Below are 144,179 nucleotides of genomic sequence, written 5' to 3' on the forward strand. Positions count from 1 at the left end.
GGTTAATTGTGTGCTAATTGGGCTCAAGCTGTGCTGACTTAAGTTAACATTATTGCATGCTAGTGCTTTCTACATGACTACATGGTGTGAGCACTGTAAAATGTAGGGATTTGTGTGTAGAGTTTTGCAGTACCAGTTCACCAAATTTGAGTCATGTGTCAAAGCAGGGAATAGTGTTTATAGTTCAGGGAAATGGGTGAGCTTTTTGACCAATAGCGTTTATGGTTTTGAAATTTTAGTTTAGAGGCCTGGTTATAGTGTTTAAGCAATCGAGAAAAACTGTAATATATGGAAACATCTTCTCAGTGAAAGTGTGTGTGAAGGTGTGTATGTGTGTGTTAGTATCAGGATCAGAGAACGACAGCTTTCCTCTGTTCCAGTCCAGATTCACTCTGATCCTCTGGAGCTTCTTCTCTACTGAGAGAGCAGTTTCTGGACCTGATAGAGAGCGTGCTGAATATTTTCCGTTATAAAGTCCTATTCTCCATGAACCAGACCGTATGGGACCCTTCCTGTGGTCAGACTCTGCTAACACACCCAGTCCCCACCGTATACTGTCTCCAACATCAAAATCCCAGCTGTGAGTCCCTGAGTTAAAGCCCTCAGAGCCCAGGACAGAACAGTAGTAATCAAATCTCTCTGGATTATCAGGAAGCTGCTGCCTCTCTCCTCCATATCTCACACTGGTCAGATCTTCAGACAGGATGAGCTCTGGACTTGCAGTGTTTGGGTCCAGAATGAGAGGAGTGTAGGAGACCATGTCCTTCATGTTGTTCCAGATGTTGAAGGTCAGGTTGCCCAGGTGTTTGGCCTGGTCTATCAGGGCTCCTGAGGGCAGCTGTGGATCATCCAGCAGGGGGCAGCGCTGGACTCTTTCCACTGCAGCCTTGTAGTTGTGCAGGAATGAGACGTCTTCAGCTCTCAGCTCCTCCTCTGTGGCTCTGACTGTGTCTGAAAGAGCTGCTCTCTCTCTGCTCAGAGCCTCCATCTTCTCCTTCATCATCCCACTCGTCTGCTCCTCTTCCTCCCTCAGTGCAGCCAGCCTGGCCTCCTCTTCCTCTGCTAGAAACTGCTGAAGCTTCTTAAACTGCTCCTTAATCTGCCTCTCTGTGTGTCGGGCCTGGACCTTAATGTGTTCTGCTGTTTGATCAAACTTCACTTGAACTCGTTCACAAACCTTTAACTTCTTCTTTAAGGGCTCCAGAGTTTCCTGAAGTTCCTTCTTGTGTTGTTGTGCAGCTTCATCAATGGGTCTGAATCTGTGCTTGGTGTGTTTTTCTGAGTCTCTGCAGACGACACACACTGGCTGCTGATGGTCCAGACAGAAGAGTTTGAGTTTCTCAGAGTACAGACTGCAGAGAGCCTCTGAAGCTCTCTGATCTCTCTCCTGTAAGAACGACTCACACAGGTTCTTTAAAGCTCGGTTTAAAGGTGGATGCTTCTTTGAAGATATTTCCTTACAAACTGGACACTCACGTGCCCGTTTTTTTCTCCACGATCTCTTCAGACAGTCTGTACAGAAGCTGTGGCTACATGACAGAAGAACAGGATCTCTGAAGACCTCCTGACAGACCGGACAGCAGAGATCCTCCTCTGATCTGGAAGCCATTGAGTCTGTGAGTGAAGCTGAAAACAGCAGACAGGAAGTACAGTCAGTCCTGGCTCCCCTCCCTCCTCTACCACCTTCACTGAAGCATTATTTCAGTTCTCAAGTTTGCGAGTCTGTATTCACATTCTCACGTAGTCTGGACCTTGTAAGTTCACACGGGAGTCCGGACTTAGCGAGAACGGAGTCGCGATTTGTACAATTGGAACACCAGCGTACTTGATGATGTCACAGCTCCAGAGTTTTTACTGCCATCCCCTTAATTTAACTCTGATTAATATGGTATGAAGCTTAACTTTAATCTCAGCCAAACCGATTTACTCAGGAACAAATAAAACACTGAAATAAACCAAACAGATTTAGAAGATTTAGAAGTTATTTAAGAGACTTACATATCATGTTTAACCTGAGCCTCGACCTCCCGGTCTGCTCCTCTCCAAAAACGCCAGAGCACTCTTGCAAATATGTGATATCTTGATAAATCAAGCAGATATTTGAAGCTTACACAGCTACATTCTCGCCTGAAAATATCTTCAAAGTTTATTTTGTGACCCAGAAAGAGTCTATTAAAAAGTTTTTAGCCATGCTCCTCCGCCATTGCCGCGTTTCAGTTTTGGACAAAATACATTCTGGGATATTTAGCTGTACCAAGTACACACAAATCACCACCAACACATGCTCGATAAAACAAGCAGAACGAGAACACATCTGGGAATTTTTCGGGTTCTCGGCTTGATGCGTTCTTTAAATTGCAACAGCATGGCACGCCATTTCAGCCAAATATCGCGAGTTTTCTAACACATCTGGTTATGAAATGGTGTAAAAAAAAAAAAATAAAAAAAAAAAGAAACGGCCTTATGCTGTATTTTACGCCACAGAGTGGCGCCTTGAACACCCCTTCTGAGCAGTGGAAAAGAACGCAGTTTTTACCTGTCTTTGAACGCCGCTTTTTATGTCACTCAGCAGAAAACGGTGTTCAAAGACAGATAAAAATGGCATTTTTTCCAGTGTTCAGTGTCAATCAAAGAAGAAGTGCAGACCACAATAATTCATCACAGATTGTTGCTGCTAAGTGAGTGTTTATTCAGTACCAATGGTTGTCACAGTTTTTACTTGTATTATAATCCCACTGTGCATGATCAAACAAGCAAACAACAGAATGCTTTTTCTGAAACAAGTGGAGGCCTTAACTGTGTCTGTTACAGCAGCTCTGCTCATTTCTGGTCTTCTTTCTTATTTTCCTCTTCACTTCTCTTAACCTTTAACTTAAGTCTTAGCAATTAGATTCTGCCATCATGCACTGTGGTTTCATGTTAGTTCTGGTCATTCAAGTGGGGTGTCGTCATCGCCCAAGAAGGAGACGTTACAAACCATCTCTCCCTTCTGTAATCATTGGAAATGTGAGACCGCTCCTGTTGAGGATAACAGATTGCTTAATATACATAAGAGTTACAGTTTGTGATTGCTTGCCATATTATAATATGGCGGTTGCAAGGGGGTAAGAATACATATAGAATAATAGCTTTGGAATGTGAACAAAGAACTGGGGTGCAGGACAGGTAGCAACAGTTACTTAGGGTGAGGGATAGACAAATGGCAAACAGACATTACCTTAAAAGGAGATGGGGGTTAGTGGGTCAGCAGCCCTGGTCACTGTGCATGTTTTTCCATTGTGGGGGTGTTTACTGTACGGGGAGGAGACCAGAACTGTTGTGTGTGGAATTCTTTAGATCAGCCATTAGAATAAGACTGGGCTGATCTCCAGATGCATCGCTGGACTCCACACTGCCGACCTTCACCCAGTATGTGACCTGCCCCACCATAGGCAATACAACATGATACTTACTGTATGCCAATGCAAAAAAAGGCATACAGTCCATCACCTCTCCCTCCCCTGGGAAGATCTGATCACAACCTGGTGCACCTTATCCCTGTGTACGAGACCGTTGTACGCAGGGAGCCACCAGCCACCCACACAGTGCAGAGATGGTCGAAGGAGAGCATGATCAAGCAAATAAATGACAGGATGCTTTTTCTGAAACAAGTGGAGACCTTAACTTTTATCAAACCAATGTTTTGCTCAGTTTAAAGTAATACCACTGTATAATAGCCTTCAATTTTAAAAATATTAACAGCATCTCAGGAATATTTTTGCCCTTTCAACATGCATTAAAAAAAAACCAGTGATGCAGTTTTGAAACAGACCTGTATATATGTTTTCTGAACTGTGATGTAAATAAGTAATCTCAAGAAAAGAAAAGAATTGTTTTCCATGTAAACTGGATATGTCCTTCTCAACATCATCTGAGTGCTCTTCAAGTCTTACACGAATTTGAAACTTAACACCAGAGATTGGGACATCACACGTACTTCTCTAAAAGAGTGACTCATGTCTCTTGCCCCAAAGGATACAGGAAATGCACTGATTTCCATGACAGAATCATATCTGTTTAATGCAGTTTCCTCTGAGCGCTTGAAGATCACTGACATCATGACTTTTAGCCTCATTGTTTCTGCAGAGAGATTTCTTCAGAGTCACTGAATCTTTTGATAAAATATATTTTGATGCTTCCAGAGGATGAAATATTTCAAGTCTTCACAACTTTACAGTGAGTGAAATTGTTGCACAATTTGTTAATGGAGTTTTTTGCAGATTGATCAACCTCTGCCCATATTTCCTTCAGATCATCTCTGCTTCTCTAAGATGTTCTTTTAATATTCAATCATGTTACTGACCTGTTGCCAAGTAACCTAATTACTTTTAAAATATCCCTCCAGCTGTTTCTTTTTAGAACCACTTATTTTTCCAGCCTTGCCCCATACCATCTGTTTTGAAACATCATATTCATCCATCCATTCGCTTCCGCTTATCCTTTCCAGGGTCGCGGGGGGCGCTGGAGCCTATCCCAGCTGTCATAGGGCGAGAGGCGGGGTACACCCTGGACAGGTCGCCAGTCTGTCGCAGGGCCAACACACAGGGACAGACAACCATTCACACTCACACCTAGTGACAATTTGGATTATCCAAATAACCTATCCCCTCAAACTGCATGTCTTTGGACGGTGGGAGGAAGCCGGAGTACCCGGAGGGAACCCACGCAAACACGGGGGAGAACATGCAAACTCCACACAGAAAGACCCCGGCCTGATGGTGGAATTGAACTCAGGACCTTCTTGCTGTGCGGCAACAGTGCTAACCACCGTGCCAACCACCGTGCCACCGTGCTGCCATCATATTCAAAAGGAGTTATTTTTAACGACATAGTCTAGGTTTAAACATTTGACATGTTTTCTATGTTCCACTGTGAATAAATTATGGCTTTGAGATTTGCAAATCACTGCTTCCTGTTTTTAAATTTACATTTTTACACAGGACTCCAGTATTTTCAGAACGGAGTTTGTACAATGTATCTGTCTGGGAAAAAGTAATCTGCTCTAACACACACTAAACTAAATACTGTTTTATCTTCATTTAATTATTTGCTGTAAATGCTTCATAGCTGTGTTTATCAATATCAACTGCTGTAACATTTAGATAAATTAAGTTTACTTTATGTCAGATATATATATATATAGATATCTATCTATACCATGTCCTCCATTCAGCGTGTGGAGCGTCAGCAGCTTGAAGCAGCAGTGTTGGAGTTTTCCACTTTTCTCTCCTGTAGCTGGACTCACTCAGATGAAGCTGCTAGTTTGCTCTGAACTCAGTCTGATCGTCTGTGCGTCTCTCTTTACTGAGAAAGAGGAACGGCCTGTTTCCTGGTTTGTCGCATTTGACTAACGTGAGGGGCGGAGCTTAATTCAACTGCCTTTTAGGCTTTTGTTTCACCCATAAACGAGAGTGTGTTTCATTGCAGAGTCCAGTCGTTTACCTGCCAGCAGCTGTGAAACAGCATGTTCAGGTAATAAATTGTGACTCAGTGGTGCAGCTGTTTGGTAGCTTTTTTTTAGACTTTGTTCTGGTTATTTGTGGAATAAAATGATTAAATAAAGCTAAATTTTATGATTTTTATGTACACATTGCTATGTGTTCATTAAAGAGTTGGCACTACATTAAAGCAGGGTCAAAAGCTTCAGTGAGTGCTATTATTGAATTGAATTATCGTGATTAACATTTAGAAGTGCAGAGGGTTTTGCAAAACATGCTTACACATCATAAATGGTAAATGGCCTGTATTTTTAAAGCGCTTTACTTAGTCCCTTAGGACCCCAAAGCGCTTTACACATTCAGTCATTTACCCATTCACACACACATTCACACACTGGTGATGGCAAGCTACATTGCCTCATAACTGGTTAAAGTCAGGGGGATATGTTCTGGGCCAAGGGACTCTGAACATAATGTCCTGAACTTAGATAATAAATAAAACCAGTTAGTTTGGTTATCTGTCTAAGCTGTGTCTGTTTGTTGGTGTGAAGCCAAATGTACTTAAACGTTTTAGGATAAACCAAGCAGAAGCTTCACCAAACGTCTGGCCTGTGAACTGTGGTGAGGACACAGACTCAACCATACTGTGCTGAAGTTTGTAGTTAAAAGAGCTCTCATCCTGCAAAAAACACTAAGAATGAGATAGAAAGTAAACAGAGAAGCTTTCCTCCTGTTTCTGTGCTGTTTTCTGTGCTGTCACGCTTATGTCAAACAACCTGACTCTGTCACCTTTGTTATAAAGCCCAAACTTTCTACAAGATCATATGTTCTGTTTCCCATTTCTCTTAGTTTTTTCTGTAGGACAAGACACAGACACTGTTTTCTTAATGCTGAGAATCCAGCTAAGCTTTGGTCTGTAAATGATGCAGCAGATAAGAGATATCAATAGTTTTACCTGAGACTTACATCACTTATGTCTGCATGCATTGAAAACCTGATATGATTCATATAGAAACTAAAGAGAAGTGAGTCTCGCCCCTCTGTTGTACAGGCACTGCTGATGTTCCTGGGCCTGGAGCAAATTTTCCCATAACAACCTCCCCATCATGTGTAGCTTTGCTCTCAGGTCCAGGAAGTAAAAAGCAATGTTTTTCCTGGTCATTAAACGCCACTTTGTACATCTCATGGCTCGGCACAGTTTATGAGCACCATAAAAAACCGGCTTATCCTGTCTCCCTCCTACTATCAAGATTTAACATCTTTATCGTCATGTGTACCAAGAAAATAAAGGATTTCTCTGTACAATGACATTCTTTCTCTGCTGTCCACACACAGATGTCGGGTAATATGTACAATAGATACAATAAAATAAAATTGTACTACAATTTTAAAGTTTGAATGTATTTAATAAAGTAGATCTGTTGTCTCTTTGGTACTACTTCCATGTCTATAAAAAGACTGTTTTGTATTAGCATTAAATCCTGCGAACTCACTGCATTCCTGCAGCTCATTTCCTATTTAAACAGCGTCTCCCACAGGTCACATTTACATTAACAATATTTCTCATGTGCTTCTTTTCTCGTGATGTTTTAGAGCATCATATGGTTCCAGTTGACCTCTCCACTTGTTTCAGAAAAAGCATTCTGTATTTTGTTTGTTTTGTCATGTTTTAAATTCAACATGGTGGGATTAGTATACAAGTAAAGATTGTGCTACAAAGTAGGCAAACTTAGGCAATAGCTTTGCAACAAAGTGAATCTGGGATGAATCGTTTTCATCTGCACTCCTGCTTCTTTGATTGAGTGACTGGAATGTAAATGAAGCAGTTGACAAACTCACAGGGAGGCCCTGCATATTTTAAGAAAACACAGTCCGTTGTCGCTGGGTGCTAGAAAAAAATGGCATCAGGCTACGTCCACACTAATGCGTTTTTGTTTGAAAACACATCGTTTTCTCTCCATTTTGGCCTCCCATCCACACTGAGACAGCATTTTCCCCAAGTAAAAACGCAGCATTTTGAAAATGCATACATTTCAAAACGGAGCTGTCCCGTCGCAGTGTGGACACTTGAAAACGCAGACTTTCTAAAACGATGACGCATTTTAGTCATGTGATGCAGTTGTATGACCAATTAAACAAAGATAGCGGAGGGCATTATACAGCAGTTGTTTTGATTGCTCTCAATTTTGACAGCCCTAAAAAAAGATTAATATCAGTTTGTACATGCTCCACATTGCTTGTCTTCAAATTTGTTAACTCTCACTCACTTTTGCGCATGCACAGGACTGGAACATAAGTGTTTCGGGCCCTTTCAATGTGGACGCACAACTCTATGAAAATGACTGAAAACGCTAGTGTGGACGCGGAGCGTTTTCAGACGAAAAGGCTGTTTTCAAATCTATCTGGGCTAGTGTGGACATAGCATCAGTGACCAGCCAAAAACGCTACTTTTTACAGCGCTCATTAAACAGAAACACTAGTCAAAGTTATATTGCCCTACAAAGGAAGTTGATTACATTACACTAAGTCCTTATCTCTCATCCTTTCAGTCTCACCCAGTAGATATTGGAGGGTTCTGGAGCTGATGTGGGTGAGGGGGCTTGTCCAGCCTGACTGCCTTGACAAGCAGGTGTCTTCCCTGCGTCCCCCGATATAAAGAAACCTGAGAAGCCTTGCAGGTCAAATCTTATCATTCCCACCTATTGTGAGGTAGCATAACATAAGCAGCATGGAAGGTGATAGGAAGACAGCATCTGCAGACGGTTCAAGTTTCTTTTAAGTGTTCTCTATTTTCTGGCGTCGCCTTTCAACAATTGTTTCACAAAACACAAGAACCTGTGAGTCCAAATCTCACCTGCTTTATATAGAATTCCACTCACACCTGGATCTCATTAACCTCTACCATTGGGAAAACAGGGTAGACTAAATAACACAGTCTAGACAAAGAAACAGGAATAAAATAATTTTTCCACTTAACAAACTCATTCAACAAACTAAACAGTTTGAAAAGTCAATCTCTTCACCTAATCTGACTCATGAGGTTATTTTAAATGAAATAAACAATTTTACTCAAAAGAAACACCCCTTCATTTAGTTACACCCAATTGACATGATCAGTGACATCATATCCAAAATCAGAAAGTACAGGGGGGGGCCCTTCCCACATACATGTTTTACACATAGGACCTGCTCAAAGGAACACACAATGGTAAGTATAACCAAACTACATAAACACATGAAAGATTCAAATCAATTAATGATGAAGTGACATTTAACTTTAAGTACATTTGCACAGATGAAATGAATATAACCAACGCTACCACAAACAGACCCGGGATAGTATGTAGAGCCAAGGTTACATGTGCTGTGTTTACATTAAAGCATTGCGATAGACTATAGGATAACAGAACACAAAATAACAATATATGCAAGTGACAAATAGCAAATGAACTCTGTCCTAGCCACTTTGTCACACCTATTATGGCAGCTCCCCTGTGACAGTTGTTGATCTGAGATGGTTAGAGCTAAAGACTAGAGCAACCAATTAGAGCTATTTGGACTAACATAGATAAATAAATCTGCTTTAAAGAGGACACAGTCACTGGCTTAAACCTATCAAAGACAACAGAGCAAGGAAAAGAGACTAAGAGGTCATGAGCAGAATTAGAGATTTGAGCCCTGGTGGAGGAAACCTTCTCAATAAAAAAGTAAAAAATGTTCACAGGCTGGAATGGAGGGCTCGATGCAGTTAGTATGTTGTAGACTTGTAGTCAAGACCGCCTAATCCGAGACCAAGACAAGACCAAGACCAGAGGGTATCGAGACCAAGACAAGACCAAGACCAGAGGGTATCGAGACCAAGACAAGACCAAGACCAAGACCAAGTTGAGACGAGACCAAGACCGAGACCGAGTCGAGACGAGACCAAGACCAAAACCAAGACCAAAACCAAGACCGAGACAAAAAAAGTCTTTAAACTGCAGCCAGATGCTGCTTCGTTTACGGGTGTCAGGCATATTTATGTGTTTTTGCTTTCGCACAGCCCTCCTCACTGCTGTCTACTGTCTCACTCACTTACTGAGAGGACAGACGCACGCTCCACTTGACTGTCGCGTCTCTCACCCTCTCTGTTTTTCACATAATGATATTATCCTATATCCTCGCATGTGATTGGCCACAATATGGAGGGATTGGAGCATAGCTGAGCCACTGTGTGAGAGCTGAGCAGCTTAAAGGAAATTAAGTGAGGGTAGAAATGACTGAAAGATTATTAGGCTCTGTTTTGAGTTTTGTTCAAAAAAAGAATGACTTCATATAGGAAAAAAATAAATATCACATATGCAGGACACCTTAAACTAGTTTTTTAATTAAGCAGCAAGGCAGAACAAAGTCGGGCCTGTATCAAGACACAAGGACTAAACCCCAATTCAACCAGACCCAGAACTGATCCGGAATTAAAACAGGACTACAACATTAACCAAGACAGAACCAGAATCAGAACTAGATGATAGTAGCACTGAAAATCATCATAGACCTGCACTACACTTATTTTTTAATTCTACCAAAGTCCACTATTTAGATTCTGAAAAGTTTATATAATTATTTTGCCTTGTTGTTCAAACAAGCCTGCATAACTTAATAAATATAGAATTTGAAAAGTAACAAATGGTATTGTGGAATTACAGGGATTATTTTATATAACCATCATCTTTGTCATTGCATTAATTATCATTTCATCAAAGTGTTTATTGAAGCTGCTGGCATTATGTTATAATTTATATTATAGGGGTTATCATAATCAAATATTAACATGTTTATTACAGGTGCAGTTATAACTACTTTAAAATGATTGAGTTAAATATATATGTATCATAACTCATATGCTGAGTATATTGGTACAGTAAAATAGTAGCTGAGCAAAGGCCTGAATGTATTCAGCTTCTTGTGGTATTTGAGTTTGCTTAGTTACAGGTGACGGAAGGATGTCCAGTCCATGGTGACCTCAAAGGCCTTAGGTCATCACCATATTCTTAAGAGTATGCCACAAGGAGGAACCTCTATGTTGCAGTTAATTCTTAAAATACATGAATGTTCTGTACATGCAAATTATGTGCTTGTAAACGCAAGAAGGGGCGTTACAATACCCTGATGTTATAAAAGCAATCTAGAGTGTATTTTGGGTAGAGATGTACAACTGTTTTGCAGTTTGCACCTCTCCACGCGGCGTGAATTCATTAAAATCAATTGTTTGAACGACCTCTTCTGGACTATCATTGTTTTACTCTCATCCTCAATTTCGAACCCGCAACAGTATCTAAAAAGAAACAGGTACTAGATACATGTTCTGATGAGTTTTGGCAAACAACCATTTGACTAACATGTGTGTCTCACCTGCTCTTGTTCCATCTCTGTTCTGTCCTCATTCTCCTCTCTCTCTCTCTCTGCTCCTCTCTCTCCCTCTTTGTGCTGACAATCAAGCCAAACACCAACATCATCAAATATACAGTTGAAACCAGATATTTACAAACTCTTCAGATAAAAACACAAACACTTTTTTAATTGTAACATCAAATCAGACTAAATGTTTATTTTTTTAGATTGATAAATATAAAAACATATTTGTTAACTTTAAGAGTAAAGAGAGAAACTATCTGTATTTCTTAATTGTAAATGGCACCAAATTGTATTCAAAACTGAGCCACACTTATGGAGCTCCACAATTCTTTTCCTGGTGTTTTGGTTGACATCTCTTGATTTTCACATGTCACAGAAACAGACTCTGTGTTTTGCCTTTTATACATCCACAGGTGTGCCACCAATTTACTCACATGGACTCTACTAACCTATCAGAAGCTTCTTAAGCTCAGAGTGGAATCGTCTGGAGTTTTCTTATTAATTAACAATAAACTTAGTGTATATGTACTCCAAAATTTGATGAAAGTGATTAAAATAGACAGCTCCCTCTTTTTATTCTGACATTTAACTAATTCAAAAGATATTTCAACATTTATTTATCTAAAACAAAAGTTTACTCTAAATTGATGTTTAACAGTAAAAAATAGTTTTTATGTTTTCTACCTAAAGTGTATGTAAATATCTGGTTTCATCTGTGAATATACTGCTGTATTGAAATTCCTCTTGTTTTGCATAGATATACTGAACAACATACAAAGCATAATATATAAAATAACATCTACCTGCGTTTTTTCTTTGAAAGACGCTCCTTATGTCCATTATTGTGTACATCAGTACACAATTGAAACCGATTTAGAGAGTTTGAAATGTAAGCTAAGACTCTCTAAAAAATCAGCATTGTTGTTCGGCTTTTTATTTATCCATTTGTTGATTCACTCGAAGAGCAAGTAACGCAACCAACTGATCAGTTTGATATCAATCTTTTGTGATACACCGTCATATTTACATTATTAGTTCAGTACGAATGATTTGCTTTGGTACCTGGTCAAACTTAAGCTCTCCTCTGTGTGCAGCAAACTCGCAGGCAGCAGCTTCTCCCCCCTCGCTCACATGCGTGTTGTGCTCAGTCGCCTAGTGCCTGAGCTCGGATCATACCAAAATTAGGGGGAATTTACGACGGTGCCCCATGCTTCTGAAAAAATGACTCGGGCTTAAGCCCAGTAAGCCACCCCCCCCGCTCCGCTGATGGTTGACTCCAAACCTCCCGAACACTATGTCGATTTGAGAACGGAAGACCGAAACAGCGAGACCAAGACCGAGACCAAGGCAAAAGTCCGTCGAGACCAAGACAAGACCAAGACAAAAGTCCGTCGAGACCAAGACCGAGACCAAGACAAAAGTCCGTCGAGACCAAGACGAGACCAAGACCGCGTAAAAGTGGTCTCGAGACCGGTCTCGAGACCAAGACCGGTCTCGAGACATCCAACTCTAGTATGTTGTGCACTAAGAACAGAGTTTAGTCTTAAATAAAATGCGGGTTGTGACAGTTTGACAGAATAATGTCAGTGAAGGGTTTTCTTTTGGCATCTTTTACAGCTGTTTGATATTGACGCCAGCAGTCCTTTTGCATCTGGAATGACACTTGTAAGTTGTCCTTTTTTCACTTCCACTCAACTCAATTGCATTCACGTCTGACAGCTAAAGTCATGTCAATCAGCCAGGGCTCAGATTTCATTTTATGCTACCTAATATCCAAAGAAGTTGAGTAGGTGGAATAAAACCATGAGCTCATTTCCTCAGTCTGGCTGCATTAAAAACTCCAGGATTTTACAGTTCTGGTTAAAAACAGTTTCAAACTGCTTAGCCCCACATAGCAAAATTGGTATGGCCTCGATCTGGCCCACACAATGTGCTTACACATGGCCTCATACCACAAAGAATGACAAACCTTTGGTGGTCCAGATCTGGTTTGCCAGAGCTGTTAGTTTAGGGCCCAGATGGCTTGGGGATAGAAGCTCCTCTTGAGTCTCTCTGTCCTTGCCCGGATGATGCGGAACCTTCTACCGGATTGCAGAAGTTGGAACAGTTTGTTGCCAGGATGGGACGGGTCCTTCAGTATCTGCCCTGCTCTAGTCCGGCATCTCCTGGTGTAGGTGTCCTGAAGCGGGGGGAGAGTAATCCTGCAGCAGCGTTCTGCTGTACGGATCACTCTCTGGAGAGCTTTTTGGTCCTTCACACAGCTGTTCCCAAACAACGCTGTGATGTTCTGTGTGAGGATGCTCTCCACAGCGCCTGTATAGAAAATCCTGAGGATCTTTGGAGAGACCCTGAACTTCCTCAGTTGTCATAGGTGGTACAGGTGCTACCTAGCCTTTTTGGTCTGGACCTGAATGTGGGCAGCCCATGTCAGGTCTGAGGAGATGTGAACACCAAGATACTTGAAGGACTGCACCCTCTCCACTGGAGCTCCATTGATGATAATGGGCTTGTAGTCTCTGTGCTGACTCCTTCTGAAGTCCACCACCAGCTCCTTGGTCTTGCTGACGTTCAGCTGGAGGTGGTTGTCCTGGCATCATGATGCCAGATTCTTCACTTCGTCCATATAGGCCGCCTCATCGCTGTTGGAGATGGCACCCAACACCACTGTGTCATCAGCAAACTTCACAATGGTGTTGGAACCGTGGGTGGCCACACAGTCTGAAGTGTAGAGGGAGTAGAGCACTGGTGAGAGGACACATCCCTGTGGTGCTCCTGTGTTGATGGTGATGCTGTTAGAGACGCATCTAACCACCCTCACCACCTGAGTTCTGCCAGTGAGGAAGTCCAATACCCATGCACACAGACGGCTGTTGAGTCCCAGATCCCTGAGCTTTGTGAACAGTTTAAAAAAGCTGCTAATGTGTTAGGAAAACAATAATTAAATAAAGCTTTTTTATATATACACATTTTGATGTGCTATTAAAGTGTTGGCACCCCAACACTTTTGAGGGTTAAAAGCTTCATTCAGTGCTATGAATGAATTGAAATATTGTGATTAAGTTAGAATGCCAGTTTTTGCAACATGCTTGCACATCACACTGGTTAACGATCATGATATTTTCTGGACCAAGAGAGTCCGAACAGAATATCCCAAACTTCGAAAATAAATAGAATCAGTAAGATAATATTAATAATCAAGGCTAGGCAAGGGAGGTGTTATCTTTTTCCGTTTCTTATAGGAAAAGGAGAAGATGCAAGGCAAGGTCGGACGTGAACGGAGAGAAGACCTTTAGGGAGACTGCCATGTCGCTTCTGGAAGAAGATAGTCATAATAATGCTTGCTGTTGCTCGGGTATAAAACTGTACAACCTGATCCAGTGTCATCCTTCGTGTGAATATGGCTGATTTCACCAGTTTATCTCATGACTTTGAATCCCCCTGAAGATACTGACAGTGAAGCACGTACATAATACTTTCACCTCTGATCTTATTTAGTTCTATTAATACACTGAAATCTCATTTGTGTCATGAAGAAAGTCTTTAATCAAACAGAATTCAAATATCAGAAACATTTCATATATGGAGTTAAAGATGAATCCTTGTTTTAACAATATATTTATTGTTGTCATAAACAGACAAGAAGACAACAACAAACTGCTCCTCCCATTCAACACATGTCAGTCCATATCCCAGCAAACTAAATCATCTCCATTTACACACAAGAAACTTTTTTTTTTTCTTTTCTTTTTTTTTTTTTTTGAAGGACTGCACCCTGCACCAAAAAAAAAAAAAAAAAAAAAAAAAAAAAATGATTAGAAACTTGATAGAATTTCAAATCTAGTTTGGGGAGTCATTCAGTGAGAAACAGTGAAATGATTTTCCATGTGAAAAGGTGGACAGCAGAAACAGAAAGAAACAGTGAGAACTAAAAGAGAAACAAAGAGCTTTGGAACAACGAGGCAGCAGGAGGACAGCTGCAGTTTAACAGCTTCAATTCACTGACAGGAAACAACATTAGAAATATCATCATCCTCAACTCATCTGCTCCACTGACACTGACACCTTCAATGGACACACCTTCACTTTATAACCAGTGCTAATGAATGGAAACACTCTGTGAGTGAAAGTGTGTGTGAAGGTGTGTATGTGTGTGTTAGTATCAGGATCAGAGAACGACAGCTTTCCTCTGTTCCAGTCCAGATTCACTCTGATCATCTCGGGCTTTTTCTTTACTGAGAGGGCAGTATAAGCGGATGGTGACCATGCTGAATATTTGCCTTGATCAAACCCCATTGTCCATAACCCTGACTGTTTGACTCCCTTCCTCTGCACAGACTCTGCTAACACACCCAGTTCCCACCATGTACTGTCTCCAACCTCGATATCCCAGCTGTGAGTCCCTGAGTTAAAGCCCTCAGAGCCCAGGACAGAGCAGAACAAATCAAACCTCTCTGGATTATCAGGAAGCTGCTGCCTCTCTCCTCCATAACTCACACTGGTCAGATCTTCAGACAAGATGAAGTTTGGATGAGCAGTGTTTGGGTCCAGAATGAGAGGAGTGTAGGAGACCATGTCCTTCATGTTGTTCCAGATGTTGAAGGTCAGGTTGCCCAGGTGTTTGGCCTGGTCGATCAGAGCTCCCGAGGGCAGCTGTGGATCATCCAGCAGGGGGCAGCGCTGGACTCTTTCCACTGCAGCCTTGTAGTTGTGCAGGAATGAGACGTCTTCAGCTCTCAGCTCCTCCTCTGTGGCTCTGACTGTGTCTGAAAGAGCTGCTATCTCTCTGCTCAGAGCCTCCATCTTCTCCTTCATCATCCCACTCTTCTGCTCCTCTTCCTCCCTCAGTGCAGCCAGCCTGGCCTCCTCTTCCTCTGCTAGAAACTGGTGAAGCTTCTTAAACTGCTCCTTAATCTGCCTCTCTGTGTGTCGGGCCTGGACCTTAATATGTTCTGCTGTTTGATCAAACTTCACTTGAACTTCTTCAAAAACCTTTAACTTCTTCTTTAAGGGCTCCAGAGTTTGATGAAGTTGTTTCCTGTGTTGTTGTGCAACTTCATCGATGGGTCTGAATCTGTGATTGGTGTGATTTTGTGAGTCTCTGCAGACGAGACACACTGGCTGCTGATGGTCCAGACAGAAGAGTTTGAGTTTCTCAGAGTGCAGACTGCAGAGAGCCTCTGAAGCTCTCTGATCTCTCTCCTGTAAGAACGACTCACACAGGTTCTTTAAAGCTCGGTTTAAAGGTGGTTCTTCCTTTGAAGATCTTCTCTTACAAACTGGACACTCGTGTGTTGGTCTCTCTCTCCACGATCTCTTCAGACAGTCTTTACAGAAGCTGTGGCTACATGACAGAAGAACAGGATCTCTGAAGACCTCCTGACAGACCGGACAGCAGAGATCCTCCTCTGATCTGGAAGCCATTGAGTCTGTGAGTGAAGCTGGAAACAGCAGACAGGAAGTACAGTCAGTCCTGGCTCCCCTCCCTCCTCTACTACCTTCACTGAAACTTCCTTGGAGTCGTGTTTTTGCTCAAACTCACATTCAGTGTGTGGAGCGTCAGCAGCTTGAAGCAGCAGTGTTGGAGTTTTCCACTTTTCTCTCCTGTAGCTGGACTCACTCAGAGGAAGCTGCTAGTTTGGTCTGAACTCAGTCTGATCGTCTGTGTGTCTCTCTTTACTGACGGAAGAGGAACAACCTGTTTCCTGGTTTCTCTCTGGTGAGTGACGTAAGGGGAGGAGAAAAATGTTGCTTTACCTGTAACATAGTTTAGTTTCATTCCAGAGTTAAACTGTCATCCTGCCTCTTGCTCACAAGTTATAAAACAGACTTTTCATGTCCACAGATCACAGCATGAAGCTCAGAACATAAAGTGTGACTCAGTGGTGCAGCTTTTATTTCAGACTTTGTTCTGGTTATTTGTCAGATTCCACAGCAGTGGGGGTGTAATGCAGTCACACAAACACAGATGGTGTTAAGGTGGATTCACTTTGTTACAGACCTGTAAAAGTAAAATGGAATGCATGGGTGGGCACCTCCAGGTCTCAAGGGCTGCTGTCCTGCAGGTTTTAGATCTCACCCTGGGTCAACACACAAATCAAATGATTAGTTCACTACCAGGCCTCTCGGGAACTATAAGACATCTTGAGGAGGTAATTTAGCCATTTAAAACAGCTGTGTGATTTGAGAGTATAGCCCCATATAGAGTATTGCTAGCATTCAAATGACACTATTTTCAGGAACTTGAGATTGAGTACCATTCATAGAGTTGACACAGGAAAACCCTACCCTGGAGCGCCACATCAGGTTTACCAAGGAGAATATAGAAAATATGACAGGTTAGCCGTCCTAAACTGTGAGATTTCCATCACTGATAGGGGATATTTAAAAGTTGATGTGTAAAGCAAACCAACGCATACACTCATCATCCACTCGAGCCCAAACTGGATGTCATCAGGCCACTCCAACACAGAGCGAACACCATCCCCACAGATACAGCGGCCGGAGAAGTAGAAAGGATGTACACATTCTGGACAGGGAGGAACACTGGTTTGAGCGGTAAGTGAAGGACACCATTTGCGTGAAAAGGGTGTATTGGAATTGCTTTCATTTATGTATTGGTCAAAATGTTTTATTGTATTATGCTTTGGTGACACTGGGGTGTCTACCGCACACCCTATTCAAGCAGTCAGATAGATGGTGGGGTTCTGGTAAGGAAATGGGGACATTCACACAAGGAAGCCTGGCATCAATGTTTGAAGACTCCACAGGTAGTGGAGTCTTTTTTTTTCTCTTTGAGGATGGGGAAAGAGACAAGGAGATCAACCACTGTAAAAGGTATCAAGAGAGTGTGAACTCTTTCTTTGTGAAAGACCAAAGGTGTTAAAACAGCCGTGCAATGCCTTTTGTTTTGGTAGAAGGTTCAGGAGAGAGTCTGCCGGTCACGCTCCCTGCGATGGCTGCTCTCTCACCAAACTTGGTTTTGTTCTTTATTAAAGGATGTTAGCTACCGCTCACAGTTTGTCTGCAGGCTTTATTAAATGAAAACTTCAATAACAAAGGAAAGACCATCTCTGAATCAAGGAGGGGGGCTAAGGATACATCTTTCACCATCTTACAATACTGTGATGGCAGCAATTTCCCAAATGGTAATCATGGCCTTTGATCAATAATCGTCTTTCTTTCCTTTTTTTTTTTTTTTTTTTTTTTTTTGCTTGTCCCGTTTGAGTCTTTAGCCGTCAGAATTGTTTGAAGGCCAACAAAGATACCTAATGGATTTTCTTTACCAAGTGGATCATGACGCCCTTGCCATATTGGTCCTTTTGATCGACCTTTGTTGTTATTATTTATTTTATTTTTAGTTGTTACAGATGGGAAAGACATGGCTGAGGGATAGGAAAGGGGGGAAAGAAAGAGAGGACGGAAAAGAAAAACAGGGTGGGTTTTGCGAAATCCCAGAAATAAACTCTAGACAAAGCATATCTGTGAACTAAGGTGTAGGTCTATTAGGTTATGTTCTGAAGATCCTTGGGTTGGGGAATGGGTGTTCATACTGGAGTGCGAATTAAAACCAATGGAATATGGACAAGAAAAGTTCAAAGCCATCAGGTGCTCAGTTTAGAACAGTGGTTCTTAACCTGGGTTCAATCGAACCCTAGGGGTTCGGTGAGTTGGTCTCAGGGGTTCTGCAGAGCCTCCGCCGTGACATGCACGGCTCATTTTGTGCACCAGTAAAAAACATATCTATGTCTTGAATTTGAAAAAAATCATATTTTATTTTTCACTAAAGAAGGGTTCAGTGAATGCGCATATGAAACTGGTGGGGTTCGGTACCTCCAACAAGGTTAAGAACCACTGGTTTAGAACAAAGAGAAAAGAAGAGGAGGAGAAACGAGCAAAAGATACAGGACAGCAGATGTGTCATTGGATAATTTGATACAGATCACTCAATTATAAATATCAAGGATTAGCAGAGGTGATTATAAATAAATATCAAGAAAATTGACAAGAATATTCCAGAGTAGAAAAGAGCATGTGTAAAAAGGGTGTAACTATTGCAGTGTTTGCATTGGATTAGATGGATTTGTTGTACAGGAGATTGCCACGGGAAGGAATGATTTCCTGTGTTGTTCAGTGGTGCTTTTGGGTAATCTCAGTCTCTCACTGAACGTGTTCCTGTGACTGACCAGTACGTCATGGAGCGCGTGGGAGGTATTATCCATGATAGTCGTTATCTTGGACAATATCTGCCTCGCAGACACCACCCTAACAGAGTCCAGCTCCATCCCCACAACATTACTGGCCTTGTGGATCAGTTTATATACTCTGTTGGCATCTGTGACCCTCAACCTGCTGCCCCAGCATACAACAGCATAGAGGATAGCATTGGCCACAACACAGGTACAACAAGATAACATTAATTAGTAGGGATAGTGAAAATGTCCATTTACATTTGTTAGCGACTTGGCTATGATAGTAAACAGTAGACACTGATGTAGCTTACTGAATCTTTTGGACGGTGTCCAGCACAATATTAATTAGTCATTGTTAGGGCTGGGACAACGTCGACATAAAAAAATCTGCGTTGATGCGTTGTCACTTTCAAAAAAAGACATGGCGGCAGCGAGTAGCGGCAACATGAGTGAGGCAGTCGCAGTCGAAGCCAAAACGTCTCTATCGCCCCCTGGTGTCTGGCTGCAGTATAGGTCATAAACGCCGCCTCCTCCATGTTAGCGGATGGGACTGGGGTCAGACCAAAATAAATTTATACTCCTTAGATAATTTTTTTCCAAAGATTCTTTCTTTTGTTATCAATAGCTCTCATCACGCTGATTGATGTCCAAGGGGTCTCCTTTCCCATAAGTTTGATTCTAATTCCTACCGCAGTGATGTTAAATTGGGGTGAAACGTCATCATAACAGCTTTGACTGGCAGCTGCATGGGCAGAAATCTGTGCCATCAGAAACTGAATTTGAATAAGTTAAATTTGAATTTGAATTGCTCAGACTGAATCTGAATTGTAACTTGAATAAAAGCTTTTGAAAACTTAATTTGAAATAGTCTAATTTGAAATTGAATTTATGGTTTGAAAATGAATTGATTTGCTTTGAAACTGCATTTTATCCTTTAAAAATTCAGCTCTCGAATAATTTCAGTTTCACTTCTCACCATTCAATTTCAGTTCCAAAATTCAGTTTTTTGGGACTTACATTACATTGGGACTAACTATTCACTTTAGCTAAAGTTATTAAGTTAGCTAAAGAGTTGGGATGCTGTGTAAGACATATAAAGCTAAAATACAAAGGTTTGGACACTGTTTTGATTGTTTCCCTACTGTAGGGGTCTCTGCAAGCATACAGGGCTCTGACAGGGTACAAGATGACAACTTTGGAATTCTACTAGAAACAGTCGATCATATTTGTTTGTCAAAGCTGAAATCTGGGCAAACTAGGCTAAATTAGCGTTTTTAGCTAACAGCTACAATAAGCATAAAAGTTACTGTACGGCTATCAATTGTTAACATGACGCATGTTCTTATACATGTAATACATTTATTACCAACCTGAGAGTTTATCCGCTGGTCATTCGACATGACGAATGACTTCTGAAGTCTTAATTCAGCTCAAGACGCTGTAGATTCCCGTCAGTAACACTTTCAGTCCGCTAGTAAAGAGTAGTTCTATTAATCTGCGCTTGAACCGGAACCGGATGTAAGTCCCAAAAAAGTGAATTTTGGAACTGAAATTGAATTGTAGAACTGAAACTGAATGGTGAGAAGTGAAACTGAAATTATTCGAGAGCTGAATTTTTAAAGGATAAAATGCAGTTTCAAAGCAAATCAATTCATTTTCAAACCATAAATTCAATTTCAAATTAGACTAATTCAAATTCCGTTTTCAAAAGCTTTTATTCAAGTTACAATTCAGATTCAATCCGAGCAATTCAAATTCAAATTTAACTTATTCAAATTCAGTTTCTGATGGCACAGATTTCTGCCCATATCTCTGTTCGGGAATAGCAGATAGAGCGTAGGCTCTGAGAGGAGGGCCAGCGTTTACACTATGAAAACACGACCGACTGTTTTAACCGGACAGCCTGAGGTGTCCTTCAGTAAACTGGACTGACTACCCGACAGAAGGACCCGAGGCCCCGCTGCACTTTTTCAGTAAGTTAAACGTGTTTGTAAGCTAATCCGTAACTACCGTCCTTAGCTAGGTCCTGAGACCTAGCTAGCTAAGACGAGCACTCGGCTGTCAGGGTTCGTTGACCTAATCTGTGCAGGTGAATGAACTTACTAAAGAAATCAAGAGAAACGCTCCGGGCTGCTCAGTCACTAATTACTGTTACTGTACTTTTATTGCAAGTATTATACTGTAAAAGCAACAGGCTGCACCCTGCTGCAGCTCCTGTGCAGAACTGAATATTAAATATGTGCAAACAACAGCATGTTTTCAGTCTCTTGCCACATCTGTAAAGACAGTAACATCTTTTTTAAAAGCTTGTACTTCAGTAACTCCTCATTAATCAGGAACTATGGATTAAAGTACTGTAGTGTACTGTAATACTAAAAAAATGTAAGAGAAGAACTTCAGATCCTGAGTGTGTGAGGACAGAAGAATCAGCTTTATTTCAATTTTGAGGGATAAAATTTATATCTGAGTTTGATGGTTCTGTTCTCTTTGTGATTACAGGAGTTGCCCTCAGATTCAGACCTCAGCACCACCCAGTGACAGCAGACAGATCATCCAACATGTTAACTGAAAAATGAACTGATGAAAACAGTACAAAAGTTAAAGTACCACACGTCCTGTAGTGAAAGCTGCAGCTTTATTGATAAAGTTAAAGACAAAAAACCAAAAGGATTAATCACTCATGTAACTGTGTCACTATATATCAGCATTAACAGGACCTCAGTTTGGTGTTTCACAAAGCTGCTGATCTCAGACCTGCACAGCTTCCGTTTTAAACACTTGATGTACTCAGCTGCAGGAAGAGCATATGAGATTTTCTCTAACACAATTAAATAAAACCTGATGAAGGTCAAAGGTCGTCACTTGTATGTTGAACTAGAGCTGGGCGATATGACCCAAAATTCATATCTCGATATTTTTTAGCTGGATGGCGATATAAGATATATATCTCAATATTTTTTAAAGCCATAAAGTAAGAACAAAAAGAGAGTTCTTAGTCAAAGCTGTGTCCCAGATGTCACACAGGTACTTTTATTAACATACAGCATAGATATACATGAAAAAAACTACTCAAAAATAAATTATGAGCATTTATTAAATAATGATGCTCTATAAATAAAAGAAAACTATGTTGTTTTGTGCATAACAAAGAGCTCACAATTGTGCAGTCAAAATGTAAACTAAAAGATGCTGAGCATAATAACAAAGACAGATTTCACAGCTGCTCTGTTCCCAACTTCTACTGCGTGACTGACAGCCTGGAGTTTGAAATCCGCTTCGTAACCATGTCTCTGAACAGGTGCCATTTATGGTCCTTATACACACACAATACGGTAATATTACATTTTGAGAAAATGAAAGGATTTCAGGCCGTGCATGGTGTTAGCGTGGCTAGCTCGTTAGAGTGGTTAGCTCGTTAACACGTTGACGCCGTCCAGCCCCACGCACGGGGTGATGCGCAGTAACTCATTAACGGAGATTTGCCATCTTGTCGCTGCCTGCAGGTGAAGCGATGGGGGAGGAGGGGGAGTTGTGTTCAGTGAAGGAGAGGCGAGGTCGAGTAACGTTGCGTAAAGACAAAAGTGGACGAAAGAGAGGCAAACTTGCGGCTCCGCAACTATAATTATAACGTAACATAGACTATATCGATATAAAGGATATTGTCACATCTTATATCTCATATAAAAATATATCGATATTTTTTTAAAAACTCGATATATCGCCCAGCTCTATGTTGAACTACAAACTTGTCATCTGGAATTCTTTCACAGTTTTTTGCAGATGCTGTGTTATTTACCATAAAGTGATGCAGAGTTATTCATACCAGAGTAACCAGAGAGGATCATATATTTTTAAATATATTACTTTCTACAGGACTAAATATAATATCTTTATGTAAAAGTGCGGAGCCTCTGGGGAGTATTTATAACATTACACAAACCAAAGGTCTCCATCACAGTGTTCATGAAATGCTGGGTTTATCCATCTCCTGGATCGGGCCTACGGAGGAGTGCTGAAGATTTCCCTGTGAGGGAGCTGCTGGTGAAGATCATGAGTCCTGCTTGATCTATGCGATGAGCTTCAGTCTTCCTGGTGTTTTTTTAAATGATGCCTCTCTCAGTGGGTCAACAGAACATCTGGCAAAGGACAGCTGGGATGAAAGAAAAGGAAGACGTTTCTCCAAACCTCTGGACCCAGAAACCCAGCTTAGTCCTCATGGTCTCCCTTACTAGTTTCTCTCCAGGGTGAATGTAGCTGTTGATATAATATGGACTCTGTTATTAAATGAAAAGAACAAATTAGACTACACTACTGAAACGTTCTGCTGCCGTTTTTAAAGTTTCCATGTTACCAGGCTGTAGAGGGCGCTGAAGATTTAAACAGTTTTAGATCCATTACACTCACAGTCTTATGTTAAAATCTCAAAGGACAGCATTATATTTTTGATATTAAAAGTAACTCTGGGCCTCTGTAGAGTGTGCAGATGATCTCATCGCTGTCTAAAAATGGATAAAAAAAAAAAAACCCTAAGAAGTGCTGAATCCTTCAATAACACAGACTATTAGAGTAGCAGGTGTGTAGCATCGCTAACTAGCTAGCAACAAGCCTCCAACACAGTGCGTATGCTAGCGGCTAATCTAGCTAACGAAAACAACAGAGTGATTTTAGAACTATAAGATGATAAGCTGTGTGTCTTTTTTTAATAACAGTGACATGGTTGTATTTACCTTAATTAAACGAGTTGTCAGTTGCGGTAAACAAGCAAAAAACTCGAGCCGCCGGGCTACGTAAAAAGTGTAGAGGGGCGTGTTTGCGGTCACGTCCAGCGGGTGTGTGGGCGGGAGCGTTACACAGTCGCTGCCTCAAGTCACTACTGCGCAGACTCTGGCTCCAAATTTGCAAGATGGCAGCCTCCACAAGTGGGATATTTTAGCTGTGTCCCAAAACGTCGGCTGCATCCTTTGGAGGACCCGGGCTTCTCAGTCTACATGGGCCGGGTCCTTCAAAGACTGAGAAGGCCGGAAGTGCGAGGCTGTGAAATGGGACGGTCTAGCCTTCAGATTTGCGTCACCGCTGTGTCGGTGGAGTTTAATAAACTCGGCCGTCTGCTCCTTGCTATCTAAAATATAACAGGACACTGGCGTAAATTCTCGACCGTCTCACACTTCTGTTTAATCAGTTTTCTGTTTAACGTTTATTCAGCTGTGTGAAAATCCCGGAGAAACCCACCCGATGGATTAATAAAGTTTTATTTAATCTAATAATCTAATAATTTTGATCTCAGCCAAACCGATTTACTCGGAACAAATAAAACACCGAAAAAGGCAAACAATTACATTTTAAGTTATCCGAGTGACTTATATATCATGTTTAACCTGAGTAGCGAAAAGAGCGGGGTCTGAAAACGATGAAGCCGGGAGTCCGCTGCTCTCGCCGGCTGGAGTGACCATTGAACCCCGGCTTGCTATCGAGCGGGTGGGTAACAGGCGTCTCCAGCGTCGGCACACTTTTGCAAATATACGATGTCTTGATAAACCAAGCAGATATTTGTAATTTGCACAGCTACTTTCTCGCCTGAAAATATGTTAAAAGTTTATTTTGTGACCCAGAAAGATTAATAAGACTAATTTTAAAACTTAGTAGCGGCCGCCATTGTTGGCAGCTGAAATTTGGCTGGGCCGCGCTATGAATTCTGGGATATGGTGGGCCATGAAGGACACACCCGACCCATCCTTCAAATTCGTCATCGTGACCATCATCGTGAGTAAAGATAACTGCAGTGTTTGTGTTTTCTAACTCAGGTGTCTCAGCTGAAGAACTGTGGGGTGAGTTTTAGAAATCCCCTGTCATTTAAATTGGTCCTTTGAGCTTCGAGAGATAAACACCCAACCTCCATAAATGCAAAACTAATTTAAGCTGCTTAGCAGTAACATATAGCAGCTGCTGTTTAGTTGGTTTTTGTTTTGTTTTTTTATTTGTGGCCCATGCTGGCAAAATGAATCGGAATGTGCGCAGGCTGATTATCAGAATCGGCAGAAGACGAGAATGTGAGACAGCGGATTGGCCGCAGGAAAAATGTTAACAAGGTTAATGCACCACCTGCTAAACATAGCCGTCGTGGACACTATTACAACATTGTTAAAGTGCTTGCAAAAGCAAAATGACAACGAACTCTTGATTTGTCAAATTTAATGTGTTTCATCCTATTTGAACGCTGTTTTTATACGTAATGCTTCTCCAGCTTGATCTTAAAGGACAAAGTTATACCATCTAATGACTAGAAAGCAGTGCACCAGTAAAGGTGCCATCAGCTATGGCTGTTTAAACGTTATTTTTTGACACTATTTTTTGCAGCCATCACGATGGCTGCATATCATATATTCAACATTGGTGATTTTCATTAATCTCTTACTGTTATGCTATGAAAGCACATGGCATAACAGTGTGTGCGTATATATATATACATACATATATATACATATATATATATATATATATATATATATATATATATACATATATATATATATATATAAATATATATATGTCAGCCAGATCCTTATCAAATTATTTTGATATTATGCTTTCCATATAATTATTTTTTAATTCTTCGAATTCATCTGTGTGCTGTGTGTGATTTATGATTTCAGGAACAAACAGAAAAGTCTGGAGGACGACTGTCAGAGAAGAAGTACACCATGCACCCCCCAGGAGGTGGCTGTACTTACCGAGAGCGTCTTATCTATGATTTTAAAAGACATGAGACCACTTGCTGTGGTTGAGGGTGAGGGATTCAAAGAAATGCTGACCACTTTCCAACCAGGTTACACTCTGCCGTCTAGGCATCATTTTAGAAGCATGGTGAAGAGAAAGTATGAAACTTCAGTGGAGAAACTAAGGAATGAACTAAAAAAGCCACATCCAAAATCTACCTTACCACTGATGCTTGGACAAGTCTGGTCACAGAGTCCTACTTAGGGGTAACTTGTCATTTCATTAATGACAATTGGGATCTTCTCTCCTTAAATTTAGCAACAGTGCCAGTTGAAGAGCGCCACACTCCAGAAAACCTTGCCTCCTGGGTGGAGAAGAACAATTCCACATTTCCTTGCTTAATGTCCTTACCATTGTGCAAGATAATGCAAGTAATATAGTTGCAGCTCTCCACATCCTGAAAGAGAAGTTTGTATTGGTGTCCTATCGGTGTGCCGGGCATACACTGCAGTGGATTCTTCTGGATGAAGGAGGTGCTCAAGCCTTATGAGCAAGCCACTAATGTTCTTAGTGGACAGTCTTATGTCACAGTCTCTGTTCTTCCCCCCTGCTGAAAGGTCTCCTGAAATCCACCCAAAACAAATCATTTGATTCTGCTGCAGTGAACTCCTTCCAGAACTGTGCAGAAGAGGAAATCTTGTATAGGTGGCAGCCAGAAGTATCTGCATTTCAAGCAGATGGGAAAAATGTGTCACTCATTGCTGCTGCCCTCGATCCACGTTTTCGTAAACTGAAATTCCTTTCTCCAGAAGATGCTCTGAAACTGCAAGTAACAGTACAGAGGGAGGCACTTGATCTCAAAAGGGAGCAGAGATCACAATTACAGCAGGAACATGTGGGACAGGAAGCCTCAGCGAGTCCCCCGACGAAGAAGAGGTCGAAGAAGAGGAAAGAAGTACTGTTGAGGAGCAGGATTTTGAATTCAATTCTGGATTTAACAGGAAGCCAATGAAGGGAAACCAAAACAGGAGAAATATGCTCTCTCTTTCTAGTCCCTGTCAGTACCCTTGCTGCAGCATTTTGGATCAGCTGAAGGCTTTTCAGTGAGTTTTTAGGACATCCTGATAATAATGAATTACAGTAGTCCAGCCTGGAAGTAATAAATGCATGAACTAGTTTTTCAGTGTCACTCTGAGACAGGATATTTCTAATTTTAGAGACTTTGTGCAAATGGAAGAAATCAGTCTTACATGTTTGTTTAATATGTGCGTTGAAGGACATGTCCTGGTCAAAAATGACTCCAAGGATCCTCACAGTGTTACTGGAGGCCAAGGTAATGCCATGCAGAGTAAGAATCTGCTTAGATACCATATTTCTAAGATTTTCAGGGCCGAGTACAATAACCTCAGTTTTATCTGAATTAAGAAGCAGAAAGTTAGCGGCCATCCAGGTCTTTATATCTTTAAGACATTCCTGCAGTTTAACTAAATGGTCTGTGTTACCTGGCCTCATGGACAGATAGAGCTGGGTGTCATCTGAATAGCAGTCAAAGTTGCAGTGATGATTTAGCTCTTCTGTGTTGTGCCATCAGCACATCCGACAATTTGCATATTAATGATAAAGAAACTGACCTTACAGCCTATTATTTGCCAGTGAATCACATCAGGTTGAAATACACCCTGCCATGACAGCAGTCAGTCAGAAGTGCCAGCTTGATGCCGGATCTGGGTAAGACCTGATTTCTATAAGACTGGGTCACATAGACCAAACCACAATTGAGCCAGATATGGCATGCCATAAACAGTGCCATCATTGCCAGACCTGGCCCACATCTGGTTGACATAAACCCTGCCATGCCAGAAGTCAGCCAGCAGTGCCGGCTTGACACCAGATCCGGGCCAGACCTGTCTGCTATGTGCTAGTACAGTTTAAATAAGCTGCTAATGTGTTAGGAAAACAATAATTAAAAAACAATAATTAAATAAAGCTTTTTTATATACCGTATTTTCTGGACTATAGAGCGCACCTGTATATAAGCCGCATCTGCTCTATTTAAAAAAAATGTTTTAAAAAAAGATATACAAGCCGCACCCGGCTATAAGCCGTAGACATCTATGTTGAAAAATTAGATATTTACTGCATGTACAGAACGATTTTGTAGTGTAAATATACATGTATGTACCTGAACAGATTCTTTCCGAACAGTGCCTTGTAACGCGGCAGCAACTTTGCTGGGCTTGTAGTCTCTGTGCTGACTCCTTCTGAAGTCCACCACCAGCTCCTTGGTCTTGCCAACGTTCAGCTGGAGATGGTTATCCTGGCACCATGATGCCAGATGGACAAGTTGTCCAACTGCCCTGATGGACAGGTTTTTACGTCTCATAAATCTGAAACACCATGACGGCCCAGCTTTGAAATCTTCAATATTAATTTCGCGGGCAATTGTTTTGGCTTTCGGTCGGATCTGTACAGTGGATACACCTCGGCCACCTGCTCTCTGTGTGTTCACCCAGTCCTCCAGGACATTTTAAAGTTCAGGCCACCTGCTTTTCTGTCCTCTGAAAGCTTTTCTTGATTTTTGGCATTGCATGAGCTCTTCCCGCTACCGCCTCCAACGTCTCACCATAGATTCCTTGGCGCTAAGCTTGCGTGCAGCAGCGCGGTTTCCTTCCTGGATAGCAAGATCGATGGCCTTCAACTTAAAACTTGCATCATACGAACTTCTTTGTGTGATTTCCATGATGAAGGGGCGAGGATTTGAAAATAATTACCTGTTGGTAATTTGTTGTGCGTGTTCTATCTGCTAAAGAAAAAGTAGCGTATTCTTCTTTGCATTGATTTTTCGTCTATCTTGTTTTTGATTCTAATTCTGGTTAGAGCGCCCCTAGCGGTGGAAGAAAAATCCACAGAATAGCTGCACCTTTGTATAAGCCTCATGGTTCAAAACCTAGGAAAAAAGTAGCAGCTTATACTCCAGAAAATACGGTATACACATTTTGATGTGCTATTAAAGTGTTGGCACCCCAACACTTTTGAGGGTTAAAAGCTTCATTCAGTGCTATGAATGAATTGAAATATTGTGATTAAGCTAGAATGCCAGTTTTTGCAACATGCTTGCACATCACACTGGTTAACAATCATGATATTTTCTGGACCAAGAGAGTCCGAACAGAATATCCCAAACTTAAATAGAATCAGTAAGATAATATTAATAATCAAGGCTAGGCAAGGGAGGTGTTATCTTTTTCCATTTCTTATAGGAAAAGGAGAAGATGCAAGGCAAGGTCGGACGTGAACGGAGAGAAGACCTTTAGGGAGACTGCCATGTCACTTCTGGAAGAAGATAGTCATAATAATGCTTGCTGTTGCTCGGGTATAAAACTGTACAACCTGATCCAGTGTCATCCTTCGTGTGAATATGGCTGATTTCACCAGTTTATCTCATGACTTTGAATCCCCCTGAAGATACTGACAGTGAAGCACGTACATAATACTCCAGCCTTTCAACTCTGAGCTTATTTAGTTCTATTAATACACTGAAATCTCATTTGTGTCATGAAGAAAGTCTTTAATCAAACAGAATTCAAAGATCAGAAACATTTCATATATGGAGTTAAACATGAATCATCGTTTCAACAATATATTTATTGTTGTCATAAACAGACAAGAAGACAACAACAAACTGCTCCTCCCATTCAACACATGTCAGTCCATATCCCAGCAAACTAAATCATCTCCATTTACACACATCAAATAGAAACATGAATCACTTGTAATGATTAGAAACTTGATAGAATTTCAAATCTAGTTTGGGGAGTCATTCAGTGAGAAACAGTGAAATGATTTTCCATGTGAAAAGGTGGACAGCAGAAACAGAAAGAAACAGTGAGAACTAAAAGAGAAACAAAGAGCTTTGGAACAACGAGGCAGCAGGAGGACAGCTGCAGTTTAACAGCTTCAATTCACTGACAGGAAACAACATTAGAAATATCATCATCCTCAACTCATCTGCTCCACTGACACTGACACCTTCAATGGACACACCTTCACTTCATCCTCAGTCTGAATGTATGGAAACATCCTGTGAGTGAAAGTGTGTGTGAAGGTGTGTATGTGTGTGTTAGTATCAGGATCAGAGAACGACAGTTTTCCTCTGTTCCAGTCCAGATTCACTCTGATCCTCTGGAGCTTCTTCTGGACTGACAGAGTAGTGGATCCAGCTGATGATGACCATGCAAAGTATTTACCTTTATATAACCATATTATCCATAATGCAGACAGTTTGTCTCCCTTCCTCTGCACAGACTCTGCCAACACACCGAGGTCCCACCCTGTACTGTCTCCAACTTCAACATCCCAGCTGTGAGTCCCTGAGTTAAAGCCCTCAGAGCCCAGGACAGAGCAGAACAAATCAAACCTGTCTGCATTATCAGGAAGCTGCTGCCTCTCTCCTCCATATCTGACACTGGTCAGCTCTTCAGACAGGATGAGGTTTGGATGAGCAGTGTTTGGGTCCAGAATGAGAGGAGTGTAGGAGACCATGTCCTTCATGCTGTTCCAGATGTTGAAGGTCAGGTTGCCCAGGTGTTTGGCCTGGTCTATCAGAGCTCCTGAGGGCAGCTGTGGATCATCCAGCAGGGGGCAGCGCTGGACTCTTTCCACTGCAGCCTTGTAGTTGTGCAGGAATGAGACGTCTTCAGCTCTCAGCTCCTCCTCTGTGGCTCTGACTGTGTCTGAAAGAGCTGCTATCTCTCTGCTCAGAGCCTCCATCTTCTCCTTCATCATCCCACTCTTCTGCTCCTCTTCCTCCCTCAGTGCAGCCAGCCTGGCCTCCTCTTCCTCTGCTAGAAACTGGTGAAGCTTCTTAAACTGCTCCTTAATCTGCCTCTCTGTGTGTCGGGCCTGGACCTTAATGTGTTCTGCTGTTTGATCAAACTTCACCTGAACTTCTTCACAAACCTTTAACTTCTTCTTTAAGGGCTCCAGAGTTTCCTGAAGTTCCTTCTTGTGTTGTTGTGCAGCTTCATCGATGGCTCTGAATCTGTCCCTAGTGTGTTTTTCTGAGGCACAGCAGATGACACACACTGGCTGCTGATGGTCCAGACAGAAGAGTTTGAGTTTCTCAGAGTGCAGACTGCAGAGAGCCTCTGAAGCTCTCTGATCTCTCTCCTGTAAGAACAACTCACACAGGTTCTTTAAAGCTCGGTTTAAAGGTGGTTCTTCCCTTGAAGATCTTCTCTTACAAACTGGACACTCGTGTGTTATTTGCTCTCTCCACCATCTCTTCAGACAGTCTGTACAGAAGCTGTGGCTACATGACAGAAGAACAGGATCTCTGAAGACCTCCTGACAGACCGGACAGCAGAGATCCTCCTCTGATCTGGAAGCCATTGAGTCTGTGAGTGAAGCTGAAAACAGCAGACAGGAAGTACAGTCAGTCCTGGCTCCCCTCCCTCCTCTACTACCTTCACTAAAACTTCCTTTGAGTCGTGTTTTTGCTCAAACTCACATTCAGTGTGTGGAGCGTCAGCAGCTTGAAGCAGCAGTGTTGGAGTTTTCCACTTTTGTCTCCTGTAGCTGGACTCACTCAGAGGAAGCTGCTAGTTTGGTCTGAACTCCGTCTGCATATGTCTGTACTGAGGTTGAATAACATCGTATTTACTGGTTTTTCCCAGGTGTATCAGGTGATGGGCGGATCTTCATGGCACCTTTCTGTTAAATGTTTCTTTTCGCCTGAATCTCAGGTATGTTAATTCCAGTGTTAAACTGTCATCCTTCTTTTACATCAAAGGTATAAAACAGGTTTAACTCCATTTCGGTTTCACATGTCACAACATGAAGCCTTTTCTGAAGCTCAGAAAATTGTGACTCAGTCATGCAGCTGTTTGGCAGATTTTCTTCCAGACTTTTATCTAGTTATTTGTCAGGTTCCAGCAGTGGTTGTGATTACACAACCACTCCATGTAGCCGCTCCAACACAGGTGGTTTTAAGGTGCATTCAGTTTGTGGCCACAGACCCAGATGGAATTAGCCCCAGACCCTTGAGGGACTGTGCAGATCAACTCTGTGAGGTTATCACATACATCTTTAACCTCAGTCTCAGTCTGCAGAGGGTCCCCATTCTGTGGAAAACCTACTGCATTGTGCCGATCCCAAAGACAATGCACCACAACGAGCCGAACCACTTCAGACCCGTTGCCCTGACTTCACACCTGATGAAGGCCATGGAGAGGATCATACTGCACCACCTTCGTTCACTAGTCGGGAGAGATCTTGACCCATTGCAGTTTACCTACCAGCCGAACATCGGGGTGGATGACGCTGTCATCTACCTGCTGCACTGGGCCTTCTCTCAACTGGAGAGCTCCAGGTGCACTGTGAAAGTCATGTTTTGTTTTTTGTTTGTTTGTTTTGTTTCTTACCAGGAGACCCCAGTATGTGAGGCTGTGAGACTGTGTGTCTAACTATTGCTTTACTTAAAAAAAACGTTTAACCCTCTGGGGTCCAGGGTATAATTGGCCATTTTTAACTACTTTTGATTTTCCCTCCACATTTCACCTTTAAAAACTTTACTTTGCCTTGTTTGGTATCATTCTTTTCAGCACAACCTCTCGTGTCTGAATTTACAGTCATGTTTTCATGTTGACATACTGTATTAACACAATTGATCTAAAATCAGACAAAAAACATAAAATCAGAGTAGAAAAAGTGATATTTTTACTGTAACAACCACAAACATATTTAATGAATCATGTTTAATAACCTAAACTGCAAATATAATTTGTCAATTTTAAAATCCTATGCACAAGTTTTGCAAACAACAAAGTTATTTGCATCCATTTACCTTTTACCTTGATTTTTTAAATAACCATTTCAAACAATTTACAGAACAATCAGCTGTTTTGCATTTAATAAGATGCCACACAAATTATTTGTGCCACTCCAAAAACATAATTTCTGTCCACTATAAAGGAGAACATCACAGCCTGATACCTGCAGGTCTGACAGCAGCAGGTGTATCACTGCTGTTTCTACCTGGAGACAGCAGTCGCCTCATTGTTCTGACACACAACACAAAACTATCCACAACACTACACACTAACTACACAAGACAACACATTAACTACACACTCCAAACACGCTAAACGTCACAAATCTCACATCTCAAAACTCGCTCTCTCTCTTTCTGCTCTCTCTCTCTCTCACCGTCATTCCTAAAACTTCCTCCTCTTCCTAAACAACCAAATCTCATGTCGCCATATCATTTTTTGATTGGTCGACATGGTGCATTTTTCCACCAACAAGAACGGGCTGTTCTTTGTTTTGTTTTTTTGGTTTTTGGTCATAAGCAGAGAGTGCTTGCTAGCGCTGTCCTTAGACAGTAAATGTGACAAAACTATTGAGGAAAAAACGCCGCGTATATATTGTTTATCATGACTCTGGTTTTACGTGGCCTATCAACACAATTAAAAACTGGTATATATCACCTTGTTGCTTTGTCTTCAAGTGATGTCATGTGATTGGCTTACCACGACTACTTTATTCTTCCTCAGTCAAACAGCAGCCACTCATGCGATTGTTCTGGCAGACAATCACTTTTTGGCACAGCACCCCCTTAGCTCCAGGTGTTGTGCCAGATGATGCCAGAAAGTGATTGCCATCCGCGGGAGTGGATGGCAATCACTTTCCGTGGGAGCGCGCAGCTGCTTAAAGCTGTAACACCCAGATTACTTACAGCTACTTCTGTGCAACTGATACAAGTTGCGGTAAGCTGAACAGAGCTTCAATCGTCTGTTTGAGGAAAAATAGTAACGTGACTGCATTGCAATTTCTTGTTAGTAACGGTAATGGTGTTGTAACAATAGGAATAGTAATTAGATGAAACTGAAAAAAGTAACGCTGTTACTTGTAATGCCGTTATTCCCATCACTGAAAAAGACCCATCGATTCAGGTCATTTCTACAAAGTTCTGTGTAGTTTTTCGATGTATGTAAACAAAAGGGAAATCATTAGGACTGCTAATAGTGATTCAACACACAGTCGCCTCACAGAGGAACATTCAGAGCAGGAAAAAATACAGCTCAAAGCTCAAAGGCTGAGCAGTTTAATGGATTTCACACCTGCCACAGTAACAGCTTACAGGTCTGCAAAGGTTTGAAACACAGACTGTGATCAAGGCTGAAAAGTACCAGTGATGGTGATGTTTTCCCTGTCAGCTTCTCTGTCTGATCATGTTCAGCGGGACTCCTGGGAGGAGGAAGGTTTCGATGCACTAATAGCAACATAATGTTCACAATATCTCTCTGCTCCACTCCATGTGTGAGGAGCAGAGATGGGCAGTAACGTGTTACTGTAGTCCGATTACTTTTTTCAAGTAACGAGCAAAGTGAGGGATTACATGTGCAAAAAAGGTAATTAGATTAATGTTACTTTTCCGTAAGCACGCTGCGTTACTGTGTAAACTGTGATTTTGTTTGTGTCTCATGACAATGACGTAATCGAGTGCAACGTTCGTAGTAGCAGACGTGTGCAGATCAATAATAGATAATACGACAAATGCGGGAGAGAGTATGACCACGCAGCATTTAAAGTGTGGAAGTATTGATCTTACTTTGAGTTTGATTCCGTAAAAAGTGACAAAAAAAAATTAGCGTCCACTGTACACTGTGTGGGAAGAAAACTTCTTTTAACAGCTAAAACCCCCCCTAGACCTCTGAGCGAGCACCAAGTACGCTGCCACGGAATGTGAAATTTACAGAGAAACTGCCAGAACTTTCCACTGACATGACCGCTGCAGCACACCTGCACCTTTACCCCTCCCACTCCTGCTAAACAGGTGAAAATAGATTTAAGAGCGACAGAACTCAGTGCCACTGAGTCTTTGAGGCTATTTATTTTCTGCTGTGTTTTACATGTATTTGAAAGAGTGAGTGTAAACACAAAAACCTAATTTATGTACTGGAATGTGCAGAAAATAGGTTTAAATGTTAAACAAATTTCTTCCAGTCAGAGAATGTTGAATATAATTAAATTTTTGCTTGATGCATAAAGTTAAAAGATGAAAACTCATAAAACAAGTATTTGTTCTTTATTTTTTATTATTTTTGAAATTTGTAAATGGATGTCATGTTTGTGCTTTATGCTATGGAGTCTCAGCGTGCTGTGCATCTTTAGAATGTTTGAAATAGGCCAAGAGAACAATAAAAATGTTGAATATTAAGAGTAAACAACAGGGTAAACAAGATGCAAGCAGAGAAAAGAAGCATCAAATTTACACCAAAAGGTTTGGATTTGTATATAAAGACATGCCAAGAAAAGCGGAGTTCAATGTGTAAGCAAGCATCTAAGTACATGGGGAAAATTTCCGCGTTAATGACCTCACATGAGAATGTTAAGGAAGTGTTTTCTGAATTTGGGAAATTTATTAAATACTATCAAGATGCAAACACTTTGCAAGAATCTTTTTTTAAGTTTGCCACTGCCGGAAGATGAAGTGAAAAGGCAAACCGCACATTTTCAGTCTAAGGTGACAGCATTCTCGGTTTTTATGGACAAAGTAAAGGTTTGGTTGCAGGAAGCAGCTGATACTGAACAAAGCAATACTGCTTTTGATGATCAAGCTGTTGACAATTTGGATGAAATAAATCCTGAAAACAGTGTCTCTAATATCTCAAGTGTAAAGGCCTCTGTGGGAGTGGACGCTGGCATGTTTGGCTGCCGCTGCTCCCCTCTGTATACAGTCTGTACTTACTGCTTAGTACAAAAGTTTGTGTTTGTTTTTATTCTCTGAACCCACTGTCTGCCAGGTAAGGTGCTTCCCTGCCTGACCTGTTTGGCTGGCGTGCCTTGGACACATTTACTGTCAGCTGTTAACATCAGCTGTTAGCACCAGCTGTCAGCATCAGCTGCTAGCCGCTGCGCTGTCTTCGGATAGCTGGTATTACATCATGACTACTGCTAAGGTGCTGCTCTTCCAAGCTTTTCTTGCTGGGTTTGTTCTGCAGTCCATACTCCGGTCCATCTCCTCCATGCTGAGGAACTCGACATCAGGGCTACTCTTTCTGCGCTTCCAGCATCTCTTGACCTTTCCGCCGGCTTCATTGCTACACCCTGGCATCGCCTGGCGCCCGCGTCAAAAGTATGTCCACCGCGGATCCAGACGAATTACAGGATCGACAGCAGGAACTCGATACCATCCCTGTGGTCATCTCACCACCGCTCCGCTAGGAAGCCTGGTGGATGGACTGCTGACCGTAGTGTGCTTACTAGCCCTGCCCGGTCGGCTTGCAAAGCTAGCGGTGACTATCCCATTTCCGTCGGATTGCTTAATGTCCGATCCCTCTCCAACAAGGGACCTCTTGTTTATGATCTTCTTAATGATCATAACCTGGACTTTCTATGTCTGACGGAGACCTGGCAGCGTCCAAATGATTTTGCCGATCTCAACCTGACTACTCCGCCTGGTTTTGTTTACACCTGCCAGCCCCGTGTGTCAGGACGTGGGGGTGGCCTTGCGATCCTGTACAACAGCAAGTATAAGGTATCCTCTCTTTCTGCTCCTGCCTACTCCTCATTTGAATCCATGCTGATTAAAATTAATGGACCAACCCCCACAGTATTAGTTGCTGTTTACCATCCACCTAAAATCAACTCTGACTTTTTAACTGATTTTTCTAACTTTCTTGCTGAAATCCTACTCTTATCTCCAAATATACTACTGCCAGGCGATTTTAACATCCACATGGACAACACATCAAATTCAACCACAAGAGATTTTATATCCTGTCTGGACAATTGTAGCTGACACCAATATATGGACGTTCCCACACACTCCAAAGGACACATTTTGGATCTTGTTTCCTGTACTGGTGTCACCCCTAAGAATTGTGCTGTATTGGACATGCCTTTTTCAGACCATAAATTAGTTTTATTCAATGCTAGTCTCCCACTATACAAAAATAAACAAAACTGCTCAATTACTTTAAGAAATATTAGGGGCATTGATTTATCAGCTCTTTCCCATGGCATTAATAATTCACCTACCATTGATGCCTCAGCTTCCATAGACGACCTGGTATCTCACTATAACAATGAACTTATCAACCTCTTAGATACCTTGGCTCCCCAAAAAACTCGACCTGTTTCTTTTTCTCGCTCTGCGCCATGGTACTCGTCTGAACTTCGCCAACTTCAAGCTACTGGACGCCGCCTGCAACGTCTCTCCAGGAAAACAGGACTTACTATTCACAAGGACATGTATCTCAGTCATATACAACATTATAAAGAAGCTATTCATCATGCTAAATCTGCTTACTACACTTCTGTTATTGAATCCACTGAAGGAAACACTTGCACTTTGTTTTCTACATTGCATAATATTGTTAAACCCCCAGATACCTTTGCTATACATACACACTCTGCCGCAGTTTGCAAAAAAATTATGGACTTTTTTTATACCAAGATTAAGAATCTTTACCATCAATTGCCCTCGTCCTGTGGAATGGTCAATTGTTCAATCCTCATTTTTTGTCCTTCTCAGCTGCCATTCTCTCTATCCAATTTTGAACTTCCCACAATAACTCAGCTATCTTCCATAATTACTAACTTAAAGTCATCAATGTGTAAACTTGATCCACTGCCGACAAATCTTGTTAAACTCTCATTCCCATCTCTTGCTCCACTGATTGCTTATATCTGGTTCTGTTCCTTCTTCTCTTAAAACTGCAATAATAACCCCAATACTGAAAAAGAATGGTTCGGATCCCTCCAATCTAAATAATTTCAGGCCAATTTCAAATCTCCCTTTCTTAGCAAAAATTCTTCAAAAGATAATGGCTGCACAGGTTCATTGTCATCTTACTGGAAATAACTTGTACGAACAGTTTCAGTCCGGCTTCCGTTCATGTCACAGTACAGAAACAGCCCTAGTAAAAATCACCAATGATCTTCTGTTTGCAGCTGATTCTGAACTTAAATCCATCCTCATTCTCCTTGACCTTACAGCAGCTTTTGATACTATCTCCCACCGCATCCTTCTTCACAGATTAGCATCTATTGGCATCAATGGTACAGTACTCGCCTGGTTTACTTCTTATCTCTCTGACCGGTCACAGTTTGTTCAATTACTTCTTCACAGATCAGTATCTACTCCAATTAATTCCGGTGTACCCCAAGGCTCTGTCCTGGGTCCTTTACTTTTTTATCATCTATCTCCTACCCCTGGGTAATATTTTTAGGAAGCATAACATAACATTTTTAGGAAGCATAACAGTTTCACAGCTACGCAGATAACACCCAGCTCTACCTATCCTCCAAACCCACAGCTACTCTCCCACCCACATCCATTTCTGACTGTTTAAGTGAAATCAAGGTCTGGTTTACTCACAACTTTCTTATACTTAATGGCAATAAAACAGAATTCATTTTAATAGGCACCAGATCAAAACTGACTACAGTTCCAACCAGTCTTTCGTTATCCATCGATAACTCTGTTGTCACACCCTCCCCTCAGGTTAAGAGTCTTGGTGTCATTCTCGATAGCACTCTGTCCTTCACAGCACATATAAATAATATCACTCGGTCTTCCTACTTTCATCTCCGTAATATTAACCGTCTTCGTCCCTCACTCACACCACACAGTACCGCCATACTTGTCAATGCTCTTGTCACATCTCGTCTGGATTACTGTAATTCTCTTCTCTATGGTCTGCCTCATAAATCCCTCCATAAATTGTAGTTATTTCAAAATACAGCTGCTCGTATTATTTCCAGAACTAGATCCACTGAACATATAACACCTGTTCTTAAACAGCTCCATTGGCTCCCAATTCACCTCTGTGTCAATTTCAAGATCCTGCTTCTCACTTTCAAAGCGCTTCATAACCTTGCTCCTCCATATCTATCCGATCTTCTCCATACATACTCACCCCTTCGTACAATCCGCTCTTCCTCAGCTACCCTTCTGTCTATTCCACCTGCTCAGCTGACTACCATTGGACTCAGAGCCTTTAGTTGTTCTGCCCCGAGACTCTGGAATGCACTTCCACTTGCTCATGGACGACACACTGTCTCACCACTTTTAAATCACGTCTCAAAACTAATCTATTTAGAATTGCATACACCTGATCTGTCTTAGGCCATTTTTACCTTGCTCAGTTTTTATATTTGCTTTTATATTTTTATGACTGTTTATGTCTAAATTTTATCTTACCATGTTTGCTATATATACATTTTTCTTATTTTTTTATGGTATTCTTTACGTGTTACTGTAAGGTGACCTTGAGGGTCTGAAAGGCGCCAATAAATAAAATGTATTATTATTTATTTATTTATTTAATTATGAAGCCACCTTCAAAAACATTGTCACAGCAAAGTCGAATTTCATCGACTTCTTCTGCACGCATTAAAGCTGCGGCTGACAAGATAGCACTCATGGAGCGACTCGCTGCATTAAAGAAAAGATATTCTATTGATTGATTGTTATGAAACTTCCATACAAATTGAGGGAAAAATGGAGAGTTGTTGCCTATGAACTGCAAGAACAAAATGGTCACAGAGCAGTGTTTACTGATCTGGTTGCCTTAATAATAAAACAGGTGAAAGTAGCATCAGATCCAGTGTTTGGCAACATCCAAGACTCACAATCTGGAAGCAGCTTTAAAGTTTCAAATTCCACCAAGCAAAGAAAAAAGGGAAGTAGTTTTGCCACTAATGTCAGTACAGTTCCAGGAGTCAAATCTCAATCCACAGGAAGCAGAACAAAATCCACTGTTCTGCATGGTTGTTTGTTTTGTTCACCCAGCAATCATTTACTAGAGAATTGTAAGCAGTTTAAACCTAAAATGCATCGGGATAAGTTGACTTTTATCAAGGAAAGGGGAATTTGTTTCGGTTGTTCAAAAGTTGGTCACACAAGCAAAGACTGTAGGAGTCGTTTGGATTGCAACGTGTGTCACCAAAAACACCCGGGTTCTTCATATAGAGCGAAAAGATCCAGGTGCGTCCTCAGAACAACTCAACAGATGACAAGCTCTAATGTCAACTTTTCAACTGCAACCACTCAGACATGTGGGCATATTGGGGCCGGTCGTGAAGTTGATGCAGTTTTTCTTATAGTTCCAGTTCAAGTTAAGAGCCAAAAGAGCAATAAAATTGTGCAAACCTAGGCATTTTTGGATCCTGGAAGTTCAGGTACATTCTGTACAGAAACCCTGGCAAAAAGACTGAATCTAAAAGGTAAAAAGACCAATATCCTTTTGAGAACAATGAGTCAAAATAGGATTGTTAGTGCACAAGTTCTGTCTGGTCTGGAAGTGTCTGGTTTGAAAACAAATGATTTCATGGCGTTGCCAGATGTTTTGACTCAAAAGACCATGCCAGTTTCTATGGTAAATATTCCCCAGCAAGGCGACATCGATTAGTGGCCTCATCTTAAAACTGTTAAACTTCACAACATTGATGCAGATGTGGAGCTATTGATAGGCACTGATGCTTCCAACGTTTTGGAGCCATGGAAGGCGATTAACAGTGTGGAAGGTGGACCTTATGCTGTAAAAACAGTGTCATATTTAAAGTTGGAAAAGAATAACATCATGCATGTTGCTTTAATCCTGGGAAAAGCTAGAGTTGCTCCTCTCAAGCAAACTACAATTCCCAGGTTGGAATTGATGGCTGCATTTGTTGCAGTTCGAGTGAATATGCTTCTACAAAAAGAGCTCGAGGTAAGGTTGGAAAAATCTATTTTTTGGACTGATAGTACAACAGTACTGAAATACATCTCCAATGAAACCAAAAGATTTAATACTTTCGTTGCAAACAGAATTGCTGTCATTCGAGAAGCAACAGATGTGAATCAGTGGAGATATGTTTCTTCCAAGGAGAGTCCTGCAGATGACGCATCCAGAGGCATGAGAGCTGGGGATTTCCTCAAATGTAGGAGATGGATAAATGGGCCAGAATTTCTCTATAAGTCAGAGGAGGAATGGCCTAAACTGGATGTGGAGTACAGTGTAATTTCTGCAGATGACCCAGAGGTCAAAAAGGACCTGACAATGAATGTCATTGTGAAGGAATTACAAAATCCTACCAACTATCTTATCCATTACTTCTCATCTTGGGCAAAACTTAAAATCTCTGTAGCCTGGTTTGTAAAGCTGAAAGAGGCCGTGTTGCTGGCACAGAAGAGGAAAGAGTTGCTTGCTGCAGGTTTGAATAAGAAAGAAAGAAGTGGAGATAAGAATGGAAATATTTAAGACCACTATGAAGAAAGGAAATATTACTCCAGAAGATTTAGCAAAGGCAGAACAAACTATTATTCAATATGCACAGCAACAGAAATTTAAAACTGAAATGGCTTTAATCAGAAATGGCCTCAAAAGAGTCTCCAAGGGAAGTTGTCTCTACAAACCTGATCCAGTATTGGATGTGGGAATCCTCAGAGTGGGTGGCCAATTGAATAAAGCAGCCATGCCTATGGAGGTAAAGCATCCTGCAATTTTGACAAAGGACACGCATGTGTCAACACTGATTTTATGCCATATCCATCAAAGGTTGGGACATGCAGGAAGAGCACACATGCTGTCAAAACTGAGACATGCAGTGTAGAGTGAGTCATCGGATCACTATTTTTCAGGAAAATATGAGAAAAAAAAAGTGATTAATTTTATAGGCTATTGATTGAGTGGGGCAAATGACTGTGCTTCTGAAGCTTCAATCCCAGGGTGATCTTCTGCAGTCAACAATAATTTATTCACAAAGAATCAAAATTCTGGCAAGAGAAACAAATTGACAGCTCAACAGCAGATTAACAGCAGAACTGAGGAAGGAGCGAGTGGCAGGCATAAACATGTTCACACATGTGTTCCTCTCTGTAAACTGTGAGGCAATTCAAATCAGTGAAAGGAGCCTGAAGGAGGATGGATATTTGTATGATGTAAGGTACAACACTTACACTGATAGAAATTACTATCAGTGTACTGCGCATGGGGTTCTGAGGATTAAAACTCAGGTGGAGTGCCAGATTTATCTAGAGGAGAGCTGCATTAGTACACACTGTTCCACCCTAGATACTTGAATGACACTAACATGGGTTGATCAATAGCTGCGTTTTTACAGTGATATTCATGTTGATCATTACAGATTCAATATCCAATCCAACTTTATTTATAAAGCACCTAATAAAACACAATGGAGAGAAATGTGACGATGAGATAATTTTCACATGCTGTTCTTATTTAAATGACACACATGAAACAATAGGGTGAGAAAAAGTGGTGAAGTAAGATGCACATCTTCTCAACATTTTAGTTTTAACACGTCAAACATCTGGCATCACACTTTGAAGAGACTAGTGCAATGTGGTGTTGAGTCTTAGTGCACCACATTTCTCTTTTCATTGTTCGTCATCACTTCTCCTGCCCACCTTTCCTTGGCATTTCTTGGCACCAGGGCCCCATACAAGAAAAACTGATTATTTTAAACTGTACATCATGCAAAGATAGAAGAGTTCTAAAATAAGACGGCAGAGCTGGAGATGATATGGAAAAAACAGGAAGTGAAACTTCCATGGATGCATGACATTTAAGGTAATGTGAGAGTTGAAAAGTTTCTGTACTTTCATGTATACTTAATCACTGTCATTGAATAACTATGGCACTGATTAATTTTTTCTTAATGTCAGTTTGTGTTTGAAGTTGTTTCACTTACTTTCACTTTTTTTTCTTACCATGGTATGTGAAAAGGTGGACAGCAGAAACAGAGAGAACTAAAAGAGAAACAAAGAGCTTTGGACCAACAGGGCAGCAGGAGGACAGCTGCAGTTTAACAGCTTCAATTCACTGACAGGAAACAACATTAGAAATATCATCATCCTCAACTCATCTGCTTCACTGACACTGACACCTTCAACGGCAACACCTTCACTTTACCATCAGTTTCAATGAATGGAAACATCCTGTGAGTGAAAGTGTGTGTGAAGGTGTGTATGTGTGTGTTAGTATCAGGATCAGAGAACGACAGCTTTCCTCTGTTCCAGTCCAGATTCACTCTGATCCTCTGGAGCTTCTTCTCTACTGAGAGATCCGTAAACGATGATGGTGACCATGCTGAATATTTACCTGAACCAAACCCCATTTCCCATAATCCAGCCCATATGTGCTGCTTCCTCTGCACAGACTCTGCTGACACACCCAGTCCCCACCCTTTACTGTCTCCAACCTCGACATCCCAGCTGTGAGTCCCTGAGTTAAAGCCCTCAGAGCCCAGGACAGAGCCATAACTCTCAAACCTCTCTGGATTATCAGGAAGCTGCTGCCTCTCTTCTCCTCCTCGTCTCACACTGGTCAGATCTTCAGACAGGATGAGGTGTGGATGAGCAGTGTTTGGGTCCAGAATGAGAGGAGTGTAGGAGACCATGTCCTTCATGTTGTTCCAGATGTTGTAGGTCAGGTTGCCCAGGTGTTTGGCCTGGTCTATCAGAGCTCCTGAGGGCAGCTGTGGATCATCCAGCAGGGGGCAGCGCTGGACTCTTTCCACTGCAGCCTTGTAGTTGTGCAGGAATGAGACGTCTTCAGCTCTCAGCTCTTCCTCTGTGGCTCTGACTGTGTCTGAAAGAGCTGCTATCTCTCTGCTCAGAGCCTCCATCTTCTCCTTCATCATCCCAGTCTTCTGCTCCTCTTCCTCCCTCAGAGCAGCCAGCCTGGCCTCCTCTTCCTCTGCTAGAAACTGGTGAAGCTTCTTAAACTGCTCCTTAATCTGCCTCTCTGTGTGTCGGGCCTGGACCTTAATGTGTTCTGCTGTTTGATCAAACTTCACTTGAGCTTCTTCACAAAATCTTAACCTCTTCTTTAAGTACTCCAGAGTTTCCTGAAGTTCCTTCTTGTGTTGTTGTGCAGCTTCATCGATGGGTCTGAATCTGTGATTGGTGTGTTTTTCTGAGTCTCTGCAGACGACACACACTGGCTGCTGATGGTCCAGACAGAAGAGTTTGAGTTTCTCAGAGTGCAGACTGCAGAGAGCCTCTGAAGCTCTCTGATCTCTCTCCTGTAAGAACGACTCACACAGGTTCTTTAAAGCTCGGTTTAAAGGTGGATCATAAACTGATATTTCCTTACAAACTGGACACTCGTGTGTTGGTCTCTCTCTCCACCATCTCTTCAGACAGTCTTTACAGAAGCTGTGGCTACATGACAGAAGAACAGGATCTCTGAAGACCTGCTGACAGACCGGACAGCAGAGATCCTCCTCTGATCTGGAAGCCATTGAGTCTGTGAGTGAAGCTGAAAACAGCAGACAGGAAGTACAGTCAGTCCTGGCTCCCCTCCCTCCTCTACCACCTTCACTGAAACTTCCTTTGAGTCGTGTTTTTGCTCAAACTCACATTCAGTGTGTGGAGCGTCAGCAGCTTGAAGCAGTAGTGTTGGAGTTTTCCACTTTTGTCTCCTGTAGCTGGACTCACTAAGAGGAAGCTGCTAGTTTCGTCTGAAACCTGTCTGATCGTCTGCGCGTCTCTCTTTATGAGGGAAGAAGAACATCCTGTTTCCTGGTTTGTCGCATTTGAATGACGTGAGAGGCGGAGCTTCTTTCCTTTGACTAATGTTGCTTCATTCATAATGTGTATTTCAAGGATTGTATGATCATGACCAGTTTGTTAAGTATCCCCGTCCCTCTCTGCCATTCCACCACTCCAGCAGGCCATAGCATAGAAAAATAGCGGACACCACCACAGTGTCGTAAAACGTCCTTCCGAGAGTCCTGTTCACCCCCGAAAGATCTCAGCCGCCGTAGCAGGTGGAGACGGCTTAGACCCTTTTTGCAGAATGCATTTGTGTTTGTGGACCAGTCCAGTTTGTTATAGAGGTGAACACCCAGGTATTTGTTGTACTCCACTGTTTCAATGTCCAAACCCTGGATGTTCACTGGTGTGATAGTACTAGTAAGCCTAGTACTAGTAAACCTGAGATAGTACATTCTGCAGGATGAGTCATTTTACTCTCTGTGACAGTGCGTAGCCCCCCGCAACAAGCGGCCATACCTCCACTAAAAGAAAATCAACAAAACGTATAAGAACAAGACATAAAACACCAAACTACTGAGTAAATGAGACATAAAAGAAACAGGAACATACACTCTAAGATACAATCCCTTTTAAAAGCATGATTAAAGTATAACAAACAATTGAGAGTAAAAAAAAAAAAGACCATAAAACAAGGAACAATGCCAGTCCATAAATGATTGAAAAGCAACAACAAGGCTACAAGACAGCAGCAGTGTGTAGGCCTGTAACACAAGAGGGAAAATAGTCATCCAGTGTCCACCCTACTATACACCAAACTGTAGATAATACATCCTACTTACCACCCCCTAACAGATATACATAGTAAGCGATTGTCAGGGGAAATGAATTCAGTCTGCAGATCTTAACAGCCTGTGATCTTTGCCACCTTGAACAGGAATGAGTGAAAGTTGCCAGAGCTCAAGAGTGGACCACAGCTGTTCCTTATTTTATCATTATGTCAATAAAGCACAAGGTTCAGTTAGCTTTGCACAAAAATAGAAACATCCTCTAAACAGCTACTTTTTGAGTATATTTCAGAGCTGTACTTTTGTACTTTTACTTGAGTAAAGAAGTTGAACCAGTACTACAACTTTTACTAGAGTATTTTTTAACAGTGGTATTTTTTTTTACCTTAATTCAAGTACAGAACATCTATACTTTTGCCAACTGTGGTTTAACTCCACAATACTAATAGATTAAATAGATCATTCATTTGCTCTAAATTGGAGATGCAGTTTATTTTGTGTTTTGTACATTTTGTTTCTGAATATTGTGAAAATTCTTAATTTTGTGTCACACCACTGACAGGAGTTCCTCTTGTAGCTGCAGATAACCAGTGTTTTTGCAGTAACTACAGAGGGCGACTTTTTTCATGTTTTGGATGTTTTCCTTATTCAGAAGCTGAAAGCCCAAAGTGGGCATGACCGGGAACCTTGGTGATGGGACCTTCTGTGTGTGGTGGTTATCCATGTACGCCTGGTTTGACTGCACCTTAGTGAAAGTGTGTAGAGGTGAGACGTATATGTGAATTGGTGATTCTGCTCACTGAGCTAAAGGTCTAGAACTGAATTAATGGTGCCTTTCTTGTCTGTTTTAAATAGCTGTCAGTGAGCTATCTTGCACTCTGAACCACGTCTGTTTCTGAAGTATAACGGACCTGAGTGCCTCCTTGGTAATCATTGTAGTTTTGAACTAGATATGGGTGAAATTTCCAGGGTGGCGATGTCGGGTTTTCCTTGTAAAGCTTTCGAGCTTGCAGTCACCACACTACCATCCTAGTATGTGTGCATCTTGCTTTTCCCCCCCCTCATCATCGCCACTCATGCACAGTAGCATGTTAAAAAGAATTATGGGAATCATAAGAGAACAGATGATTACTTTTTGATCTAGACTTATTTAAGTGAGAGGAGTCCGAGCCCAAAGCCTGACTCACAGCCATTATGATTTCACCGAGGACATTTGGAGATAAGCATCAACAACTCTCCCCTGAACATTTTTGCACTTGGAAAACAAAAAATGTCACTTCTGTAGACCAATCGCTTTCAATATTCATGAATTTAAAAGTAGGCAGTTTAAATTTTCAATTTTTTAGTTTCCAGCCTGACACAGAAGACTGTGGTTTTATAGCTGTGTACACACATATTTGACTTTGTAAACCACTTTGACCTACATAAGATTACACTGTGACTGTATTGTTTATTCAATAATACTGAGTTTGTTTACTGGACTATGTTTATGCCTCAGTTATACCAAAATAATTAAGCATTCAAGTTATCACAACTGTATAATAAATAAACTACATACTAGTATATCACAACCAATGACTGTAGAAAACATTGATCACAACAGATTAGCACCACTTTGTTTTAGCTCTCAAGTAACGCCTCACCTCTCTACTTCATACAGGGTGCTCTGAGCACATAATCTACATGTTGTGTTTATGCAACTGCACTAGTGGAGTGTGCGCTGTTGGTCACTGTGTGTGGACATCATCCATGTATTGCACCTTGTCCAGCGACCAGGATATGTCCAGTGACCTAGGACATAACACAAGAGCACACAGGCACTTCCAAGGGTTTGAACCGTAAACATCGCAACAGAGAGAAACTTCACGAATTCTCACTCAAGTTTGTGTGTTTACATCTTCACTTTTTAGCCACTGAAGCTACATCAGCCTGTCTGCTGTGGAAACATCCAAATAAGGTTTTAAAGGGTGCAGCTCCTCTCACAGCAGCACACGAGCCTTCATCAGTCCTTCAGTACTGGTCTTTATTGGAAAAGTGGCACGCATCATCATCATCATCACTAATGACTGACAGTAACACTGGTCCTGCTGACACACAGACTCGCAACGCACGCACCCACACACAGCTCTACAGTTTCTGTCCTATGTAGGAAAAAAGATAAGAGTATGAGGAAGATGAACGGCATCATGGGAAATGTAGGAATAAAAAAGTGTTTTATTAAAAAAAAAAAAAAAAAAAAAAAAAAAGTCTTGGGGCTTCTGGTGCTTAAAAGAAGTCGAGGTCCTCCGGAGCGTCGAGGTCTCTGTACTCGATGATGGCGCGAGGGTCGCCTCGCATGCCCCTGCAAACACACAAACACACACACACACACACACAGTGACATAACTGATGTGATTCATACACTCTAGTGTGTTGTTGTCACGGTGCATGTTCTTTACCTGCTGTTTCGCTGTTTCCCAGAAAACCCGCCGCCGCCTCCTAAATGACCTCTGAAGTTGTCATAGTTACCCCGCCCAGCTCCAAACTGGTTTGGTGGATGGTGGAGTGCACCGCCTAAAACACCCACACACACATATACACCTTAAACAACTGCATCACTGCACTGAAAAAGCAAAGCTGAGGTTTTTTCATTTTAAATACTTAATTAAATTCTATTATGTTTGTGTTTATATATACCTGGGAAACCGGGCATGGGTGGTCTGACTCCAGGCGGATATCCCAGAAGGCTCTGCTGCTGTGGCGACTGTCCAGGAAATCCTGGTAAACCCGGAGGAACGGCTAAAGGCGGAGAGAAGGAAACACGTCAGAAAAGAAAAAACAGTAACGTGAATAGAAGGCAAAGCAGAGTCCCAGGGGCACAACCTTGTGAAGGCGGTGGGAGGGGCTTGTTCTCAGGCAGGGCAGGTCTTTTAGCGTCCAACAGGAAGTTGTTGAAGAACTCAACTTCCTGCCGGACACCGGAGACTTTCTCGCCGTGCTTATTGAGAATATGTTTGCGCACAAACTCGGGAGCCTTGAACTTCTTCCCGCTCAGAGGACACAGCCACTTGTCTTTGCTGAGCTCCTGAGTGTTGGCCGACAGGAACTTCTCCACCTGCACAGGTGAGACACACAGAGGAGGGAGGAGAGCTCGTCACTGGGACAACTGTCTTACACTCACATGTACACACTCTGTTTATGGTCGTTTCTATGAAAAGGTCGTACGCTGTTAAAAGGTCATTCCTTCTATGGCTGCAAATCTCTATTGTTTTTTTTTTTATTTCTGAAATGCCAAATGAATTATGACTACAATCCAGAATTAACGACACTTAAATTCGAGACATACACACCGACAATACAATGTTTAATTTTATTTTGACAGCACAAATAATCAAAATAATAATAAAAAGGTAACATTGCACCTGTTTTTCTTGTTTTAATGAGTAATTATGAGAATTTAATTCCTTTTTCTAAAACATTTTCTTGTATTTGATGAGGAATGATTAAGAGAACAAAATTAGAAATTGTAAAATCAAAGACAAGACTTGATCTGAATCGTTTTGTAATAAGCTGCAGCTCAGGAGGTCGTCTAATAATCTCAAAGTCAGTAGTTGGATAATGTGAAAGGCTTTTATTGTGAAAGGAACGAGAAGTAGCACTTTTTTTTTCTGGTGGCAGGCGGTGTGTCGTACCTCTTGTTCCGGGTCTTTCTTCCCCAGCCTTGTCGCTTCTTCCTCACTCAGAGTCTCAGAGGGCGAGAGCAGCGGAGCCAGGCGCTCCTCGCACATCCGCTGGTGTTCACTCACTGTCCAATCAGAGCACAGCAACACTAACGTCAACTTTGCAGTCGTGTATTTGGAGATGTAGTTTACAGATGTTCCCTAAACGCCTCAGTGTTTTGAGATTAAATAAACTAAAAACACATGTGATGTGTTCGAGTCACAGATCATGCCGCGACAATTTTCCATAAAGGTTCAAAAGCTGCTGTGACACACCCCATTTAAGTGTGTCTTATTCACAGGTGAGAAGGACTTTATGTGTCCTGCGTCTCTGGTTTCTAGGAAACCACGTCCTTTTTTCCTAGAAATATACCATCAATGGCTGATCTGCAGAGTGTATGCGTGTGCGTACCCTCAGTTGCAGTGATCTTGCCCACAGGCAGGGGTCCTCGAACGTGGATCAGCCCACAGCGGTGTGGCATCTCATCCTCGGCGGGATACTCACAGAAATTATAATAATCAACAGAGTGAACCAGACGCAGGTAGAGCAGCAGGCGGTCCAGCACCTGTACACACGCAGACACACACACACGTGTAAATACATGCTTACATGAAGCAGGAAGCGCCTGATCTACATGAAGCTCCTCCCACCTTCAGTAGCTTATCATCTGTCTCCAAGGTGACGTCAGAGGAGGCAGGGTCCTTGGCGTCACCAGCATCATCGGTGTTGCCCCCAGAGGCGCCGATGAGCTCCTCCTCCTCTGCACTGACTTCCTCTATCAGGTAATCTGTGATGTTCTTCAGGATGGGGTTGGTCTCCATCTACACACACACACAGAGGAATGATGTCACTCCTGAGGGGTTTATGGGTAATGAAGTGACAATCAGCCCAGATAGTGTTTGACTTATTGGTGCTTCTGACTCTGAACCCTTGAGCCTGAGCATATTTAAACTCTGCACCTGTTCTGTCCACAGCTCCCCTCTCTGGTCCAGGCTGTGGACGAGTCGGGCTGACAGTCGGATGTCGTTCCTCACCACCGGTTTGTGGTGCGTCAGACCGTTGACGCTGCGAACCCGCCGGCACAGATCTCTGTTCACCACCGGAGCGAGTTCACAGTCTCTGAGCTGCAGAAAGCATGGAGAAGGTTTTAATCACCCATGACACACCAGTGTGTGTGTGTGAGAGAGAGCGTGTGTGTGTGTGTGTGTGTGTGTACCCGGATGTTCTGCAGGTTCCAGCACGTCTCCTTGATGTTCACGCTGCGATCAAATGTCACCCAGCAGCGCCTGAAGAACCTGAAGCACAAACATTCACTGAAGCTCAGTTTAAAGAGGAACGCTTCCAAATCCATGCTTTTAAAACCGCTCAATAAAAAAAAGAAACGTGGTGCAGGGCAGTTCTTAGATGAAGCACACAAATACGGCTCGATCCATAGGCTCGATCAGCAACGTGGTGTTAAGTGGGTAAGACCATATTGTTGTTCATTTTCATGTTAGAAAATGCTAATTTTACTGGAAAAATAATTTTTCAAAAAAACCCCAAAACCTAGAAACCTGCGATATACTGAAATTCCTGCAATATAAAATTACAGAGAAATCTGCGAAAGGTGAACCGCGATGTGGCGAGCCCATACCATATCCAAGTTTATTATCAGTTTATTTAAAAAATGACTATAAACAATCTGCTACATTTTAGTCCTTTAATGGCAGAAGAACCTGGGAGGAGCTAATGCAGGTGTTATGACTGCATTTTTCTGTTCTCACCTCCTCTCGGGCTGAGGGTCCGACAGCGCCACCCGCAGGAAGCCTGGGTATCTGCGACACAGCTGCAAACACATGCAGCAGATTAGCAGAGAGCCAGGTGATGTGCACAGGTGTGTGTACTAACTTTAAGTCAAAATCAGAGCTTTCAGCTTGAAAACCAAAGTGTTGAGCTAAAATGTTCTGGGTAAAAATTATATTTTACTCTGAACTACTTCTAAGTTAAAAAACAAATAAACCAGTTCATTGTGCAGTATTTCATAGTTCTGCACTGTTTTTTTATGCAGAGCAGCATTTAAATTAACTCAGTTTTAAATAGTCAGCAGTCAAGCAGAGACAGCTTTCTCCCAGGGAGCATGAACACATCGCAGAGTTCATTAAAAACAACCTAATTTTTCTTGCTGAATTCCGACTATAATTAAAAACCTTCCTCCTTTCTTGGTTTGTCATTATTTACTTGTCCAAACTTATTTAATAACGTCCTACTCTCTGGAGGGAGGAACCTAAACAGTGTCAACCTATAGGATTGAAAAATGAGCTGCAGTTCCTCAAATGTCCACCAGTTAGTCTGAGCTTAGCAACAACTGCTTCACCCTAAGCTGTAAAGGCATGTTTTCTTACAGCTGTGATCTCATCCTTGGACACCTCTGGCGGGATGCTTCTGATGAATAGGGAGGTGGTGAGGTGGAGGGGGCGGGGCTTGGGTGGAGCCTCCTTCTCCCTCTCTTTCCCTCGCTCTTTACGACGCTCTGAAACAAACCAGCAAAACACTTCAGACTAAAGTCTGATAAGTGTTTCAACATTTCAGTGTAAAAAAAAAAAAAGTTTAAAATAAATACCATCCTCTCTGTCGTCCTCCTCTTCCTCCTTCTCCTCGTCCTCATCCTTCTCTCCATCAGAGTGGGAGGAGTCCGAGTCGGAGGCACTGCCCTCGCCGCTGTCAGCAGAGAGGCTGCGTTTCCTCTTCCTGCCCTGAGAGGAAGAGGAGGGATTAACAATGCGATGTAACATTAAGGAACATCAGCATCAGTGACAAAAGACAAACGACTCACTTTCTTGGTCTTCTTCTCTTCTTCCTCGTCTTCTTCTTCTTCTTTCTTCTCCTCTTCCTCCTCCTCCTCGTCGTCGTCCTTCTCCTTCTTCCCGTTACGCTTGGCGTCGGCTGACTCCTGAGAGAGGAAAGAAAATACGATGGTTAAGGTCAGTCTGAACGCCGTTGTGTGTCAGGATGTGATTATTTAACTTAACACTGAACAGACTGTCACTCAACCCGTGACCTGTTTCTTCTCTACAGTAGTTAATAATTCAATAATTCAAAGTCATGTGACCCAGCCAGGAAGAGACCGGGTCCAGTTCAGTAAACTGAGGATATTCGAAGACGTCACCTTCTCTGTTTCTTTGTTATCGCCCGCGTCACCGCTCGCCGTCTCCTTCGTCTGAGTTACAGTCGCCTCTGAGCTGGTCTGACCGCCCACGCTTCCTCCGCTGGCATCTGCCTGACTGTTCTCGCCTACACCTCCTCCTCCGCTCGTATCTCCACCGGCTCCTGCTGCATTCGCCTGAACCTCGAGGACCTGCAGGTCAAAGTCGGTTCCTCCCTCCATCTTTATCACAGCTGCACAGAGACACACAGGTTAAAGACTTCATTACTAGGCCTGCACAATAAATCGAAAATTTATTGTCATCGCGATATCAGCCTGTGCGATGGGCCCATTGCAAAACACGGCGTAAACTGCGATAATTGGGTACCTTAAAATGTTTACGCACGTGCTTTAAAGAATTTACCAATCAAAAAAGCCCATTTACACATTTGACCAGTCGAATAGAGCCCTTCACGGCATTAACCAATCAAATGGATTAGAGGCCCGCCTCCTACGTAGGTGGGGAGCGAACAACGCTGCAGCAACAAGTCAGAGTACGCTACTGACTATGAACTCGTGGCTAAAAAAAAAAAAAAAAAAAAATAGTACCTCGCTTATTTGGAGGTACTTTGGATTTGATAAAGACGACGTTCTCCAAACACAGGTACTCTGCAAAACTTGCCGAACACTCGTGGCAACCACCAGGGGAAACACGACTAATCTCCACCATCATCTTCAATACAACCACAGAGAACTGTTTGAAGACTTCCAGAAAGATAGGGCTAGCCAAACAAAGGTTGCTAATGTTAAGACAAAGAGCACAGCAGTCCAACAGCCGTCTCTGTATCAGAGTTTTTCAAGTGGAACTCCTTATGAGAAAACGTCGAAGCAGTACAAAGAAATAACAGAGGCCATTACCCATTTTTTGGCTAATGACATGATGCCTATAAATACAGTTAGTGAGGAGGGCTTCAGACAGTCTGATACATAAAGTGGACCGGAGATACCGCATCCCCTCACGAAACTACTTTTCCCATGTCGCCATTCCACAAATGTACGAAACATGCAGCAAGACCGTCATGTTTGAACTGAGCCAAGCTGAAAACTATGCAAGCACTACAGTAAAGTTTCCTCTCCAGTTCTGACTTACATCATAACTACTTGGTGAGTGGTAAAATGATGAACAACTGCATTGAGATAATTTGCAGTATAATTTAAGTTGTGTTTATTTAAAACTAATTATAGAGACCGGGAATGATGTCTTTCAGAATTCAAGCCTCAGAAAATTTTTTATGGGGGCAATGTTTCAATGTTAAAGTGCACTTTGTTGTTACACTGCTAATACAGCAGCTTTCTTTAAATAAAACTGTTGCAGTAAAACAGAAATTATATATTCGGGGGTTTTTTTTGTTTTGCTATTTATTTTATCGCAACTCATATCGTTATCACAATATTGATCACAGTTATCGCACATTGTTGTAGAGGCTCACCTTTCAGCACATTCACTTCACCAGATGCACCTTGTTTCTTTTCCTCACCTTTGATTGGGTGTGGTGCTTGGCTTTAATTGCAATCACCTGTCACTCGTTATATAAGGACTGCACTCACTTACCCCTCACTCTTTCTTCACTCCCACATGGGGCGGCAGCTGAGGTGAGTTTCTGTTTGAGTCTCCTGAGTTCATGTATCATTTTGAGTTACTTAAATCATACTATGTCCTTTTTAGAGATAGCAGTCCATGTGTGTCTTTCCTTTACCAATAAAACGACAAAACCTGCAAATGATTGATGACTGCTTATTCTCATTCTAATCGGATGAGCCCATGATGATGACTACTTAAACCCCGAGGCTTCCTTCCTCCAAAACACACATCGCAGGTTTTCCTAATATCGTGCAGCCCTATTCATTACACACAAACCCTGTCTCACTTCACTTCCTGTCCAGTTTACCTGCATCGAGGAGTTTAATGATGGCAGGGGCGTGGTCCATGTCGAGCGATACGTTGTCCAGCCAGTTGTTGTCCATGAGGAAGAGGAAGACGCCGAGTCGGGTTTTGAGGGCAGCCAGAGACTCTGCCTTCCTCGTGGTGATGTCATCGGGGTGGTACTTGGAGCGGAACCACTCCTGCTCTTTGTGCTGGAGGAAGAAGTCCTGCAGCTGCTGCCGCCTGAAGTCTAGCTTGTACTGGTTGTAGCGCTTCACGGCCTCCGTCTCGTCCACGCTGTCCTCCATGTTCAACAGGAATTCCTGCAAACGCGTCACAGACGTGATGTCATAACCTCGCCAAACAGACGCTTTGATGCCTCCTTATTTTTTTAAATCAGAGACCCACCTTAAAGCTCCTCATGGTAGGAGGACCGGGAGGAGGGAGGTCTGGATCCACCATCCCCAACCTGAGACACAAAACTCAGGTAATAAATAATCCATGTGAAAACTGTTGGAGCCACTAGGGGGCAGAAATGCATCTGACTGAGCTCACCTGCCCTGTAGAGGGTGGCCTCCATGATGTGGATGAAGGTGAGGAAAGTCTGGGTGCCAGCCCTGAGGCCCCGCCCCTGGAAATGGAGCCCCGCCTCCTCCATACGGCAGGTCGTAGCGGTACGGCTCCCCCCTGTGGTCATCCCTAAGGGTGAAACAAGGATTATTAATCACAGCTGGAACATGCAGGAGAACCTAAAGTCTGCAGCTGCTTCTCTCACACAGGCCTCACCATTCTCTCCTCATGCGTTTGTGCTGAGGGCTGATGTGTCTGGGTGGAGAAAACCTCTCTCTGCGGCCGCGGTCATAGTCCCGCCTCCGCTCACGGCCACGGTCCCAGTCCCTGAAACAAACAGAGCTGACGTCACACAGCGGACAAACCTGTCGGGATGAAGTCGGCGACTTTCTTCAGCCATAATAAATCCTGACGACTCAGTTTCCAATAACATGTCTCATTCATACGCTAATGTTAGGACAGATGTTTACAGCTGGATAACAAACTGTATGAACTCTGCAACAAATGTGTCAGATGTGATAAGGGATAAGTACTGCATGCATAAATAATACAACTGTGTTGGAAACTTTTCAATGTTAAACCGAATGCAAGTTACCATGAGTTTACAGAGCGAGCATAAATGAACTGTCACACCAAAATCTAACATTTTATTGACTTGGACATTTCTAGTTTGAGCCAGAATAGTTCTGGTCGTATTATTTTTATTTTTTCACATTAATGTCATGTCATAACAGTAAAGTTGACCAAATCTATTTCCAGTGTTGGGTAAATCCGCAGGAATTTGTGTGACTTGTCAGGCAGGGTTAGGAGAGCTGTACTCACATGTTGGTGCCATACTTTAAACTCCTCTGGCAGCTAGGCTACTAGATGGCAGCAGCTCCCTCTGTGACAGTAGTTCTGCAGCAGTTTGATGCAGTAAATGAGCCTCTGTAGGTTTAGTCTGAACTCAGTTTTCTGACTGTCAGACGCGTCAGCTAGTCTGATCTTTCTCTCCGGATTAAAAACGAATAACTTAACGATCAGAATAATCTCCAGCTCCCACCTGTCGGGCCAGTCGTCTCTCCTTCTCTCCTCGCGCTCTCGTGACCTTTCCATGTCGCTGCGTTCTCGCCTGAACTTGTCCCGCCGCCTCCGATCCAAATCGTCATCACTGTCTCCCATTGGTCTAAAGGAGCAAACAGATATTAACATCAGGGATTCTTTCTGCATCATTCAGCAACTTTAAATCATAAGTTTAAATATTTTGGGGGAAAAAACTTTACTAGATCTTTCTGTAAATCACCAAGTATGAAGGTGTTTAAATTAAAAAAAAAATAAATAAATAAAAAAAAATTAAACTGTCAAAATAAACCTTAAATTCAGAGAATTATCGGAGTTCGGTTAATTAATGCACATTAACAGATGGAGCACAGCTCTGTGAGGCTGAAGGTGGCGACTGAAAAACCTGTAGATTCAATAAATTTACACCAACGCAGGACCAAGAGAAGCACAAATCTCCCACACTAGATTGACTCCCATCACCTCCTGCCTGCAGATTTAACGCTCTAAGCGCCTAAACCCACACTGACTCCTTAGGGGGGGGTGTGTGAGTGAAAGGGGTGTAGCCTAATACCTCCTGCTGCAGGTAATAAACACACTGACTGTGCTAAACCATCCCCACTGAGAGGAACTGTGTTTTATTTTTCACATCAGGAATGAAGATTTTTGATCTACTTTAATGTCATCTGCTGTGACGGTTCCTGACTGTGTTCATCAGCGAGGAAGAGTCTGTCCGGAACCCAGAAATTAGGGGAAAAATAACTATAGGTGATGGGAAGTGGGCGGGACCCATGGTAAACTTTCAGGTGAGGGACTGACAAATGAGCTCTACCAATAACAGTAAAGAATCCAACTGATTGTCATGTAACATAGTGAGTGTATTTACAACCACGTTATGTCAATCAACAGTTCTTCACTCTGATTGGTGGTCACTTCAGTTTATCACAGTTACTCCTTCAAAGTCGAATGAGGATGTTGAATGTCACTTTGTGTTTCCAATATTTGCATTAACTTTCTTTCACACCAGATATGAACGCTGTATTGGAGCAGAAAATATTTGGATTCTATTTTGCTTTATTGTATTTAATGATCCAGTTTAGTCTCTCGACTTTGGCCACCACTCATTGACTCTGTATTAGACCCTCATCCATATTCTGAATCTCCAGCAAAGCACTGGACAGACTCCATCATATCCAGAACTCCGCTGTCATGAGACGCACTAAGCTCTGGGACCATATCACCCCCACCCTCATAAATCTCCACTGCCTCTTGGTCAAATACCTCAGTACTTGTCTCCTCTCTTTCACGCAGACAAATAGTCTTGCTCGCACTAACCCCTTCACTGGGCTTGTTAAAATAAACAAACAAACAAAGAAACTGTTATAAGTTGTTATAAATATTAACTACAACTCCGCTTCTGTGTTGATATGTTTACTTCACTCACTGACGTGCTTTTCATGCAACTCATGTTGTGTAGAATTCTAAGAGGTTCAATGTTTAATGCTCTTACTTTAGATTCAGGTTTTACAAATTTTCGTGAGACGTGCAGGAGATCTTGAATGACAAACCAGAGCCTGACCGGTCTGTTGCTCTCATAGAAAAACTGAGATAGGAAAATTACCATTACTGAGGAAATAAACATCCTTAGCTGAAACGCCGCTGCTTAACAATAATAACTTATGCCGTCTTCCACTTCTGCTAATATAAAAGCACATAAGCAGCAGTGTGTATAAGCTTAAACATCGCTGCTCTTTCAGTTTTTCTTGAAATATTTATTATAAACTCTGTTTGTTTATGTGACTCCTCACTGATACATTGGCTGCTAATTAGCCTGCTAGCTTCTGTCCTTGAGTTCCTTAAAATCTTTTAATTTAAGGACAGGCTCAGCGCAAACTCCCGGCAGCTCCAGATCGTTAGGAGACGCAAACATTAAGGGTTTAAAAGTTTTCACTAAGACAAATCAAACGCTACCATTAGCAGCAGTTAGCATTTCACAGCTAACGAAGCTAACAGCGGCTAATTAGCCCATTAGCACGGAGCCAGATGAGCCTGTTCACAGAGGTGTATCCCTCCGCTTAGGCCCCGCTGCTTTATCTGCGCGTATTTTGGAGTTTAAGGTGTTTTTCTTACCTGAGATTTGGTTTTTTAAACTCAGAAACAAGCCCGTCACAGCTACCAGCAGCCGCACAGTTATCCCGCCGCCAGCTCCAAGAGCACAATGATCCAACGACACTTCCGCTTCCTGTCACTACCGCTCGTCTGTCCAATGAAAATGCGCCGCCTCGAGGTCAGACTGGGTAAATACACACTCGTTGAAATAAGGGGATAGTGGCGTTTTATCTTCACTTCTGGGAAGCTGAGAACTCTTCTTCGTTTTCCGCGAGAATTGTATTTGGCCAGCTTTGCCATTGAACTTCAGTTAAAATTTTAACAGCACAAAATTTAAAGTTTTTAAAATACTCCAACATTATGATATTTTCTGCTTTCCTGCAACATGTCACCCCTTTCTATCCAAATCTCCAAGAACCTCACTGAGATCAACTGAGTTTAAGAGATAAAAACAAACCATCATTCCTAATGGATGACATCCCAGCCCAAGTTTGAGTCACGTGAACACTGACTATGATGTTTAAAATGAAAAAACAGCTCGTCATTGTTTCCATCAGCTAGTGAAAGACACTCTGATACCGGTCACACTGCCATGATGTGAATTTATTTACAGTACACAGACATATAGATTTGGTAAATAGATACACAAACATATGTGTACTAGAAACACATGTATACAATAGCACATGAGACAATAACGTGAAATGAAAGTCAACATTTTACTGTCACGCTGATCAAGAAGACAGAGCTCTAAAGTCTTTTTAAATGAGCAATCAAATATAATGCATTCTAGTGAATGTGTAATGCAACTCATATACCTTTTCTCTGTCTTTAAAGTGATGATAAAAAACATATTTAATGCAAAAAAATGTCATGAGCATCCAAACATCTTAGATCATAAATCCAGACATCGCTTTTATAGTGTAGCTTTGAGCAGAGGATTTCTCAGTGTGATCAAAATCTGTTGTCTCTCCTTCCTGTTTCTTCCTCAGCTATTTAGCTCTCGTCTCTAATGAGAGGGAGGAAGAGGAGTCGGGGATGTGCAAACTGAGAAATGAGGACTTATAAACAGGTCATAACAGCATTTCACTGTTCAGTCGACTCCTGTGGATAATGCCTCATATACTCTGCACTGCTGAACAAAAGCAACAATGGCTTCTGATCAGATCTATAAAGTTTTATTTCAGTCGCTCACATTGGGCAAATTTAGCCTTATGTCACTCTTTTGTGTTTTATTTAGCTTTTTACTCAGTTTTTAAAGTAATATTATTTAGAGTTCTACTTATTTATCTTCAGGTTCTTTTAAAGTGATTTCTATCATATTCTAATACTGATTCTTCACTAGTTTGTTTAAAGTTTCTCTGGAGTGTTTCTTCTCCAAAGTGAAGACACAAATCCTTTTGGTTTGCCAAATCAAACATGTGTTTTCCACATGAAACTAAACGTGTAGCTGTGGCGACCCCTTCTGACCAGTAAAAGAGCTTCTTCTACTCTGGTTTTCTTTTTTAATAGTCTTTACTGTTGTTTCTTTAGGGAGTGATACAGTATATCTTAGTGTATATGTGTTACACTTAACAGAGCTCACTGATGGAGGTGCTGACATCTGAATGAGGAGACGTAGGACAGTTCGTGTCCTTGCTCGGCAGGAGGCTGACTCCGTTCTCCTTTACAGTTTCTGTAGATTAAAAAACCACCACCAGCAGCAGCGACAACAACAAGCAGCACAAGAAAAAGTGATAGTGCAGTTGATTTAGCCTCCTCTGTGCTCGCTCTGTCCTCCTGGTGAACCTGCAGATGACAAACAGGTCTCACTGACATCATGATGAGAAAAACAGAAATGTTTCTCTTTCACATTAACCACCAGGAAGAAGTTGAACCTTCAAGGTGATGTTGTTTAGAAGCCGAGCTTCTTGTTTGTCTTTGCATCTGCAGCAGATGGCCCTGCCCCTCCCTGAGCCTGGTTCTGCCGGAGGTTTCTTCCTGTCAAAAGGGAGTTTTTCCTTCCCACTGTCGCCAAAGTGCTTGCTCATAGGGGGTCATATGATTGTTGGGCTTTTCTCTGAATGTATTATTGTAGTGTCTACCTTACAATATAAAGCACCTTGAGGTGACTGTTGTTGTGATTTGGTGCTTTATAAATAAATTGAATTGAATTGGCAGTTTAGTGACCAAATAAAATGTCGATCAAATATTGCTGGCTAAAAACAAAGAGAACAACAACAACAAAAACAGGTCCTCTTAAAAATAGCATACAAATAAACAAACAAACAAACAAAAAAAAAGCTCCTACCGAGCTAAACATTAGCCACCTACATATTCACAAGATTATGTGAATATGTAACACGGGGGTAAGAGAGGCGATGGCTGCAGATCAGATTGGTTAAGTTTACGGCACAACAAATGAAACAGATTACACGAATCTAAAAGAACCAGGAAGTCAACGTTTTTTGTGCAAGTATAAAGAAAGAGCCGAGATGCATCAATAACAGTTTACACTACATCTTGTCAAAGTATATTCACACACATTTTACCTTCAGAGGAAAGAGGCGTAAAAAAGATGAGAGAAGAAACAGTTGTGTGGTTGCCTTTGACATCTTTTCTTTATTTCAGCTGGAGTGCAACATAAAGTCACATTTAAACTACTCTCTGACGCATGCTATGATGCATGCTGACGCACATAGACTCAACCAACAGAGGATCATGTACGTCTAGCAGTTTCTGACAGCCAATGAAATTACTAACATAATATGACATGACAAAGAAGATACATTTTAGGGTTCAATGTAGTCGAAAATCACAAGTTCTAATTTAGTCTGATTTGAACTGTTGCCTTTTCTTCGACAGTTTAAAGTGCATTCTTTTAGTTTTCTTCATCTGAGGTTAAAGCTCCACAACGTCTGAACTTCCTTTTCACTATATATAGAGAACCTGGAGCTGAGGGTTAAAATGAGGAAGTGTAGCTGGCAGTACACTGTACAAATGATGCTTTTGGGCTGAGTTTCCTAGTATTCTTGGTTTATTTCAAGTGTTTCTCTTTTCCCTCGTGCTTTATTGACCTTCTCTTTGCTCACCTTTTTGGACTTTGTTGTTAATGACTTTCACCAGCCTGAAATAAACAGCTCGCTGTTTTTTTTTTTAAACTAAATTCTGCCTTACATTTAGTTCCTCTCATTCCATACAATATCCTGCTAGCACTTATTTACTCATTACAGAGGCAGAAGAAATACTTTTATTATGTGAAGGTGTGTTTTTAGTCTTACTCACACAACATTTAATCTGAAATAGATAGATTCACTTCCTTCTGACATCAGCGCCAACAGCTGCAGCAACCGTCTCACCGCCGGCCGAGTGGAGGAACCAGGAACTAATATTCAGTGTATCTAACTTTTTTCCTGATTCCTGCAGTTAAAATATGAAGCGTAAACTATACAAATGAAGCACAATTTACACACAGTTGGACCGTGTATAACGACTCATTCCCTTCAAGGAAGAGGTATAAAGGACAAAAACCTGAAGTATCAGCACCAGAATGTACCTGGAAGTAAATGTCATTTTTTTTTCTTCAGTTATATGAGACATGGAGTATTTTGGATTGATAGTACTGCTGTGTTTGCTGCATAATATTGCTGTAGATGTTTATATCCTTTATACATTTTGAGGTAAGTTGATTTAGAGCATTACATGATTTTTAAAAAGATGTGTTTGTATCGTCTCTGCCTACTCGTTCCTGTTTGTTGGAGAGGTTGTGGACAGATCAGGAATTTCTCACATATATTTTGTCTTTGGATGAACCGTCTCTCAAACACCTCACAGCTGGACATGTGAACAGCTGTATGTGAGTAAGGACATTAGTATTGTGCATTTTCCCTCTCAAAGTGCAAAAAAGCTTTTCTGTCATGTGCAGTACAGTATAAGATGAAAACATTTACTTTGAAGACAAAACAACAAAACAAAACAAAAAACAGTAGATACTCTAATTTTATTGATTACCTTTGAGGTACAGTAATACATTTTATATAATGTTCACGGATTATTTTCCTACAGCCCAATCCCAACTCTGCTTACCTACATGCTACTATTATTTTATATTTTTCTTGTGTTTGAATTGGTGCCCCGGTTAACCTGTGGTAAAAATCATAGTACAACAAACTGTAGGTACTTCTTGCAGACATACAGAGTTCATTTTCAAGAGAACTTTTACGAGAGATCTCAGGCTCCTTCAGTTTCACTCTAGGACACCTTTGAGCTTCCGTACCGGAGTAGGAACATTGGGATTGGACATTTTACTATCATTGATTATAATTATATAATATTCACATCACTAATGTATGACTTACTTCCAAATACCAGTTTAACTAAAGATACAGATCTTTTTATATAACTTTCTCTAGAGTTTTCAGTCAGGTTTCTTGTCATGTGTGGTGATCAACCTTCCTGTTTCCACTACACTAGGAAAAAGTAAAAGGCAAAAACTAATATCATAATAATAACTATGACCATGTTAGAGTTGGCTCCCAGCCACTAAAGTTAAATTGGAGTTAAACTTAGAGATACGAGGACATCCAGAATGCATTACAGCCGGTATCCTGATCAAATTTGAAATCAGGTAAAGTTTGAGGCTCTCATGGTCCCATTTATGGCTGATATTTTTATGGTTATCAAACAGTCAAAGCAGAAGCAGAAAGATGGTGTCAAAGCTTTAAAAAGAGACACTGCAGAACAAAACAAGAGACTAGAGCCTATCAGGAAAACTAGTGAGTGGACCTCTGATTAAAGAATTTCTACCAAACTACAACTGCAGCTGATGAGCTGTTGGTGGAACTTTACACTCTGAAATATTGAAAGATTTAAAGGATGAGACAGCTCAGCACAGCATGTTATTAACTTCACACATGAAGTGGTTCCGTCCAGTCAGACTTCAGTTTTGCAGCCACCGTCCCCATCCTGATTCTTCAACTGGTTGTCACGGTAACTCTGCACCTTCCTCCAAAGTATCCTGAAGTCTGTCAGTCCTTCTGACAGCATGAGGCCTGACAGCTGGACAAAATGTGCAGATGATGAAAAACATGAAGCATAGTTTGAACTTGTGTCAAGTTTGTGTTGGTGACTGAACTGCTGACCTGCTGTGAAACCTGCTGCTGGATCTCTGTGCTGTGCATGTCTGCCTCTGACTGAAGCTTCATTTTCACCACTGTTTGCTTTCTCCCTGCTAAAAATGAACCACATATAACAACACAAACATTAGTGTTTTATATGATGACAGGATCTTACAGTGTTTGCATTCTGGACCTCACCTGTGAAACAGAAAAAATTGTATCTCAATTCACAGGTGGAATCACCCCATTCCCCTGTCATTAAATACATTGTTACACAGTACTGAATTGAATTGTAGTTATTAGGCTCAGAAGACCCCCAGTTAGTGAATGTGGAGGTTGTGTTGTCAGACCAGAAGGCCCAGGGATCCCTGTAGAGACCAATCCACACATACTGAACCCCTGATCCATTCAAAGTGAGCGTGATGTTGGATTTCTCCTCTTTGCTTCTTATACTGGTCAGGTCTGTGTGGTATGTCCTGCAGTACGACTGAGCCGCTGACCAGGAGCGGCTCTCCATCACTAAGATGTAACTTGAATTTTGGGCTGTGAAAGATTTAAAAAAAAAAAAAAAAAAGGATGAATTTTAAAACACGCACATTTTGAATCTCATAAAATTGTAGGTTAACTAGGGTAACAAACTATTTTCCTACCATTGTAACACAGGAAAGGGTAAGAATCTCCACAGGGTCTATCATCCATCTGTGTTTGTCCCTGAAGAGCCACACAGTATTCCTTTGCTTTTACACAGTCTGGTTGGCTGTTAGCCCAGATCAGAAATTCATGTGTGCTGCCAACATAAAAAGGTTTTTCCTCCATGGACCATTTCCAGCTGTAACGATCATTATAGAGACCTAACCAAACAAAATCAATAATCCTTGGTGTCATTGAGAGAAGCAGTTGGTTGATGTCGCTGTTGTAGATGGTGACCAAGTCAGTGAAGTGTTCTCTGCAGTAACTCTGAGCTTCGGTCCAGTTCATCATCTCGTTCACAAAGTGGTATTCTCTGGAGTGGGGAGGAAGAGTGGAAAGTCCTCCTGAGACAAATAAAATAAAGGGGTTTTTTTGTATTGTGGAAACTGGCCTCTTGGACAAATCACTGAAAAAGTCAAGTCAAGTCAAGTCATCTTTATTTATATAGCACATTTAAAAGACATCAAGTGTCGGCCAAAGTGCTGAACAGAGGGATAACATAATGAAAGAATTAAAGTAGAAAGAAAACATTTTAAAAAAGTGACAAATTTACAAAAAAAAAAAATGCATCCATTTAAATAGTCATACTATATGGAGGCTAACCAGAGCTTCCATATAGATAAACATAAAAGACAGTCCTACTGTTGTGTCAATCACTTGTGTGGCTTACCCCACACAAAGAGATGAAAGAGTCAAAAATATATAGTTTATGTAGAGATAGATGATGAATGGGAGGCAGAGCATTTTAGTTTTCAGCCCCCTCTTCTGGGGAACCAGCTTTCATTTTGAATTCAGGAGATAGACACCATCTCTACTTAAATTTTCTTTTCCTTGTCTTCCCCCTCTCACCCACACACCATCAGACTGTTTAACTCCTCACTGGAGCGGAGAGGAAGGGGAAACAGGGGGACAAGGGAGGGGGGAACAACTGTTCCTTGTCTTCCCCCTCTCACCCTGACCAGTCGGGATGAGAGGAAGAAGACAGATGGCCTCGCTGAGCCTGGTTCTGCTGGAGATAAAAAAAAAAAAAAAGAAAAAAAAAGAAAAAAGAAAAAGAAAAAAAAAAGAAAAAAAAAGGGACTTTTTCCTTCCCACTGTCACCAAATTGCTTGCTCATACGGGGTCATGTGATTGTTGGGTTTTTCTCGGTATGTATTATTGTAGGGTCTACTTTACAATATAAAGCGCCTTGACAACAGAAAATAGAGCTTTGATTTTAAATCTCCTCTCTGCTCATGTTCTGTAAAACAGTGTTCAAGCTGAGGACATTAATTAGAATTAAAATTAATATTAGACTAATATTATAAACTGGTAGAAATGTCCTCCAAACTGCACATTAGGAGGAGTTCATGTTAGATCCTAAATGTTTTCTTTACTTTTACTTGAGTAAAGAAGTTGAATCATCGCTCCAACTTATCCCAGAGTATTTTTAAACATGTGTATCTATATTTAGATTAGATTAGATTAGATGAAACTTTATTAATCCCCTTCCAATAGCACAGCACCGACAGAAGTTGCATGTTACAGATACAATAAGGGGAATGTAAGGATATAAGCATAAATATACCATATATACTCATATATAAATACAGAATATATAATATGGATAAATAGGATTGCACATTTAAGTGAGTCTGTTGCACAGTAATTATTGCACAGTCGAATATAAGAAAAAATATTGCAAATATTGCACAGTGTAAAAAAGCACTACAGCTCAGTTGTTCCCCCCTCCCTTGTCCCCCTGTTTCCCCTTCCTCTCCGCTCCAGTGAGGAGTTAAACAGTCTGATGGTGTGTGGGACAAAGGAGTTTTTAAGTCTGTTGGTTTTGACTTTGGGAGAAGCAACCTGTCACTGAATAGGCTCCTCTGATTGGTTACGACCGTGTGCAGTATGCCCAGCATTGTCCATAATGTCCAGCAGTTTCTTTAGTGTCCTTTTCTCTGCCACTGTCACCAGAGTGTCCAGCTCCATGCCGACCACAGAGCCAGCCTTCCTGATTTGTTTTTCCAGCCTGGATGAGTCCTTCTTTGCTGTGCTGCTCCCCCAGCACACCACACCATAGAAAAGTACTCCTGCAACCACCGACTGGTAAACCATCCTCAGGAGCTTCCTGCAGATGTTAAAAGACCTCAGCCTCCTGAGGAAGTACAGTCGGCTTTGGCCTTTTTTATACAGGTGCATGACCAGTCCAGTTTGTTGTCCACCCCCCACAAAGCAAAATTGGTATGGCCCGGATCTGGCTCACACAATGTGCTTACACATTGCTCTCATACCGCAAAGAATGACAGCCCTTTGGTGGCCCAGATTTGGTTTGCCAGATGTGGCCCACACATGGGCCAACACAAGGCCAGTTGCAGAAACACTGGTGGTCCTGTGCTGGCCCATGTGTGGACTAGCTCTGGCAAACCTGATCTGGGCCACCAAAGGGCCGTCATTCTTTGCGGTATGTGGGCCATGTGGAAGTTGTGTGCAGCCACGGGCCAGTTGCCGACACACTGCTGGCCCAGAACCATTTCAGCTCTGGCCCCAGATGTCAGCCTGATGTGTACCTTAATCAAGCCATGTAATAACAACATGTACCAGAACATGCAAAACAGTGCAAAAGTAACATGACAAAACTCTGTTCAGACAGTGAATGGACTGACTCATATACAGCGCTTTTCTAATCTCCCGGATTACTCAATGTGCTCTATACAACATGCCACATTCACACACTTTCTCTAAACTGAGTGCTTTCTAACTACAGGGTGGGCCATTTATATGGATACACCGTAATAAAATGGGAATGGTTGGTGATATTGAAGTCCTGTTTGTGGCACATTAGTATATGTGAGGGGGCAAACTCCTCAAGATGGGTGGTGACCATGGTGGCCATTTAGAAGTCGGCCATCTTGGATACAACTTTTGTTTTTTCAATAGGAAGAGGGCCATGTAACACATCAAACTTATTGGTAATGTCACAAGAAAAACAATGGTGTGCTTGGTTTCAACGTAACTTTATTCTTTCATGAGTTATTTACAAGTTTCTGACCACTTATAAAATGTGTTCAATGTGCTGCCCATTGTGATGGATTGTCAATGCAACCCTCTTCTCCCACTCTTCACACACTGATAGCAACACCGCAGGAGAAATGCCAGCACAGGCATCCAGTATCCGTAGTTTCAGGTGCTGCACATCTCGTATCTTCACACCATAGACAATTGCCTTCAGATGACCCCTTCCTCTCTTTGCTCTTTAAATGCTTTGCTTCTTTTATTGATTTTTATTGATTTTTATGATGATTTTTTTCCCTTTTTTCCGTATGAGCTTACCTGCGAGAGCTTCTGGACACTTATAGATCATTAGGACTAAAGTGTTCTTATCCTCAGCGCTCCGTGTATCTGTGGCCTAGACACAGCTGAAGCCTGATTACAGCATTTGGGCACCGAACAGCCTCAATAGCCTGGAAAGGTGCTAACCGCTAGGCTAACTAGCAACAAGATGCCTTCCCTCTCCACAGATGACTACCACAGCCTCCTGCAGAAGATGGCAGTACTGGAGACAAAAATTTCATCGCTTAGAAGTAAACGTTGAGGTAAATGGACTGTGTGGAAATGAAACAACCTTGCCTTTGATTCAAAACAATGGCGATGAGCAAGCTAGTACACAGCTAAGGAGCACAGATAACATGACCAAGAAAGTAGACTCTGTGCATTATAATAAATCCTCAAACGATAATCCCCCCTTGGACTGTCTTGGTGCAAAACCAAGACATAAATCATGTCTCCTGGAAGGGGGAGGACGTATCACATGCAGAGCACAGCGAGCTGAACTCTCTGAAACCGACTGGCCTTCACTTCCTACGAGACAGAGAAGCTCTTCTACCCCTGTATACGGGAGGAAACAGGACTGGACAACTGTGAATAGGAAGGTTAACAACAAACCTCCAAAACAACTGAATGTGAAACTGCAGAACAGATTTGCTCCACTATCAAAGGACCCTGGATCTATATCGGACAACCATCCATCTAAAAGTAGCGAAGTAAGGTCTGAAAATCTGTTGAAAAGTAAAAGGCCACAGGGAAAGCTAAAGGCTAGGCCTGAAACTCTGATTGTGGCTGACTCTGCCATAAAGGATGTACAAAGAATGTGCGATAAGAACACTAAAGTCCTCTGCTTTCCTAAGGATAGGGTCAACAACCTGAAGGAGTGAATTCTTCAAATTGCACATGAATATCCAACTGTGACAAACATTGTTCTGCATACAGGGTCAAACGATGTGTCCAAACAACAGTCGGAGGCTCTGAAACGGGACTTTACTAGATTATTAAATACTGTAAACTCTCTGAATGCAGCTGTATTCATCAGTGGACCTGTACCGCCCGTCAGAGGAGGAGACGAGAGATTCACCAGGTTGTTTGCACTGAATAAATGGCTCATATCAGCATGTACTGACCACTCAGTGCATTTTATCAACAACTTCAATAATTTTTGGGAACGCAGGCATCTGTTTAAAGCAAATGGATTTAATTTTAACAAGTCAGGGGTGAAACTGTTCACCTCCAACTTGTTTTATTCCATACGTCATCCATCTGTGCTTGGTGCCAAGGCTGAGATAAACGAGGAGTTATCTCATAAAGAGGAACAAACAGTACTCCGAGAACAGACAAAGCCCAGCAGAGACCTTGAGGAGGAGCTCCATCTGCCCCCACCCGGGAAGAGCCTCGGAAAGGAGAGACATCTGAGGCAAGAAGAGGGGTCCCTATTTGCCTCCAACTCTCTCAACAACACCAACGACCAGGACCAGGGACCACAACCTTCCCCAGTCCCCCAAACCCCTGACAGGCCATCACCCTCCTCCCCCTCCCTTTCTCCCTCCTCCCCACACCTGAAATTCACTGAGGAGATGATGGAGTGGGTCAATGCTGGGCTCAGATCTACCCCCCGGCCCAATCCCTTTTTGTCCCCCATAAACCGCCCACCAGAGCAGCCAAAGGTTCCCCATCGAGCCCCACCCTCAACAGAGCAATCGAAGTTACATTGCCCAGCCTTGCCCCCCTTAGTTCCTCCTTACCACCTTCATGCTCTGTCTCCGCAGTCTGATGTGTGATGTGTGGAGGGTCCGGGCTGCGAGGATTATGGCAGTGGTGACTTTTCCCAAGAGAAGCTGGGACCCTGTTTACTAGAAGGTTTTAAAATTTCTGTACTTTCAGGTGACAGAAGGAGACATGTGGCCTGGTCAAAACACAGAGAGCTGCACTCTAAAAGATCTTTAAATATAGTAAACATACCTTGTGTGCCACAAACTGCTCCCAAACACGAGGGGGCAAATAATACCTCTAAAACACTTAAGTTGGCTTTATTAAACGTTAGATCTTTAGCTGGGAAAATATTTTTAATTAATGATTTAATCACTGAGCACAGCCTTGATTTTATATTTCTAACTGAAACTTGGTTGGACCAAAGTAACAGTGGAGCTGTTCTCATCGAGTCGACCCCTCCTAACTACAGTTTTATCAGTGAGGCCAGGGTGAGCAGGAGAGGAGGAGGGGTTGCTGTCTTATTTAATGAATCATTTCGATGTAAGCAGCTATCTCCAGGAAGTTTTCAGTCTTTTGAATATGTGGCTTTACAGCTGAAGGCCCCATCCAAAGTTGTGTTTCTTAATGTTTACAGGCCTCCCAAATACTGCACAGACTTTTTTAATGACCTCAGTGAACTGCTGTCTGTGATCTGTGTTGATTTCGACTGTGTAATTATTGTTGGGGATTTTAACATCCATGTGGACAACCCTCAGGACAAAGAGTGAGTAACACTCTGGGCAACTTTGGGCTGACTCAGCATGTAACAGAGGCCACACATAATAGAGGACACACTCTTGACCTACTGATCTCCAAGGGCCTGAGCATTTCAAAGGTTACTGTGTCTGATGTGGGCCTGTCTGATCATTACTGTGTTTTATTTGAAAGTAAAATTTCAGCCCACACAAATATATCAACAGCAGTGATCACAAAACGGTGTATAACTGAACACAGTAGTGAGATCTTTAACCAGGTCTTCCCATTAACACCTGACCTGTCCAGAGGTTCAGTCAATGAGCTCATCAATAGCTTCAATGCTAAAGTGTTAAATGTAATGGACACTATTGCTCCCATTAAGGTGAAGGTTATCTCTGGAAGGAAAAAGTCTCCATGGAGAAACTCCACACTGGTGAAAAATGAAAAACGAGAGTGTAAGAAAGCTGAGCGCAGATGGAGAAAAACAAACCTCCAGGTTCATTATGACATCTATAAAGAGAAACTTCACAATTATAATTTACAACTGAGGAGTGCAAGGAGGTCCTACTTCTCTGACATCATCACCAAAAACAGTCATAATGCTCGGGTCTTATTTTCTACAGTTGACAGGCTAACAAACCCTCCTGTGTCAGTGGCAGCTGAACTTCATTCGACCATGGCCTGCAATGACTTTGCCAAATTCTTCACAGAAAAAATCCAAAAGATTAGACAAGCAATTGGTACATCAACAGCAGATTCAGGATATGTACTGTGTCCACCGAAAAACTGCTTAAACACCATGAAACAGTTTCACCCTATTAACAGCAAAGACCTGGAGGGCATCTTAGGTCAACTGAAATCCTCTTGCTGTTTAGATGTCCTGCCAACAAGTTTTTTCAAAAAGGTCTCAAAGACCTTAGAGTCAGACCTGTTACAGATCGTCAACTTTTCTTTAATGTCAGGTGTGTTTCCAGAATCACTAAAAACTGCTGTAATTAAACCTATACTGAAAAAAGACAATCTTGACAAGACACAAATGAACAACTACAGGCCGATCTCAAATCTCCCATTTTTAAGTAAGATCATTGAAAAAGCAGTTTCTCAACAGCTCAGTTACTTCTTAAAACAGAATAACTGCTATGATGCCTTCCAGTCAGGTTTTAGACAGAACCACAGCACTGAAACCGCTCTGACCAAAGTGTTTAATGACATATGTCTGAATACAGACAGTGGAAAAATATCAGTCTTAGTTTTACTGGATCTCAGTGCAGCATTTGATACAGTTGACCACAACATATTACTCAAACGACTGGAGAACTGGGCAGGTCTTTCAGGGACTGTACTAAACTGGTTCAAAACATACTTAGAAAACAGGAAATACTTTGTATCAATAGGTAACTTCACATCTGAGCAGACAAGTATCACATGTGGAGTTCCCCAAGGTTCCATCTTGGGACCCCTTCTGTTTAACATTTACATGCTCCCACTGGCACAGATTATAAAGAACAACAAAATAAACTATCATAGCTATGCAGATGACACACAAATATATATCACAATGTCACCAGGAGACCGAGGCCCTGTACAGGCTCTTGGTAAATGCTTTGAGGAAATTAATGACTGGTTGTGCCACAATTTTCTCCAGCTAAACAAAAACAAAACTGAAGTAATAGTCTTTGGAGCCAAAGAAAAACGATTACAGGTCACCAGAGAACTTCAATCTATACACCTAAAAACCACCAACCAGGCGAGAAATTTGGGTGTAGTGATGGATGCAGACCTAAACTTAGAAAAACACATTAAGACAATAACAAAATCAGCTTACTATCACCTCAAGAATATATCAAAGATAAAAGATCTGATGTCTCAACAGGACCTGGAAAAACTAGTCCATGCATTCATCTTTAGTAGGCTTGATTACTGTAACAGCATCTTTACAGGTCTACCTAAAAAATCAGTCAGACAACTACAGCTCATTCAGAACTCTGCTGCTCGAGTCCTCACTAAGACCAAAAAAGTGGACCACATCAGTCCAGCTCTGAGGTCTTTACACTGGCTGCCTGTCCGTCAGAGGATAGACTTTAAAGTTCTGATGCTGGTCTATAAAGCTCTGAATGGTTTAGGACCAAAATACATCAGTGACCTCCTGACCCAGTATGAACCTTCCAGATGCCTCAGGTCATCTGGATCTGGCCTTTTATCAGTTCCCAGAGTCAGAACCAGACACGGAGAAGCTGCATTCAGCTTTTATGCTCCATATATCTGGAACAAACTCCCAGAAAGCCTCAGATCAGCTGAAACACTCAGTTTATTTAAATCCAGGTTGAAGACTCACTTATTCTCAGCTGCATTTGAATAAAGCACCAAATCCGCACTTTTAAGCTTAAATTTCAAAACTTACATTTTAGCTGCTGATTTTATCTACTGTTCTGATTTTATCTACTGTTCTAATTTTTGATTTTATATACTGTTTGTTTGTTTTAATCAATTTTAAATCATGCTTTTTATTTGTTTTTGTTTTTAATGTCTCTGTAAAGCACTTTGAATCACCTTGTTGTTGAATTGTGCTATATGAATAAACTTGCCTTGCCTTGCCTTGCCAAAGATAAAAGTCTAAGGGGGTCAGATCGGGAGACCCTGGGGGCCATTCAACTGGCCCACGACGACCAATCCACTTTCCAGGAAACTGTTCATCTAGGAATGCTCGGACCTGGCACCCATAATGTGGTGATGTACCATCTTGCTGGAAAAACTCAGGGAACGTGCCAGCTTCAGTGCATAAAGAGGGAAACACATCATCATGTAGCAATTTCAAATATCCGGTGGCCTTGAGGTTTCCATTGATGAAGAATGGACCCACTATCGTTGTACCCCATATACCACACCAAACCATCACTTTTGTTGTTCCAACAGTCTTGGAGGGATCCATCCAGTGTGGGTTAGTGTCAGACCAATAGCGGTGGTTTTGTTTGTTAACTTCACCATTCACATAAAAGTTTGCCTCATCACTGAACAAAATCTTCTGCGTGAACTGAGGGTCGAGGGTCCTGTTCCAATTTTTGTTTTGCCCATTCTGCAAATTCTGTGCGCCGATCTGGGTCATCCTCGTTGAGATGCTGCAGTAGCTGGAGTTTGTAAGGGTGCCATTTGTGAGTAGCTAATATCCGCTGAAGGGATGTTCGACTAATGCCACTCTCCAGTGACATGCGGCGAGTGCTACGCTGTGGGCTCTTGCTGAATGACGCTAGGACAGCCACTGATGTTTCTTCATTAGTGACAGTTTTCTTGCGTCCACATTTTGGCAAATCCAACACTGAACCAGTTTCACAAAACTTAGCAAGCAGTTTGCTAACTGTAGCATGGGAGATGGGTGGTCTCGTACGGTGTCTTGCATTGAAATCTGCTGCAATGACCCGGTTACTGCGTTCACCAGATATCAACACAATTTCAATCTGCTCCTCACCTGTTAACCTCTTCGACATGTCAATGGCTGTGAACAAAGAGAAACTTGTAAATAACTCATGAAAGACTAAAGTTACGTTGAAACCAAGCACACCATTGTTTTTCTTGTGACATTACCAATAAGTTTGATGTGTCACATGGCCCTCTTCCTATTGAAAAAACAAAAGTTGTATCCAAGATGGCTGACTTCTAAATGGCCACCACCCATCTTAAGGAGTTTGCCCCCTCACATATACTAATGTGCCACAAACAGGACTTTAATATCACCAACCATTCCCATTTTATTACGGTGTATCCATATAAATGGCCCACCCTGTACATTCATACTCTTCACATGCAGACTGAAGGAGCCAGGAATCAAACCACTAACCTTGCGATCTGTAGGTGACCTGCTCTACCGCCTGAGCTACAGCCACCCACTGGTAAAGATGAGTAAACTGTCACTAGGTTTTGGATAAAGTGTACACTCACAAACCTGTCAAACCTGCATTTGAAACGTTGGCTACCATAGTAGTATAGTATTGCAACATGGCATTTGGGTCTTCTAACTAAAATAGGAAAAGAGGAACATAAATAGTGCCATCATTGCCAGACCTGGCCCACATCTGGTTTACATACACTCTGCCATGACACCGGACACTCAGAAGTGCCAACTTGATGCCAGATCCGGGCCAGACCTGTTTTCTGTGGGCCTGGTCACATAAACCAAACCACAATTGAGCCAGATATGGCATGCCATCACATAGACAGTGCCATCTATGGCAGGCCTGGCCCATATCTGGATGACATACCACTTATCATGCCAGAAGTCAGCCAGCAGTGCTGGCTTGATACCAGATCCGGGCCAGACCTCCTTGCTATGTGGGCCACAGCCCGAGGTACTTGTATGTGTTGACCACCTCTACCTCCTCTCCCTCTATCTGAACTGGCAGTGGACCTGGTTTGGACCTCCCGAAGTCCACAACTAGTTCCTTGGTTTTTGAGGTGTTGACTTGAAGGTGGCTTGTGTGACTCCATGTGACAAAGTTCCTCACCAGACTCCTGTAGTCCTCTTCCTGGTCATCCCAGATACACCCCATGATGGATGTGTCGTCTGCAAACTTCTGAGTATGGCATAATTCAGAGTTATAGCAGAAGTCAGAGGTGTACAGGGTGAAGACAAGAGGGGACAGCACAGTTCCCTGTGGTGCTCCTGTGCTGCTGACCACAGTGTCAGACGTGATGTCCTTCAGCCTGACGTACTGTGGTCTGTCAGTGAGGTAGTCGGAGATCCAAACAACCAGACAGGGGTACACCTGCATCCTGTTTAGTTTTTCCTGAAGCAGGCAGGGCCCTGTATTAAAGGCACTGGAAAAGTCAAGAAACAGGATCCTGACCGTGCCTTTTCCCTTGTCCATGTGTGAGTGGGCTCTGTGTAGGAGGTACAGGATGACATCCTCCACTCCGACATCTGCTTTGTAGATGAACTGTAGTGGGTCCTGTGCATGTTGTACCTGTGGTCGGTGGAGGTTGAGGAAGAGCCGCTCTAGAGTCTTCATAAGATGTGACGTCAGTGCCACCGGTCGGAAGCCATTCAGCTCATTGGGCCGGTTCTTTTTGGGGACCGGGACGATGCAGGGTGTCTTCCAGAGGGCGGGCACTCTCCCAGTTGCAGGCTGAGGTTGAAGACTCGTTGTAGCGGCTCCCCAAGTTCAGCAGAACACGCCTTTAGCATCCTACGACACACCTTGTCTGGGCCTGCTGCCTTCCTGGGGCGAAGCTTCCTCAGTTGTCTCCTGACCTGGTCAACTGGGAGGTAGGAGAGTAGGGAGAGGGCTCTGTAGTAAAGGTGAGGGTGAGGGTGGGGGGGTTGTGTGCCGGTCAAACCTGTTGAAGAAGCTGTTGAGTTTGTTTGCCTTTTCCACAGTCCGCCCCCCCCTCACTGTGCTGTTCTTGATGTTGTATTTGTACTTAGCTGTGGAATGACTATAGTTTTTGTATCTCTGTGGCTAACATAATAATTACATTTATAAAACTACAACATGTACAATATATGCAATACAACCATGTAAAACTAATATAGTGCAATATATGCAGATGTTAGTGAAGATGCAGTCGAGTAAGATGGGATACTGAAGTCCCCCCGGCTTACCCCTCATTATGTCTGTGGAAGGGTACAAAGCCTTTTATGTGATTCATAGAGTCCTAAAACAAAACAAATTCTTTCTGGGCTTTTGCTAATAGTAAATCACCTTTATTCTTAATGAACTTAATGATCTAAATAAGAGCTTGTTAGATGACAAATGTAGTTTGAGTAGTGAAAACATGCATTTACAGACATGATCCAGCTTTGATCTTTCATATTTGTGTCTGGGTGTGACTGCAGGAATGTGGAAGATCAGAACTGTGATAAGATAAGAACCCATCATTAAACATTTTGAATAAAAATGATTTGCTGAACACAAAACCATAATTCATGTGTGATTTTGCTGATAGTTAATCAGAACATGATCAGGTATATTAAGTATGTTTAAGTTTAACCAATATAACAAATAAGAAAATGTGAGATAGTGATTCTAAAGATGGACCTCACACTGAGAGTCTGCGTACCAAAAAGTCCATTTGACTCGTGAAAGTTCCTAACTGACAGTTGTGACCCGCAGGTATCCGTGTGGCAGCCATAATAAGAGCTGTTCCAATTCTCCATATATTAAGCAAAGGACCTTCAGTGCTTTCTTCTTGGCTTCTGTAGCCAGATGGGTTACTCTTCCCGCTCTACTGCTCCGTCTCTCTCTCTCCCTTTCTGCTATTCATGTTATGCTGAGTGGAAACACACCTGCATGCCTGAGTTATATGGTAACGTTCAATTTTATGTTACCTTGCAGCAAGTCTTTTTCTCCAGTCGATAACAGGAGGGAAATACACTGCAGGAGTTTTCTTTAGCTCTAATGGCCTCTACGGCTGGCAACTACAGCTCTATAAAGCAGGAATTTCTTAAAATGAAATGGGACATGGCTCAGAAATTTAGGGAGTCCAGCTCAGTAGTTTTTATTTTTTTTAATTTAATTTAGGACACTACTACAGCTGACAGGCTGTGTTACAGTCAACTTTTATTGTGATCCAGACTGCAATTGCTTATAATTCTGTTTTTTTACATAAAATATATTTAATAAAGACATTTTGATATTGGAACAAATCTACCTCAGTAGTGCATTTTTGAAACTGTGTTTTGGTCTATTTTCTTAAGCACTTCATCTTAAAGTGGTTTTCTACGGGAGCAAATGCCCTCGGTGGCATTGTTGCAAACTTAATCGTAACACCCCTTGACCACCACACCACACTTCCTCCAGAATAGTATACACTGGATCTCTTGGATGAGTCGTTACTGCGCTCTTGGGATAATTTTGGCCACTCCTGGGAAGCTCCATCACTGTTCTGTGTTTTCACCATTTGAGTATAATGGCTCTCACTGTGGTTCGCTGGAGATCAACAGCTTTAGAAATGGCTTTATAACCTTTTCCAGACGGACAGGTCTTAATTACTTTCTTGTTCATGTGTTCCGTCATTTTTCACACAGGATTTTTCCCCCTTAATAAAAAAGATCTTTCTTTTAGAAACTGCATTTTGTGTTTACTTGTGCTATCTTTGTCTAACATTTAAATTAGTTTAATGATGTGAAACATCTAAGTGTGACAAACATGAAAGAAAATCAGGAAGGGGACAAACATTTTTTTTACACCACTGTAAGAACCAGTCTACTGATACAACTCTCCCCTTTAATCTGGGCTTGGGACCAGCACTAGCAATACTTCAGGATGTGGTTAATACCAGTAACAATTAGAATGAGGAGAAAAACAACTAGAAGGAGAAACAGAATGATCCCTAATGAAGCAGCCAAAACATGAAGTTTGTTGGATGTATTATTACGTGAAAAAAAAAGATTCAATAGATCAAAAATCTAAATGTGAAAAAATAAAGAACATACATTTAAAATGAATGCAGGCATCATGTTATGAGAAAATAAAGATTTTCTCTGACCTTATGTTAGATGTGTTAATAAATAACTCGTTCAAAAAATTAAAATGTAGTCTGATTAAATCCCTGACATCCCTTTATCTCATTATGATCATGGGCTATATTTCAAATGTTTAAGATATTAATATCACAGACCTGAGAGCAGAAGGATGAGCAGTAAACTGGTTTCTTCCATTCTTGGCATCTGTACAACAGATATAGTCATCATGATTATTATTGTAGCATAATTATTATCACCCATTTTTATCATTTAAGACTCATTATCTCCAGTAAAACAAGTTGATGTATAATAGGTTTCTTAGTACATAATTTGGTGCACATGTCTAAAATAATTATTTGTAATACTTTTTGAATACTTAAAATCTATAATCTATAGATCTATAGTCCTGACAAAATTGGACACCCAAAACCCGAGTTTCTATTTCAAAATGTTTAAATCAGAGTAATAAATCCATGGTGGATGACTTACCTGACAACTTATCTTTTCATCTGCTGACTAAAGCTGACTTTCAAAGAGATTTTTCTTTGTTCTTCACACATATTTTACTGTCAAATTAGGACACCTGAAGGGAGTGAATTTTCAGTATAATTTGGGTGTCCTAACCAATGTATTTAAAATACAAATACATGCTTACTTTCTGACAGCGGAGGATGAGACACCTTTCCTAACCTGGAGACAGTGGATCTTATTTTATATTTTTAATCTTGCTTCTCTTCTGTCTGCAGGAATGTACAACGTAATAGATATATTGACCAACAATCAATTGATCAACAATGGTCATGTGACCCTACCAATGTTTCCCTGAAAACAAAAATGATAGGCCTCGGCGCTTAAAGAAACCTGTGAAGGTGACCAAAAGGTGACTCTGACTCAACAAAATGCAAATCATTAGGAAATCAAGTTAGTGTAATAGGAAACAAATGGAAATAAGCTTATGTAAGTTCGGGGAACAGACAACAGAGGTACTGGTAATAAGCTGTTAGTGGCTTAACAAAATGTCATCTTTAAAGTGGAGGGACTGATTGCAGAGTATTAGATATGACATTGTCTACATTAGAAGATTATGACTATATTAGCATTGTCAGCAAACTGGATACAGTTACATTATGAGACTACAGGAGCTATGGCTGCACCAATGCCAGGTGAGAAACATCTAACTTTAACAGCCTCTTTCGGAGTAAATAAACTTTGCATAAGGAGTCAAATATCAGTCAATGAGTCAGTGAAGCTCACTTCTGACAGACGACAGTGATACTGACGTAAGTTATCGAGTGTATCATGAATCCTTCTGTCAGTAAATGCTGCTGTTTTTGCCATGCTAGTCTCTGTTAGGTGCAGTTAACCAGCACTAGTGAAACTGTCTTTGAAGCTGATGTCACTTTGTTGAAGTCAAAGAGCTTGAGATCACCTGGCTCAGCTCTGTCCAAAAGTGGAATTAACATCCAGCTTTTTGTGGTTAAAGTGACGCTAAAACAGAGGATATCAATATGTGATTCTGCTAATAGTTAATCCTGCATAATTTTAATCAGAATATAATTAAATCAATAAATCAGAATGACTCTAATCAATATGATGATTAAAAATGTAGTTTGAGTAATGAAATGATTTAAATACTTTAGACTCTATGTGCTGGTATTTTTGCGAGACATAAACTTTTGTCTTGGATTCTTGGAGCAGTCTTATGAACTGGGTGCTTGACCTTGGTCTGTGTCCTGAGACGGGCACAGGAGGAGAGTGAGAGCACAGCAGGCACAGTTTGTGTGCAACATTGTGAAAAGACAGGAATCTCTGACTTTATGTATGTTTTAAAAAAAATAATTACATTTTGAGTATTTTGTTATTGACAAGTACAGAGTTTACAGAAGAAAACACATTTTATATGTGTATATGCGTTTATATGTGTTACAATGTAGTAGTTACAATGCATTTATACATAAATGCATTATAACTACTATTACTACACTGTAATTATCAGGATGTCCTAAAACTCCCTGAAAGCCTTCAGTGTATCCAAAATGCTGGAGCACTACTGACTCTCTTTCACAGCATGTTTCATCCTGTCTTCCTTTTCTCAAGCCAAGTTGTGTCAGTTGGCCGCCCTTCCCCGAGACTGGTTCCGCTGGAGTTTTTTTTCCTGTTAAAAGGGAGTTTTTCCTTCCCACTGTTGCCAAAGTGCTCAATCATGTCATTGTTGGGGTTTTCTCTGTGGCGTAGGGTCTACTTTACAATATAAAGTGCAAAAAGTAACTGTTGTTGTGATTTGGCGTTGTATAAATAAAATTGAATTTAATGCAGTCTGATGGTCTGTGTGTCCCTGTTTACTGAGGAAGAAGATCCTTTTTTTTTCTCTTTCTTTTTTTTTCCTGGTTTGTTCCATTTGAGTGACATGAGGGGCGGAGAATTATTCACCATCCTTTTATAAGGATGTAGGATGTTATATAGGACCTTTTTGCTGTGCGGCAATAGTGCTAACCACCACACCACGCTGCTGACCAAGACCTTTTTACCTATAATCAGACTTTCACGTGTGACAATATAATACACAAACACCTTATGTAGGCTGCAAACACTGTGTGTTGTAATCAGAGGTCCCAGGCTCTTGCTCTGACAGTAACGCCTTAAAAATGCAGTGTGTAGTAACCTGTGGGTGACGACTCAGTGACTTGGTCACATCAAGTTTTAGGTTGCACAGAAATTTTATTGTCAGGGTCTGAAGCATTTAAGTCTAAACTAGGGGCTGCACATTCACCACATCACACAATGTGATAACAGCCCCAAACTTTGCTGATTCTAACTGTATACTGAAGATTAAGGCTGTTTTGTTAAATATAAATACCTTAAATCTATAACCAAGCAGTTTGAGTACATCAGGGTTGTATTGAGATATTTTATTAATCCCAGAGGAAATTATGAGGTCGCGGTTGCTCAAAGGCAGTAAAAACATGAACTAACTCAACTAACTTACATAAAATTGTGACAAAGTGGTCGGCTTGAACTTATTTACCACTTGTCCCTTAAACATATTGATAATTTATCCCATGTTATTTTACAGTTGGTTATAATGCTTTCGTTTAGACATTGCTGGTGTAACTTTGCTCTACATACTATCCTGGGTTTGTTTGTGGTAGCATCATGTTACAGTTTACATCCATGCATATGCTTTTAAAGCAAATTCCACTCAACCATCAGGTGATTTGAATCTTGTTCCGTTGACAGGTAAATTTCTGGTGCATTATGTTTGCTTGTTGCTTTGGTTATACATACCTTTGTTTGTCCTTTTGTTCTGGTCCTTTATCAAAAACACGTGTGTGGGAGGGGCCAACCCAGCAGTTCCTGTTTGTAGGGGCATGATGTCATTGATTGCATCACTGGGTACAACTAAATGAAGGTTTTTTTCTTCTGTAGGGTATTGTTTATTTTCTTTAAAGTAACCTTTTGAGTTGTACTGTATGCAGTGTTTTACTTTTCAAACCATTTAGCTGTATTATTGTATTATTGTATTATTGATTATTCATCCAGTCAACTGGATGAATAATCTTATTCCTGTTTCTTTGTTTAGATTGTATTGTTTGGTCTACTCTATTTCTTAAAGGTAGATACTGATGAGGTTCAGGTGTGTGTAAAATTCTATATAAAGCAAGTGAAATTTTGACAATGGGGGTTGTTTTAAGATGGTAGAATGGAGATGTGAGGAAATAAAGTAAACTTAAGAGGAATTCTGCTGATGCTGTCTACATACCACTTACAAAGTTACAAAATATAAAAAAATTGCCCTAATATCCCAGTATATTACAAAAATTAAACACACATGGTTGATCAGGGGCGGATCTAGAGGGGTGGTATAGGGTGGCATGTGCCACCCGAAAATTAGCTCTTACCACCCCTAGTAACACATGACAGTGTTGCTTATTAAAATAAGATAGCATTAACAGTGTTGGAAAGGTTACTTTTAAAATTTTGTTGCGTTATTCAATGAGAGTAACTTATTCTGAATACCTTGGATTACTTAATATATTATCAAGCTTTTTACAACTACATGAATGTACTATTGCTGTGTGATTTATTACTATTACTGAAGCATACTCGCCATGCCAATACCAACTAGATTTTTAAATCTTAATATAAAATAAGTAACAGTAGGGTGGACATCAGGTAAGGCTGCACTTTTTGCAGCAATCTCATATAGAAAACTATCCAATGCATATATAAAACAGGTCCGGGGCTCCGAACCGTAGTAAAGGGACCTCTGGCTAATACGTCGGGTTCCATGTCGGGCTCCATGTCAGGCTCCATGTTAGGCTCGTAGCCGACAACTAGCTTTACATTATTGTCTGGGTCAACTTTGCTAGCGAGAGACAGAGAGAGGCGCTGAAAGGCTGCTCCAACTGAACTTATCCGGTCATTAAGTGATGACGTGACGAATCCTACTTCCGGGCCTAAAGTAGTCTGCATTTAATATGGCTTTTGTGTTGTTAACATGTTTAATGTTTTGTATTTTCTTCTATTTAATCTCAAAAAGCTCCTAAAACAGTCAGTGATCACTGTTGACCTCCCTCGGCTTTTATTACCGCTAATCATTTATTAAAGCTCAGTTTTTAAAACTTTAGGATGTAACTACAGCCCAGCCCATGCAGCAGTATATGAATGACTAACCTCGTATTGTGGATGGATTATCTCAGTTGTTCTCCTGACTTACATTTGTTCCTGACCACCGAGAACACTGAAGTTAACTTTTTTCGAGTGGAAAAAAAGTTAGCTTGTTTATATTATGCTAATATAGCTGTGTCGCTAGCGGTCACATAGCACATCATTATATACCAGCTAGCCAAACTTCAGTAACCCTACAAACGTCACTGCTGTTTAGTTTCCTGTCTTCATTTATGTAGGAAGTGATAGCAGAGCTGTACGTTTTAATTTGTTTCCAAAACCCCGCAGTCAGGACATGCTATGTTGTATTTAGATAGAAGCTAGCGAGCTAACTTCCTGCTAACTTCTAACTCCGTTAAATGTCATAAATTCCGTTTTCATTGATGCCTGGATGTTAAACTCAATTGTTACACCTGGTAGAGTAGAACACTGATCATTTTATTTAAGATGAAAGACTTTAGACAGGTTTTCAACTCTCAGTAATGCCATAGTGATCGTTTGATATATGGACCTCCAGCGGCGTTTAGGCCCAGACACGGCTAGTGACGTCAGACTTTACGACCGGATTGTTTCGGAGGAAAACACGAACACAGTGCACAGTCGAGTCTTAATAGCTTACTTACAACCAGTGTTGGGTAAGTTACTTTAAATTAGTAACTTAGTTACATTACTAGTTACTTCCATCAAAAGTAACTCAGTTACTTCAAGTTACTCGTTACTTTCAAAGTAACTAGTTACTAGGGAAAGTAACTTTGGTTTTACTCAGACTTCTCTTGTTAATGTGTTGCTTCCGTAACTGGATACCCAGCAAGTTTGCCAGTCTTCTAGCTTGCTTACTTGTCACAAGTGCACTGTGCCACCTACCAATAGAAAGGAAAAGATAATGTGCACATTTCCACGAGAGAAATCCCACGCCTGGACCGTCGTTGACCGCTGCCATGATTCTAGCCTATGTCACAGCGTCATGTGCGCTTTTTACATCCAACACAAAAACTGCAGTCGTGGTGCTTTTGATTGTACTCAGAAATTCTGCCTTCTGAATAGGAAGATGTAGGTAGGTAACACCAGACTGCAGATGAGCTGCATACAGGGCTGGGCTGGGACAAAAAATCGGCCCAGGCATTTTGACTAGAGACTGACAGCCATTATAGGAAAAATCATAAAGCCTTACTGTCTTGTTGGTATATATGTATCAATCTATCAATTGTTTGTTGTAAGACTCAGATAATTATTTATTAAAAGCTAGACATTTTAAATGAGAATAAGAAAGTATTTCTTTGTGCCCCCTTTTCCCTGTTAATGCCCTACCTGGCCCCCTGGCAACACTTTGCTAGACCCGCCCCTGCACAGTTACCAGCTGTCAGCTACATAGAAAAGGATCCTGGTGTTATTTGTCTCTCAGAAACAGTTCATAACTTCCCTTCAACTCATCCATGTCACCTAAAAGGTAAACCTGTTTCTCCGTCACCTGTTCAGCTCTGATGATTCAGTAAGGACATCTCCTGGTTTCATCTTCATGTTTCCCACTCACCAGATAACCAAACCAATATCATGACCAGCAGCTCTACAGCTGTGGCTCCAGCAAACATCAGCTGACACTAGAAATTAATATTAAATAAATTCTAACAACAGCTGATCAAACGTGCTGCTGTTGTTTAACGCGACATCCGCTGGTTTCCTCTTTCTGGCGCGAAGTGGGCGATAAACAAACAAGGGAGAAAAGCCGATCAGCTGATCATTGATCAGTTTCATGATTGAAGTAGAAACAGGAGAGGGAGGGGGAGAGAATGAGAGAAGAGGAGGCAGCTGTGCAGCAAAGACAGAATAACTCCAGCTTTGTGTCTTTTTCATTCTAGCTGAAGTCCGGGACAAACTGTGTTTCTTTTCACCTCAATATGAAATGCGTAATATTTTCTCTGAATACGAGACAATTCCGTTTTTTAGGGGACGGTTGTCAACTCTAATAATTAACCTTATGAACAAAATAAAGTTCAACATCAGTAACACAGCACCCACCCAGCTGTATAGAAACTCCGTCATGCTAGCTAGCACGCAGTACGAAAAAGTCAGCATAACGAAAATAAACTCCAACTAAACTTGGTTTATATCTGACTCAGATAGACTGCAGGTCATAACTTCTCACCTGAAGTTCAGTTCACCTGACACTCGGACGGGCGGCCGCCTCGGGGCTCTCCTCTTGCCTCCCCTTTCTCTCATCCACCTGCTGGCTTCCACCACTTGCTAATGTTACTGAATCTGTGGAAGCTCCGCGATGCCACCACACGAAGTAACGAATAACGAGCCTATCTAAATCCCAGTAACGAGTAACACGTTCCTGATTTTGGCATAATAACTAGTTACCGTGCTCGTTACCACAATAATAACGTAGTTACTGTAACGCGTTACTTAATAACGCGTTAGTCCCAACACTGCTTACAACTGGGCTACAATGCCCACTGGGTGCTAAGGAGTCAAATTCAACACGTTGCTGGTGTTGTTTGTCTGTCGACCATTACCACACCTATCTGTGTTTCTCTCTTGGACTCTGACATGTAGGAGGTAAAAATACTTTATTTACTTTGGGATTTTCTGTGAGTGGTGTGACGTTATTTGTATATATTTGGTTACATGGATGCATAAGTAAAATATAAAGTTAACTAACTAGCATTACATGTGTTTTCTGCATGTTACGCTGATTCGGTGATAGCAGCTAGGCTAACATTAGTCAAAAGTTAGCTAACTAACTTATCTTACTGTATTTGAAGATACACATTTCACGTTGCCAATGAAAACGTTCATTTCTATTTCTTTGTTTCAACACTAACGTTTCATTTAACGTTAGATAACTACAGTAATATTATGTTTAGACTCATGGTAATGGCTGTATTCAACCTGCATTGATGAGATATCAAGATACCATAAACATCAGTTAGTTAGTCCTCCTTCACACTAGTGATGTGACTGTTGCGGACGAAACGGCTCTTGGAGCCGACTCTTTGAAGTGAACGACGCGAGCCGGCTCCTTTTTTTTTCTTTTTTTTCCCCCCTTTCTCTCACCCTCTCTCTCGCACTTTTTTCTGCTTCACCCTGCACGCTAGCTTTGTGCTTTGCGCTGGGAAGGGGGGGGCTAGTTACACTCGCAGTGGCTCAGAAAGAGCGAGAAAGAGAGAGTACAAACTCTGAAGCACGTTCAAACGCCAAAGCTCGTACAAACTCCAAAACACGTAAAAAAAATCCAAAACATGTAAAAACTCCATAGCACGTACAAACTCCGAAGCAAGTACACACTCCAAAACACGTACAAAACACAACAGAAGTGCTCCAGGATGCAAGGGGCAGTGTTGAGCTTTTGTTACCTAGTGGCTACACAAGCCAGGAAGTACCTACGACCGGATTTGGTGTGTGGTACTAACAGGTAAATGAACATTTTTTTAAATTATTTGAATATATATGGGTGCTTGTGCATAAATAAACAAACAATACACATACATTTTCAATTGTGTAATTTAAGTGATTTACGCAGGTCTGTTTTGGAAGTTCAGTTAAAGCTAGAAATGTGTTTTGGAGTTTATACGTGCTTTGTCTCTAGGGACCACCGTATATTTTTATATATAAACATATATAAATAAAACCAGTTTTTTTTTTTACATGAGTAATTCCTTTTGTGCATAATTTTATATTATTGTTAATAATAGATTAATTAAAGCAACAAGAGCCAGCTCTTTTTAGTGAGCCGAGCCGAAAGAGCCGGTTCTCTAAAAGAGCCGGAAATCCCATCACTACTTCACTCTGAGATATGCACACAACCCTGTGGCCAGAACTGAAAAGACAAGGACACGGCAAACATGCGGTCACATTGTCTGCTAAACCTAGCCTAGCTAAATAGATTTTAAGCAATATCTAGTGTGGAAAGGTTATACACAGTTCACATAAAGTTACCATATACAGCCTCTTCTTCTTCCACATGTTGTGTTTCATATTAGTAAATGGTTTTTTTCTGTAGGTGGCCAAGATGTTGACAAAAGTAAAACACAGAGAGACAAAGAAATATGTCAAATTGGAAGAAGTCAGCTTCACAGATTTTATGAGTGCAGGTAAGTCATACATGGTTTGTACTAATTCATTAAAGAGGAAATGATAATGTTGTTATTAACTAAGTGATGATTTTACTTCAGCGCAGCAGAAGTTTCTCATACCAGAAAATCCAGCACTGAAAGTCACGGATGAGCAGGGTATAGAGGTGGATGAGGATGTCTTTCCTGAACTTGCAGCAGTCAAAGAGGTGTGTTTTGTCATCTATACAGGGAGTGCAGAATTATTAGGCAAATGAGTATTTTCTCCACATCATCCTCTTCATGCATGTTGTCTTACTCCAAGCTGTATAGGCTCGAAAGCCTACTACCAATTAAGCATATTAGGTGATGTGCATCTCTGTAATGAGAAGGGGTGTGGTCTAATGACATCAACACCCTATACCAGGTGTGCATAATTATTAGGCAACTTCCTTTCCTTTGGCAAAATGGGTCAAAAGAAGGACTTGACAGGCTCAGAAAAGTCAAAAATAGTGAGATATCTTGCAGAGGGATGCAGCAGTCTTAAAATTGCAAAGCTTCTGAAGCGTGATCATCGAACAATCAAGCGTTTCATTCAAAATAGTCAACAGGGTCGCAAGAAGCGTGTGGAAAAACCAAGGCGCAAAATAACTGCCCATGAACTGAGAAAAGTCAAGTGTGCAGCTGCCAAGATGCCACTTGCCACCAGTTTGGCCATATTTCAGAGCTGCAACATCACTGGAGTGCCCAAAAGCACAAGGTGTGCAATACTCAGAGACATGGCCAAGGTAAGAAAGGCTGAAAGACGACCACCACTGAACAAGACACACAAGCTGAAACGTCAAGACTGGGCCAAGAAATATCTCAAGACTGATTTTTCTAAGGTTTTATGGACTGATGAAATGAGAGTGAGTCTTGATGGGCCAGATGGATGGGCCCGTGGCTGGATTGGTAAAGGGCAGAGAGCTCCAGTCCGACTCAGACGCCAGCAAGGTGGAGGTGGAGTACTGGTTTGGGCTGGTATCATCAAAGATGAGCTTGTGGGGCCTTTTCGGGTTGAGGATGGAGTCAAGCTCAACTCCCAGTCCTACTGCCAGTTTCTGGAAGACACCTTCTTCAAGCAGTGGTACAGGAAGAAGTCTGCATCCTTCAAGAAACACATGATTTTCATGCAGGACAATGCTCCATCACACAGCGTCCAAGTACTCCACAGCGTGGCTGGCAAGAAAGGGTATAAAAGAAGAAAAACTAATGACATGGCCTCCTTGTTCACCTGATCTGAACCCCATTGAGAACCTGTGGTCCATCATCAAATGTGAGATTTACAAGGAGGGAAAACAGTACACCTCTCTGAACAGTGTCTGGGAGGCTGTGGTTGCTGCTGCACATAATGTTGATGGTGAACAGATCAAAACACTGACAGAATCCATGGATGGCAGGCTTTTGAGTGTCCTTGCAAAGAAAGGTGGCTATATTGGTCGCTGATTTGGTTTTGTTTTGTTTTTGAATGTCAGAAATGTATATTTGTGAATGTGGAGATGTTATATTGGTTTCACTGGTAAAATAAATAATTGAAATGGGTATATATTTGTTTTTGTTAAGTTGCCTAATAATTATGCACAGTAATAGTCGCCTGCACACACAGATATCCCCTAAAATAGCTAAAACTAAAACAAACTAAAAACTACTTCCAAAAACATTCAGCTTTGATATTAATGAGTTTTTTGGGTTCATTGAGAACGTGGTTGTTGTTCAATAATAAAATTATTCCTCAAAAATACAACTTGCCTAATAATTCTGCACTCCCTGTACAGGTGAAGGTAAGCAAATATATGCTCTGATAGATTTTGTAGGATTTGATTTGTACAATTACTCTTAAATAAACATTTTTAATTTGTCTAATATCCTGTGATACCAATCACAAAATGCTGTATTCATGGCTCAACAGTAAGTTGGATTTATCACATGCATTTCAGACATCCTGGAAACAAAATCATCCAAGAAGCTGCGTGACTGCTCAGACCTAACGCACTATGTGACACTCACACCTTGTGGTATGTAAATTGCATATTACCATAATAAAATACAAAATAACCATCTGTTCTCCTGGGAGAAAGTATAATTTAATCAAAGCGTGCAATTTACAGTACTCTCTGTATATAGTAACCATTGTCCTTAATGTAGATATGTAAGAAAAAATGTGTATGTTTCTGTTCTATGTCCTGTGTACTGTTTGTTTGTACATGTGTCTTTTTGGCTGCTGTTACAACCAAATTTCCCCTTGTGGGACAATTAAAGGATTATTTTATTCTATTCTATTTACTGGTCCTATGTGCATAAATGGTAGCTGGTGCATGGTGGTGCAACAACAGCACTGAGGCCCAGGAACAGTTCAAAAAGAAACAAACAAAAAGTACATGATAGGCGCAGAGGCCCAGGTAACAGTCTCGAAAAGGTTCAGGGGGCCGGCCCGGAGGTCGACAGTGCAACAGTCCAAACCCGGGCGGTTTAGGGGGCCGGCCCGGAAGTCGACAGCACAACAGTCCAAAAAACAGTTCAGGAGGCCGGCCGCGGAGCCAGCGGCGGAGCAGGTCCAGAGGCCGGCCGCGACAGCAATGATGTCCAGCCAACGGCCTGGAAAGTGGCCGGACAGGACGAGGACGCGCAGGCCGGACAGGACGAGGACGAGGACGCGCAGGCCGGACAGGACAAGGTGAGGCAGGACCAGACGGCGGAGTCCTCTGGCACAGACGAAGCAGAACAGGGTGAGGCAGGACCAGATGGCGCCGACACCTCTGGTGCAGACGAATCGGAACCAGCCCGTGCGGAGGACTCAGGTAGAGACGAAGCAGGACCAGATGGCAGCATGGCAACCGCAGGCGACGTAATTGGTGGTGGCACTGCAGGCGGCAGTGTGGAAACTGCAGGCGATGGCGTGGAAGCCGCAGATGGTGGTGCTGCAGGCGACGAAGGCTGGACGGGCCCCTCGGGCCCTCCAGCGGAGACAGAAGGCTGAACGGGCCCCTCGGACCGGGCCCCTCGGACCCTTCAGCAGAGACGGAAGATGGCTGGAGCAGTTCTCCAGAATCCCCAGCAGGAACAGCAGGTAACTGAGCTGCTGACTGAGCTGATAAGTGTGCTAATGTTTGAGCTATGGATAGAAGTTTAAGATGTGTTGACTGTGTTGACTGTAAAGATTGTAGTAAAGGTGGGCTGGATGGTGCATTAGTAGTAAGCCAGGGGTGTCCAAACTTTTTTCACTGAGGGCCACATACATAAAAATATAGGAGGGGCTGGGCCACTTACTAGAAATTAGGTATATAACCTTAACTGTAGCGTATTAAAGTTAGAAAAATCATTTAAAAGTGGTCAAATGTGTTATATTGTTGAATATAATTAAAGACAAAACTGCCTTCATCACAGCTTTCCATAAATGGATCTTTATTGATTTATTCAGAAAAAGCTTTGGTAGCTCATTCTCAGAACAGCAGCAGATTTCTTCTTAGACAGAAGATTTACAGCACAGAGAAAAAACAATAAAGGGGAAAATGGGACGGGTACATTTCAAGTTTGTTATTTAAGTTCTTAGGCTTAGCAACACACCTATTAACATTCGTTTGAAACGGTTATCAACATTAACAGACAGAACTGGACTTAATAACATGAGTCCATATAATTTTAGTGAATTATTCTGGTGAGTATCAGCTGCGCTGGGTATGTAAATCGGGCCATCCAGCCGCGGTGCTCATCGTACGCCACTCGTGGCAAAAATCCGGACAAATGTCACTTGATCAAGGAGCAGATCTGCATCAGATGAGATCAGCTGACTTTGCGTGTGCGTGCGCTGTGCACAGCGGTGTGTACTCTGTGTGTTAACAAGAAAACCGCATATAAAAAAGTGGTGCGCAAAAGCAGGGTAGTGACAGAATTGATGCGCATTATTGATATTTGAAGCATGTGTACCTGCACATGCATGCATTTTTTACTCACTTAAAGTGCTCGTGCTCTCATCCACTCCCCGCAAAAAAAAAATTAGCAGCTGTGGCATCAGTGCTCGGATCGCATGCGATGGAGTAAAAATCAAAAGCACAGCTTTATCAGACAGTTGCAGTTTAATGTTGGCTGACAGTCTTCAGTGCATGGCACAACTGTATTTCTGGACATGCTGACGTTGTTGAAGTCCTGCACTTTTTTCGGGCACATTATTTCGGTGACTTTAACGAGGCAGCGTTTTATGAGGTCTCCATCTGAAAAAGGCTTGCCATGTCTTGCGATGAGTTGGGCGACCTCATAGCTGCTATTGGAGCCTTTTCCTGGACAATTTGAGCACGAAAAAAATACTGTTGCTGACCCCGCAGGATAGCTACCCTTTGCTTTAATTTCTGCTCTCGCTCAGCACCAGTGTAGGATGCATAGGCCTGATGTTTGGTTTCATAATGACGTCGTACATTATACTCTTTCATAACTGCCACAGTTTCAGTGCAGATCAAACAGACACACTTCCCCTTGAATTCTTTGAAGAAATATTCACTCTCCCACCGTGTCTGAAATTTTCTGCACTCACTTTCTACCTTTCGCTTCTTTGGTTCTGCCATGTTTGGTAACTTGGGGTAAATTTCTTCTGTGATTGTCCTTTTTGGTAGAGCAACTGCCTTGATCAACAGTAGCTCCCCCTGGTGTTAAAACTAAGAAGTGCAATACACTCAAGCAAAAGTTGAAGTGCGGGCCATATTCTATTCTATTTATAAAATTACTTGAGGGCCAATTAAAAATGACACCCCTGTAGTAAGCTGAGCTAGTTCCCCTGAGCCTCTGGAACCTGAAGAAAACTGCTGGACGGGCTCACCTGAGCCTCCAGTGGGGTCAGAAACAGGTGCAGGGGCCTGCTGGGCACTGATACGGGTGCAGGAGATGGCTGGACTGCAGCTGCCCTGGGCGCAGGAACACAGGAAGGCAGAGGAGCAGGCTCAGCAAAAAATGACTCAGCTAAAATAGGTTCAGCATCTTTACCACTACGTTTAACAGTCTTAATCCTAACCCTAACCCCCCAAAAAACAACAACAATAACAAAAAAAACCAAACAGTCTTAACAGTTTTCACAGTGTCAGAATGTATGCGGCCAGGCTCAGAAAAAACAGACTTGGCAAAATTGGGTTTTAGCTTGTGTCCACCATGATGAACAGTCTTACAACTAAAAATCTCAGAGGAATGTATATTGTCATTAACTAGTTCGGGAGTATTTAAACCAAAACTGGCCTCCCAATCCAAATCATCGCCGAGAAAAGAAATCCCGAAAGTGACTGAGGTGAGTTCATAGTCTTTTCTGTTTATCGGCTCAGGCGGAGTGTGGGAAATATAGTCCTTATGACTCACCAACATAGGATGCTCAGAAGTGTCCATATGACGGTGGCGTGAGCGCCGCTTCCTTTGAGCAGAAGAAGTGGGCAAGATGAACAGCAGAGCCTCGGATGCGCAGAATGGCAACACCGAGGATGGAGGACTCCCAACTGAAGCGACCGCATCTTGAGTGCCAGCGGAGCAACAGGTGGAGACTTTTGGCAGCTCCGGGGACTGCCGAGAGCCAGTCGAGTTCCATGGAAAATGCGCCCAACGTCAGGGGTGAGCCATGGCTTCCAGCGGAGTTCCGCTGGGCAAAGGCTGCCCGGCGTCGCTCCTGAAGTTCAATGTCTGCTGGGTCCATAGTATGGTCGCGATCTTCTGTCATGTGAAGGCTGTGTGCAGACAGGAAAAGGACCCAAAGTGCAGACTCCAGAGACAAACGTGAACTCAAACAATAACAAAACTGAGAATCCAAAATAAACCTACGCAGACAGACAGAACACACAGCAAGATGAGGGTAGATCATGACACGGGCAGATGAAAACACAGGGCTTATATACACAGAGGGAGCAATCAGGAATGAGAGACAGGAGGGAAACACATCAGGAAACATAACACAGAGACGCAGACTTGACATGGGGATACAGCAGACAGGGGAGACAGCAACTATGGATCACAGACAGAAAACCAGAACATTAACTAAAACTCTAACAAAACCCACACAGAGAACCTAAACTAAGAATAATCCTATAACCCATAAGGCAAAGCTAGAATATAATGAAATAAACAAAATCAAAGAACCAAAAACACAAAACACTGGGTCGACGACCCAGGCACCCTAACAATCTCCACACATATAAATATGTATACACACTCTACAATGTATGCAATTTCTTTCTTTCTGTAGGAGCATTTCTATGACATTCAGAGCAACAAAGGTTTTCTTGAGTGGCGTATCAAGACTGTGCAACGTCAATCCAAAACCCCCACTGCATCACAGAACAGAGTGGAACTGAAAGGAGAGCCCACATCACGAAGGACGTTTGTTTTCACTAATGACCAGCAAACAAGAGCTCAATGTATGGAACCCATGTCTCTTCTTCATCACACCACTGACCAACATATAGTCTTCCAGGAGAGGAAAGAGACATTCTAGTATCGTCAGCAGATACTCCATGACCCACAAGAATCGGCAAACATTCTACAGATGTTTCCTCGTTTTTTGGACACTAAAGGACTGGTAGGTGAAGAAATGGGAATCTGAAAAATACTTGACTTATGCCGGGCTCACACTGTGCGATTTTTGACCCATTTTGAGCCGATTTTTGAGTCGTGCGACCGTTTTGGCAATCGGCCCGAGTTTGTCCTTCATCGCGTGCCGTGCATCGTAGTGTACGTGGGGTAACGAGAAGCGATTAACACCTCACCCACCAGCTCCCGATCATCAATCGCTTGGTCGGGAGGATTTCAAACCTGTTTGAAATCCTCGCGACCGTCGTGAGGGTGTCACTGCAGCTTCTCACACTGCGCACGCGCAAACACAAATGTCAGCGAAAAAGACGGCAGCACGGCTGTGCAGCGTGTGATCTGGACACAAGCGATGGAGGCACAACTTGTAGAACTTTGGAAAGCTCACCCGAGCCTTTTCGATGTGGCCTCACAAAATTATCACGACCACAACAACCGTGAAAATAGTTGGATCTACACTGCTGCTCAATCACAGCTGCCTGATCAATGTTTTTCATAAAGTTGATGGTGGTGGTGTGCGTGTCTGTGTGAGTGAAAGACAGAGAGGGAGAGCGAGCGACAGGATTTCTGTTATAACCTTCATTTTATGAACGCACAGTTTGAGCACTCAGGTCGCATCAGAGCATCGGGCCGTATAGTGTGAGACCCTGCATCGTGACCTATGAACTTCTAACCCCTGCGAGTCAATCGTACAGTTTGAGCAGGAGCTGAATCGCGCGACTGAAAAAATCGCACAGTGTGAGCCCGGCATTACAAAAATTGATTTTAATGGACATACTTCTCCTTTGTTAGATTTTGCAGGACTTTGCAATGATGTTTGGAGTAGAGACTGCTTCCAGGTTCCTGGAAAAATGGAACCCCAGTTTTAAAGACAAGGTTGCCAGGGAAGCCAGAGACCTTAAAGAGACTTGTCTTCTGAAAAGATTGCTGAAATCTGCCTTGAACGAAGAAATGGATGATGCTGATGAGCCAGGTAGTGTCCTAAAGTAACACTTTATTGGTGTAGTAATTTTAGTTTTCATCTTTAAAAGTTATCAAAAAAGCAGCAGTGTGCATAATGTGTAGTGAAGTTCAGTTCTATCTCCCCGTTTCCAGCATTAGTATTTAACTCCTTAACATTGTCTGCAGAGTGGGACAGCGACATGGCTTCTCTTTTTGTTCTGCTGCATCTTCTCACGCCACAACCAGCTGGAAGGAAACAGCCAAAGAAGATGAGTGTTGGAGAGACAATAGATCATCTGGTTAAATTTCACAAGGTTTGTCAAGATAATGTGATCCAGTTCCAGATACTGTGGTTCATGGAACACTTTTTCTTAACCTAAGGGTTTATAAAGTGATGCTTTTTATTGTGTTTCAGTCCTGCCAGAGCCTTGTGGATCACCAGATAGCTTGTTAAATAGGATATATGCTTATAATTACGGCTATATGGAAAAGAAAACTAAACCAACGAATATTAACCTGGATCGTGCAGGGCATGGAATAGGTTTAAATGCATCACAAACACTTTGTTTGATCACAAACATACCTTTGATATTTGGTAACCTGTGAGGGGTCTGACAAAATGCTTTTGCCATTATGTAATCTGTAATTTCCACAAAGTATGCTGATCAGTGTGATTTTCAATGATTAAACTGTAGTAGAGACGAGCAACCATATTGGCAGATCTGAGAAGAAAGAACCTTTCTTATGAAAATGATTTTAATCTTTTATACATGATTGCATTTGAGCTTATTAAAGAGCTGTGGCTCCTGGTCAAGTGAGGGTCAGAAACTCTTGGCAGGCGTTAATGATCAGCCAATACACGGTGAGGAGGACAGGAGCTCTGAAAGGAATTGCAACACACCTGCTTACATGACATACGCCTGGAGTGATTTTTATCTTTTATTACTTATATCCTTTAGAGCTAAGATTTAAGTTTGTATCATTTATCACTTATATCCTTTGAAGTAAGTTTTAAGTTTCATTTATGTTCAGTTTAAGTAAGTTTCCTTCATGGTTTGAGTATCATCATTTGAGTGTGACATTTAGTCTAGAAGTCACACATAGTTCAGCTGTGTATGAGCGCAGGCCTTATGTCTGGCTAGGACGAGAGGTGTGAGGTGAGCTGGGGTGCAGGAGAGGTCATGACACATACATGGCATACACAGCAGACACCCACACACTCACACACACACACACGTACACACCATAGTAGATTCACTTTAGTAGGTAAGAAGTTAAGATGTGTTTTTGCTGCAATTGCAAATTGTGCCGGCATATTGTCAGATGGTTACAGGAAGTGCACCTGATGTTCTGGGAGATAAGAATGCGTTCATGGTGCGACACCGGGATGGAGATGAGACGTAATGTTCTTAAAACTATGGTAAAAGTTAACGGGACATTTTGTGGTTTAGGTTGACGTAAGCTGTATTGTGTCTGTTTTGCAAAAGAGGGGGCTTTGTTGTCTTACCCATATAAAACCTTTGTCTAATTATTGTAAGCCCAGTTCGATCGCTGACTTTGCCCAGCGTCGGACTCCACGCGTGTAAACAATAAATCTTTGCTTTGATCACATCTTCTGGACCAGAGTTGTTATTTGCTTGTGAGCCCTCCGTACTCCTTTTCTCCAATTTTTGAACCTTAACACCTGGTACCAGAGGATGATTTGCACTGGCATTTGTTGATTTTGTTGTTGCACATTCTAAACATAGTTTTCTCATACTCTATCACTGAAGGAATGACTGTGTATTTAAAGCACCTGATTATTGAACACCATAGACTCTTTAAGGAACTATACCCATCAAACAACTTAATTCCAAAACATCATTTCATAGTCCACTATCCAAGGTGCATTCGAAAGATTGGTCTTCTCATTCATATCTGGACCATGAGATTTGAAGCCAAATACAAATTTTTCAAAGACTGTGTTAAGAACTTTAAGAATTTGACTGTATTACTTGCAAGGAAACATCAATTTTCATTAGGTTATCATTGGGAATGTATGAGTTTAAAAGCAGTTGAGTCTGGTCCAGTTAAAATGCGTTCACTTGAAACACAAGAATACTCAATACAATTATATCTCCATATTTTCATGTTGATTTACAGAACACTGTCAAACTCACAAACTGGGTAAAGTGTAGTGGAGTTGAATATCGTGTTGGGCTTTTTGTTTGCACAGGCACTTGAAAACATGCCGGTTTTCAGCAAAATAACTTCGATCATTTTGCATGATGGTAAAGCTGTTTTTGTTATGGTTGAGCATGAAACGTGTTTCCATGATCATTTTCATGCTTTTCAGGTAAATGAAACCATTCCTAAGAACATACTGGTCCTAGAAAGGGAGAAATTAAGACATTAAAAATGTTTTGATGCCCAAATGTCATATGGGTGTGATTCACAATTTTATGTTGTGTCAGAGAGTTGCATTATTTAATTTGTTGGCTTAATGGAGACCTTATGGAGTCTTTCTCATGTTAACACTGCATTATAAGAAGTGCTTATTCTGTAGTCATTTTTTTTCTTTAATTCAGTTTTTTTTTCTTTTCCCCCAATGTTAGGCCTATCTGACCACACAATGTCTCAACTGTTTAGCTGCTATAATTGTTGCTGTTTTAATGTTGAATGTTACACTGTTACAGTACTGTTACACAGAATGTATGTTAGTCCATGCAGCATTCAATTTTGAATATGATATTTTTGATAAATAAAATTCATACATTCATAATAATCAGTATGGTGTTTTTGTAGTAATTTGCACCTAAAACCTTTTTCATTTGATGAGTAACTATAAAAGAGTTAATATCAAAATGAACTCTAGTTATGAGTTACATTTTACTCTATGTGGTAGTATAAATTTCACTCCATGAGAGTTTAGTTTTAACTCCTATAAAGAGTTGAAAAATCAACTCCCAGAAAAGAGTTACTCAAACTCTGCACTAGAGTTCATTCAATGGTCACGCATGTACACTTAAATGTAGTTAATCTGAACTCCCAGACAGTTTATTCCAAAGACCAGAATTTGCTGTGTGTGTGTAGTTAGTGTGTTGTGCAGTTGTTATTTTGTTTTGTGTGTCAGTGAGGGTACTAATTAATGTCACAAAGGCAGATTGCAATGTAAACACTGTCCCGAGGTGGAAAACCAGAGGAGTGATACACCTCCTGTTGACAGGCCTGCAGGTTTATCCCTGTGGTGTTCTCCTCTATCTTGTGGCAGTCAAATAATTTTTTATTTAATGGCACAAATAATTTGTGGGGCATCTAATTGTGACACCTGATTGTTCTCTCATTTTAGTTATAGTAGTAAAACAACAACAACAACAACAAAAAACAACAGATGCATTGGCTGCATTTTTACATAAACAGTTGTATTGTGAGGGACCACTAAAGGGCCCCCGGTGTTTGTGCGTGTGCGCTCCCTTGACCCCGCAAAACTGTCCGTCGCTTGGGAGGGGTTTGGGGCCATGGAGCGCCTTGGCATTGTACAGCGCTTGAACCGTACCTGGGCCTCTCCGCTTCACATGGTGCCCAAATTGGTACCATGGCAGCCATGCTGAGATTTTCGCCGTTTAAATAATGCCATGGAGAACGACCATTACCCCATTCCCCACATTTAAGATTTTTCCACCCATCTCGCCGGGACTGATTTTTTCTAAAATTGACTTGGTGTGAGGGTTTCACTAGGTTCCCGTGCGTGCTGAAGACGTTCCTAAAACTGCTGTCATTAACCCCTTTGGCCTGTTCGCTTTTTTGCGCATGCCATTTGGCCTGAAAGGTGCCACCCAGACCATTCAGCGAATGATGGACTGTCTTGCGCGTGGTGCCTTTCGTCTTCATGTACCTGGATGATACATGAAGTCCCATCTGCAACAAGTTTTTCAACGTTTGGCAGAACATGGTCTGATTATCAACCCTTCCAAGTGCCAGTTAGGGTTGCCAGTCCTGGATTTCCTGGGGCACCACATTTCCACTGACGGTGTGGTCCCGTTGCCAGACAGGGTCTGGGTCGCGGCTTTTCCACTGCCCACGTCAGTTAAAGCATTGCAGGAGCTCTTGGGGATGATCAGTTTTTACAAACGCTTTCTCCCCAGAGCTGCTCACCTACTGCAGCCACTCTACACTGCTTTGAAAGGTAAAACAGCCAAAGATCCTGTTGTCTGGCTCCCAGAACGTATCCAGGCTTTTCCGACGCTAACTCTGCGCTGGCTAACGTCACCCTGCTGGCCCACCTGTTTCTGTTGGTGCGGTAGTTCCCCTTTCGTGTCATCGTTGTGTTTTCGACTCTGTACCTGCCCTCTCTCATCCAGGCGTTTGGGCCTCAGTCAAGCTGATCAGCGCCAGGGTCGTTTGGTAGGGCCTTCACAAATCAGTAAAGAACGTGCGTTCCACGCCAATGCTCGAAGATTCACAGACACACAGGTGCAGTCACAAGGTTTCACGCACCTTTTGACTGTGGTGGACCACACAACCAGGTGACTGGAGGCAGTACCCCTGGTGTCCACGACTGTGGAGGTGATGGCCAGGGCATTTTTGTCGACATGGGTTTTGCATTTTGGTCCCCCTGCTGACATTACGTTGGACAGTCTGCCATGGCTGACGGCCTGGGGCGTCAAGGTCCACCGTACCACAGCATACCACCCGCAAGCCAACGGGATGTGCGAGCGGTTTCACTGGTCACTCAAGGCCCCGCTCCGGGCTTCTCTAACAGGTGGGAGGTGGGTTGACCATCTTCCATGGGTTTTGCTCATTCAGGCCCATTCAGGGTTATACAACCGGGCCAAAAGCATTTCCTTTTGGACTTTGGAGGTCAGCAGGAGGTTGTCTCTGTTGATAGACTTAAGCCTGCACATGTTCTGCTACACGATTTGCATTTCAAGGTACGAAAATCATTTACTAAACATGTGTGTGATTTGTAAAAAATATAACAATTACTAGGGTTTTATGTTTTGTTGTGTGATTTCAGATCAGTTGTGTTAATACAGCATGAAAAAATTCAGACACGTGAGGTTGAGCTGAAAAGAATGATACAAGCAAGGCAGGGAAAATAAAATAATTTGAAGGTGAAGTACAAATGTAAAATCAAAAGTAGTCAAAAATGGAGAATTATCTTTTGGACCTCAGAAAGTTAACCCAACAAGCCATGAAAAATTAGTTTTAAATTTTTGTTCATGATAGCGCAGATTTGTGATATTTTGTGCAAATTAAAGCATGTAACAACTTGATTATTTGTAACAAAAAAAGTGCGAAACTTAAGTTACTTATTGAGATGCTCCTCTTATACTGGCTTTGTTATTTTCTCTGTAGAGGATGTGCAGCTATCGTTGTACAACTATTGCTATTGTGGAATTAAAGAAATTGTTTTACTGCTACAATATATCTCATAGCATTAGCATCGCATTAAGAGTATCACATATAGCTTTAAGACGGCAGGGAGACATTTAACACACTGACACCATATTAACCTTTAGCACAGGTGCAGTGATAACCATTTTTATATTGTTATATCCTTATACACACATTGCAGTTTTGTGCTTATAAAGAGCTGAAGCTCCCCCAGGTAATTAAAGGTCACGAGCTTCGTTCGGCGATAGGTCTGGACGATCCATTGGAGGAGATGCTGGGAGCTTAAGAAAGATCACACACATGCTTACAAAACACATATATATATCACATAACCTAGAGACAGGCCTGAATAGAGGCCTGAATGTATTCAGCAAACATGTTCCATTTGAGTCTGCCTAGTAACAGATGACGAGAAGGAGAGAACCAGCCCATGGGGACCCAGAGGCCTGAGACCATCGCCTTATTTGGAAGAAGATACCAGAAAGAGGAACTCTTGTGTCTGCATTATTTCTAAAATTGATCAATGTTCTTAAGATGCAAATTATGTGCTTGTAAACGCATGAGGGGGCGTCATAATACCCTGACATTATAAAAGCAAATTGAAATGTATTTTTGGTGTAGATCCTTGCTGATGTGTGCAGTAACTATCTTCCCGCGCGTGTGCTTAAATAAAATCATTGTTCTGACCCAACCCTTCTGGACTGTTCTGGTTTTGTATCTCCCCTCAATTCTGAACCCTTAACACTATAGTCATGCAACCATACTGGAAAATCCTGGGTCAACTTAGAGATTAGATAACCGGCGTCCTGTGAGCATTTATCCTGGTCTCAGGGTTAGGGTCAGTGAATCCAGATAAAAGAAAGAAATCCTGGATATGCTGACCTCACTCTGTGTATACAGAGCTCCGAGTCAGCAGCTGGACTGCCTGTTTACCTTTATGATTAATGTTCACAATGATAATCAGGAGATAAAGACCCAAAAGATATAGATACAACCTCATTATCATTATTACTATTAAATTATCAATTATATATAGATATAACCTCATATATCTTATAATAATATGAGATACAGAAGAAACCTCAGTAAATAAAGTCAGTGTTCAACCTCCGAGAGGTGGCAGTCAGCAGGGGTTAGGACAGTTGTGTACCAGGATCTGCGCTTTGTTGGCGGTATAAAAGCTCAACCGCTTGCAAGATGAAACTGCTAAACTGTACATACTTGCTTTAGGGAAAGTCTGCAGACATACAGAATTGATGTTTTTTCTCCTTCACTTTCCCTCTGGGACACCTTTGAGCTCCCATGTCTGAGTTAGAACATTAGGATTGGGTCTTTTACTATTGTTGATTATAATTATATCACTAATCTATAACTTACTTCCTAATACCAGTTTAACTAAACATACATATCTTTTTATATAACTTTCTCTGGAGTTTTCAGTCAGGTTTCTTATCACGTGAGGTGATCAACTTTCCTGTTTCTACTAAGGCTGCTCTTTTTTAGATTATGGAAATCACATTCAGGCCTTTTACATTTGAATACCTCTGATTATAACATGGACCTCAAACTTGTACAGAGATAATAAAACAAAACAAACACAAAACTTCAGTTTCAAAGTAGCTTTACTTTCATGGATCTGTAGCAATGTCACCTTATTCACAGCAGTAAGACCAGTCAGTATAAAACCCAGTAAAGACTCACTCATTTGAAAAAAGAAAAAAAAGCTAAAATGATCTGCACCATACAAGTTCAAGAGAAAAAAATAAAATTATCAGGACACTAGTCGTTAATTTCTTGATGCCCACTTCACTCCAGCTAAGCTAATGAAACAAACAAAATTAAGTCATAATTTTAAGTAAGAAATGGAGCTACACAAAACAAAATAAGCCTGATAAACCAACATGCTTCCACATTTCTTTTCATATTTTACCATTTTATTTTATATGCTTCTTCACTCTAAAGGAATATCCAAAGCGTTAGTAAGGAAAATGTAAAAATTAGGAGCATTTTTAACATTTTGATACACATGTTTTAGTGAGTTGATGACTTATTTTAATAAGTTATTCAAAATCAAAATAAGAAAAAATGTCTTAACTTAAATATATGTCAGCTGTGCATAAACATTTTCCCTTCACCTAACGATATAGCAGTATTAAGTGGGTATAACTTAAATATCTTCTGAGCATCTTTCAAAGGAACAAGTCTGAGTTTGGAGAGTTGCTTGCAGTCAGACAGAGAAAGGCTATGCTAGTTGGTGAGTGACTATTTTTGATTTGTTTAATTTGGAACAGCTACTAACTATATCAACAATACATGTGATAATTTTTACATATTAAAACTGAAATTAGCTTTGCCCAAAGCTAATTCAGCAACTATACATTTGGTAGCCTTTTAGCTCACTAATATGTCAAAGTAGTCTCTTTTTGTTTCCAGTGGAAGGTGAACATGAAAACTGGCACTGAACAACTACAGGATTAGTTGTAGAACTGCAGATTCATGAGAATAGTTGTTCAGTGTTGGCACCATGTTGATGAAGATTTAATAACTTGTTTGTTGATGGGATGATTAATGTCAGAGACTAAACGGGTAAACTGTGGGTTTCTACAGATAATGTTTTTGGTTTTAAATTGATGCAGGTTGATGTTTAAGGCAAGGATCTAGTTTGGTTTGAGGATAAAATTGTTTAAGTAGCTAAAGGATATTCTGTGTCATAGTGCAGTCTGCAAACAACGGCCAGAAAGCCAAAACCACACTGTAGAAACACCATATGGAAAAGTTACATAATGATTTGTTTATATAAGTCACATTACTTAGCATTAGCATAGAAAAGCTTAGCTACTATTGCCATTGTTTGTACACCATTTCTGACCATTGATGTTTAAGTTTACTTGAAACAGTTTAGATGCTTTTTTTTATGTTTGCTTGGTTTTTTAATATAGTTTTAATATAATGTTTTCGCATTGTAGTTTGACTTAACATTTTGCATTCTGAAAAGTCTCAAAGTAAAACAGAAAAAAATGTGCAGTTTTTTTTTCAAACTTAAATTAAACATAAAACAACACAAAATGAGAGTGAGCACCGTAGTTCTGAATTACCTAAATTTTTACTTCATGTAGTTTGAACTGAACTGGCCAGTTTTAAAAAATAATTGGAGCTGTAAATTCTGCAAATTTGAAACACCGTGAAAGTTAAATGAACTTCTGGAGGATTGATTTAACATATATCAAACTTACTCACAGGATAATTATTTGGAAAATCTGCTATAAACTCTAATCCAGCCAGTGCAAGAAATTGTGACTGAGGGAAAATGTCACGATCCTGGGTCTTTTGACCCAGCGTTTTGAGTTTTAGTTTATTTTGATGTTTATGGTTTATGTTTAAGTTCATTGGGTTATCTTAGTTCAGTTGTTTATTACTTTCTACTTGTGTTTTCCACCCCTGTTAAGTCTCCCTTGTCCTTTATGTTTCATGTCTGCATGTCTTCTGTTATCAAGTTCATGCTGTCATGTCTGCATTTCATTATGTTTCCTATTTTATTTTGAAAGAGGTCTTGTGTTGATGTGTTAATTGTGTTTAGTTTTACACTTCCCCTGTGACGTTGTTATGTTCATGTGTGTCAGCTGTTTCCCCGTGTGTTCCCACTTCTCCTGATCACCTCATGTGTGTATTTAAGTCCTCAGTCTTCCTGTGTTCAGTGTGGTGTCCTCTCTCATAGCTGTGTGGTTCCCCCTGTGTTTTCATGTCTGATTTATTATTAGTTTTTTCAGTTTAGTTTTGTACCGTCTTGCCCTGTTTTCAGAAATAAAGCGGTGCTTTTGATTTCACGTTCCATCTTGGTGACTTTTGCATTTGGGTCCTCTCCTGCCTACACACAGCTATTTTGTTTTAGTGCGCATGTGCCAACCAGCGTGCAGCCTGTTACAGTCGTAAATAATTTCCCCTAGGGATCAATAAAGTATTCTGATTCTGATTCTGATTTGTGACAGAAAAGAAGTCCTGAAAGATGTGGATGTACCCAGAGCCTGTGTCTTGCTCATGGGGGTAATCCATGCACTCAACCTCTGCTACATTAAAGAACTGAAAGACACATTTGAGGTGTTTAAAAAGACATTTCTGGAGCTGGATGGTCTAAAAGCTAGCCCAAAGGTAAAGCCCACAGTAGTACTGGGCTGGAATCAAGTTCAAGAGGAAATGACCTCTTGGAGTGTGTGGTACATTTTTCCACATATATGGGAGGAAAAAGTAAAAGGCAAAACTAATATCATAACAATAACTCTGAATATGCTAGAGTTGGCTCCCAGCCACTAAAGTTAAATTGAAGTTAAACTTAGAAATACGAGGACATCCATCATACATTACAGCCGGTATCCTGATCCAATTTGAAATCAGGTAAAGTTTGAGGCTCTCATGGTCCCATTTATGGCTGATATTTTTATGGTTATCAAACAGTTAAAGCAGAAGCAGAAGGACAGTGTCAAAGCTTTTAAAAGAGACACTGCAGAACAAAAACAAGAGAATAGACCCTATTAGTAAAACTTCAAGATGAAAGACAAATCTAGTGAGTGGACCTCTGATTAAAGAATTTCTACCAAACTACAACTGCAGCTGAACAAATGAGCTGTTGGTGGAACTTTACACTCTGATATATTGAAAGATTTAAAGGATGAGACAGCTCAGCACAGCATGTTATTAACTTCACACATGAAGTGGTTCAGTCCAGTCAGACTTCAGTTTTGCAGTCATCCTGCTTCTTCATCTGGTCGTCATGGTAACTCTGGACTTTCCTCCAACGAATCCTGAAGTCTGTCAGTCCTTCTGACAGCATGAGGCCTGACAGCTGGACAAAATGTGCAGATGATGAAAAACATGAAGCATAGTTTGAACTTGTGTCAAGTTTGTGTTGGTGACTGAACTGCTGACCTGCTGTGAAACCTGCTGCTGGATCTCTGTGCTGTGCATGTCTGCCTCTGACTGAAGCTTCATTTTCAGCACTGTTTGCTTTGTCACTGCTAAAAATGAACCACATATAAAAACACAAACATTAGTATTTCACATGATGACAGGATCTTACAGTGTTTGCATTCTGGACCTCACCTGCGAAACAGAAAAAAAAGAGTTTGGCATCACAGTAGCAATCATACCATTTCCCTGACAGTAAATTCAAATCTCCACAGTACTCAATTGAATTTCCATTATTAGGCTCAGCAGACCCCCAGTTAGTGAATGTGGAGGTTGTGTTGTCAGACCAGGGGGCCCAGGGATCCCTGTAGAGGCCAATCCACACATACTGAGCCCCTGATCCATTCAAAGTGAGCGTGATGTTGGATTTCTCCTCTTTGCTTCTTATACTGGTCAGGTCTGTGTGGTATGTCCTGCAGTACGACTGGGCCGCTGACCAGGAGCGACTCTCCATCACTAAGATGTAACTTGTATTTTTGGCTGTGAAAGATTTAAAAAATGATGAATTTTGAAAAACACATTATAAATCTCACACAATTGTAGGGATAACTAGGGCAACAAGCCTTTTTTTAATACCATTGTAACATAGGAAAGGGTAAGAATCTCCACAGGGTCTATCATCCATCTGTGTTTGTCCCTGAAGAGCCACACAGTATTCCTTTCCATTTAGACAGTCTGGTTGGCCGTTAGCCCAGATCAAAAATTCATGTGTACTGCCAACATTAAAAAGTTTTCCCTCCATGGACCACTTCCAGCTGTAACGATCATTATAGAGACCTAACCAAGCCCCAGTACTGATCCTTGGTGACATTGAGAAAAGCAGTTGGTTGATGTTGCTGTTGTAGATGGTGACCAAGTCAGTGAAGTGTTCTCTGCAGTAACTCTGAGCTTCAGTCCAGGTCATCAGCTGGTTCACAAAGTGGTATTCTCTGGAGTGGGGAGGAAGAGTGGAAAGCCCTCCTGAGAAAAATAAAACAAAGGTTTTTAATTGTGTAAACTGGGTTCTTGGGCGAATCACTGAAAAGGACAAATTTACAAAAATAAAAATTACAACCATTTAAATAGTCAAACTATATGGAGAATAACTAGAGGTGGAGGAGGAACCCCAGCTATTGTGTTGTACTACCTAGCCAGAAATGTTTCTTTCAACCTTACCCCCTCACTTACCGTGTGGGTTCATGTGCGTGTGTGTATGCGTGCACCTGTCCCGATAACAGCTCGCTCATGTGAGTTCTAGGTTCACTTGAGTTCATATGGTTTACCCGTGGTTTTAATTTAATCAAACAATTATGTTTGATTAAATACTACTTTAAATGCTACTTTTTATGGGTTCTACATGTCTCTCACCAACCAGTTATACGGACATATGCCACTGCAGCTTCTCTAACATCTGATTGGTTGCCGTGCAAAGTAAGTTGATCCTACATAACTGATTGCTTGTGTGGACTTGGGGCAGCCAGGTATCCCAGAATGCATTTCAAATCACAGATAGCAATGGCAGTAGCATAAAGTTTTAAAGTACCCTGTTGTCTGTCACCAACTACACTTTTAATTTTTAATTTAATTTTGTTTTAGTCACGAATGTAGTGGCGTAATCTTCACATGTCTGGTCAGGTTGTCAAAATAGAACATGTTTCCAAAATTGCTCCGATGTTTTCAGAGATGTCACTGGCTGTGTCCCAATTCAGGGTCTGCACGCTTGAAGTACGCGCACTACGCGTACTACATACGGTGCGTACTATAAGTACGAGACGTGCGGAAGTGAGAGGCTTGTGAAATGGGACGGTCTAGCCTTCGTCGCGCTGTTCAGGTTGCCTAGCAACCATGATGCTAACTGCGAGAAATGTTTCATGCAGCATTGTTTGACATAAATGAAAGATCTCCGATGTTGTTCCCAGGATCTGCTGGAGCCACTTGCCTAGCGTGGGAGTCACCGCACCTAGTGCTCCGATTACCACGGGGACCACCGTTACCTTCACCCTCCACATTCTCTCGAGCTCTTCTCTGAGCCCTTGGTATTTCTCCAGCTTCTCGTGTTCCTTCTTTCTGATGTTGCTGTCATTCGGAACTGCTACATCGATCACTACAGCCGTCTTCTTCTGTTTGTCTACCACCACTATGTCCGGTTGGTTAGCCACCACCATTTTGTCCGTCTGTATCTGGAAGTCCCACAGGATCTTAGCTCTGTCATTCTCCACCACCCTTGGGGGCGTCTCCCATTTTTACCTCGGAACTTCCAGGCCATACTCGGCACAGATGTTTCGGTACACTATGCCGGCCACTTGGTTATGGCCTTCCATGTATGCCCTGCCTGCTAGCATCTTGCACCCTGCTGTTATGTGCTGGATTGTCTCAGGGGCATCTTTACACAGCCTGCACCTGGGGTCTTGCCTGGTGTGATAGACCCCAGCCTCTATGGATCTTGTACTCAGAGCTTGTTCTTGTGCTGCCATGATTAGTGCCTCTGTGCTGTCTTTCAGTCCAGCTTTGTCCAGCCACTGGTAGGATTTCTGGATATCAGCCACCTCCTCTATCAGCCGGTGGTACATACCGTGCAGGGGCCTGTCCTTCCATGATGGTTCCTCGTCTCCCTCCTCTTTCTTGGGTTTCTGCTGCCTGAGGTATTCACTGAGCACTCGGTCAGTTGGGGCCATCTTCCCAATGTATTGGATGTTCGTTGTCTCATCCTGGACTGTGGTGCTGACACTCACCAGTCCCCGGCCCCCTTCCTTCTGCTTAGCGTACAGCCTCAGGGTGCTAGACTTGGGGTGAAACCCTCCATGCATGGTAAGGAGCTTTCTTGTCTTTATGTCAGTGGCTTCTATCTCCTCCTTTGGCCAACTTATTATACCAGCTGGGTACCTGATCACAGGCAGGGCGTAGGTGTTGATAGCCCGGATCTTGTTCTTACCGTTCAGCTGACTCCTCAGGACTTGCCTGACCCTCTGCAGGTACTTGGTGGTTGCAGCTTTCCTAGCTGCCTCTTCATGGTTCCCATTCGCCTGCGGGATCCCCAGGTACTTGTAACTTTCCTCTATGTCTGCAATGTTGCCTTCTGGTAGCTCGATCCCCTCAGTTCTGACTACCTTCCCTCTCTTTGTTATCATCCGACTACACTTCTCCGGGCCGAATAACATCCCGATGTCATTGCTGTATATCCTGGTGGTGTGTATCAGTGAATCGATGTCTCGTTCACTCTTGGCATACAGCTTGATGTCATCCATGTACAGGAGGTGGCTGACAACTGCTCGGTATCCGTAGCCAGTCTTGTTAATGATCTCACTGAGGAAATTCAGGCCTATGCAGAACAGCAGTGGGGACAGAGCATCTCCTTGGTAGATCCCGCACTTGATGGTGACTTGTGCTATTGGCTTGGAGTTGGCCTCTAGTGTTGTACGCCACATCCCCATTGAGTTCCTGATGAAGGCTCTTAGGGTCCTGTTGATCTTGTACAATTCTAGGCATTCCAGTATCCAGCTGTGGGGCATTGAGTCATAGGCCTTCTTGTAATCAATCCAGGCAGTGCACAGGTTGGTCAGCCTGGTCTTGCAGTCTCGGCTGACTGTCCTATCTACCAGTAGCTGGTGTTTTGCGCCTCTGGTATTCTTGCCAATCACTTTCTGTGCCCCGCTCATGTATTGACCCATTTGCCTGTTCATCTTAGCCGATATGATGCCTGACAGGAGCTTCCATGTAGTACTGAGGCAAGTTATTGGTCGGTAGTTGGAGGGGACCGGTCCCTTCTTGGGGTCCTTGGGGATCAGGACCGTCCGACCTTCGGTTAGCCATTCCGGGTGTCTTTCGTCAACTAGCAGCTGGTTCATTTGTGCTGCCAGACCATTGACTGTAGAAAACATGGACGACGCCACAGCTCCCCAAAATGAAGCCAAAACGTCTCCATCGCCCCCTGGTGTCTGGCTGCAGTATAGGTCATAAACCCCACCTCCTCCATGTTAGCGGATGGGACTGGGGTCAGACTAAAATAAATTTATTCTCCTTAGATAATTTTTTTCCAAAGATTCTTTCTTTTGTTATCAATAGTTCTCATCATGCTGATTGATGTCCAAGGGGTCTCCTTTCCCATAAGTTTGATTCTAATTCCTACTGCGGTGATGTTAAATTGGGGTGAAACGTCATCATAGCAGCTTTGACTGGCAGCTGCAGTCACGGAGAAACTTGCGTATCTGTGTTCAGGAATAGCAGATCGAGCGTAGGCTCTGAGAGGAGGGCCAGCGTTTACGCTACGAAAACACGACCGAGTGTTTTAACCTGACAGCCTGAGGTGTTCTTCAGTAAACTGGACTAGCCGACAGAAGGACCCGAGGCCCTGCTGCAGTTTTTCGGTAAGTTAATCGTGTTTGTAAGCTAATCCGTAACTACTGTCCTTAGCTAGCTCCTGAGACCTAGCTAGCTAAGATGAGCACTCGGCTATCAGGGTTCGTTCAGCTAATCTGTGCAGGTGAATGAATTTACTAAAGAAATCAAGAGAAACGTTCCGGGCTAATCAGTCACTAATTACTGTTACTGTACTTTTATTACAAGTATTAAACTGTAAAAGCAACAGGCTGCACGCTGCTTCAGCTCCTGTGCAGAGCTGATTATTAAATATGTGCAAACAACAGCATGTTTTCAGTCTCTTGCCACATCTGTAAAGACAGTAACATCTTTTTTAAAAGCTTGTACTTCAGTAACTCCTCATTAATCAGGAACTATGGATTAAAGTACTGTAGTGTACTGTAATACTGAAAAAATGTAAGAGAAGAACTTCAGATCCTGAGTGTGTGAGGACAGAAGAATCAGCTTTATTTCAATTTTGAGGGATAAAATTTATATCTGAGTTTGTGATGGTTCTGTTCTCTTTGTGATTACAGGAGCTGCCCTCAGATTCAGACCTCAGCACCACCCAGTGACAGGAGACAGATCATCCAACATGTTCACATGTTAACTGCAAAATGAACTGATGAAAACAGTGCAAAGGTTAAAGTACCACACATGCTGTAGTGAAAGCTGCAGCTTTATTGATAAAGTTAAAGACAAAAAACAAAAGGATTAATCACCCCTGTAACTGTGTCACTATATATCAGCATTAACAGGACCTCAGTTTGGTGATTCAGAAAGCTGCTGATCCTCTGGGGAGTATCTGAGTATTTATAACATTACACAAACCAAAGGTCTCCATCACAGTGTTCATGAAATGCTGGGTTTATCCATCTCCTGGATCGGGCCTACGGAGGAGTGCTGAAGATTTCCCTGTGAGGGAGCTGCTGGTGAAGATCATGAGTCCTGCTTGATCAATGGGATGAGCTTCAGTCTTCCTGGTGTTTCTTAAATGAAGTCTCTCTCAGTTGGTCAAAAGAACATCTGGCACAGGACAGAAAGAAAAGGAAGACGTTTCTCCAAACCTCTGGACCCAGGAAACCCAGCTTGGTCCTGATGGTCTCCCTCACTAGTTTCTCCCCAGGGTGAATGTAGCTGTGGATATAATATGGACTCTATTATTAAATGAAAAGAACAAATTAGACTACACTACTGAAACGTTCTGCTGATGTTTTTAAAGTTTCCATGTTACCAGGCTGTAGAGGGCTCTGAAGATTTAAACAGTTTTAGATCCATGACACTGACAGTCTTATGTTAAAACCTCAAAGGACAGCATTATATTTTTGATATTAACAGTAACTCTGGGCCTCTGTAGAGTGTGCAGCTGATCTCATCGCTGTCTAAAAATGGATTTAAAAAAAAAAAATAAGAAATGCTATATCCTTCAATAATACAGACTATTAGAGTAGCAGGTGTGTAGCATCGCTAACTAGCTAGCAACAAGCCTCCAACACAGTGCGTATGCTAGCGGCTAATCTAGCAAACGAATTAACAACAGAGTGATTTTAGAACTATAAGATGATAAGCTGTGTGTCTTTTTTTATAACAGTGACATGGTTGTATTTACCTTAATTAAACGAGTCGTCAGTCGCGGTAAACCAGCAAAAAAACTCAAGCAGACGGGCTACGTAAAAAGTGTAGGGGGGCGTGTTTGCGGTCATGTCCAGTGGGTGTGTGGGCGGGAGCGTTACACAGTCGCTCCACCTCAAGTCACTACTGCGCAGACTCTGGCTCCAAATTTGCAAGATGGCAGCCTCCACAAGCGGGATATTTTGGCTTCATTTTTGCACAATGGTAGGAGGCGGAGTCGCGTCGTCCATGTTTTCTACAGTCAATGTGCCAGACACTCGTGGAGTGCAGTCAGCTTCTTCAGCCAGTAGGCGTGAACCATGTCGGGGCCTGGTGCTGTCCAACTCTTCATACTAGAGGCCCTTGCTTGGATGTCTGCCACCGTGATGGTTACTGGACCCTGTTCAGGGAGGTTGCTATGGTCTGCACTCAGATCCACTAGCCACTGAGCATTGCCGTTATGGGTTGCGTCCTTCTCCCATATACTCTTCCAGTATTGCTCCGTCTCCAGCCTTGGTGGTGCTGTTCTCTTATTGTTCCCTTGCCACTGAGAGTACACCTTTGCTGGTTCTGTGGAGAACAGCTGGTTTATTCTCCTGCCTTCTATCTCTCTGGTGTACCTCCTCAAGCGGCTGGCCAAGGCTGTGAGTCTTTGCTTGGCAGTTTCCAAGGCCTCAGGTATGGACAGCTTGCTGTACTTCTTAGGCACCTTCTTCATTGTGCCTTTATGCAACTCCGATAGTTGGCTGACCTCCCTCCGTGCTACCTTGATTTTAGCCTCTAGCCTCCTTCTTCATGGAGGGTACTCTCCCTTGTGGCTGTTCAACTTGTAGCCAAGCATCTCACTGATCACTGCTGCCGTATTGTAGATCAGCTTGTTAGTCTCGGTAATCGTGGCTGTAGGTATCGTCCATAGCGCTGCATTAACATCATCTAGCAGACCTTCTGCGGGTACTTCACGTAATCTTGGTAACCGGCGACGGGGGGTCCAGGTTTCAAGCTTGGCCATGATCCTATCTTTCAGGTCAGTTCCTCTCGCACTCAACGATCCTTCTCCTATCGCACTTGGGGCTTGGTACCCAATCTCGGGTGGGGGTGATGATATCTCCCCCCTGACCTGGTGTCCTGGCTCCCCCTTGCCATAGCATTTATGTTGTACCATATATATATATATATTTATATATATATATATAGATATATATATATATATATATGTTACAGCAGTGAGCTTGAACTCTGGGTCACAGATTCAAGTTGCAGTTATTTATAATTCCTATCACCTTAAATCTTCACTCAAAGACAAGCATCTTTGACAGTGTATATATAGATGTATTATGCATAAGAGACAAATATTGTTCGTTTAATATGTTGGCATTATTACATTTGGCTCAATGCTTACGTATGTGTGTAAAAAGAAAATGTTCGAGCTGTGATAACTGTTTCTGATAAAATGAAGAGTAGATTGATATATTAAATATTCTTTTATTGGGTGAGAAAATCAGACCATGTCATAACTGCTTTAAGTCATACAGAATAGATATCAGAGCCTTAAACAGGCTGACTTCTGCTAAATCGGTCAAGCTGGGCAGAAACTATACAAACACATAACATCCTTATAGAATATGATGTAACACTATAGATCAACTTACCTCAGAATATATAAAGCATATAAACAATTACAGCAATATGATGCAACAAACACAGCAGTGCTACTAATCACAAATACTCAAAGCTTCATAGAACTGAAACAAACATTTATTTTTAGCTCCATTCTGCTGCTGATACATACTTTAGGTTTCTGAACATTAAACTTGTTGCTGCCTTTCATAGTGTGTAACTTGAAGGCCCTGAGTACTTTCTCCCACACTGAAAACACTGGAATGATCAAATTATTTGAACATTACCTAATTAGACTGATTCAGGACAGACAATTAGTTATTCTAAACTTTTCTAGCAGTCCTTCACAAACAGGGAACAGTCTGTCTATTCTCCCCATCTGTCAGCTGCTGCTGGCTCTTCCTCCTCCTCTTCCTCACACACTGCTGAGTTTGTCCTGGTGGATCATCAGGGGTGCAAAGCCTCACAGATGACGTGCAGCAGTGGGTCCCTCAGTCTGTCCTCACTCTGGACACTTGCAGTTGTCACACATGGAAATCAAATGTGTGATAAGCTGCAGGATTCAAACACAAGTGTAACTTATAAACACATGTTCATACTTTTATTCCACAATCAGAGAGAAAGAAACAGAGAGAGAGTGCAGGACAGACAGACAGGTGACAGTCTCAGGTGTATACACTGCTACAAAACAGCACAAGAGAAGGAGGATTTAGTGTTTGTGTTATTACGAGTGCTAAACAAGAAGAGTTCCCAGATGGTACAGTGGACACATGTGTGACTCCTGTGATTAAAGCATCTTTCTTTCAGCTTAACGAGTGAACCGTCAGCTCGTTCAAACACACGTTAAAGTCCGTTTGGCTCGACACCACCGAACAGAGGCAGCAATATAACATAGCTAACATTAACAGTGCAGTGAATCCTGCTTGTGCCGTGGTATTCAGGACTGCAAACCGAGCAGCATCACTGACTTTCAGCTTGTTGTGTTTGTGGATATATGACTGACTTTAATTATCCATAAAATCATCAGATTCTCTGTAAGTTTAAGGTCAACTATATATATATATATTTAGAAGTAGAGGCTTTAAAACCAAGTTAACGCTGAAAGTACAAACATCACTAATGTCACACAACTTTGCCGACATGTGGATAACAGTAATGTTTTAATGTTCTTCATTATTAAACATTCGCACATAAATAAGTGACATCATATTCAGTACTTACTTTTGACAGTTCACTCTTCGGCCGCTCCCTTCTGCCGTATTTTGTGGCAAAATTATCCACACCCACCGCTGTGCTATGAATTGTTGGATATATGGGACCACGAAGCGTGCACCGGACCATGCTTGATATTTGGAGAAATCGACGGCGCATTTGGAGTATGCATTTGAAGTGCACTTTGAATTGGGACAGCCGTCGTCGCGTGGCGGTGACGTAATCGCACTCAAAATGCGTACTGTCCAAGTTTTTTTTTTTTTCCCTTTTCATACCATGCCCCCCCTGCAATGGCTCTGCGCCCCCCTAGGGGGCGGGCCCCACACTTTGGGAAGGTCTGGACTAAACCAATCAGAGATGGTCAGGGGCAGGACCGTGCTTTGTGTTTACATCTTTTTTGCGCAAGATTCTGATGCTGCAGGTTTTGTCTCTCTCCAACCAAAATTCACTGAACAAGCAGCAAAAGAAGATCCAAACTATGCTTCACATTTGATAAACATCATCATTAATTTCCTCTTACTTTTGCTGTTTTGCTTCCACCACGATAAAATCACACTTCATGCACAGCTCTCTCTCTCTCTGTGTACTTCAACAGTTTCCCATCTCAAATCTCTGTTTTTTGAATTATTCGCTTGCTTATTACCCAGCAGTTTACCGTTGTTTACAGCGCTATCGGCCACTGTCTTTCTTCCTTTTTTTTTTTACTTAAATGACCTCGGACAAGAAAGCCTAATTTCTACTGAAGAAATACAGATACTGAAGAAATTTAAACTTTTTAAAATTATGCAAAACTGCAAAAAGCTTGGCTGTCTCTAATTAAACCTCTGTAACTTTGCTCTGCTTCACTTCAGCAGCATGGTAATGTTCATATATTGATTCATGGTTTTCTTCAGTTTTTGATCTACTGCAGAATATTATTAAGGTTATCTGCCATAAAAAGCCAGGCCAGGAAAATCTCCTTCATGTTTTTCTGTTTTATCCTCAGTTATTTTGACACAAAGGAAACTGCTGTGATGCTCACATCTCTGATGAAATCTCACAAGTGTCAGTACTGATAAATGATCATGTGAAGCGCTATGTCTTCACAATCAGAATTATAATATTTCTGACTGTCTGAGGCAAAATTGAATCGGAATCGCATGGATTACAGAAATCAGCTGATACCCAGCCCTAGTGAGTAGCCTAAGCCCAACAGAAGTGGATGTAGCTGTGGGTAATAAGAAGAGATGAAAAGAACTATTGATAACTTTTTTTGTTAAGGCCTGATCCATCTGAAATTCATAGCCAGTGCTCTGACATGGAGCCATCAACCTCTGAACGTTGAAAAAGCACAGTAAAGCCAGAAAACATTATATGCAGCAATAAATGCACTGCCCAAATCTCCCCTCTCCACACTGCTTTTCAGCGGCAGGCAGCAGCAAACCGGTCGTCAGAGGAGGCTGATGTGATGATTAAGTTTAAGTTTAACATTGTCTACAATATTGCCAAAGAGTGCCAAAGCACTCTGGTGATGGCCAGAGGGGCTGATGGTGCGATATGGCAGCCTCGCTTCTGTCAGTCTGCCCCAGGGCAGCTGTGGCTATGGCTGTAGCTTGCCTCCACCAGTGTGTGAATGTGAGAGTGAATGAATAGTGGAATTGTACAGCGCTTTAAGGTTCTTGAAAAGTGCTATATAAATGCAATCCATTATTACTATTATTATTATTATTATTAAAGCACAACCACTTTTTAAGTAACTTCTCTTTCTTGTAGAACTGTGCTCCAAATAAAGATCTTTGTGTTGACAAGATTGTTAGTTAATCATTGTACAATCAAAAGTGAACACATAAAACTGCGGTGTTAAGCAATGCGGTTGAAAAATTTGGGTGCGCCTAAGAAAAGACGTTAGATGCACCAGTGCACTCATCATAGGTAATGATGAGACGGCCTATAGAGAGGAGGTGATGGCACTGTACGAGTGGTGCCTGGAAAATAACCTGACTCTCAACATCAGCAAAACTAGAGAAATGATAGTGGACTACCGGAAACGACCAGTCAGGGAACACCAGCCCATCCACATCAACGGTGTCAAGGTCGAAAGGGTCAGCAGCTTCAAGTTCCTTGGAGTCAACATCACTGAGGACTTCTCCTGGACCCTTCACACAGACACTGCTATCAGGAAAGTTCGCCAGCGACTCTACTTCCTGAGGAGGCTGAGGAGGTTTGGCATGAACGCCAGCATCATCTCAAATTTCTACAGGTGTGCAATCGAGAGCTTGCTGACGAGCTGCATCACAGTTTGGTACGGAAGCTGCTCTGCCAGCAGCCGTAAATCACTACAGAGGGTGGTGAAGGCAGCAGAGCACATCACTGGCACGAGGCTTCCTGCCATTCAGGACATTTATCACCAGCGATGCCTCCGTAAAGCACACAGCATCATCAAGGACCACAGCCACCCAGCACATCAGCTGTTCTCCTTGTTACCATCTGGCAGACGTTACAGGAGTCTGTCTGCTCGGACTACAAGACTTAAAAACAGTTTCTACCATCAAGCCATACGACACATCAACCACAACACTTAAACACACACAACACAGGACTCAGAAGCTACCCTGCAGCTTCACAAGTACTCTGTTTAATCTGCACTGGTCACTTCACTTTATTGTTATTGATATTTATATTTAAAAAGTGCAATACTGTAATTTTCTGCTGCTCATTCGTGTACAATATCCCATCTGCCCTCCCGTCATATTTCTTTTCAAGATTTTCTTATTTAATCACTAGTGTACATATATTTATATTTATAGATACATATATATTTAGTCATCTTTTCTCTTTTACCATGTCTCTCTAATATTTTGTTCTTTACTATTTTTCTATTTGTTATTTTATTTTATTATATTATATTTTATTATATTTTTTCCTACTGTATCATGCTGCTGAGAGACCGCTGCTCGTCAAACACATTTCATTGCGATGTTGACCCTGTGCTAACTTGCATATGACAAATAAAACTGAAAACTGAAACAGTGCAACTGTGGCAAAAAGTTAGTCTAGAGCTCTGAGAGATCTTAATTACTTTGTTGTTCATGTTCCATTATTTTTTCACAAAGGATTTTTTTCCCTTAATAATAAAGATCTTCCTTTTAGAAACTGCATTTTGTGTTTACTTGTGCTAGCTTTGTCTAAAATTTTAATTAGTTTGATGATGTGAAACATTTAAGTGTGACAAACATAACAATAGAAAATCGGAGAGAGCGCAAACAATTTTTTATACCACTGTAAGAACCAGTCTATTTGGGCATCTTTGTGATACAACTCTCTCCTTTAATATGGCCTTGGGACCAGCACCAGCAATACATCAGGATGTGGTTAATATCAGTAATTTTTAGAACGAGGAGAAAAACAACTAGAAGCAGAAACGTATTGATCCCTAATGAAGCAGCCAAAACATGAAGTTTGTTAGATTTATTATTACAAAAATAACCCCCCAAATTTTCTACAAATCAAAAATCTAAATGTGAAAAAATAAAGAACTTAGATTTAAAATGAATGCAGGTATTGTGGTATCAGAAAATGCAGATTTTCTCTGTCCTTGTGTTAAATGTGTTAATAAATATGTCAATTAAAAAATTATCATGTAATCTGATTACCCAAATGACATCAGTTTATCTCATTATGATCATGGGTTATATTTCAAATGTTTAAAATATTAATATCACAGACCTGAGAGCAGCAGGATGAGCAGTAAACAGGTTTCTTCCATTCTTGGCATCTGTATAACAGATATATTCAAATGATTATTATGTACCATAATTATTATCACCAATTTTAACATTCATTATCTCCAGTAAAACAAGTTGTCCTTATAACAGGTTTCTTAGTATCAAGTTTGGCGCACATGTCTAAATTAATTATATGCAATACTGTTTGAATATTTAAAATCTATCATTTATAGATCTTTAGTCTTGACACAATTGGACACCCAAAACATGTGTATTTCAAAATGTTTAAATCAGAGTAATAAATTAATGATGACTTACCTGACAACATATCTTTTCATCTGCTGACTGAAGCTGACGTTCAAAGAGTTTTTTCTTTGTTCTTCACACATATTTTACTCTCAAATTAGGACACCTGAAGGGAGTGAGCTTTCTGCAGAATTTGGGTGTCCCTATTTGAAACACAAATACAAGTTTACTTTCTGACAACAGGATGAGAGACCTTTCTGGGCCTGAGGACAGTGGATCTATTTTATCTTTTTAATGTTGCTTCTGTTCTTTCTACAGGAATGTACAGTGTAATAGATATTAACCAACAATCAACTGACCAACAATCAGTTGACCAACAATGATCATGTGACCCTACCAATGTTTCCTCGAAAAAAAATGATAGGCCTCGGGGCTTAAAGAAACATGTGAAGGTGACCAAAAGGTGACTCTGCCTCATCATAATGCAAATCATTAAGAAAATCAAGTTATTTCCATTTGTTTCCTATTAAACTAAGCTTGTACAAGTTCTAGGAACAGACACCATAGGTCAGAGGTGTCCAACTCCAGGCCTCAAGGGCTAGTGTCCTGCAGATTTTAGATATGTCCTTGATCCAACACTGATTTAAATGGTTAAATGACCTCCTCAACATGCCTTGAAGTTCTCCAGCAGCCTGATAATGAACTAATCATTTGATTTAGGTGTGTTGACCCAGGGTGAAATCTAAAGCCTGCAGGACACAGGGCCTTGAGGCCTGGAGTTGGACATCCCTGACATAGGTGCTGGTAACAAGGTGTTAGTGGTTTAACAAAATGTCATTTTTAAGGGGAGGGACTGGTTGCAGAGTATTATATGTGGTATTGTCTACATTAGAAGATTACCACTGTATTAGCATTGTCAGTAAACTGGATACAGTTACATTATTAGGCTATGGCAATGGCTGCACCATAACCCCTGTAGATCCCTGTAATCCATTAACTATCAGATGTTCTCTGTCACATATGATGTGTATGATTCTCTTTTATGCAACTTTCAACATAGGGAGCCAGACACTGTTCATCCACTAGCAAACTTAGAGCTGTTTGGAAATAGAACATCTAAAAAGAACTATTTTAATAGCACTAATAATAATGTATTTTAGTATTGTATGTAGTATGATTCTGCTGCCCTCAGGTGAATGTATGGCTATTCACCCTATGCAGCGAGCTTAACATAAGAGGAGATGGTTCCAGGAACGACAGGACACATCGCTTATGTCTTTTGTCTTTAACTGAAGACCATTTCTTCCTCTTTTAATTTGTAAGATTGTGAACATACAGTAAAATAATATGTAAGCATCAGTATTTACATATTTTGTAACCAAAAACAAGTTAGCAACATAGCTTTTCTTATGCTTTACATTCACCATAAACATCTTTCTTTACACGTTCAAATACCCTTTTAAGTAACATGAAAGTAACAAATCTTACAGAAAATAAAGCTAGACAGTGCTTACTTACAGATTATGGCTCAACAAACTCCCCAACGATGTAAACTGGGCTTAAAGTTGTGCAGGTTGTTTTCTGCTCCATGCATTTTCTCACACTGCTTGAGTGAACTTTTTCTGCTGCTTACAACACATCACCAAAGGGGGCAGTGTAGCGCACACCAAACAACCAAAGAAGAAGCCACAAAACTCAAGGGGTAATACTGCCCACTGGTGGGAAACTGAGAAATGCCCCAGCCAAAGAAACTCAATAAAGCAACAACAGAAGGGCAGAATAATGATGTTACAGTGGCATGCACAAACACTGAGTGCTTCGACAGTGTGACTTGTTATTGAAGTTACATTATGTAAAATGTTCACTGCTAGATCTCAGTAGATTGCAGTAAAGTGAAGTTCTGCTTTCTTATCCTTTCCAATCCCGATGCATGATTCTAGTTACAGTGGCTCAAATTGGACAAACATGTGTTAGTCAGCTATCAAAAACATAACATTTAGACAGTATCCTGTTAGAGTACCTGCGTCATTGACTCAGTGTTTTTGTGTTTATGGTTTAGAATATTGTTTATTCATTACAGTTTTCTCTGTGTGTCTTGTTCCTGGTTTAGTTATCCGTATTTCTAGTGTGTGTTGTCTGGTGTCCAGTCCAGTTCATGCCAAGTCTCGTCTCAATATCCTGTTTGTCTGGGTCTTGCCTCTGTGTGTCCCCTCCTGTGAGGTCAGTGTTGTCTTCATGTTTATCTGTCTGTTCCCCTAGTCATGTCTCTGTGTGTTGCTCTCTCACCCTCTCTCGTCTCTCGGGTTGTGTTGTTTATGTCGTCTGAGTCTTTAGGTTTCCGTTATCTTGCCTCCCTTTTGCTCCATGCCCGGAGAATATAGTCTTGTCTCTGTGTTTATTCCCTTGTTCCCCAGTTGTGTCTCTGTCACTCCCACTGTTGCCTGTGCCATTTATGACATATCCCATAATGGTTGTAGCCAGTGTGTTTCTGCTACTGTTCATGTACAAATACAATTTTTGTATCCACCACATTTAATAAATTTGAATAATATCAACACTTAGCCATGGTTTACCTCAGCTGTGCCAGGTGAGAAACATCTAGCTTTATTTACTCTGGAAGAGACTGTTAAACTTTGCACAAGGAGTCCAATATCAGTCGATAAGTCAGTGAAGCTCACTTCTTTCAGACAAGTCATACTGACATAAGTTATAGAGTGTGTCATGAATAGGGCTGGGCGATATGACCCAAAATTCATATCTCGATATTTTTTAGCTGGATGGCGATATAAGATATATATCTCGATATTTTTTAAAGCTGTAAAGTAAGAACAAAAAGACAGTTCTTAGTCAAAGCTGTGTCCCAGATTTCACACAGGCACTTTTATTAAGATACAGCATAGATGTACATGAAAAAAACTACTCAAAAATAAATTATGAGCATTTATTAAATAATAATGCTCCATAAATAAAAGAAAACTATGTTGTTTTTGTGCATAACAAAGAGCTCACAATTGTGCAGTCAAAATGTAAACTAAAAGATGATGAGCATAATAACAAAGAGACAGACTTCACAGCTGCTCTATTCCCAAGTTCTACTGCGTGATTGACAGTCTGCAGTTTGAAATCTGCTTCATAACCATGTCTCTTAACAGGTGCCATTTATGGTCCCATTACGTTGAAGCACAGTACGTATTACTACGCGAGGCTCCTCAGTAGTCTTAATGCTCCGACAATCCTTCAAGCGGTGCAGCTCCGCTTGATTTTGTTTAAACAATTATTGCACACTTTTTGTAAATCCAGTGAGCAGTTTGGTGAAACTCACCAAACTGCTCACGCTTCTGGAGGACCTGATGGACCCAGGTACGGCGAGGACGTCCTTTACGCCGCTGCTCTGCTCTCCACAGTAAATAGAGAAGGGAGACTCTCTTCAAACGCTAGCTCGACAGCTGCCATCTTGCAAACATACCGTCTGGCACAACTTCCTCCCACATTTCCGGTTCACGCGTGTCAGAATTGCATATTTTGAGCGCGATTAATTCGCGTTGGACACACGTCAAGTTAGGGGCGTCTGGCGCATTTTTGTTTGCGTCTATTGCGTTCAGTGTGAACACACCATTAGATTCTTGGAGCAGTGTTATGACCTGGGTGTTTGACCTTGGTCTGTGTCCTGAGATGGGCAGGGGAGGAGAGTGAGAGCACAGCAAGCACATTTTGTGTGCAACATTGTGAAAAGACAGAAATCTCTGACTTTACCATGTATAATTTTACAGGTAGAACTGTATATACATACACATATATATACACACACATATATACATACACATACACATATACATACATATACATACATACACATATATATTAGGGGTGCAACGATACACAAAATTCACGGTTCGATATTTTTTCGATACAAAAAAATGTTCATGCCTTTTTAATTTGTCATTTATTAAAATTATAAATATATATTTTAACTCAAAAGTACAGTTTTTAAATTTAATGTTGCTGAAACAACAAAATAATAAAATAAAATAAATCTATCTGATTGAGAAATCACTCATCTTTGGAAAAGAGAGTTTATTACAGAGAAATGGCTCTTTCCAAAATAAAAGCTATACTATACGCTTCTTCTGGGCTATGTTCTCAGCAGCATAGTAAACATATCAGGTCCCCATAAGGAGAATCGTGTGCTAACGGCTGTCTAAATGACTCGGGTAAAGTTTGTAGCATGCGTTCTTGTTTTTTTTGTCTGCTTCCACTTGTCTTTGCACTAGGATGATGTCAGCGTAAATGTGCAGTCATATTCGTTGTGTTCCCACTAGTGCTGTCAGTGTTAATCTTGTTAAAATGACATTAACGCCATAACGCCGCAAATCTCCGTTAACGAGTTACCGTGGATTGCCCCGTGCGTGGGGCTGGATGGTGTCAACAACACAAAATGTTGAACTTCAGTAAAAACAATGCTCTGTAGTTTGATACTGTCGTTACAGACAAAGCGGATGTTTAAAGCCTTTGGATGCGCATTTGAAATGCAGTAATTCTCCTTATCAGCTGGAAATATTCAAGCCATAAAATGACTTTTGAGAGCAGCTAAAAACCATTAAAAACAGCAATGTTGATCCTGTTCCAAATTTTGAATGTACATGTGTTGAAGGTTGTTGCTCTTGTTGAATTATTAAACATATTTTTCTTTAATCTGTAGAGGCAGATTAAAGAAAAATCACTGACTGTTCCTTTTTTTGAAGGAACAGTTGATTATTGGCAAGGGTGAATTTATGTGTTTAGTTATTTAAGTGGGAGTACTGTGGAAAGTTTTACCTTACGGACATAGATCTGACAGTACAGGATCTGAGCAGGTTCAGCAGGTTCTGAGGTAGCTGTTTACAAGATGTTGTATCTTGTAGTGTGTGAGGCTGTGTAAGTAAAGGGTGACTTGCCCTTCTCGCCCGCATGTAACACACCATCTGTTGGCGGTAGTGGATTTGGCACCTTAGTATTGTGAAAGTGGGGAAACATGCTTTCTGGTTGAGCATAAGATTAATGCTTACAACTTAGAATCTCAGTTCTAAATGAAATTAAAAATGTTTTTTGTAAATATGGCTAATGTATACTTTGACCTCTAAGGCACAAACACACACAGACACACACAGACACACACACACACACACACACACACACACAAGAACAACAACACAGAGAAGAGGAAGAGGGGATAATTTTACTACGCAAAGTAGCATACATGATAAATACTACGACATAACACGGACAGTGAGAAGTAAAGCTCATCGTCTTACCAGATGTTATATTCTGTAAACTTAAAATAAACCCCTGAAATTAGAGTGTAGTGTTTTAAGTCATCTATTAAGTGATGAGGAGCCATAGAACATTGCTTTAAGAACGCCTGTGGTAGGATAACTGGATGTCAAGACATCCCCACAACCCATAAAAAGTAGTTTAACTAAAACAACTAGGTGTTTGATTAAAACACCTAGTTGTTTAAACATAAAAATGTTTAAACTACTATGAACACTCATGAAACACGAATTTCCCCATACAGAAGAAAGTCCTATTAGAAGCGTTTATTTATTTATTTTAAAGAAAATGATCAAATCACATAGAAATGGAAAACCCACGTAGATCCATAATATGAGGTGTGGTTAAATGAAATAAATTACATTTTTAAAATAAAATGACTGGTGAGACGTCGTTAGAACCAGGATTTGTAAACACATTTTTTCTGACCAGTTGTAGATAAATTTAAAAAAGTCGGATCGCCATTTCAGGGTTATCAAGGCATTGGTAAAACAACGGATTACTTTTAAGAGTGCATATGCCTGTATAACTGTTGCTGAGACACATCCAGAATCCACAAAAAAGTAGTTTAATTAAAACATAACTGATTGATTAAATTAAAACCCTGGTTAAACATATATGAACTGAAGTGAACCCAGAAATGAATGAGCAAAGTGCCTTGTACAGGGGTAGGCGCACGCGTACACGCACGCACATGAACCGCACAGTGGGATGGGGGTGGGGCAACAAAAGTGCCTTCGCATTACTACTGAACATCCACCAAATCTAACCCACTATAGTTGGGATCCAACATGAAACTCAAATCAAACAGTACAATCTGAACTGTCCACAACCACGCTCAGTTTCACAAATATACAAAAACTGGCACTAGTCATACAGGAGGGAAAATTGAAAACTTCCCAAAAATTGAAATTGTAATAAATTAATCTTGCTGAAGCCGCCTCTACGCCACCTTTACCCCAAGGAAAGAGTTCACAATCCCTTATCACCTCTTTGCCCCCCACCCATTCCCCATCCTCAAAGAAAAATAAAAGACTCCACCATCTGTATGATTCTCCCCCTCCACGAGATACAGAGTGTCACAAAGTTTGAAACAGATATACATATATTAAGTATGTTTAAGTTTAACCAGTATAACAAATAAGAATATATGAGATATAACAGTGATTCTAAAGACGGGCCTCACACTGAGAGTCTGGGTACCAAAAAGTCAATTTGGCTGTATGTTGCTGTAATCCAGTTACTTTTTTCAAGTAATGAGTAAAGTAAGGGATTACTATTGAAAAAAGTAATTAAACTACTGCTACTTTCCCATAAGCATGCTGCTTTGCTGCCTTACTAAACCATGTTTTTGTTTGTGAGAGTGTCTTATGACAATGAAGTATGAGCATGCAACGTCCGTGGCAGTAACAGACGTGGGTAGATCAACAATGGATAATATGGAGTGCAGAAAAGAGAGTACGAACATACAGGGTTTAAAACGTGAAAGTATTTACATTACTTTAAAAATTAACATACACTCTGCATAGGAAGAACACTACAGCAAAAAATTAAACTTCAAATCTGAGCAAACACCTAGCACACTGCCACGGGAATGTGAAATTCACAGAGAAACCCCGGATCCCTCCACTGACTTGACCACTGTAGCACCGGACAAACCTCCACCAGCCCCACTCCTTCATTTAGAAACTGCATTTTGTGTTTATTTGTGCTATCTTTGTCTAATATTTTAATTAATTTGATGATGTGAAACATTTAATTGTGACAAACATAAAAAGAAAATCATTAAGTGGACAAACTCTTTTTGATATCACTGTAAGAAACAGTCTTACAAGAACTTACATTTAAAATGAATGCAGCTATACTGATATGAGAAAATAAAGATTTTCTCTGTACTCATGTTAGATGTGTAAATAAATATCTTGTTTAAAAACAATTTACATGTAATCTGATTACCCAAATGACATCAGTTTATCACATTATGATCATAGGCTATATTTGAAATGTTTAAGATATTAATATCACAGACCTGAGAGCGGCAGGATGAGCAGTAAATAGGTTTCTTCCATTCTTGGCATCTGTACAACAGATATAGTCATTATGATTATTATTGGACCATAATTATTGTCACCCTTTTTATCATGTAAGATTCATTATCTCCAGTAAAACAAGTTTTCGGTATAATAGGTTTCTTAGTACATAATTTGCTGCACGTCTAAAATGATCATATGTTATGTAATATATTATACTTCTGGAATATTTAAAATCTATAATCTATAGATCTATAGTTTTGACAAAACTGGATGCCCAAAACACATCTATTTCAAAATGTTTAAATCAGAGTCATAGATTAATGATGGATGACTTACCTGATAACTTATCTTTTCATCTGTGGACTGAAGCTGATGTTCAAAGAGGCTTGTCTTTGTTCTTCACATATATTTTACAGCCAAATTAGGACACCTGAAGGGAGTGAATTTTCAGTAGAATTTGGGTGTCCCTAACCAGTGTGTTTAAAACACAAATAAAGACTTATTTTGTGACAACAGAGGATGAGACACCTTACCTTGCTTCTATTCTTTCTGCAGAAATGTATATGCAATAGATGTAATAGATATATTGACCAACATACCATGACCAACGATGATCATGTGACCTTACCACTGATTCTTTGAAACAAAAATGATAGGCCTCGGGGCTTAAAGAAACATGTGAAGGTGACCAAAAGGTGATTCTGCCTCACCAAAATGCAAATCATTAGGAAAACAAATTAGTTTAATAGGAAACAAATGGAAATAAGCTTGTACAAGTTCTGGGAACAGACATTAGTGCTGGTACAAAGGTGTTAGTGGCTTAACAAAATGTCATCTTTAAAGGGGAGGGACTGATTACACAGTATTAGATATGGTATTGTCTACATTAGAAGATTACCACTGTATTAGCACTGTCAGTAAACTGGATACAGTTTCATTATCACAGTATGGTAATGGCTGCATTATAGCACATGTAGATCCCTATAATCTATTTACTATAAGATGTTGTCTGATGACATGTATTCTCTGACAACAGATGATTCAAATAAATATCACTCCTACACACAGCGTGATTGTACAAGATGTTCTCATATCAATTATTTCTGATTCTTCTTTATGCAACTTTCTACAGAGGAAGCCAGACACTGCTCATGCACTAGCAAGCTTAGATGCTTTCTGGATGTAGAACATTGAAAAATAACTATTATGATACTACTAATAATAATGTATTTTAGTATTATTTTACATAGGGCCATGATGTCATTGATTGCATCACTCAATACAACCAAATGAACAGTTTTTCCTTTTGTGTAGTATTGTTTATTTTCTATAAAGTAACCTTTTTAGTTGTACTGTATGCAGTGTTTTACTTTTCGCACCATTTAGCTGTGTAAATGAGTTTGTCAATTGGATGAATAATCTTATTCCTGTTTCTTTGTTTCAATTGTATTGTTCAGTCTAATCTATTTCTTAACGGTGGAGACTAATGAGGTTCAGGTTTGTGTAAAACTCTGAATAAAGCAAGTAAGATTTTGATAGTGATGGCCAAATGAAGCTTTCTGAAGCTTGTATTGAAAAATGGTTCATTACTCGAAGCTTTTCAATACAGTCCTCCCTGGTGAAATCTGGTGGCCATAAATATGAAGAACAGCTTGACTCTGCAAAATAAAATGAACTACTTGATTATGACTGCCCACTCTACAGAGTGGAGTTCACAATTCTGTCTGATACTGGGCCACTGTTGTTTTGCATTCAACTTGACATTTTCTTTTGGTGAAAATAAATATGTCTATTTGTTTAATAAATACATTTGAATTAATTTTTTTTGTGTGTGTGTGTGTGTCTGGGGATAGGTGTCCAGGTACACACCGGCTCACTCCTGGCGGCTGCTTGTCAGGGCCTGGAGCCTGGAGCTCGCTCAGGCCACTTCGGGGATGGGGTGCCCTCGGCCTCTCGGCCTGGGGCTCGGTCACTCTGGCACAGCTGGCTGCCGGCGGAGCTCACGGACACGTCACTGCAACCCCCCCTGGCTTCTGTTCCGCGGCTGCTGAGTGACCCCTCATCTGGGACTCTCCTCAGCTCTTTCTCGGATAGTGACGCGGCTGCCCCTCTGTTGGTCTTCCTTGGTCTCTTGTGTTCTGAGGGCCTCTGGATGTCTGGAGTTTGATCTCCTCCATACCTGCTTCATGCCCTGGAGGACGGGGCTGTGGCTCCCCACACCCTGCTCACACACACAAACTACACCCTTTGTGGCTCCTACCTCAAAACACACTGTGCGCTGTCGATCTTACGTGCTGCACAATAATGTTTAATATTTAGTATTTATTGTTATATTCCCATAGATCATCGTGATGATGTTGTTTATTATATTGCTCTCTTTTTCTTCTGCTTGTTTTCTCTTTTTTCTTTCTCAACAGGTGATCCAGGTGATCGATATATGTATTTTTTGTCTGCTTATTTTGTTGGTTTTTGTTTTTTGCCCTTTATCCCCGTCCCTCTTCCCCGCTGTTTTTCTTTCCCTCTTACTTTCTCCCGTTTCTTTTCCTCAGTCAAGTCTGTCCCGTATTTAACAAGTGAAAATAAAATAAAATAAACAATAAAAGGTGAATCAAATAGACCATTACGGCAAGGCTGAGATGGTCCATTTGGTAAAGTAAATCTGTTGGGCATCTTTCTTTGCCTTTAGACAATAATTCTGATGGCAAAAGAGCCAAACGGGACAGGCAAAAAAAAAAAAAAAAACATAAAAAAATAAAAAAATAAATTTGATCAATAAACTTTCCTTATTTAAACATGCGCCATGGTGTGGTCTTTCTTTGCCTGTGACTTCTTGATGTTGGTAAATACAATAAATGAAAAATACATAAAACATACGTATAATAATGTACAACACATTATGGAGAATGCTTCTGCTGTGAGGTCCTGCCTCCATGTACTTATGCAATTAATCACTGGAAAGCTGGACAGGTATGTTTCCAAATAATATTATATTAGGTAAATTTCCTCATACATATTTTTGACCTGGGGGTAAAATTGATTGTGAACTGGAGAGGGAAAATGCTTATGAACTTGTAAAGTAAAAAAATGATGCATTAAAGGTTATCCTTTTTGGTCTTTATTTAAGAAGAGGATTTGTTCCACTGTGTGATGGCCGAGTCTGTTTCTTTTCTTGGAGATAATTTCTCCTGCCTGAGAGAAATCCAATTACATTGAACAAAAGTGGCTGGAGTGCACAGAAACTGGTAGAGATGCAGTTATATGGTCTTCATGGGTCCCACAGACTATCATCTGAAAACAATAAACAAGTTAAATTACTGCAAATTTTGTAGAATAACATTTTAAGATTTTTTAAAAATAATTTTTTAATTTATTAAATTTAAATAGTCAAATGGAAGTCTTTCTAAAGTTATTTAATAATATTTATATTGTGAAAAAAAGATTTTTGTTTTGTTGAGACATTTTAAGTTTTTCACGTTTTCAGATAAAATAAACACACATGAAAGAAGGATGGGTCGGGTGTATCCTTTGTAGCCCAACCTATCCCAGAATTCACAACCCAGCCAATTTCCAGGCATGCTGGCAGCTACTTAGTTGTAATATTACTGTTATTACTCTTTTCAATACTTTATTAACTAAATTATTGTAAAAATATTTTTAAAATAAAATGAAAATACTTGTCAAATGCAGCAATGAGGGATGAGCGCAGCTAAAGAGTTTGAAATATTACTCTTTCTGGGTTACAAAATAAACTTTAATAATAAACTTTTCCATTGATCAATGGCCATGAGTACCATTCACAGAGAGTTGGGCAATGGCTGCAATCACAGCATTGTAAGATGGTTGTTGATCAATGATCTTGAGAATTTGCATAATTATGATCAAGGAATTGACCTCCCAGTCCATTGTACAACTTTTGGAGATTTACTTACCTGGATGATTGAGCATGCATCAAGATGATTTAGTGTTAAATACCAAATCTGTCTGGAATTGATAATTTAACACTTCTTAATGCTAACTGGGTGTTAAGAGTTTATATATTAACTCTCACAGAGCATTTTATTTTAACTACACAAGAGTTATCTTCTAATTAAACGGTGCAAATTTTACTGTTCTGAACTTTTAGAAATTCCTTGGTAAATAAACATTTATTAAAAAGAGGCAATATTTTTCTGAAAAACCTTTACTTTGAACTGTGTACAATAATTTCAAAACATTTTCTAAAACATCTAAATATTATTTTAGGTGTATTTGAGTTAGCAAAAAAATTGACTGAATATTCATGTGCAAGCCTTTTTTTAACGCTACAAGATTTGCCTGCACAATAAATTTCAGTAAAAAAGCTAAAACCGATTATTATGCTATCACTGAGCAATGTCGCTAATGCCTTTCACACAGCTTTCTCTCAACTCAAAAAAGCCACAGAAGTAAAGGCTAATAATAATGATTCAATCACAGAAAAAATGACTTACCAAACGTGGCAAACAACTCAGAAATATGGGGAGCAAAATGTTCAGAAACGGCTTCACTTCAGCCTCGGTCAGAACATGTGATGCTGGGGGTGGAGTTTGTGAATTTACTCTTTTAGTGTCATAGGCGCTGTAGAAGTTCAGAATTACGAGGTCAAGGGTTAATGCTTCCATTGTAAAACCTCCAGATTTGATATAGAAACACACCTTTTTAACACTCAGTTTTAACTACTACTATTTTACACCTCAGAGTTACATTAAAAGAATGTGACTCTACTTAGAGTAAAATTAACTCTACTTTGTGTGGTTGGTTATTGCACCCCCTCCACAGAAGTCGAGACTACAGTAGCGTAAAGTCTACAGTGTGTCACGATCTGGGTGAGTCAGAGTAATTTTCCTTACCATCAGCTCTCCTCCTCTGGGTGGAGCCATCCTCCCTCCTCCTCACCTCTTGCCAAATACTCCAGCAGTATTTATTACCAGTGCTCACAATGACCCTTCGCCAGATTGTCTGCTTATCATAGTCAGTCCTCTGCCTCACATTTTTGTCTTGTGTTCCTTAGCATGTTTCGCTTAACCCTCTTTTCCTGTTCTGTAGTTAGCACCGAGACACGTCTTCCAACTCTCGCCATAGTCATGCCTCAGGATTCTGGTCTGGTGCTGCTGGTAAAACTCACTCTCGCAAACTGCCATCCTCACCTGCCTGCCACCCTGCGCACCCACATCGCACTCTGTGCTCACCCGAACCTAGTCACCTCCTCCTCCAGCTAATCTCCACCTGCAGCTACTGTTCCTGTTCGCTCTAGCTTCCATTGCCCCGTTCGTGTCACTGCTATTCTCGTGAACTGACTTAGCTTGTGTCCTGGCCTTTTTTTTTATAATATCTTATCATTGCTCACTGTTGCATTTAGCTAAGTTTTTTCTGTCAAAGATAAACAAAAATATTTCTGTTAAAAGTCACTCAGCCTCTGGTTTTCGGTTCTGTGCGTCAGTCCAATCCTTTTATACCGACCATTGAGCCCTGACATGGTGACCGTAAACCAGGGGTCCCAGGGTTGCCAGCTCGCACGTGAAGGGTTAACTGATGGCACGACCATAGTTGAACTGGCCATCGAGCGTACCGGGGATTTGCTCGGTGGACCGATGATTTTTGTTGTTGTTTGTAACGGTATAAACAATGAAAGGTGGTGGATTGGCCAGATGCTGGCCGGTGTGTTGTTTGGTGGAAGCTTAGGGGTAGCTTTCACAGATTCAGTAACAAGTGGTGGAGGCCAGCAGGTGGATGAGAGAAAGGGGAGCCAGGAGGAGGAGAGAGCCGAGGTCGCCAGTCCGAGCGTCAGGTGAACTGAACTTCAAGTAAGCAGTTATGACCTGCAGTCTATCTGGGTCAGATATAAACCAAGTTTAGGTGGAGTTTTTTTTTTCGTTATACTGACTATTTACAGTCAGTTACAATAACTCATACTGCGTACTAGCTAGCATGACGGAGTTTCTATACAGCTGGGTGGGTGCTATGATGTTACTGATAGTGAACTTTATTTTATTCATAAGGTTAGTTAGTAGAGTTGCCAACCATCCCGTAAAAAACAGAATCGTTCCGTATTCAGAGAAAATATTTTGTGTTTCGTATTGAGGTGAAAAGGAACACAGTTTGTCCCGGACTTCAGCTACAATGGAAAAAGACACAAAGGTGGATTTATTCGGTTGTTACGCTGTCAGCTGCCTCTTCTTCTCCCTTTCTCTCCCCCTCCCTCTCCTGTTGCTACTTCCATCATGAAACTGATCAATGATCAGCTGATCGGTTTTTCTCTCTTGTTTTTTTATCACCCACTTTGCGCCAGAAAGAGGAAACCGCCGGATGTCGCGCTAAACAACAGCAGCACGTTTAAGCTTGATCAGCTGTTGTTAGAATTTATTTAATATTAATTTCTAGTATCAGCTGATGTTTGCTGGAGCCACAGCTGTAAAGCTGCTGGTCATGATATCAGTTTGGATATCTGGTGAGAGGGAAACATGCAGATGAAACCAGGAGATGTCCTTACTGAATCATCAGAGCTGAACAGGTGATAGAGAAAAAGTTTTACCTTTTAGGTGATATCAATGAGTTGAAGGGAAGTTATGAGCTGTTTCTGAGAGACAAATAACACCAGGATCCTTTTCTACGTAGCTGACAGCTGGTAACTGTGCAGGGGCGAGTCTAGCAAAGTTTTGCCAGGGGGCCAAGTAGGGCATTAACAGGGAAAGGGGGGCACAAAGAAATACTTTTCTTATTCTTATTAAAAATATCTAGCTTTTATTAAATAATTATCTGAATCTTATGTAACTCTAGGTTCGGGGAGGAGCTGGACATGAGTGTGAATAATCATAGCACACAGAAATTTCAGTTAACTGTGACTTTAGTTTCAACAATAACAGTTTCACAGCAAAACAACAACTAGGCCCCTTAAAATAAAAAGAGAAATAAAATGCATTGTCCTTAATCATTGAAATTGTCCCTTTGAAAGTATTTTTTAGGTTGCAACCTTATAGTTCAGTTTGTTCCTCAGAGTTTATAGAGTAGAGGGTCAGTCAAGTCAAAACACAGATCGAATGAGGGAATGATCTGTAATGATCTGTCAGCCAGCAAAAAGGGGTCCAGTGAAGTTTCACACTTAGTGTTTTTATAGTCTAGAGTGCACTCCTTTTATCTGTTCACTGTTGCCAGTCGGGGTGACTGGTGGAATCCTAACAGAAACCAGATAACCATTGGCCATCTGACTGGTTGTGCAGATCTGGATCCTGGAAATCACACTGGGAGGCTCGCCATCAATTGGAATCACTGGTCTTTTCTTGTGGAGCTCAAAGCTCACTAAAAGACCTGACCTGTACTTAAAAACAGGTTTATAGTCTCTCATCTATCACTTCTTCCAGCATTCAAATTAATCATAAATTCAACAACAATAACTGCAATTTGCAATTACTTACATCCTGAAAAATTGTGGTACTCTTCAGTTAACAGATTAAATTGTAACTTGAGTAAGAACTTCTGTCTAACCAACATAGTTGCAATAGACACACACGTAACACAATTATTAGACAAATAAAATACAAATGTTAAAGCTTAAATTTCTTCAGAACATACGTTACACTAAATCCGGCACAAAAGCTATCAAATTGCATTTGTTCCCTGATAACACAAATGCTCATCATTGACATGACACATACAGTAGAAAAATATGCATTAACTACTATGATTAGCATCATCGTTACGATCATTGAACATAGAAGATAAATCAGTTAGCTTACCGAGACACGTGGAACACTATTAACTTAGCCGCCACCTCTGCTGATTTCGGCAGCTCTGTCTAACATTCAACTCACTATTGAAGTGTTAGCCGATAACTTCTGAACACTTTTTGACAACTTTTATGAAGCCTTGCTTCCGTAACCGCAGAGCAGCAGGATGAGCAGTAAACAGGTTTCTTTCATTCTTGGCATCTGTACAACAGACAATTTTTACTATTTAAGACTCATTATCTCTAGTAAAACAAGGTAACATATAATACTTTTCTTAGTACATAATTTGGTGCACATGTCTAAAATAATCATATGTAATACTTTTTGAATATTTATCATCTATAATCTATAGTCCTGACAAAATTGGACACTCAAAACGTAAGTTTCTATTTCAAAGTGTTTAAATCAGAGTAATAGATTAATGATGACTTACCTGACATCTTATCTTGTCATCTGCTGACTGAAGCTGATGTTCAAAGAGGTTTTCTTTGTTCTTCACACATATTTTACTGTCAAATGAGGACACCTGAAGGGAGTGAACTTTATGTAGAATGTGCGTGTCTCTAACTAATGTATGTACTAACCTCCTAGGACCTGGCGTCCACATATGTGGACATAACATTTTGGGTTATCTAGACTAAAATACTAAATTTAGCTCCACAAGGGCCCGATATCCACTTACGAGGACATTATACTGCCTCTGTTTTATGTCTTCATATGTGGCTCTCATTTTTCTTAGAAACAAAAATCGGCTAAAAAAAACAATCTGGTGATTCTTTGTTTTTACATTCATCAGGTGCCAATCAGCCCAAATACCAAAGAGAAATTAAAAATGCATGCCATGGAAGGGTGTGTTCACACCGAACGCGATAGACGTTCGGTGTTCACGTCTATCGCGTTCGGTGTGAACACACCGTAGGAGGTAAAAACACAAATACAAGTTTATTTTGTGACAATACAGGATGAGACAGCTTTCTTGGCATGAAGACAGTGGATCTTATTTTATATTTTTAATCTTGCTTCTCTTCTTTCTGCAGGAATGTACAATGTAATAGATATATTGACCAATAATCAAATGACCAATATAACTTGACCAACAATGATCATGTGACTCTACCAATGTTTCTTTGAAACAGTGCTCAAGGTTTAAAGAAACACGTGAAGGTGACCAAAAGCTGACTCTGCCTCACCAAAATGCAAATCATTAGGAAAATCAAGTTAGTATAACAGGAAACAAATGGAAATAAGCTTGTGCAGGTTCTGGGAAAAGACAACAGAGCTGCTGGTAACAAGCTGTTAGTGGCTTAGCAAAATGTCGTCTTTGAATTGGAGGGACTGATTGCTGATTATTAGATATGGAAATGTGTACATTGGAAGATTACCACTGTATTAGCATTGTCAGTAAACTCGATACAGTTACATTAACAGACTATGGAAATGGCTGCAAAGAAAGGCCCTGCAGATCCCTGTAATCCATTAACTATCAGATGTTGTCTAACGACATGCATCCTCTGACAAGAAATGAATCAAATAAATATCACTTCTACAAGATCTTCTCATTATTTTGAGATTATTCTTTATGCAACTTTCTACAGAGGAAGCCAGATACTGCTCATCCACTAGCAAGCTTAGATTGTTTTTGGATGTAGAACATTGAAAAATAACTATTATAATAGTACTAATAAATAAATAAATAAATAAAGTTTTATTTATATAGCAACCTTCTAGACAGAAATCACAAAGTGCTGCACATAAGATAACAAATAATAAAAAGGTAAAACAGGCAGAAATTTAACCAAAAACAGTTTTAAAAAGATGAGTTTTGAGGGTTTTTTTTAAAAAACAACTACCGAGTCCTCAGTTCTTAATGTATGAGGGAGAGAGTTCCACAGTCTCGGGGCCACGATGGCAAAAGCTCTGTCACTCTTAGTTCTCAGTTTAGTCTGTTTTTTAGCAAGTAAGCCCTGATCAGATGACCTCAGGGACCTGCTAGGGACATAGGGTTGTAGCACATCAACATGCAGACGATCCAGATAATAACAGTGTACTTAAGCCCTATGTTCATGTGACAGTTTTGTTTTTGATTTTTTCCCTTTGTGACAAAACTTATGACGTCTTAATGTTTATTTTTTGGGAATAAATGTGTTGTTAAAAATCAAACAATAATAATGTATTTTACTATTATTTTCCCAGCACAGGTTACAATGAAAACAAGTTTAAATGTGAAGTGTTCTTTTTTTTTTTTTTTTTTATGCCTGTTTGGTTTGGTTCTTTTGCCATCACAATTATTGTCTAAAGGCCAAGAAAGATGCCCAACAGATTTACTTTAACAAATGGACCATCCCAGCCTTGCCATATTGGTCTATTTGATTCACTTTTGCTTTTATTGTTTATTTTATTTTATTTTCCCTTGCTCCACATGGGACAGACATGACTGGGGGAAAGAAAAGGGAGAAAGGAAGAGGGAAAGAAAAACAGCGGGGAAGAGGAACAGTGAAAAAGGGCAAAAAAACCCCAAAAACCATCAAAACAAACAGACAAAAGATACATATATCAATCACCTGGATCACCTGTTGAGAAAGAAAAAAAGAGAAAACAAGCACAAAAAAGAGCAATATAATAAACAACATCATTGCGATGATCTCTGTGAATATAACAATAAATACTAAATACCGAATATTATTGTGCAGCACATAAGATCGACAGCACAAAGTGTGCTTTGAGGTAGGAGCCAAAAAGGGTGTAGTTTGTGTGTGTGAGCACCCGTGTGTACACCTGTGAGCATGAACGCACTTGTATTTAAAAGGTTCCTTCATGTAATGATCTGCTAGAGGGTGTGGGGGGCCACTGCCCCGTCCTCCAGGGCATGAAGCAGGTATGGAGGAGATCAAAACTCCAGACATCCAGAGGCCCTCAGTACAAATGACCAAGGAAGACCAACAGAGGGGCAGCCGTGCCACTCTCCCGGAAAGAGCTGAGGAGAGTCCCAGATGAGGGGTCACTCAGCAGCCGTGGAGCAGAAGCCAGGGGGGGAGGGGGGGATGCAGTGACGCGCCCATGAGCTCCGCCGGCAGCCAGCTGTGCCAGAGTGACCGAGCCCCAGGCTGAGATGCCAAGGTCACCCCACCCCCCGAAGGGGCCTGAGCGAGCTCCAGGCCCCAACAAGCAGCCACCAGGGGTGAGCCGGTGCGTACCTGGACGCCCATCCCCGGACACAAAGAACCACCAATGCACCGATGTCTGAGGGCGTCTGCCACTGGCAGGGGGAGTGGTGGGGGGAGATAGGCCTCCATACCTTGGAGGCCCTGAGATGTCCCTAGAAAGGTGGCGTCTGATACCTGACCTGACACAGACAAACAGGCACACACAAATACAAACATCCATTCCCACCCTCATGCTCTCATATGCAATTACTCAGCACTCACCCAACGTGGAGACAGACATAAATAGACACTGTACACACAATCACACTCCCCAAGCGGAGTCTAAGCCCCAGGTCTGGGTACCCTTGCCCCTGGAGGGGGAAACTGCACCCAGACCCAGGTAGTGTTACCCTTTTCCCTGCGGTGGGGAGAAGCAGACTGTCCCGACTCCGTAGCAGCAGGGAGGCCCCACACTCCAGACCCCAATCGGATGGCCAACTCCTCCTCCCAGCCCCCCCGCCCCAACAGGCAACAGAGAACGGGAGTGTGTAAAGACTCCAAACCTCCCTCCGCCCGCTCATATGTAGTGTTGATGCATGTGTGTTCTAAGGTGCATTTAAAACCCAGGAGGGCATGCCGCTACCTGCCAGAGAGCAGCAGGTAAGCGCATAGTCCCTCCTGATAGCCCTCAATGTATAGGTGTATTTAAAAATGAGAGGTGGATAACGGCACAAGGGGTGAGATTGTACACCCTGATGGTCTTCTGGATCCTGTATGTATGTGTTATGGTAAATGGCCTGTATTTGTATAGCGCTTTACTAGTCCCTAAGGACCCCAAAGCGCTTTACACATCCAGTCATCCCCCCATTCACACACACATTCACACACTGGTGATGGCCACAGCCACCCTGGGGTGCACTGACAGAGGCGAGGCTGCCGGACACTGGCGCTGCCGGGCCCTCTGACCACCACCAGTAGGCATCGGGTGAAGTGTCTTGCCCAAGGACACAACGACCGAGACTGTCCAAGCTGGGGCTCAAACCAGCAACCTTCCGATTACAAGGCGAACTCCCAACTCTCAAGCCATGATCATTATGAGTTGTGGGATAAAATTGAGGCACAGGCAGCCAGAAGGGGACCCAAGGCCCTGCATGCATGGGTGCTTGTGGTCGAGCGGGAAGAGGGAGGCAGCTGGAGACGGGGAGTGAAGGAAGGGAGGGGCAAGTGGCCTCTCTCTGGGGCCAGCTCCCACGCTGACCGCAGTAGGCACCCCCATACTCTGCAACCCACCAGGGCCCAGGCCCATCCAGACCGGGGACCAGTTCAGCAGCGCCGCCCGGCCCCACAGAGCCCGGGACAGCCCACCCGACCCACCAGAGAGACAATTTCACCCATACACCCACCTGATACCTCAACTCCAAACATTTCAGCAGCTTGTCCAAGCGAGTTCGCAGATGGAGTAGCATCATCCCAATCTATGGTACGTCTATCACTACTGAACAATAACAACTTCATTTGATAAAACATTTTACCAGTTTATTACACTCCTATATTTATTTCTCTTTCTGAAGTATCACTCCTCCCACGATGTTCTTACCAGACGAGCAGCAGCTCTTGTAGTGACTGCAAGAGAAAAACATCGTCTTTCACAGGTTTGTGCTCATACAAAATTAGAATGAATATTTTAATTAATATTTTAACAAATGGCCGAGAGTCCTGGGACTCTCGGCCATTTGACCTTAGAACTGAAGAAGCTTCTCGGATGAGAGGTGAAACGTCTTCAAGCAACTCAAAGAAGTCCAGACGCTGTTCTTTGCAAACTCCTTTGACTACGATGACCTGGATGACTGAGAATCTTCACAGACATATTGCAAAGAAGAGTGCGCTTTCTGAATGTGGTGTAGATGGAATCTTGCAAAGGCTACATGAGGACTTAGTAAAGCTATATAATGGAGTTAAAATTCAAACTGGAAATGGTGAACGTAAAATATTTGGAACATTAGTTTCATTATGTGGAGACACTTTGGCGCAACATGAGCTTTGCGGATTTAAAGAGGGTGTTGGGTTTGCTCATAGTAAATGCAGGCAGTGTGAATGTTTATTTGAGGACATGCAAATTTATTTTGATGAGGATAACTTTGAGGAACAAACATTTGAATGACATGTCCAGCAATGTAGCTAAATTGAGAAGGCCACCACAGAGTATCTAAAAGACAGCTTAAAAACAACATATGGAATAAACAGAAGAAGCAAAGTTATTAATTTCCCAGCATTCAACTTGATCCAACAAACACCCCAAGACATGATGCATGTAACGAGCCCCTAAGGCTCAGCCAGGGCCCCAGCCCACAGACGGAGCAACCCCAGAACCCCACACCCGCCCCGGATCCACCCAGGGGCAGCCAGGCTGCCAGGTCAGTAACCCATGTCCGTCAGCACAGACCCTCCCCTAGCCCCACTGCACGCAGCCACGAGGAAACCATCATCTAAGAGCCAACAGAGCCCTTAACAGGCCATTTATTTTTGGTTAGACCATCATTTTTATAGCGGCAACCCTTCCCATGAGTGATATGGTTAGACATTTCCATCTAGCCAGATCACCTACTTTCTTTAAAAGTGGGATATGGTTAAATAGATCTGCAAGCTTGGGAGAAACATTAATACCTAAATATTTTATATGTCCAGATTGCAGTAGTGGAGAAGAAGAAATATGGAAGGAGCAATTCATAGGAAGGACTGTAGATTTTGACCAGTTAATTGAGTAATCTAATATTCTTGCAAAAGAGTTTATCAATGCAATTACCTCAGAGATATTGGTTTGTGAGTTTTGGGGGAAAAAGAAAGACATCATCTGCGTAAAGGCTGATTTTATGTTCCAAGTTTTTGCATTTTATGCCCTTAATTACTGTATTCTGTCTAATTGCTGCTGCTAGTGGTTCAATAAAAATTGAAAACAGTGAAGGGGAGAGTTTTAACCAGTTAATGAAAGAGGTTCCAAACCCAAATTTGTGTTGCAAATATAAATTTCCAGTTAACTCTCTCAAATGCTTTCTCTGCATCTAAAGAAAATATTGTAGTTTTAATGTTTTTACTGTATGAGTAGTCTATCAAATTAAGTTATCTACGCGTATTTCTTGATGAGTGCCTATAACGTTTATGAAACCAGTTTGGTCAGGATGAATTAAAAGTGGGTTATTTTCTCAAATCTCTTAGAGATAGCTATGTAGATTGTTTTAAGATCTACATTTATAAGGGATATTGGACGATAGCTTGAGGGATATACAGGGTCTTTACCTGGTTTTAGCAGGAGATTAATGTTTGCAGAATTCATATTTGGTGGAAGGCTGCCCTTTTCTTTGATTTTCAACAACATTTTGCAAAAAAATTGGTGCTAGAATCGTCCAGAATTCTTTGTAGAATTCTGCAGGAAAGCCATCTGGACCTCGAGCCTTATTATTGGGCATGCTTATCAGGGCATCCTGGAGTTCTTGATGGTGTTCTTGATGCCATGATGTTACAGTGGCATGCACAAACACTGAGCGCTTCAGAAGTCTGACTTGTCAATAAAGTTGCATTATGTAAAATGTTCATAACTAGATCTCACTAGATTGCAGTAAAGAGGTTCTGCTTTCTTATCCTTTCCAATCCTGGTGCATGATTCTAGCTACAGTGGCTGTTTAGGACAAACATGTTAATCAGCCATCAAAAACATAAAATTTAGACAGCATCCTGTTAGTGTACCCTGGTTGTTGACTCAGTGTTTTTGTGTTTAAGGTTTTGAATCATGTTTATTCATTATTGTTTTCTCCTAGTTTAGCTATCTGTATTTTTAGTCTAGGTTGTCTGGTCCCGTTCATGCCTGGTCTCATGTCCTGTTTGTTCCTGTAGTCATGTCTCTGTGTGTTGAGCTCTCGCCCTCTCTCATCTCTTGGGTTGTGTTGCTTACATCGTCTGAGTCTTTAGGTTTCCGTTATCTTGCCTCCCTTTTGCTCCATGCCCTGAGAGTATAGTCTTGTCTCTATGTTTATTCCCTTGTTCCACAGTCGTGTCACTGTCACTCCCGCTGTTGCCTGTACCTAGTAAGTCTCTGTCTCGGTGTGTGTGTTTTTCTGTACTTCCTGTTTTGATAATCTCCTGTCAGTGTGTGCCGTTTTGTTTCCCTGTCTCGTCTGTCTGATTAGTTGCCAGCTGTGTTTCCCAGGTGTTTCCTCTTTGCCCTGTTCCCTCTTATATTTAGTGTCTGCGTCTCCCTCTGTTCTGGGTCGCATTCTCACTCATTCCCTGCTGTCTGGTCTGCCTGCCTGTCTGTTTAGTTCATGTGTTTTTCAGTTTGTTTTGTCCTCCTGGAGTACAGCAATAAAGCTGGTTTTTGAGTTAAGTTCTGCTGGTGAGTCTGCATTTTGGGTCTTCTATTCCTGCCTGTCACACACAGTGTTCATGACATATCCCACAATGGCTGCAGCCTGTGTGTTTCTGCTACTGTTCGTGTACAAATACAATTTTTGTATAAACTACATTTAATGTGTTTGAATAATCGCCTCTGTCAGTGCGCCCCAGGGCAGCTGTGTCTACCATGTAGCTTGCCATCACCAGTGTGTGAATGTGTGTGTGAATGGGTGGATCACTGAATGTAGTGTAAAGCGCTTTGGGGTCCTTAGGGACTGAGTAAAGTGCTATACAAATACAGGGCATTTACCAATATCAACACTTAGTCATTTGACTCCGGAAGAGGCTGATAAACTTTGCACAAGAAGTCCAATATCTGTAGATGAGTCAGTGAAGCTCACTTCTTTCAGACAACAGTGATATTTAAAAGTAGAATGGGAGACAGAGCCTTCAGTTTTCAGGCCCCTCTTCTGTGAAACCAGCTTCCAGTTTGGATTCAGGAGACAGAAACTATCTCCTCTTTTAAGATTAGTCTTAAAACTTTTCTATTTGAGAGAGATAGAGGTATCTCTGGTTCTCTTCGACAGCATGTCTTTTGTCCTGTCATCCTTCTCTTACCCCAACTGGTCATAGCAGATGGCCGCCCCTCCCTGAGCCTGATTGTGCTGGAAGGTTTTTCATGTTCAAAGCAAGTTTTTCCTTACCACTGTTGCCCAGGTGCTCGATCATATCATCGTTGGGGTTTTCTCTGTGGTGTCATTGTAGGCTCTACTTTACAATCTAAAGTGCATTGAGGCCATTGTTGTTGTGATTTGGCTGTATAGATAAAAATGAATTGAATTAAGTGCGGTCTGATCGTCCGTGTGTCTCTTTACTGTGGAAGAAAAATACTTTTTTTCCTGGTTGTTGCATTCGAGTGAGGTGAGCAGCAGATCATAATTTATATAGGATAGGGCTGGGCGGTATATCAAGTTTTTTTTTTAAAATATCTATATATTTTTATACGAGATATAAGATGTGACAATATCCTTTATATCGATATAGTCTATGTTACGTTATAATTATACTTGTGGAACCACAAGTTTGCCTCTCTTTCGTCCACATTTGTCTCTACGTAACATTACTCAGCCTCGCCTCTCCTTCCCTGAACACAACTCATCCTCCTCCCCCATCACTTTACCTGCAGGTAACGAGAAGATGGACATGGCAAATCTCCGTTAACGAGTTACTGCCCATCACCCCATGCGTGAGGCTGGATGGCGTCAACGTGTTAACGAGCTAACCACGCTAACGGCATAGGGGCTGCACAGCCTAATATCCTTCCATTTTCTCAAAACTTGACAGCGCGCCTTATGTATGAATTCTGGTTGTGCTTGATGACCGCAAACCGATGTTATGTGGTATACGGCGCTCAGCAATACGTCAAAAAATGTTTTAGTACGACTTTGGTAAGTTACGGAGCTGCACCGCTTGATGGATTGTCGGAGCATTATGGCTACCGAGGAGCCTCGCGGAGTGATACGTACTGTGCTTCAACTTAATATGATCATATTGTGCGTGTATAAGGACCATAAATGGCATCTGTTAAGAGACATGGTTACGAAACGGATTTCAAACTCAAGGCTGTCAGTCACACAGTAGAACTTGAGCAGCTGCGAAGTCTGTCTCTTTGTTATTATGCTCAGTGTCTTTTAGTTTACATTTTGACTGCACAATTGTGAACTTTTTGTTATGCACAAAAACAACATTGTTTTCTTTTATTTATGGAGCATTATTATTTAATAAATGCTCATAATTTATTTTTGAGTAAATTTTTCATGTACATCTACGCTGTGTTACGTTCTTAGTCTAGGCGAGTATGAACGCAACAAGACGTTGGCCCACTCACACACCACCCAAGCAAATACACAAACAACAATATCCTTTTAAAGTGCTAAGCAGCCATTTATTTTGCTTCAGCTGTGAGCAGTGCCAAAAAATAACAAACAAAACTCCCTACTGGTCCCTATGCTTTCCTACACAAAATAAACACCAACCAAAAGACAATCCACTTACCTAACTTTCTAACAAAAAACAGGAGAAAACTTAATCAACAAAAATGGCTTCTCACGCCTACTATGCTGCTGCAGTGAAGAATATATACAAGGTGAACAAAATACACGATCGCTACTTGACAAGACTATTTACAACTATCTACAAAACTAAGACTCTAACACCAGACACACGAGTGGAACATGGTGGATACACAGACGGACCAGCAACCACAAAGACAGAAGACGCGACTTAAATACACACAGAGAAACACAGGGAGATTACACACAGGTGGGGAACACAGCTGGGAATAATCAACAAGACGAGACAGAGGTAAAACTGAACACACTCACATGAGACGCAGACCTTCACAATAAAACAGGAAACGAGAACACTACACCAAGACGAAGACCTGACACTGAGAGACAGACAGACAGAATGACACATGGAACCTGAACTAAACTAAACGTGCGATACAACCGAGAACAAATCCTTAAACATGACATAAAGGAAAACACTGACAACATTAAATCATAACAGCTGTATGTTAATAAAAGTGCCTGTGTGACATCTGGGACAGCTTTGACTAAGAACTCTCTTTTTGTTCTAACTTTATGGCTTACAAAACAAAATATCAAGATATATATCGCATATCGCCATCCAGCTAAAAAAATATCGAGATATGAATTTTGGGTCATATCGCCCAGCCCTAATATAGGACCTTTTTGCTGAGAGGCAATAGTGCTAACCACCACACCACCCTGCTGACCCCAAAATAATTTTTACTAATAATCAGACTTTCACGTGTGACAATATGAAACACCTTAGGCAGGCTGCAAGCACTGTGTGTTGTAATCAGAAGTCCAGGGCTCTTGTGCTGACAGTAAGGCCTTAAAAATACAGTGTCTAGAAACCAGTGGACGACTCAGTGACTTTGTCCCTTTTTTTTACATTTGAGTGAGAGTAAATAAAGTTTTAGGCTGCCCAAAAACTTTATTATCAGGGTCTGAAGCATTTAAGCCTAAACTATTTTGTTAAATATAAAGTCCTTAAATCTATAACCAAGGAATTCTTCAGCACATCAGGGATGTATTGAGATACTTTATTAATCCCAGAGGAAAAGATGAGGTCACAGTTACTCTGAGGCAGTAAAAACAGTAACTGACTCAACTAAATGACATAATACAAAATATTACAAAGTTACAAAATATAAAAAAAAATAGCTCTAATTATAAACATGCCATTATATAACTAAATATTACACAAATTAAACACATATGGTTGACACTGAGGTACCCCTCTTATACTGGCTTTGTTATTTTCTATGTAGAGGATGTGCAGATATTGCACTCTTGATGGAGGAGTTGTACAGAGAAACATTCACAGGCGGGATGGATTTCCTTAAATTGGACAACATCCGCCTCTCCGACATCACCTTAGCTCCTTATAGCCTGAAATATTCCCATAAAATTATATTTTATTTTAAAAAGGAGAGAATATTGAACCATTTAACTTACAGCATTTGTTAAAAAATATTTCATTTTAATTTTCATATATGACTTAATTTCTATCATATTTGCTGTCTCGCATTTAATAATTCATAAAAATGTTCTGTGCAGTTCATTTAGATTTTTCAGGGTGAAAATAGATGATGTAGATTCTCAAAACCGCACATACAACTGTACACATCAGATATGATACGTGAACATTAATGGCCTTGGGGATTATTTTATTGATTCTGTTGGCATCTGTGATGGTTAACCTGCTGAACCAGCATGCAACAGCATGGTGGATGGCACTGGCGACACCAGACTTCCTGTAGAGTGCAGAGTCCCCCCCCCAACACACAAACACACCTTCCACCATTTCCTGTTCTTGACACATTGCTTTTGTTTCTGTGTTCACTGAAAGCCTGCGGCTGCATGTTTTGTGTTGTCTTTCTGAGGGTGTTTAAAGCAGAGAGAAGCTGTCAGACACACGGGATGCCCTCCATCTGGAATTACTTCTACACAGCAGATTACATCATATGGATGTATGGAGGATAATTTTTCCATTATTTCATATGCAAAATGATGGAAAATCTTCTTAAAACAGTGATCCAAATTTCTGAATCAGAATACTTTATTAATCCCTAAGAAAATTTTTGAAATCTGTCAATGAGGACACTGTCAGATTCGGTGTTTTACTTTAAGCTATTCAATAACAAATTTTTGTTATGTAACTTTGCACTATCCACTTTTTGCTGTAACAACACAAATTTTCCACATGTGGGACTAATAAAGCTTATCTTGTCTTATCTTCGTCATGTTCTGTTTTGCTTCTTCCCTCTCTCGTCTGTCTGATTTGTTGCCAGCCGTGTGTCCCAGGTGTTTCCTCTTTGCCCCATTCCTGCTTCTTTTTAGTTACTTGTCCAAATTCAGGCATAGCATGTTTTGAAGGACCCATCCTATGTGGACCAGGTAGGTCAGGTCCTTCAAAGGCAGGGTAGGCCGGAAGTGAGTGGCTGTGAAATTCCGCCCTTACTTCCGCATTTTTCCAGTTGCTAGCGCCATAGCGCGAGTACTTTGAAATTGACCTAGAAGTGTCGCTCCCTTTTTTTGGTGCATTTTAAATCCTTGAGGAGCTAGGAAAACGTTATCGTAGACACCAGCATGTTTTGTACCTTAGGCTCATCAGTGACAATCATATCCAGGTAAAGTAGTTTTCTTTAATCTACACGCATATTAGGAATTAGTTTCATGGATAATTTCAGTGACTGAATGTTTGACGATTATATAAAATATATAAACTAAATCTCTTTGAAACTTATAGAATCTCATCTTTTGGTTTCTTTCTTTACATAGCACTTTACTGCAAAGACTTTGTGTGCATTCCAGAGTGTTCTGGCATTCACACCCACATACTGGGAGCATGGGAGAGGTTATATCTGCTCTTACTGATATATGACTTTATCAGCAAACACACGTATATCTGTTTTAGTCTAGGTGCCTTTTGTTTAGATGAACTGCTGGACTTCCAGACCAGCAGGTTTAGGGAAGTCTTTATGGGGTCACACTCTGACCCCCCCCAACACACGCACACACACACACACACACACACACACACACACATACTTACACAATGCACAGGCAAGGTACTCTTTGTTTGTATGTATACGTCATATGTTAATGAACCTATGCATATTCATGTGACCTCAATAAAAGAGCAGTGTTACGGGAGAGCGGACGAGAGTAACTGGGGTCAAGTGAAGGGACGGCGTTTGTCCAGTTCTCTCCCGTGCACGTGAAACATAAAGAACTTTCCTACTCGTGTCTTGCTTTGCTGTGTAATTACATTGTCTTCAACGTTCCAGCGAATAGGTTTAAGCTACAAACCTATCACTGTTGTCTGCTACAAAGTTAAAAGTATTATACTAGTAGTAATATAGATGGACCCCTACGGGCTTTACACATTCAGTCATCCACCCATTTACACACTGGTGATGGCAAGCTATATTGTAGCCACAGCCACCCTGGGGTGCCAGCTGTGTGTTGCCATGTAAATAGTTTGCATTTCATTTTTATGTACTTCCTAAGTACATGTGAACAGATCAAGAATAAAAAACAAACAAACAAATATACTATTCTTTTCTGTTTTATTGAAACCACTTGACACAAAGTACAATTATTTACAATGAACTACACATGCAACA

General features: G+C 41.3%; 5 protein-coding genes across 5 annotated transcripts; all 5 read right to left on the minus strand.

Moving 5' to 3' along the window:
* Nucleotides 1–14,644: 14,644 nt before the first annotated feature.
* On the minus strand, nucleotides 14,645–16,548 carry LOC116313832 (nuclear factor 7, brain-like). The gene is made up of 2 exons (XM_039608346.1): nucleotides 16,411–16,548; nucleotides 14,645–16,309 (listed from the first exon to the last, which is right to left on the minus strand). The coding sequence occupies exon 2, from the start codon at nucleotides 16,290–16,292 to the stop codon at nucleotides 14,904–14,906; it is 1,389 nt and encodes a 462-aa protein (XP_039464280.1). The 5' UTR covers nucleotides 16,293–16,309; nucleotides 16,411–16,548; the 3' UTR covers nucleotides 14,645–14,903.
* A 12,773-nt stretch (nucleotides 16,549–29,321) lies between these two features.
* On the minus strand, nucleotides 29,322–31,408 carry LOC116313835 (nuclear factor 7, brain-like). Its single transcript, XM_031731650.2, has 2 exons — nucleotides 31,284–31,408; nucleotides 29,322–31,182 (listed from the first exon to the last, which is right to left on the minus strand). The coding sequence occupies exon 2, from the start codon at nucleotides 31,163–31,165 to the stop codon at nucleotides 29,774–29,776; it is 1,392 nt and encodes a 463-aa protein (XP_031587510.2). The 5' UTR covers nucleotides 31,166–31,182; nucleotides 31,284–31,408; the 3' UTR covers nucleotides 29,322–29,773.
* A 10,575-nt stretch (nucleotides 31,409–41,983) lies between these two features.
* On the minus strand, nucleotides 41,984–44,423 carry LOC116313833 (nuclear factor 7, brain-like). The gene is made up of 2 exons (XM_031731649.2): nucleotides 44,151–44,423; nucleotides 41,984–44,049 (listed from the first exon to the last, which is right to left on the minus strand). The coding sequence occupies exon 2, from the start codon at nucleotides 44,030–44,032 to the stop codon at nucleotides 42,644–42,646; it is 1,389 nt and encodes a 462-aa protein (XP_031587509.2). The 5' UTR covers nucleotides 44,033–44,049; nucleotides 44,151–44,423; the 3' UTR covers nucleotides 41,984–42,643.
* A 2,652-nt stretch (nucleotides 44,424–47,075) lies between these two features.
* LOC116313836 (serrate RNA effector molecule homolog) lies at nucleotides 47,076–57,688 on the minus strand. The gene is made up of 20 exons (XM_031731651.2): nucleotides 57,556–57,688; nucleotides 55,430–55,552; nucleotides 54,604–54,714; nucleotides 54,373–54,516; nucleotides 54,226–54,286; nucleotides 53,843–54,140; nucleotides 51,918–52,147; nucleotides 51,585–51,701; nucleotides 51,372–51,504; nucleotides 51,154–51,281; nucleotides 50,536–50,597; nucleotides 49,989–50,067; nucleotides 49,732–49,896; nucleotides 49,423–49,593; nucleotides 49,184–49,337; nucleotides 48,745–48,857; nucleotides 47,936–48,167; nucleotides 47,750–47,851; nucleotides 47,512–47,626; nucleotides 47,076–47,414 (listed from the first exon to the last, which is right to left on the minus strand). The coding sequence occupies exons 2-20, from the start codon at nucleotides 55,546–55,548 to the stop codon at nucleotides 47,339–47,341; spliced, it is 2,610 nt and encodes an 869-aa protein (XP_031587511.1). The 5' UTR covers nucleotides 55,549–55,552; nucleotides 57,556–57,688; the 3' UTR covers nucleotides 47,076–47,338.
* Nucleotides 57,689–103,009: 45,321 nt separating this feature from the next.
* Nucleotides 103,010–117,546, minus strand: LOC120437796 (macrophage mannose receptor 1-like). Its single transcript, XM_039608348.1, has 5 exons — nucleotides 117,362–117,546; nucleotides 115,916–116,046; nucleotides 115,599–115,647; nucleotides 103,695–104,078; nucleotides 103,010–103,598 (listed from the first exon to the last, which is right to left on the minus strand). The coding sequence occupies exons 3-5, from the start codon at nucleotides 115,645–115,647 to the stop codon at nucleotides 103,201–103,203; spliced, it is 831 nt and encodes a 276-aa protein (XP_039464282.1). The 5' UTR covers nucleotides 115,916–116,046; nucleotides 117,362–117,546; the 3' UTR covers nucleotides 103,010–103,200.
* Nucleotides 117,547–144,179: the final 26,633 nt, after the last annotated feature.

Source organism: Oreochromis aureus, linkage group 3 (assembly GCF_013358895.1).
Source record: "Oreochromis aureus strain Israel breed Guangdong linkage group 3, ZZ_aureus, whole genome shotgun sequence".
Classification (NCBI taxonomy): Eukaryota; Metazoa; Chordata; class Actinopteri; order Cichliformes; family Cichlidae; genus Oreochromis; species Oreochromis aureus.

What these genes read in the sequence shown, in the direction of transcription:
- LOC116313832 (XM_039608346.1), bottom strand. Translation starts at nt 16,292, where the DNA reads ATGGCTTCCAGATCAGAGGAGGATCTCTGCTGTCCGGTCTGTCAGGAG.
- LOC116313835 (XM_031731650.2), bottom strand. Translation starts at nt 31,165, where the DNA reads ATGGCTTCCAGATCAGAGGAGGATCTCTGCTGTCCGGTCTGTCAGGAG.
- LOC116313833 (XM_031731649.2), bottom strand. Translation starts at nt 44,032, where the DNA reads ATGGCTTCCAGATCAGAGGAGGATCTCTGCTGTCCGGTCTGTCAGCAG.
- LOC116313836 (XM_031731651.2), bottom strand. Translation starts at nt 55,548, where the DNA reads ATGGGAGACAGTGATGACGATTTGGATCGGAGGCGGCGGGACAAGTTC. An exon ending in AGAGACGACTGGCCCGACAG is followed by an intron (nt 54,715 to 55,429) that starts GTGGGAGCTGGA and finishes TGTTTGTTTCAG; the next exon opens with GGACTGGGACCGTGGCCGTG. An exon ending in GGAACCTGCAGAACATCCGG is followed by an intron (nt 49,897 to 49,988) that starts GTACACACACAC and finishes TGCTTTCTGCAG; the next exon opens with CTCAGAGACTGTGAACTCGC.
- LOC120437796 (XM_039608348.1), bottom strand. Translation starts at nt 115,647, where the DNA reads ATGCCAAGAATGGAAGAAACCTGTTTACTGCTCATCCTGCTGCTCTCA. An exon ending in GCTCATCCTGCTGCTCTCAG is followed by an intron (nt 104,079 to 115,598) that starts GTCTGTGATATT and finishes TATTTTTCTCAG; the next exon opens with GAGGGCTTTCCACTCTTCCT. An exon ending in CCCTTTCCTATGTTACAATG is followed by an intron (nt 103,599 to 103,694) that starts GTATTAAAAAAA and finishes AATCTTTCACAG; the next exon opens with CCAAAAATACAAGTTACATC.